Source organism: Thermobia domestica, chromosome 6, assembly GCF_964235325.1.
Source record: "Thermobia domestica chromosome 6, izTheDome1.hap1.1, whole genome shotgun sequence".
NCBI classification, from domain to species: domain Eukaryota; kingdom Metazoa; phylum Arthropoda; class Insecta; order Zygentoma; family Lepismatidae; genus Thermobia; species Thermobia domestica.
The window spans coordinates 115,355,939-115,500,117 of NC_137459.1; the positions used below are offsets into that span (position 1 = coordinate 115,355,939).

A 144,179-nucleotide genomic window follows, 5' to 3' on the forward strand; every position below is an offset into this window, starting at 1 on the left:
AATTATAAAATATTCTCTTCAAAGTTTGTTTCTGGAAATCCTGTGCTTGCTGTGACATCAAATTCCCAATGACGAATGAAAAATCATAGCTTGCAAAAACTATCAAGTAACAAGGAATTTACAACTACATAACGCGATGGCTCATGGCATATGTTCATTGTACTCAGTGGCACAACCAGGATTTAATTTCAGGAGTGGCCAAGAATATCCAATACAATAGTCCGCAAACGACGTGCTGCACCATTTGATATAGACAATATTGAAAGTTTGAATTCCCCTCATTACAAGCAATTTAGTTATCCTTATTATTAACTTGCTAAAAAAAACCTCAAAATGAAATTTCCAATTCACAAATTCCCTATTATTAACGGTTACTAGTGTTAAAATGTGCACTATAATAATTATTTTGTACATCTTTATTTTTGCATAAAATGACGCACTGTTTACTAACATTTATTACTCTGAGAAATTAATGTAGGGGTTTTCTCTGGGTATTTCTCTTTCGACAGTGCTTTGACTCAATTCAATATTCATTTATACATTGATCTATTTTGAAATTTCACCAAAATTTGTCTGCAGCGCGGCTGTATAAGATAGACAAGGTTTATTTTGGGGAGAGCATGAGCCCCGAGCTCATAGCTGGTTGCGCTACTGATTGTACGATATTTTAGAAATTGGTGTTATAGTCTGAGGGCCCTCCATGGTAACCGCGGCCTAGGCCCTAATACACCGGTCCGCCTACGACGGGAGTGCAAGCAAACTTTCATGGAGAACGACTTAAGCGAAAGCGATTGTTCAAAAACAATCAACAAGCAAACAAAACTAATATTACCATTCAAATTTCCTATTTTCTTTTTTACTAATAACCACAGATATATTTCCTTCTTTTGCACAAACACTTTAATTTACTAAGAGGACACAACCCCATTGTGCATGCATGATCTCCACTCATGCTTTGATCTCAAGCTTTTTACCCGTGAAACCGTATTTACCGGGCCCTTTTAACGCGGAAACTTTCTGATTTGTGCCGTTTTAACGCGAGACCCTTTTTTGACTCAGGCCCAGTGGCGCCTGGCCGTTTTAAACAGTGCCCTTTTGTAGCTGTGCCCCTTTTGACCAGGGTCCGTTTGACGTAGTTCTCTGTTGACTCGGGCCATTTTTCGCAGAACCTTTTTAACCCAGTCTCTTTTGACGCAGCACCCTTATGACTCGGGCCCTTTCTTCGCGGAGACCTTTTATCTGGGCCCTTTCGACATGTTGTTGTTTTGACTCGGACACTTTTTAGCGGGACCACTTTTGACGCAGAGCGTTTTTGACTCTGTCTTTGATCCTTTTGTCTTGGGACTCTTTTGACCCAGGCCCTTTGGATGAGGGCCGTTTGGATTCAGCTCTTTTTTTCTCGGGCCCTTTTGTTGTGTAGACTTTTGACCCAGGCACTTTCTACGCAAATACGTTTGACTCTTGCCCTTTTGTAGCGGGTCCCCTTTTTGACAAGGGCCTCTTTGACGCAGGGAGTTCTGACTCGGGTCCTTTTGTCGTGGGACCATTTTAACCTGACACCTTTTTACGAAGGGCGTTTTGATTCGGGCCCTTTTGACTCAGGCTCTTTTGTTGCCGAGATCTTTTCACCCGGGCACTTTTGACGCGGGGCCGTTTTGGTTTGGCCCTTTCGTAGCGGGTCCCTTTTGTCGCGGCCCGTTTTGACTCGGGCCGTTCTGTGTTTGCCGTTTTGTCTGCCCTTCTGACATGGAACCATGTATATATATAAGACAGCAGCTGAAGTATCTGGGGCCGGGGGCCTGGGCGAGTATGAGTAAATCAATTATCGATCGATCCAGGGCGCAGTAAAATTAATTAGTGATTTAGTGATTATGATGTTGCTTAGTTACTGTATTATTTTGTTCTATACACGCAATAAACACTTCTGTGTTTTATATGATAATAAGAACCTTATCTACATTTATTACGGTCCTTGCTTTACGACAGAGAAACATATTCACGTTCAGCGAAATCAGTTTCCATTCTCAAATAATTACAGTAAGGGGAATAAAATAATTCATCCACACATTTAGGACTTTGAAAAGTACCCTGCGAACATTTCGTAGTAAATTCCTGAAGAGTGAAAAACGCTAGGAGCAGTTATTAACTTAACATATAAGATAGTAAATTGAAAAACTGAGAATACGAATCTTTTCAGAGATGACAGTGCACTGATACTTCTAATCTATGCCTTTACACTCTATACCTACGTTATTTCCCTAGTCAAAATAAAAACTCTTCAAAATTATACACAATTTCTTATGCAACCATCTCTTCCTTAGAGTACTGCGCGGTCACATACCCGTCACGGCGATGTAAAGGCACTTTTGGCGACGAGGATACAATAGCCTTAGGACTTGAAGCAGTGACATAACAATAGAGTAGGTAGGGTAGGCGTTGCCTAGGGACGCAGTGCGCTTGAGAATATTACGGGTATGGGCCGTCACTATGGATTTTGCCTAGGGACGCCAAACGCCACTGTTACGTTACTGACTTGAATTTTTATCTTACGTCATATTTTAATCTTGGCTTGCTTGTCCAGGTTTAAGTTAGGCCGAACAAAAGTTATTTCGAACTAATGTGGCACGGTACCGGTAACAAGTAACTCATCATTCATGCATCTTGTGGACGCGTGGAAATTGTATATTTTTAAATAGGTCTACTTTCAAATTTGAGGATGTAGTCTATACTCTTAGTTTGTTGTCCCCATCCATTGCTAAGTCAGTCATTATTATTGGTAGTATTATCAGTATTGTTTAACCATATATATTGTTTTGCCATGTCATATATATTGTTCTTTTAATTAAAAGCATCATGCTACAACTGTCCCAAAGCTCTGTTACAATTAACCCTGGCACAGGGACGTTTGTAACAAGACAGATGCTGTCATAAAATGCTTCGTAACTTCCTATATTGTATATTGTCATGCATGAAAAAAATGGAATGGAGGAACAAGGCTTTACTTAAGATATTATATAATTTTCAGACTTATTGGAGTGTATATATATAAAGTAACTAAGGGAATGTTGCCGCTGATACGGAAAATTGTAGTTTAAGAAGTTATATTTGTTGGTTGTCTGCCGGTTTCACGTTTTCAAAAATTCTCTTTCCATCAGTTCGCCTGGAGCCTTGTGGAAGAACACACACTGTGTGCTTTGAAGCCACAAAAACATCGTGAATTAAATAAACTTTTTAGTAAGTACTCTCCTATTCTCTTTGCTTTCTAGACATAGATCTCTAATAAACGTTTCCGTCACGTAAGACTTTAGCTCATTGCAGGTGATAAAGAAAATGTATTTCCCTCCATTAGTAGAAGCTTAGTAACAAATAAACTAAAATAAGTAATGCAGACCATACCGAAATATACTCTTGTTGGCAATATTGCCAACAGACATCGCAGTCACTTGGATGCATCTGCACTTAAATTGGCTGTCAAGTTTGATATTCTGATTCTCTGTCTTCTCTCTTATTGCAGCCACGAACTGCAACCACTTGATGTGAGCTGTTTCAAATCCCTCATCATACAGGGTCAGTCCTTAAAGTAGTAGGACTGAGTCAATTAAAAATAAGATATTGACATAAATAACACGCTTAATATTCTTCGAAATATGATCCTCCTACATCCACATACCGCTGCCAGCGGGATTTCCAGTTTTTATACGCTTCCTAGAGGGCAGAAACTGGAATGCTGTTCAGCTGCCTCGTCATGGCCTGTTGTAATGCTTCCACCGAGCTTTGATGATGCAATTTCAGGGTGGTTTTGAGGCGGAGGAAGAGGAAAAAGTCTGGTGGGGCAAGGTCGGGACTGTAGGGTGGCTGAGGCAAGGTTGCAATGTTATGTTGGGCGAGATACGCCTCCACTAGGAAGGCTGCGTGGCTCGCGCATTGTCATGATGCAGTCGCCAGGAGTTGGCGATGGCTGGGCGGACGCGGACGATGCGTCTCCTCAGCCTTTCCAGGACCTGGAGATAAAAAAACTGCATTGACAGTCTGTCCGTGTGGAAAAAATTCCCTGTGGATCACTCCTTGTGAATCGAAAAAGCAAATGAGCATGCTTTTCCCTTTTGATTTCGTCATGCGCGCCTTTTTGGGGCTTGGGGAATTTCGGGTGTGCCATTCCGCGCTTTGACGTTTGGTCGCAGGGTCATACTCAAACGTCCACGTCTCGTCCCCAGTCACCACATTGTCTAAAAAGTTTGGATTTTCACTCACTTCTTCGAGAAGGTCCTGGCAGATTCGTTTGCGAACGTCCTTTTGCTCGCTTGTCAGCACTCGCGGCACCAACTTTGCACAAATTGTTCTCATTTGCAATTGTTCGTGCACAATTTCGTGAACTCGGGTTTTAGCAATGCCGAGCTCATCGGCAATCATGCGAACAGTTAATCTTCGGTCACTGTCCAGCAAATTCTTCACTCTTGTAACATTTTCCTCCGTTTTGGAGCTCGAAGGTCGTCCTGACCATGCAGCGTCTTCAACTTCTTCTCTCCCCTCCGTAAATAGCTTGTGCCACTCAAACACACTCGATCTTCCAATGGCGTTATCACCGTACGCCGTCTTGATCATTTCATGAGTCTCTTTCCCAGTTTTACCGAGCTTCACGCAAAATTTGATGGCGTAACGCTGTTCCAAAAGATTGGCCATGACGCAGCGTGACGAGAGTCACTCGCAAAGGTTACGATGACGAGCAATCTTTACCCTGCAATGGCTGGAAGCCGACTGCCGCTGCTTCCTGTCTTTCCTTAGACCAACCTCAACCAACAACAGGTGGAGTAACCGCCGTCAGTCTGTAAAAAGAAAAGAAAAAAAACAGTCCTACTACTTTAAGGACTGACCCTGTAGCATGGAATGAAGGCACAGACTCGTTTTCTGGAAAATCAGGAAGCAAACAACAGTTTCCTAGACGTTTTGCTCTAGTATGGTACAGGGCTCCAACTCCTGAAAATGCTAGTTCAGGGTTTAGGCATCAAGAATCAGTCCCTATGATCCAACCACGTTTGCAAAAACTGCCTTTGCTCCTAGCTTAATCTCCGAGAAAGATCCAATGTCCCCAAGCCTATAGCTGATGATGAACTTATTGATTCCCTTTCAGAGAAAGAGAAACTTCCAACTCTGACAGACTTCCATGGACCACTGCGAAGTCCTGAGGGTAAAATATCATGCAAAATTATCGTGGCTAAGATTTTATCAGTACCTAAAATTAAGGCTCCAAAAGTTCGCAGAAAACCAGTTAACAGGAAAGTAGTTGTTCTGGGACAAGAATTGTTGATAGAACTTGAAAGAGCTTCGGGGAAACTTGAAAGTAAATCGGGAAGATGGGATTAAATGTTATCTGGGCAATCCAGACAACTCGAAAACCATTATCATCAACCAAAGTTGTGTGTTAGCCAAAATCAGCGTGCTATAAAGAAGAACCATCAGAAAGACAATTTTTGCGGTAATTGTGGGGAGTTTTATTACCAACGAAAAGACAAAAGATCGTAGATTCAATGTATGGAATGCAAGATTTGGTTTCATGAAAACTGTGAATCAGTGAAGTCTGTGTCAGTAACTGGACTGTCAGGAGTGTCAAGACGACTGTGCACTGTTGGACGATTATTATTATTATTATTATTATTATTATTATTATTATTATTATTATTATTATTATTATTATTATTATTATTATTATTAACTTTTTTAGATTACATCTGCGTTATATGAATCCACAGAGGAAGTCTATTATTTTAATACTTACTTCTCATATTTTTAAGTTACTATTTCATTTTCATTGTGTATTATTCTTTGCTGCATACTTGTTTATTGTGTTTCTAATTATGTTCTTCTAATATTGGATTGAAAACCCCCCATTCAAATGCATTTATCTAATTTGTAAATCCTGATATTTCTAAGTGGCGATATTATGTTCAGATGCATACAATATCGCCGTTTTGCCTTTTGTAACGAGAGCATTAATAAGAGTAACAAGAGTAAGGCATTTTTTTCTACTGTGTTTGTCTGTAGCTTTAATTCATAAGTCTTTATAATTAGATGTTCAACATATTTGGAAATCACTCAGAAAACAATACCGAAGATTCTACACTTGTGTTAATTTAACACACAGGCTTTGTGTCATTTCAACTACCGGCATTTGACACTAAATGGAAAGTGAGTTGTTCTAACCACCGGTTTGTGTTATATTTTAACACAATCATGTTAACATATAGGCATGTCGTCGAAATAACACAACTATTTTTTACATTGTAGTGATGCTAATTATCAAAGCTATCTTTTCCCCTTGCTTCTTTATTCATTTCCATTTCACATTACATTTCGCATGGAAACCATACATACTAGTTTATTTGTATTTTTTTTTACAAATCAACTTTTTTTATCATTGAGTAAGAAAAATATCAACTCTGAGCGCGGACCCTCCTAAGCGCGGAGCCTAGGGTGGTTGCCCCAGTTGCCACCACCAAACTCCTCCTCTGAGTCTATGGCAGAAATATGAACAATGCACAAAAGGAAGAACGAGAATAAAAGCTTTTCGAATGTGGATGTGGAGAAGAATAGAGAAAATTAGCTGGGTAGAATCGAAAATGAATTAGAAAGGGTTTGAAATAGTAGGAAAGAAAAGAGCAATTTTAGATGTAATTAAAAAAAGCGGAACAGAAAGTTGGGACGTTCACTGGAAATAATTTGTATCATGAGGTTTATGATAAAGGGTCTTGTAGAAGAAAAGAGGTAAATGAACTACAGCTCAAATTAAAACAGAAAATTACTATGTCAAGAGGTTACCCAAAAACTGAACTTTCTCAGTTTGAGGGACAAGTGGACTGTCCGTAATGGCAAAGTGGGCGGCGGTAATTTTGTGACTGGAAATTTCGTCACGGTAATTTTGTCACCAAAATATTAGCATGTAGGTAATTTCGTCACGGAAATTTTTACACAGTAATTTCGTCAGTACAACAACATAATGTCAGCTTCAGCAAATGTTAAAAGTGCAGGCAAAATGGGACTATAACGGGTTTGTATATCATTATTTACAAATAATAAGATTTGCCAATATCAGAATTTTACGAAAATGTTCATCGTTCTTGTATTGTTCTGTGAGTCTAAGCTCTTGGACCTTCCTCCATGTTGACTACGTCAGGTGAAAAGAGGCCATTGAAAGAATATTATATTTCAACTCTGAGTAAACATTGGTAAATAGTTATTGGAAATCTGTTAAGAAAACAAATTTATGTAAAGGAAGAAAAAAGCAAATATGTCTGGAAGTTTCCTTTAAATAGCGTGGACAGGTATTCGACCAATCAGAGACAAAGATTTGTTTACGCTTCCAGTTTTAGCCAATTACACATCTTTCAGGTGTGTTTGCTCTGCTTGCTATTTAAGCACAGAAATGCTCACAGTGTAGAGTGAAGTTCTATACAGAGTGTAGTTCATTGTGATCGTTTTATTAGGTTGAAGTTATTGTGAGGCATGGAGATTATATCTACTACACGAGGAGGAGAAAAATTGTGTTTGATGGCCATATGTACATAGGTTCAAGAATTTGGACCATAGGTTCAAATGGTCATAGGTTCAAGAATGACAATAGGCTTTGATGACCATAGGTTCAAGAATTTGGACTCACAGAACGATACAAGAACGATGAAAATTTTCGTCTGTTTTGCGGAAATATGAACTTATTAGCATTTCTCCCTATAGCGGATGTGCATCGAGGAATACAAATACTAAGGGAGGAGGCTCCGGAGGAAGAGCTGGAACTTCTAGACTATTTTGATAGTACTTACGTGTCCGGCACATATCCCCGTGTTAAAACTCGATCTGGAAATATTCGTTTACGCAATGTGCCCTTCCTTATCCTCCAGACACCTGGAATGTTCACCAAGCCACCCTGAACAATAATCCTAGGACAAATAATATTTGTGAATCGTGGAACCAGAAGTTTCATCAACTGGTAGGAATATCCCACCCAACTATTTGGAGGTTTATTCATGGAATTCAACAAGATGAAGCAACAGTTTCAACTATGCTTCCTCAAAATGCTGTGGACCAACCACCAAAAAAGAAAACTAAAAGAGCGTTTCAGACTTTGCAGAAACGGCTCCAGTCTTTGTGATTAGCGTACAATGCTGGAACAAAAAGTTTGACAGATTTTTTGCTTGCTGTTTCATTTAATGTGATGCACAGTAGAAAATGAACATGTAAAACGCTTATGGTATTATAATGACTTACATTTTCTTTACTATTTTCTTTTTGGAAATTTTGATATTGGCAAAACATAAAGTTTGTAAATAGTAATATACAAACTCATTAGGGGCCCATTTTGCCTGTGCTTTTAACATTTACTGAAGCTGGCATTATGATCTTCTACTAGTGTTTGTTCTTGCGTCGAGTATCCGAAACTTCGATTTTGCAGAGTACAATACCAACTGAATTGCTTTCCAAGTTTGATTAAGATCAAGTAAGCTTTTTGGTCACTTAGTTTGTCTCTACTTAGTTCAAAAAAGATGAAAAGATAACCGTGACAAAATTTCCATGCTAATTAATATTTCTGTGATAGAATTACCGAAAATTTTGTCTCTTATCTCAGTCATAATATTTAAAATAATATGTAACTATTTATTTAATAATCTAAGCAATTTCAAAAACTTTTTCGAGCTTATTCATTGTGTCATGTTCAATAAGACACTGGTCATTTTCGGTGACAAAATTACCGGTGGCGAATTTACTACGTCAAAATTTTCGGTGATGAAATTACCTACATGCTAATATTTTGGTGACGAAAATTCCGGTGACGAAATTACCGTGACGAAAATTCCGGTGGCGAAATTTCCGGTGATGAAATTACCACCTAGGTTGGTGATGATTATTATACCAAAGTTAATCTAAAGACAAAGACATTATCACCAGAAGAGTAGTGATAGGAAATACTTTCCTCTGTAATGTGGAAAGTTAATATTTAGAAACTTAAGCACCAAACTAGTTAGCATATACAATCATGTTAATTAATTAAATGAATAAATAAGAGAATTATGGTTGTATGAACTTTATTGGTGGGATTTACTTTATCGAAATCCAATGCAAGTGAGTGTCAAATCTTATTTGGTTTTATTTATTACCGAAAAGGAAAGAAGAAATATCAATTATTTCTTGCAAAGTACTTGGTTACTTTTATACTCCATGAATACAACTTTAGAGATGATTTACTGTTTCAGCACTTGTACTGTAAATGGTAATATTAGAAGCAATTGTTGAATTTTATTGATTATTGTAGTAATAACATTAAGCCTTTATTAAAATTACAATCTCAGTACGTTGCCTAGCTTGCTATTTATTCTCAGAAAGTAAACAAACTTCCGCAAGCGTGAGTCATTTTTCGTTTTGTATTATTGCATATTCTGACGTTATGCACCTGTTTTATTTCGAACAGTTTTATTGGCTGTAAAATTGAGTGACGTTTTAGCTGCTGAAAATACGCTAGACACTTGAATATCCCTCCCGTTGTGTTGGATCACTGAGAGCAGAGGAGGCTCCACTTTGTCGCTGCAGACAGCTACGAGCGCATGATTCGTTCTCCGAACAGTCGTATCCCGCAGCTCACTGATCACTTCGATCGTCCGGTTGGTATCTTCTAGTTCGAGGTTCGCCCGCGATGAATGCTTACTCTGTCATTCAATGAAGCCAGCGTGTTAATTCACGTGTAAATATTGCTATTAGTATTCTTACTACTTATGTGCTAAACAGTTATTATTTGCAACAATGCCTATGCAGAGTCTGTATCTTCGACCACGCTCCAGGAAGCACAGTCTACCGGCACTCACGCAGAGGAATCCTAATATTTACAATGCAGGTAAACATTGAACATAACTTAGCTCTGAGTTGTTGAAAAACTTAGCAAAATAATTTTGCTTTTTCTAACTTAACAAAATAATTTTGGTTATTTTAAATTTAATGTTATGATGACGTTTCTTTTTTAGTAGAGTTGAAATTATTCAAACATGTGTTCTACGACTTCGAAATTTTCACAAACAATTTTATTTTCGTGTGTTTTATAGTTTTATTCTCTTGTTTATTTAGGTATATTAACGACTGTTCCATTAACTGACTATGTCCGTAAAATAATATTTCATACATACATTATTGTATATATGTTTGTCCCTAAATGTAACTTCTTTATTTTCGTAATAATATGAATGTATAATTTACGTATTGGAGCATTACTGAGAGTGAATAAAGTTCTGTGTTCACTTCGGTTTGAGCTCCTTAAAAATAAGAAAAATTCAAATAAGTGACGAAACTCTTGCTATTTAATCACATGATGTATTATTACTATTAGTATTTTGTATTTAGTATAATTATTAGTATTTGGTATTTTGGTGAGTGACAACAAATAATGTACACTATATTTGAAATCTTCGGAGTTGTATTTATTTATTTGTCAACAAAACTTGAAATGTAGGCGATACGCAGTCACTTAAAATATAAAGATGAACAATGAGAATTAATTTTCGGAAGGAAAGCGGCTGAAATCTGTTTAAAAAATTATTTCTAAAGTAAACAGAAAATAACTATAATAAGCATGAATGGTTGCGGGATTCAAATCTCCGATCTCTCGGTAACTAGACGAGAATATTAACGGTCCACCTGTGCCCTGTCGCTGCTTCATAAGGCAGTCGTCATTGACACAAGTCTTTCATCCATACTCTTTAACATCAATGAATACATTAGAATGAATCTATTATTACTGGATTGATCAGATAGGCTAATATTTTCAATGGTTGTAGATGTCTGGAAAATGTCACTCTACATTTATAATTATATAAATAAGCACAAAATAAGTTATCTATTATTTATCGATTTGCTTTACATATAATAATTTTGACAGTGATCCAACTAATTTTACAGCCGGGGAAAATATATGAAATATTAAAAGTCAGATCAAAACAAAAGCTCTCCTTTGCAATAATAAAGATATTAAAAAGTCGGTCAGCTAATTTTTCAAGTAACCATTCTGTTGAGTTATCAATATGATGCAGGACATATACATATTTTTTAATTTACTTTCTAACTTTGTTTTCGAGTTTAACATGTCACTATTATGCTACGGTTCTAGGGGAGACGGTAATTTCAAACTGCCCTTTAGTTAATTAATTATTACAGAAATTTCTCAAGGTATGTTGTTAATTCTCTTTAAAAAATACTGGAATCAATTTACTTAATTTGTTGTATAGTGAAACAATGGTAATTATCGTTTACCATCTTCCCACATTTATTATTATTATTATTATTATTATTATTATTATTATTATTATTATTATTATTCATTCATTCATTCGTTCATTAATCTTTCATGCAGAAACTAAAGTTCAAGATTTCATTGAAACACTTTTCTTGCTTCAACTTAATTAACGTCTTTCGGGACCTTGAAATAAAGTAAAGTAGGAGGTTTCATAACCAGTTGAAGTCTAGAAATCCACATAAATCAAATACGCAAAACAACAGGAAAAATAGAAAATTAAGATTAAAAGTTTCCTTCGTTATCTCTCAATTCTGAGATTCGAGCTTTTTATTTCAAAGACTTGTAATTCGTAATAAGAAAGCAGAGCTTTCCCGAATTTTCTCCAATTTGTGTAACTTTGGAGTTATAAGAAAGTGATTATTCTGACAGTTGTTCTGTCGTGCATCCTGGTATTCATCCTAATTATATGATTTAAACCTTTGGGCCTTTATTTAAAATTGAATTTTAAAATCGCGTTTCAGTGCTGAGACTACATGAGGCGGGATTTACTACATCGATTTATACCCGAGGCAAGTATCCCCACCAACGAACTATGTACCTACAACACCTAAGAAGAGAATGTGTGTTAGCCGCAAAGGGTCACGAGAGACTATTATAATGAAGGAACCGTTTTAATCCTGAAAAAAATCAATTCGTGTTTCCAGCTTATTTATACATTTATGACAATTACAAGTCGATGAAATATATTATTTGTGGCTGTTATTTGTGGCTTTCTGGATCAAAGTTCGATATCTCTTAGTTCAGGTAGCTTCCCAGTTGCCTCATGGTGCTGGGTCAACAGTGGAAAATTTTAGCATTCCCATCAGGAATAGAACCAGATACTACACACAGTTAAGTTGCACGAGTTATCAATGAGGGTAAGTAGAGTTATCAATGAGGGTAGAGTTATCAATGAGGGTAATTTCAGTAATATTTTTAAAAACCTAAAGAAAATAAATTTTGATGGGTATGTTAGCGAGGAATAGCTTTAAAAGATGAATATTACTGTATATAACTGATTTGTTGAAACCTTATATAGAACTAAACGTAGAGCTTCCAGTAAATAAGTAATTTAAAGATAACAGTAAAATATTTATCGCTTTGTGATAAATTATTATTTTTTTTTTAAAAAAAGTAGGAACTGGGAAACCACAAATAAAACATACTGCACGTGAGTACAATACAACTGTACTACGGGAGAAGGGGCCTGAGCGGGTCAGCTCCCTTCCCCAAAGAAATTTTGTTTCCGCCAAATCTCACCTGAGCTCAGTTACTTACAGTATGAAAATCAAAAGTTGGAATTTTCTCAAACACGGATTTAGTAATTATTTTTAACATTCAACAAGTAAATAAATTTCAACTCTAAACATGGAATTATTTGCAAGTCTCTCTCAAAAATAAATAAATAAAAATAAAAATATGCTGCTGTTGTTTACTGATGGGAATAAGGTTTGTTCGTTTATTGTAGTTCAGCGTCTCTTTTCAGCACCGAGGCTATATTACATTTAAGCTTAAAGATTACTGTGGAACCAGAACCACTATGATGTGTTCAAAACGTTTTTAAACACATTCTCAGAAGGAATCGAACCCGGGGAACCAGCGAAGAGAACTGGTGGTAAATTTAGTTGGGACGATTTTTATCAAAACTGGTTTGTGATGGTTTGATTCAAATTTGTTCGTCAATAACTTTATTTTATGACGCTACTCGTTTCTATCAAGAAAAGACAAAAATGAGTTAGGATTAATTTTGTTTGAGCGATTTTCCCTGAACAGCTACGCGATTTTGTTCATATTCCATAGGATCACTATACCATTATCAACCCTATAATATGGCATAATTTACTGTATTTCTGTCAGAAAAATCCAGGAAGATAATTAACTAATTACAGCTGAGCGAAAAAATTAATACAGAAAACTCGCATTGTTTATTCTTATTATTTTGAAGGAGGCAATTGAATTTACATTTTGCGCTGTGTGTGAATACTCTTGTGTTGTTTGATACTTGAGGAAAATTATGAAGGTTACATCAAATGTTATTTGATTTTTTTCGGGGGGGGGGGGTATGATATCTGAATACGAAGTTTAGCAGGAAACGAAATGTAAATATTGTGTTCCACGACTATGTCCCACTACTATGACGTTATGACACTTTTGCTTCTGGACTTACATAGCTTTCAAATTCCAGATTATTGTCATTTTAATACATTTTACAAATAATACATATCAGGTAGTGGGAAAAGATAAGTGTGAGAAACACATGACAAGTAAATCATTAAGCATTCTATTTTAAGACCAATACAACATTTATTGGTATATTTGATTGGAATTGGTACAATATTGCTTCAAACAAATGTTCTTTCACTTACATAATTAAAGGTACGAGTCACCACTCTAAGTTTTTCCCTTCAATTTCTTAAAGAAAATCACTTCCTGGTGCAGTTATAACTAAAACATTATTAAAATTAGAATAAAATTATAATGCGTTTTCTAAGGAACCTTCTGCCGATGAAAACTTATTCCCAAAAGTATTGTGGATATTTTCGTAACAAATAATTTACGCAAGATTATAGGTTAATTCAGCCCCACGAGTAAAGTACCACTTGTTGATTGCTTTATAAGAAATGATTTACTGTGTATTGTGATGTTATTAATGAAAGATTTATTTAAGAAATGTGAACAAAATTGACTGAAACGTTTTTGAGAAAATCTTCCGAAAAGAAAATCCCAAGAGGAGACTACTCCTTGCCGAATTTTCATGACAAATGACTTCTGCCATAGTATCAAGTTACTAATGAAATATTTATTTATGAATCATGAAGAAAATCGCTTGAGCCGTTCTGAGAAAATCACTCTAAAATAATTCACCCTTAAAAGTAAAACTACCTCGGAGCGATCTTTCCCAGAGATGTGACTTATACCAAAGTATAGGGTTGTTGATGAAATATTAACGTATGAAATTTAAACAGAATCATTAGGACCGTTTTCGAGGAAACCACACTGAGAAAAATCCGTTATCCATCAGCGGTGTATTATACAAATATACAGAATCCATATGTTTACTATGGAAATCTGTACGGAGCATACGTTATCCATATGTTACATACGTACTGCCCCTTTCCCGCTTAGATGTTATATCATGCCGCAGCAGGATGTTTGACATCTAATTTCTTCTGTATATTACGTATGTCAGCTGTAGGGCCTATGTTATATACGTTCATCTGTGTGAGATCTTAACCGCTTATATATAGTTTTTTTCTTTCATACGGGAAGTACGTATAGATGGAACATTAATACGGAAAGTATTATAAATCATGCGTTTTCAGTTATACGTTTGCTGCAGGATGTTACATTAGTCGTACGTTAAGTTCAAAAACTACAGGATTTACGTATGTAACCTACCTTTTACGTACGCCACATACGTTTTTTTCTCTGTGCACAAGTCTTAGTTTTCACTTTACTAAACTACACATAATTTTGAGGGTATTAAGGAAATTTATAAAACGCCCCCTAGGGAATCTTATAAAAACCTTAAGTGTAAAATTTGGTCTCAATCCGTTAAACGGTACTGTCTCTACCCGAGTGAAAATTTACATTGGGACGAACGAACGGACGAACAGACTGACACAACGACACCTATGTATCAGGAAATGTTGTAAGTTGAATTTTGCGATCTTGAACTCGATTTTTTTTTCCACTATCACTATACCTTCTTCTCTCCTGTCGCCCCTCGAAAGTTTTTTTTTCTTCAAAAAATAGTGTTAAAATGCTGATAATCTTGCTTAGCATTATTACAGTTCGGTGAAATTCTTATGATGATTGTAGTCAGTTCTTCATTCATTTATATTCCATGTATTGTTACAGAAAAAAAGGAAAATAATTTTAGTTCAAAATATTCGTCTATGTTTGTTGGCAAAGTACAGTAAAATAAGTAAACTGACAATATCTTTCAGCACAGAAGTTCTATACAATTTCATCGCTAGATCTCAAGTACACAATGTTTACTTTGAAGTGAGAGCCGAATAAATTTTCTACACAACCAGGAATGGGCGACCTCCTGCTGAAAATATATGAGGGGCCTTTACGTAATATCCAACCTAAACTTGGGCTCCATCCGGTTGCATTAATACGTGTAAGGTACGGTACCACAAATCCAAATAAAACTGACGCTTGAGTTAAACGGAACTCAATTGGTACACCATTAGAATTTCATTTTTTTTACATTTGATTTAAAACAGTATATATTTCTATTGTAAGTTTTTTTTCCTAAATAATTCGAACTATTCAAATCTGTCACACGACTGCATCAATCATTATGGACACCTTTCTGATTGATCAATTTGCAATTATGTTCTTTGTCACCGACGAGGCAAATATAAATTAGGATTAGGAATTTTATTTCTGGGTATTTGGCATCTATGGTCTTTTAAGTCCGTTACGTATGAGAAATGACGTGCCTTGGCGATTAAACTTCCCGGCGAAGTAAGGAAGGAAGGAAACGGACTGGGACCTTCATGTTAGATGCATCCCGGCATTTATCTGGTGTGAATGGGGAAAAGCTAGGAAAACTTCACTCGAGATGACTGGCCTATAAATACTTTTACATTTTTCAGACTGAGTGTTCCCACCAGGAATTGAACCTGGACTCGGCCACATGGGATAAAGTGAAATTTGAACTACCGTAGTGCTCTCAATGGTTTTCTACTGGGAACCAAACCCGCGACCTCGTGCACTAAAGGCACTTGCACTAGCCACTGGTCCCACTAGCAGGGCCGATAGCACACTCGAAACATATCAAACACGGAGTCAAACTAAATATTCATAAGCAAATATAGTTTCAACAAAATTCTACTCATTAAAAGATAATGAAGTTAACATGCTATTTTCACAAACGAAGAAGAGATACATGCTTTATTTAGCAAAAAATCGATGTGGACAATGAAATATTATTTTCAAAAAATCAGCACTAAGAGATATTGTTGGACAAGTACTGGTATAGTTTACTGAAAATTAAATCACAAGTATACTTGCCTTTTAAAATGAAATCTGTTAAACCATAGTGCAGGAAACGCAGGTTAAAATTATTTTATCAAAGTTACGAAAGATAATGTCCCAAATGTTCATTAAGAAAGTCACGTTTTTCAATTTTGTAGAAACTATAAACATGTCACTTGTGTATCTTAAATAATAAAGCCACTCCACAAGGATCACTGTAAACAATGCGAGGAACATATACCTTATTCCTTATTCAAATATTTTCTTCTATTATTCGAATATCCGAATATTCGTTTTCCTAATGGGAACAGTCATTGCAATAATTATTCATTACTCGTACAATTATTCAAATAATTATTCGTTATTCGAATAAGTGCTCGAAAAATAATTCGTTACCTAAATAATTATTTTTTTGAATTTTAACAGCACTACTAGAAATCTATTACTAACAGCACTACTTGCTCTACTACTTCTTTGAAGCAATTTTACTGCCACTGGACGCCTCACAATTCATGGATGGGAAAGCTATGTCACAGGGCAAAACTGACCACGCGCTGGAAGAGGTAAAATTGTATTCAAATTCAGCCACATGCAATTAAGCCAATTCAGTTATTTGAGGCATTTTATGCTAGAAGAAGTGTTACGAATGACTTACTGCATGCCATGCCATGTAAGATTGAAAATCTATGTGTCGCCAAGGATGGCTCCACCATGTACTAAATTTCAGCATTATAAATGTCTCTCCACTGATACGTAGGAATGGCCATGGGTTCATTTTTGGCGTATGTCTGGGAATGTAATTAAAATCGATGGATTTTCTAATGTTGATCGGCTAAATAATTTCACGAATCGGTGGTTGAAAATCATTGCTTTCTACTTTGAGTAAGACGGGATGTTGTGAAATTCCGCTGTAGGATCTTGAAATTCGCACAAAATGCTTATATATATATATATATATATATATATATATATATATATATATATATATATATATATATATATATATATATACTATGGGTAAGACAAAGTTTTCGGAAATTTCATTCCTATCGGTAGATAGGGAGAATATTTTTCCAAGTTAGCAACTCAACTAAATCTTACTTTTGACGAAATGCACTTAATGGTGCTTGTAGGAAAACAATGATTTTGGAGTGATGGGGATTAACAAAAGATTTGCCTAACAATACGCATGAATTAGTGTAAATTCAACGCCTTGGAATATAAGAAAACGGATTTGACTCAATCAAGAAGTTTTAAGAAATTATTTAGGAGTTATTTTGTGACGGATTACTTAACTCAAATGAAATCAAACTTGAACCAACCAATATCTTGAAGTCAGAAAAAGTTCATATATATGTATGAGTACCTCTGTTATTCTGGCACCATTAGCACCATACATGATTTACGGTGCACAATACGGATAATGTATGCTCCGTACTGATTTCTATAGTAAGCAAGAGGATACTGTATATGTGTACAATATACCGCTGTCCGGAGAACGGATTTTTCTCTGTGCATCCTGCAACGGCATGATGTAACAGCTAAGAGCAGTGCATATGCAGCATATGAATAATGTATGCACCGTACTGATATTTGTAGTAAACATAAGGATTCCGTACATTTGTACAATATACAACTGTCTGGATTACTGATTTTTCTCAGTGCACGATAAATAATACTTATTCCACTTTGACTTTGATATATTTAATTTTAAAAACGCATTTTCCCCATTTTCTGCATTTGAAAGATTTTTTTTTTCATTTTTCATCACGTATACATTCTTCTATTTGAACAAAACAAAAGAAGTAAGATTGGAACAGAAAACAGAAGACAAATTTAAAACTTTCCCTTTTTTTTGAAACCATTTTCTGACTGTATCTGAAAGAAGTCGTTCCGTATTTGCAACTTACAGAAGTTTAAGCCCAGGTAGTTTGAGTGTTTACATTTCTTTGCACTTATCCCTCCTGGATGTCAAAAAACTCGAGTCTAGTTGAATCAGTTTAAGCGCATAAGCATCGAGATTGTAAGTTAAACAGTGGAGTGAAAGCGTTGTGATGACATCTTGAAAAATGATGATGCATCAATCAACATGTAAAGTGACTTTTATGTTGCAATTTACAAGTAGTGAAATTTTTCATCCACACAAAACAGTAAAAAATCTATTCATGTACAATAGTTAGTTGCTATATGCTGAAATAACTGCTTATCAGATTTACGCATAGAAAGGATTCACCTAGAACCACTACATTTTGAACACAGAGAGAACTTCACAAAATCTAATCAAGCAGGAAGCCACTTCTTCGATTTTTCACTCGAAGGGGATTGCGGAGGACCAAAATTTGTGCAAAAGTTATATAGTGCCTGTGACGCAGGCAACCCAACCCTTTTTCATGTTGTCTAGGTTGCATATATTTCATACTTATGCATTCTTGTGAATTAACCTTATTTATTTCTTCTCGTGAGAAAAACAGGCATGTCAGCTAGCCCGAGAATGTATAGGAACAACCGCAGGTATTGCTCGTTGTAACATATTTTACGCATTTCTTTAGTTTTAAGCTTTTGCGTAAACACTACTCTTCTCGTGTGAAGAACGAGCACACTTTTGCTAGTATTTCATAATATTTTATTACGTTCTAGCTACTACGCTGTTCTTCAAATTTTAACATTGCATTTTGTGCCACATTTCTTTTTTGTTTTCTTTTTCTTTCTTCCTTTCTTAAGAAGGAGATTAAATGCAAAATAAGTACTTTAAAGCTTAAGACCAGCTTCCTGCCTTTTAGTTACTGGTGTTGTGTAGCCAAGGCGTCTAAAACATTAAGCTGACTATCATCAGGTGAATTCCATTGGAGTTTAGAGACCTTAAAGAGCATGGCGATTTTAACTGTCTTCGTTTTTTTTATGTGTGTGTGTGTTCGTATTTCTTTATTATTGTATTAAATTGATTACTGAACAGAAGACCATGGAGAGAAATGTTTCGCTTGGGATGAGTGTAAGAAAAAAGGAATAGTGTTTGGGGTTTTGATGCACGTGGTCTCGGGTTTGTTTCTACCGTAAATTTCTATTCAGCTTTAAATTACACCTCATGTACTTTGGTGTTCAAAGGAAGTGCTAAACTTTACAAAACAAGTAAATAAACAAATACAACTTAACATATTTAGTACTTACAAAATGGTATCATTCAAATACACGGTTTTTCAACCTATTAGACAGTACGGACTAAATATTTCAATTACGCTCTTGATCCATTAAACTGTTTTGCTGTACGTAGAATTGTTTTTAATAGTTTTTTCATGTTAAACACTTAGTTCGTCAAAATGGCTCTTTGGTCTAAAATAATCGTTGCCTAAGTATATCATCATAGTGCCTGTTTATTTCAAGAGTGACATAACTCAAAATTCCTAACTTTTCAGGAGAAGCCTTTGAAAGTTTCGATTTGCTTTCATTTTCTGCCCATAAATTTTTCAGTAGGTCACCAAAGCAAATAATGTCATGGTTTGCTGTTCAACATGGTTAGTTTCAGTTATTAAATAATGCAGATATTTGGAAGTTACAGTGTAAAATTTCAATATCATCTCTCTTTTGGCTTACTATATTGAAAAATCTTAAAACATCCTGGAAAATTAAGTGAACAAGTTCCGTGTGTTGACAAAATATAGCTAGGTGTATTATTTTATGCATTTCTAGTTATATTTCAGTAACTAGAAATAGGGATGCGTTCGAGTCGAGTCGAGACAGAATTTTCCTGACAAAATTCGAGTCGAGACACAGCTCTTCCAATAGAAAAATATATATTTTTCGAGTCGAGACAGTCTCAAATCTTGTCTCGTGCGCATCCCTAACTAGAAATGCATAACATATAGAGTAATTCGGGGGGAAGTGAACATACTAAGCATGAAAGTGGGAAATAATGTTACACAGAAATGGTAGCACAGCTGATTGACAATTATATATGAATAAGACAGATCTTCTGCATTCTCAAAAACAAGTATGGTTCATATCGTGTTTGAAGTAACGTGCACGGAAAGAAATGAATCATACAAGGTATATTATTTACTTCACCCCACACGTGGGGGTGAAGTGAATATACAGATGAGGTGAAGTGGTGAGAAGAAGCGTAATTCGACATAATGCAAATTACAAAATATAGACTGCTAGGTAATGAGTACACAGCTAACGAAGAACACCGACATCATGTAAAGGTACATAAACTATTATTGTAGAAATGCTTATGAAGCAAATAGACACACCAACGCGAGATCGTGTCGAAAGTACCGTTTCGGGGGCATTAAGTGTCTGACCTTACAGTAAAGAGTATAATATTTGAGTTCCCAATAGGTCTTGAACCCAAGTTTCTCCTATACGAGACTGTGGTTTGGAGCAGTGTTCAGTATGTGTTATTATTCGGAGGAGCATACATACACACAATATGAAATGATTAACATACTATTCACATCACCCCAAAATACGTTAGTCACTTCACCCCATCTCATCGTCTTTTATCAAAACATGTTTTGTGTATTTACTTTCGCAATATATGGAGACACATCTGTATACATGCGCACGTATTAATCGCCTAATGCTGCTGAGAAAGTATTGGGTACAACTAGATTACTTCAGGAAAGAACTGCTCTAGTTTCTTACTGTTCTATACTACAATAGCAACAAAAAAGGCTTCAAATCTACTCAACTTCCCTGCTGTCTGTGCTCACTGCATTCAATAGTTCGCTCCTTTCCTCTGTACACTACCTTCTTCGTCAGCCCCAGACTCAATACCGTACATATTGGGCTTTGAGAGGTCAGCACCGATCATGCTTCGTTGCCATATATCATTAACCTTAACTCTATTCACTTCGCTCCTATGGTCAATACCCCCCGAATTACTCTATAGTAATACATTTACTAATACATCTTAAATAATTTCAATGCCCTCAAATGTATTTAATCATTTTATGTCGAAGTTCCTGACTCATCCACTATGAAAATATTTTACGCTAAATCTATCAACAATGGATAGTGAAAGTAATTTTTTAAAAAACAAATCGACCTGGAGCCACATTTGATGTTCTATGCTGCATTTACCTAATAGGACTGAGAACGATTCCAGGAGAAACATCAGCTAGAATGATCGGCCGTTGGACTCCAACTTGTGTAGCGAAACTCCAGGCGGTCATTCAAAAAAATCTTACCATCTTACCATTACAGTTAAACTTCATGTTACATTAAGTATTATATAATTTACGTGATGTTAACACAATATTGATGTTCTTGCACGCATCTTACGTAATTTTATGTTAAGTCTATATCGTTTGCTTGCACAAGCAGCTGCTTAAGATCTTTCGAAGTTATTGCTTTATTGGAATCTTTGATTTTCGGGATTAGGTTATCTAAAGCAGTACTAAAAGCCATTTCGCCTGCCATAGACCTTATAGATTTTAACTACAGTGAATGTAGCTTTTTTTTCTATCTGTCATAGAAAAAGCATGTTCTGGGATAAAGCGTTCCTTTACTACAGATCTTTATGAAAATTAAAAGAATACGACGCGTTTCTTGCTATTAGTATCTTACTCTGATTTCACTTAACACAAATCTTCACAATTTATACAATCTATTTTGGGAATTTCAAATTCCTCCTAGATGATTCGAAGTCTTTCTCTGTAAACCAACTCATACTTGTATAGTCTCCTAGTCTATGAATAATTGGTGGACCATATTGCCAGATTTCTATTTATTCTCTAATATTTGTCTGACATACAACATTTGGTTGAATGTTGACCCTTTGCGCCTGTCTAGAACATGGCACTTTTCAGCTTTTTAAATTAATTTAACTCTAAATGAACTTCTCCAAAGTTAGCGCGTAGCTAGATCGCTCTTTGGCACTAGAAAACATTATATTTACCCCATTTCATAGAAAAAGGGAAAAAGAAAATCATTAGGGTGGGGAATGGCTGATTTAGAACATCATTAGATGGTTCCGAAATAAGTTGTGTATAGCCTACCTTTATATTAGTTTTCCCAAAGTCAAAACATAAAAACATCACTGTCCAGCACTTGAAAACGTTTGTTTCTCAACAATTCATGGATATCGTCAAGGATGTTTCATGAAAATCAAGTTAAAATAAATAATCAAACACGATAACTGTAGAACATACATTTATTGAAACATTCAACAAGGAATTCTTCGATTTACAGAATGGGATTTGAATGCAGAATATTTCATATAATGTGTATGTTTTATATTAGCTGATCATGTTTAGTTTTTCTGTCTCCTCCTTCCCTACTGTATATTTAGCTGCTAATCTTTGTTGCCCATTTTGTAGGGTTTCAGTTCTTGGTAGCACAAAGAATTTTCATTGTGAGGTAATTCGGCAGCTACTTGAATTTAGAGGTTAGGAAGTGTACTGTGGAAAGCCAGCAATAGGAGCGAAGGGGTCCAGTGTGTTAAACATAAGTTGCTCAACAAAAAGCTGTCTTGTCTACCATAGCTCTTCCCTCAAGGAGTTTAGTTTTGATTACTTTCTGTAATAGAAATGCCACATTCAAGAGCTTAAGGCTGTTAAGTCTGAGCGCCATCTTGGTTTCTCAGCTGACTTACGTATATGAAAAAAAATCTCTCTCTCTCTCCCCTCTCTCTCTTTTTCTCTTTTGTTTTAGTATAGAGGATTTCAATTCTTTAATATTGCAGATTTCTTGTTCAAGTCTACCTAAACATCTCCTTCTTTGCAAAATCGAATTTATATTTAATTCTTAAATTAAATTTGATTCACGAGTGTTATTAGACTTTCAAACTATGCTATGCACAAGAGTCGGAAGTCTTATAGAAGGGCTTTGTCCGTCCGTACGACCGTCTGTCGACGGGTATCACAGCAGAAATGGTAAAAGATATTGAAATGCAGTTTTTTGCGATCGATTATGAGTCCCAAAGATAAGTTCGAGCTTCTCCGTTAACTGACTATTCATATCGGAAGTGGTTTAAATTAGTCATTTCTGGTTTCAACTTTATCGCCATACAACGAAAAAGGGTAACAGATAGCGAGAAGCGATTTTTGCAACAATTCAGCGTCGCAAACAAAACTATTGTGACTATCCATAACAATCTACCAAAACCGGAGTAGTCTTAATTTTCTATAATTTTCGTTTCCAATACTGATTTCCTTAGACAATAAAGTATATCAAGAAGCGATTTTTTGCGATCGATTCAGTGTTCCAAGAACAGGTTATATCTCCTCCGTTAGCTCTCTATTCAATCGGAAGTGGTTGAAATAAACGATTTTATTTTTGTTTCAACCATTATCGCCATAGAACAAAAACAGTAAGAGATAGAGAGTAATGGCTTTTTGATTTGGGTTGTGCTCGCGCCATGTGGACTTTGTGGTGGACAAACACCGTGCTCGTGGGTTTTCTCGGGGTTCTCCCATTTCCACCCACTTTCTTCATTCCACCATTTCATTCATTTCTCATCATGATAATCCCCTTTATCCTAACTGGCATAACCGTGGGACGTAAAACTTAAAGATTTCATTTCATTTTTTGATTTGAGTTCTGGCGTTCGAGGAACAGTTTCCATCTTTGATCTTACTACTCTACTGCAACCAGTACTTATAGATGAACTACTTCAAGTTTGGGTATTGAATTAGTATAGTTTGTAAGTCTTAGTTTCACACTGCGAAACGGTACTCACTTGTTGAAATTATATATCAGTGAAATTCACTAAGAGAAATATAAATAATAGTGAAGAAAATTGGTCGGTTGGAGTTTAGCGTCGGTTCCAAGCACCGTGGCTATATGAGACGTGGACCCACAGTTTAAGATGAAGTCCAGACCGCTGTACCACCAGAAATCGAACATGTAACTCATTGCATCATCACCAAGAAGAAATGAGTAAAATCAAACATTGAAAATGCCTATTCAATTCAAAGGAAACCGAATAAAACTTTTCCATATAAATCCATGGGCTGAAAAAGCATCCGCGGCGGCTAATCTCTGGTATGTGGGGTCCTTGCTTCAATCCCACCTCCCGTCAGGTGGATTTTGTGTTGCACAAATATCGTGTGCATTGGTTTTCTCGGGGATCTCCTGTTTCCTCCTATTTTCTTCATTCCGACACTTTGTCGTCATCTTCATCACCGCCTGTCTCAGGCTCGGAGAGTAATCATGGGACATTAAGACGCTGGTTTTCAACCTTTTTTGACTAATGACACACTTTACTAATCGCCCATGACATCAAGACACATTTACTTAATTTTGTACTAATATAATAATAAAAATTACATTAGTGCAAGAGTATAAGTTTCTATTAAATGAGTCTATGCTGTGGTGCTATTCAGCCAGTTTGCATCGGTTGGCTAGAACCGGATGTTAAGATATTTCGAGTTTGCAGAACCATTTGTTATGCTCAAACATGAGAGCAAATTTTACCCAGCTATATACACTTCATTTTAGTTCGACTATCTTTACTTGCAGAAATTCTTACAGCTACACGGTTAAATATATAATCTCTGAGAACAAGGTATAAGCGTTTATTTCTTAATCACAAATGCTCAGGTATCAAGAAGAAGAACTGGGTTCACATCAGTATAATGGTGAGGGTTATTTATATTTGAAACACATACACATCAACAATTGTCGATCCATTGCTGGATTAAGATTTTTCCAATAGTTTTTGACAAACATCCATCTTAGATAATTAATTTCCAAGATATTCGCAGTAATATCTAATTTCGTCATAAACTTTTATTAAGATTCTGTGTAGATCCTTACGTGTCACTTGTATCCATTAAAAAAATTACTTTTGGCTACCTTGTACGGTTTGTTTCCTAAGAGAGTTATACCTAGCTTTCTGTCTACTATATCCTTGTATATACTACTACTACTATATATATATATATATATATATATATATATATATATATATATATATATATATATATATATATATATATATATATATATATATATATATAGAACCGGTTGTTAAAAAAGTTACAGTAACATCACTGACTTTATGTTTATTATTAGGGCCGTGGTAGCTCAGTGGTAGAGCGTTTACCTCTAGTGCATGGGATCCCTGGTTCGATCCCAGCCCTCACCGAGTGAACTTCGTGGTAGACAAACATCGGTTCGTAGGAGTCTCCCGTTTCCTCCCACTTTCTTCTTTACACCATTTCATTAATTTCTCATCACCGTCTCCTTTAGGCTACCCGGCATAACCATGGGACGTAAAACTGAAATATTTCTTTTCATTTTTTCTATGTATATTGTTGTTGCTGCTGCAGGCATTGACTAGTATAGTTTGTATCAAAATTGATTTTATCTGATTGAATCGGTCATTGATAAAAGGGAATACAGGATGGCCCAAAAGTAGGTATACACCTCTGCATTGATCAAGTATAGCATTCTAGTTTATGGGTTTATTTGCTTCGGCTCTTCCGAGCTTAAGATGCAAGTAAAAATACATCAAGAACAAATAATGAAGAAACTATGTCTACCTGATGTATAACAATAAGAAATGCTATAAAATGCAATGAGCTGATCAGTACGGTAATGCATACCTAGTTTTGGGCCACCCTGTATATTTCATTTCAAATACATCACACATATTCCCTTTTAACAGTGACCGATTCAGTTATTAAATGCTTCTGATTTTTAAATTCTAATATTTTGGAAACACCCTATAGAACTGAACGACACACTGGTTGAAAACCACTGCGTTAAGCTAAAAAAGGGGGATGATACATCAAGATGGTGGAGGTACTTTTAATGGCCTTCAATCAGAAGTAAAGTACTGTATGCTTCTCGAGCTTAGTTATAACAGTTAATTCAAATCCAATATTTGGCGATTTAGATGTCTATCTCTCCTGTGCGGGATGAGTTTATCACCTTTTCTTTCAGTTCGTGATTATTATTCAATATTTATTGTAGTTCGGAGCTTTGGCCGTGGCAAGTGCATGATTGACGTCACATGCAGTTTCTGGCGGGTGAACTTTCCATTCAGCTACTAAAAGAGGAAGCCTGTCTTCGTTGCACGTTCAGCGTATCATCTCCTGAAAGAGTTTATCGAAGACCCATTGTTTACATCGCCATCATGCATTTAGACACTAATCACATGTTCATGATACACTGATTGTTTACCTCAAGGGCGAGTGCTACGCGTGTATGAGCAAAATGATGATGGTCGATCGATGCTATTTCGTTTATTTTTATTCTACAGGTGTTCTTGAGAAGAACTGTGAACTTGAGGTTCTTTGGCCTTGATTTCATTACATTTATCTAATTGTGAACAGGGTACACACATAAAAAAAAGTCAACTATACGTACGATCATAATCATTACAATTTTAATGTAATTTGTTCAACAGGTCAAATGGTAGGAAACTAACCTTCGGCTAGTTAAGGACTTTGTTCTTACTGTTAGTAGACCCTAGCATATCTCATTTCAACCTTTGCTTCCGTTCGTTACACGGCAAGAATACGTTTATGTATTATTATTTACGAAATGAGTTAATTTTGAGTTTAACGCCCCTTTCAGCAGATATGAGACGGGACCTATTGATTAACGTGGAATCAAAACCACATGAGCCCCAGCCGGGAATCGAACCCCGGTCTCCCACGCCAAAGGCGCGTACGCCAACCGCTTAGCCACGGAGGAGCTCCTTTACGAAAATTTAAACCACTTTCCTCCTTAGAACAGGCCCGGATTGACCCAGGTGACTAGGCGTCGATCGCCGCCCAGACAGGGGCCAAATCAAAAGGGGGCAAATGAAAATGTTAATAAAGAGAGGTCAGGAAGAACAGAAAAAAGTGGAAAACATGTGTGACAATTAATATCCTCGTGAACAGTCACGGCAGCAATCTGCACACATCAAGCTTTTTGAGGTTTTCATTAAAATTTCGTTGCTACTCACGTCCCCTTAAACTAAGAATGAGCCCTGCCACCCCTTCAGAGTCATGTCGGTGCAAACAAAAACAGTAATAAAATCCAGCACACTTCTATCGCGGAACATATAAGGGAGCCGAAAGTGCAGTCGTTCTTTCAGAAAAAAATGTTCCGGGGGCACTTTTAATATTCTGGGGTGGGGGGCACTGCTGGTAATATTCTATTTACTGTATTATTATATTATAGATATTATTATATTATTTTGGTGTCCTCCGGGGGCCACTCTCAGAGCTCCAGGGGGCAGTGCCCCCCAAAAAACATGTCTGGAAGAAACACTGGTATAGTAGCCTGACAACACAATTCTTGAAATTTGGCCAAGGAAAAATAACAATTTAAAAACCAATAGAAAGAGATCTGAAACCACTTTCATAAATTATGATATCACGGCGTCGCGCCGTCGCCTGTGTAACAAGATCCGGTGGTTTTGACATTGTTGAGTCACCCAAGAGTGTTTGCTTTCATCTTTCAGCAGTTGCCAATTTTATTAGCCAACAAGTTGAGCCGCGGTCAGTTATTCAAAGTCACACTGTGAGGTAGTGTATGTCCTTATCATGTCGTTTCGAAAATTACTGCGGGAACGGCGGTTAATGTTATTGTAACGAGTAAATCTAAGCATTGATAAGTAAAAAAAATTAGTAAATTCTTTGTACGTAGGTGTTTTTAAATGAAAGTATGGCTGCTGTTCTTGAATCCGACTTTACAGTTGTCGTTGTGTAGGCCTACTCATACTACAATTGCTATTACAACAAGAAATAGATATACACATAAATTTGGAATAAAATTACGTAAATTGAAATGAGAATTAATTGTGCCATTTTTCGGTAGCAATATTAAGATTTGCTACTGATAACTTCTTTTCTAATCTTTTGTCACGTCGCAACCATACTATTACGACCATCCTGTAGACCTGTACTGTATGTGGACACGATTTGCATAAATACACACAATCTAGGTACTTGACATAGTTCGTGGACCACAAGTACTTGCATCAAGCTCTTTGAGTGTTTAATTAAAATGTCATACCCCCCGTAAAATATTTCAGGCTACGTGCAGGAGGCGCTGTCTTGCAGCTTATTGTATTCCTTGTTCACAAATACTGAAACCGCAAGTGTTGACTTTAAATTAATTTGTCCGTAGTTCTTTATCAATAAATTACAAATGTCAGCCATCCCAAGGCGAGGTGAAAAGAAATATATCCCATTGATTACTGTTTGTGTCCTCGTGAATATTGTTACATAACATAAAGCTTGAGTCTACGTATATTATTATCTTTATGGTGTAATGTACGGTGTGGCTACCAAAGAAACGTGTGCTTTATCTAACATAATAGTGTGTTTTGTTGTGGGAAAACAGTAGGCAATTGTGGTAGTGGTGGTTGAGGGGTATTGAGAATTCGGGGTCAACACAATATGTCAGCCGCCGGGGCCAACTAGTAGCCAGTCCCGCCTAGAATTGCCAGAACAGAACCGGTTTTCCAGAACAGTCCCGGTTTTCAATAAAAGAATTAACTGTCCCGAAAAAGGCTTCCGGGACGCCTGTTTGTCCTGGTTTTTGTTCTTCAGGTTGAAAATAAAACTCATATAGAGCTATATGCGTTTGTTACAATATAGGCTAGTAACAGTATTACCAGATATAGGTCTACTGTGTATATATAAAGCGAGTTCGTGAAGCAGGAAAAGTCAAAGTATTGGCCTCAGAGTGGATGATTTTAGCTACTCTGGACTGAACGTATTGTTTTAAGCTTCCATTCTGCTACATCAGACATTTCTTATAAGATGTGCTTGAAAGTTGTGCCGACTCGTGGCATTAAATTTCCACTTTTATTATTATTAATTTCAAGCAGGGCTTACAGTGACAAAAATCCATTGTTAGCTTCAGTGCTTTTGTTTCGCAAATAATATTAACTACACCTGTACCGTATATATAAAGGTAGCCAAGAAAGTTCTGTCGCTTTTTGTGGAAATCTGTGTTCAATTGACCCTAACACCGTGAGTTCAATGCGAATGGAGATAAGGCGAAAGTCAGTTGTTGGTGTGGGTATACCCAACATACTACCTGGTTGTGGCAGTTCAGTCACATCGTGAACTTGCCTAAGGACAGAGTGAACATGAGACTTCCACAGAGTGTCATAAGGGCGTGTATACTGTACAAGTTCAAACTAGGGTCAAACGCCGCTGCAGCGGGGTAGAAGATATGTCAGACCTTTGGTGAGGGTATCGTGACTACGCGGACAGTGCAGCGGTGGTTTAACAAGTTTAAGAACGGTAACGAAACACTTGAAGACGAACCACGTGCCGGAAGACCAACACATGTACAAAATTAAGATCTTCAGGTAGCAATTGAGGCAAACAGCGGCCAGACATGTGAGGAACTGGGACTACAATTTAATGTAAGTGGAAAAAACACTCGGTAGCACCTCCATCAACTTGTGAAGCACTACAAGTTACGTCGATGGGTCCCACATGATTTGACTCCGGGTCAGAAGGCAACGTGAGCAGACATCTGTGTTTCTTTCCCGTCTTGTACGAGGAAGGAGCCATTTCTGGACAGAATGTTGACATGTGATGAGAAGTGGGTCCTGTACGAAGCTCCATGGCGCCGTCATCATTGGTTAGCATTCCATGAACCTTCTCCAAAACTGCCGAAACCAGCACTGCAGCAGAAGAAGGTCCTCCAGTATGTTTGGTGGACTGCTCGCGACATTGTACATCGGGAACTGCTACCAGCTGGTCAGAGCATCAATGCAACTGTGTACTCTCAGCAGTTAAGAGTCTTCATCCCGGCGAAATTAAAATCCCGCTAATTTTACAGTAATTATGTGATATCTTCAAATAGATAAAAGATAATCGAAATGTGGAACAAGAGCGCCCTAGACAATATTATTTTACATAAGAAACCGTTATCACGACTCACTTATCTGATTTCGATTTCGAGCCATTTTGAATATCGGCATTTATTTTCGCGTTTCTAAACAGCTGAAAACGGAAAGCTACTAGGTGACTTGTGATAACGGTACCTCACGCAAAATAATATTTTCTAGGGCGCTCTTGTTCCATATTTCAATTATCTTTTATCTATTTGAAGATATCACATAATTACTATAAAATTAGCGGTATTTTAATTTTGCCGGGATGAAGACTCTTAAGCTGTATTCAAGAAAAACTCAAAACTCTGGAGCCAACACTTCTAAATCTCAAAGGAATCCTCCTGTTAGAACAACGCTAAGCCCCACGTGGCTAGGATGACCTGAGACAATATTCTACGCCTTGGATCGGAAACACTATTCCATCCGCCATACTCCCCGTACATTGCACCGTGCGATTATCACGTGTTCCATTCCTTGGATAATCACCTTAGAGGACGCTTCACGGCGCACCAAGTTTTGCCGCGATGGAATCCATGGCCTTCCAGAACGTTGGCAGAAGGTCGTCGATGCTGATGGGAACTATTTTGATCTTCTAGGTATGTCTTTGGTTATATATCGATGTTCGAAGGTGATTGGTGAAAAAGCGACAGAACTTTCTTGGTTACCTTTATACATTACGACCTAGCAGAAAAGAGAACTTTGGGAACACATTACCTTAGCAAGGGGAAGAAAATTTAGAATACCTAAATAATAAAACCATAATTTTTGTCAGCAGAAATTTACGCCAGTGGAAAAATATTGTGTAATAGTAAAACTCGCGTTCTTGCAAAGGCGCATCTAAAGCTTTTGCTCGCTATATTACTTTCTCAAATTAATCTAAGAGTCCGAAATATCTCTTACGTGTTTCTTGCATTTGATGTGAAAAGTTTATTTGATTTTTCGAACAATTCACTGCTAGTATTGTAAGAATAATATGAAATGTTACCTGAGTATCTATCGCATTTAGATCCGTAGTCTTACATCTAAGTTTCATTTTGAAATCCCACTTCAACAATTACAGAACTGAGTTGTTTTTAATATACTTTCCCATGTGTGAATAAGTATTTCTAAAGATACTGTGCATGCATACAATAATTTTGGATTTATATTATTTCCTCTATCTGATAAACTTTTCAGTAATTTTGAGGTTAAATTTCTTAACAACTTACTCTAGCAAGAAGTTGTAGTTAAACACGTAAAGGTATGTGTTTTTTTAAATGGATTTTTTGGCCAAACATTTGGAATGCCTGTGTAAATCTTTAAAGAGATTTACTTTTCATTTGTCGTTCTGAATTTATCGTAAATGTATTTTTTCTTGCTAAATGATGAATTTGTATTTCTTTAAGTTAGTGTTTCTGATTCACATGACGACGCAAAAAGGAAAAAAAAATATTCAATCATAAATAGGAGGAGGTATCATAATTAGCGCAATATTTAGGACCTGCTAAACACAACAACTTGGAATACAGAATAAGAGACGCCAGGCAGTTATGTTATCTTTATACTTTCTTTATGCATTCCTTGTGGATATGGGCACCCGAAGAAAAAAATCTAGGGGATGCTCATCTCACTCGTTGCTATATTACGTTTGGCATTTTTATTTGTATTAAGAAAATCTTAAGAAATTTAATACATTTTTGTGAGCCAAGGGGGCGGGCTTCACCCTGCCTTCCCCTTCGGGATTCTATACTTGTGGAGCTTTATTTGTGTTACCGGTGTATAGAATGAACTGAAAAACTGTGAGTAGAAACCTGGAAAAGACAGGTAATTATTTTATTCTGACCAAATGAGTAGAAACCATAACCTTATATATGGTGTCCCGGTTTTTCGTTTACAAAATCTGGCAACCCTAGTCCAGCCCTGTCTTAGAACATGTACTTCAACCCAAGTGAAATCATAAAAGCCATATCAGCTCAAGCGCTTTGTTCAAAAATGCATTTCAAATTGTTTACCCGTTTCCCCCTGATGATTAGACTGACAATTTCGAAGTCATTTTATATATTGATAAAACAAGTAGAAATTGCTCCCCTTCTTTCGTTCAAAGCGTCGCGGAATTTCTGGAAACGCGGTGGCACATTCCCACGTATTTTGAATAAGGAGTTTATGTACTAAGTTTAATATCCTTAACATATATATATAATCTTAAGGGATTTTGCGATTTGATCATCTTATTACAAAGATTGTAACCTCCGTCACTTTATCTTCCCGCCTCTTTCTTCCCTTCTAACGGAAACATTAGAAAACGCTGAAACACATCTTTAGTGACACAGCAAAAAATGAGGTGTTGAAACAATAGAAAATGACTACCACTTTAGCGTGTTACTTGTATGTCAATTCAACACGAAGGTTTTTTTTTTTTTTTTTTTTTTTTAGAGAGAGAGAGAGAGACAGGTTTGTTAGAAATCTTTATTGTCGTTCAACATGTGGGAATAAGAAGAACAGCCACTAGAGGGTTTCGCCCTCTCTCTTGGCCTGGGATGTGGGAGCATCAGTTATTTTTGATTGCATTTTGGTTGGGTAGTGAGCTGTCAAAGGAAAATTTTTATAAGTAACAATATACAAAAAGCAAAATGTTGCAAACACATATACGTACATTGAAATAATAATAATAATAAAAGCATAATGATAATAATATGACGTTATGAACAGTAATAATATCTAAACTAATACATAAATAGTATAAGAGAATAAGTGCGTAAAATAAATAAGAGGTGCAGAGAAAGCAACAAAATAAATGAATAATCAAAATATGAGTATACAAAAGTGCTAATGAATATAAGCTCATTGTAAGGGAAGATTTTTATGCTCATGATAATGAATGCAGTGCACATCACATCACAACACAATGAAATAAGTTAGTGAGACGAATGCTGGTTAGTCTTCTGTCTTGGGGCGACTCAAGACTGATGTGAAACAGGGGGAAGCCCTTATTAGTGTTGTGGGAGACAGTGCTATAATGGTAAGAGATGAGGAATGTCGTCATGAATGAGCTGTCGTCGGAAAAATCTTGCATGATGATGATCATCTCGAAGTTGTAGAGCATGATGGAAAGGAGGATGCTGAGAGGTGTATAGCAGTATCGATACTGAGAGTCTTGTTCCAAGTCTGTGAATATGGTGTCGAGAAATATATCTTTATATAAATGGAGACATTTGGCTATATATTTTTGGCGTAAGAGAGCTATGTGTTGGACAAGCGGAGGAAAATCAATCTTATTATAAAGGTCATCATTGGGGTACGGTAGTTTTATGCGAGATGCGAGTCTGATAGCATGACGTTCAAGAATTTCTAATCTATTGTAAAACTTCTGCGAGGCAGAGCACCAGGCTATATGACCAAAAGTAAGGACACTACGCATAAAGGCTTTATAGGTATTCAGTAATAATTTAGAGTTTAAACCCCAGTTTTGACCCACAAGACGACGTAGAAGCTGCAATCGGTTTTTTGCTTTCATAACAAGTTTCTGGAGTTGGGCTGTCCACCGCAATTTATCATCGAAGATAATACCTAAATATGTAACAGTTTTAGTAGGTTTTAAATTATGATCGCCAACACGTATCCGTAGCAAATTTGGATTTCGATGAACCCTGCTGCGGCGGTTGGGTGGTAAAATTACTATAGCCTGTGTTTTGTCTTCGTTAACAGTGAGCCTCCATTTATCGCACCAGTGAAGAAATGCTGTAATTGTAACTTGTAAATGGACGTTAATCTGCTGAATTGTTTTACCAAAAGTGAGAAAAGCGGTATCATCCGCATATTGGAACAAATATGTATTAGGTGCTGGAGGTGGCAAATTCGAGGCATAGAGGATGTAAAGAAGAGGTGATAAGCTTGAACCCTGTGGCACACCGGTGAATGGAAATATAGGATGCGATAACGAGCCGTTGATGTTCACATAGGCAATACGGTTGAGTATAAAGGAATATATAACTCGGAGATAAGTGAGAGGAATTCTTAGTTTCAAAAGCTTATAAAAAAAGCCGTAATGCCAAATGCGGTCAAACGCTTTCTCCAGATCCATAAATATGAGACAAGACGGTAGTGCTTTGTTATAATGATTTGTAATAATAGTGGTAAGACGAAGTAATTGGTCATTAATACTATATAGCGGCCGGAATCCTGTCTGGTGAGAAGGTAAAAAAGGTTATGCTCATTAAGATATGGATGTAGACGGTGTACTACGATTTTTTCAAATAGTTTACCTAACGTAGATGTTAATTGTATGCGTCGATACGATTTCACGGAGTGAGGTGGTTTGTTAGGTTTTAAGAGCATACAAACTTTATACATCTTCCAGTCCTGCGGATAATAGACAGTTCGTAGAATAAACGTATAGATTCTTGCTAAGAAGACAAAAAATTGTACTGAGCATTCTTTAAGAATTCTGTAAGATATAGAATCAAATCCAGGAGCAGTATTACGTTTACGTTTAAGAGCTCCACGTATTTCATCAGTAGTAATCTCCTGAGTCAAAGGGTTGGAGTTATCTAACTCATGCGATGTAGAAGGTTGGAGCAATCGGTTAAGTGCCGGCTCAGATAGTCGGCGACTTAAACGGTGTGATGATAGAGGCGGTGTAAAGACCGCTTGCAAATGAGATGCAAAAGCATCAGCCTTTGCTTGATCTGTCTGCAAAAGGTGATTGTCCTGTACCAGAGGGTAAGTAGTATCAACTTTCTGTCCAGTCAATAGATTAAATTGCTTCCAGTATTTTGTAGGGTGCGTTTCCGTGTTCAGCTTGTTGCACACTTTACTCCAACTAAGTCTTTTGTGGGCAACAATGTAGTTGTGAACTGTGCGTTGCGAACGACGCGCTTGAGCTAAATATTCAAGGTTTTGTGTCCTCTCGTATTCACGAAAATACTGCCTGGATTTTCTTACAAGTGTGAGGTACTGAGGTGGTAATATTGGTTGATACGTTTTACCATGGTATGTAGGGATATTCTTGTTAGCACTGTCAACAAGTGCAGTGGTTATGGTATGAACGGCGTTGTTGAGATCAAGTTCAGATGTTAGTGGTTCCATATGACCCAACGCGATGTTAATATCAGTTCTATATTGCTCCCAGTTAGCTTTATCGTACAAGAGAATGTTTCTTGTGAATGATGGAGACGATGGTTGGCGTTCATGATTGATCTGGACCTTTATTGGTAGGTGGTCACTACCGATGCAATCAAGAACAGTTACAGTCACTTTAGCAACTAATGAAGCTGTGCTAATAAGAACATCGGGAGTAGTTTGACTACTAGGCCTGGTGTTCAACACGAAGCACATCGCCTTCCGAGCATATCAGAAATACCTCCATACTGACTGTGAGTATTTGCATTGTTTTCTATTGTTTGGTATGAGCAAAGCTTTGCGAAATGTATTTCGCATTTATGGCAAGTAACTAATAACGTTCTACGTTTTCTGTAATCGGTCACAATAATATGGTTGTAAACCTGTGAATCATCTGACAACAGTTACACAAATAGCAGTGCTTCCATCTATTTTCTTCATCTGTTATTCTTTTGTCTTAGCACGTATGAATAGAAGATGACCGAACTGTTGCCTATGTAACTGTTGTCAGCCGATTCACAGGTTTACAACAATATTACTTTGCCATAATGATTACAGAAAACATAGAACACTATTTGTTACTTGGCATAAGTACCAAATATGGTTCGCAAAGCTTTGCTCATATTAAACGATAAATACCAATGCAAATTCTCTCTGGAAGTAATTAGTTATTTCTGATATGCTCAGGAGGTGATGTGCTTGGTGCTGAATTAACACACAAGTAACACGCTAAAGTGGTAGTCATTTTGTGTTGTTTCAACACCTCATCTTTTACAGTGCATTTTAAATGAAAAGCCTAAATACCAATTTTTATGTCTCTAACCTTACGGACTTTTAAGATATGGTCATCTTATTTTAAAATTGCAGCCGCACTCCTTTTTCTTTCCACTTTGTTTTTTTTTCTATTGTAGGGGAAATATCTGAAAACGCTTTAATTATTTTAAAGGGTTTTTAGATATACCTTAAACATATACCTTAAACCATTTTTAATTATTTAAAATAAATTTTTTTAAAACCAAATTTCATATCTCTAACCTTAAAGGATTTCGAGATATGGTCATCCGTTATAACAATTGTAACCCTACTCTTTTCTCCCCGCTGTATTTTTCTTGTGGAGGAAAATGAAAAAAAAAAAAAAAAACACGGCAACACACGTGTTCAATTATTTTAAATGGGAAGTTCATATACCGTATATCATGTTTCTACTCTTCAGAGATTCTTAAATATGGATATTTCACTATAATACTTGCCACTCCATCTTACGTTCTAAAATACCCTCCCATATAGCCACCATTAAAGTCGCCATTATCCATTAATCCGCTATCAGATTGACTCCATTGATGAACTCTATCCACATAATCATTCTATTGTCCGTTTACTGTAGCTTGGCGCTGTGTTTTGACACAAAACCTGGCTAGCGAATCTTAGCAGTCCTTCCCCTTCTTTCCCCTTATCGCAGTGGTAACAGTGGCACTAACTCATCAACTTTAGCACTAGTAGGGTTTGGTATTTGCAAGTTGCGTAAATTTCGAAACAGTTTACTTCTTCTTTAATCAGGACCCGTAACTTGTGTGGGGCAGGGGAGGGGCAATTGGCGCCAAAGAGGTTCCCCGCCGTTCGAAGGGGCCCATTTTGAGGCAAAATTTTCTTAATCCATATACGATACGAACATGAAATTATAAATGAAGCATCAAACAGTTTCACTACATTACATAAACAAAGCAGTACATAAAAAAAAAATTGAGTCGTGGGCCCACTTCAGTAAAAAACGTGTACTATTAGGGGCCTTAGAAATAACATTTATTTGTATGGTTTTCAGATTTGTCAATATTGTCCCCTGAATTAATTTGTCATGTATGGAAGGGGCCCAGGGGCCCCGCAGACCTTGCCGTGAGGAAGGGTCACAGGCTCCGGGGGGACATAAATAGTAAGAGAAAGATAGAAAGAGAAGGGCCCTAGAATGAGAAAAAACTTTTTCTAGGGGGCCCAAATACACGTATTAATGCTTGCCCCCCAGAATAAATCTACGTTACGGCGCTGTCTCTAATGTGAATTTATTGGTACAGTTCTGCTAATAGTTAACTATATCAAATTGGTCTCTTTAAACCTTGGGTCGTGGAGAAAAACAATCTTACAGGAGGATAGTATTCAAATTTTAAGAAGGTGGGGAGAAGAGAGCGAGGATGAAAAAGATGAGAAGAAAGAAATAAAGAGAATGAAAGAAACACTTCTACATTTACTACATAATGAATTTAAGCACACATAAACGAAAAAGGGATATCGGAACCCACCACCATATTTGTGGAAGTTTTAGCAACATTCTGGCTTAATATATTTCCCGCCAATTATGGGGCCTCAGTGTTTGGCCCAATTCTGGCCTTACAGCAGTGGCGGATCCAGGAAACGGTCGGGGCCCCCCGGAGAGAAAACTTTCTTATTTTATATATTTAAATAAAACCCATCCCAGAGTTTGGAGCTGTTGAAAGTAGCTCTAAGTAGCGGTACTAAAACCCACCGCTCCCCCCAGAAGTCCGTCCTGAATCCGCCCCTGCCTTACAGAAGCTATCGTCTAGGCATTCACCTCGTGGAACTGAGGAAAATCTTAATAAGGAATACCAGCCAGAACTGGGTTCATGCCCACGCTCGATCTACCTATTTTAATGCCTTTTTTTGTGTTGGACAGTGTCTTGTAAGGGCACCCAAACAGGGTAAATGCGTACTGCTTTAAAATATTTACATGTTAAAGTTCGCTTTATACTGTACTTTGAACACGTAATTCAATGTGTATTATATTATTCTTACATCAGCATGCTTTATTTCCTAATACTTTAAGTCTATGGTTGTTAGTATTTATAATTATTGCATCATACTAATCCTTCTCAAAGCTCGTTCAATTAGTATGAAATTCTAGACTTGGCAGTTTGCAACATTGCAAACCTTCACCAACAGGCAATAATGTGGCGAGAATATTTCCACCTATACTCGCATCGAAATTCCCAGCCTCTGTTTACAATCAGTACAAGATGTTTCTGTTGACTTATCATGAAAACAACGCTGTACAGCGAACCTAACGGTCTTCGCTGTCTCTGTTTATTGTTTACAATACAAAGTGCATGCTTCCAATATTGCCAGGCGTACAAGGTTTTCGCACACTTTCAAACAAGAACACTTGTACAAAATTGAGTGTGCATTATATGTAAGATTGTATTACATAATAACTAACTCGATTTGTCATAACGTTAATATCTCAGTCATCCCAAAAGCAGCAATTTATGTAGTAATAATAATTGTTCTATGACTGTGCAGAAGTAGGTACATTCGGTTCGGCGATTTATGTGCCTCGCAACCATGAATTAACCATGTAGGGGAGAGAAGCAAGGTGTTGACGCACGCACTACAATTGTTTGTAAACAATTTTCCATCCTAGAGTGAACGGACAATAACTATCTAACCTGAACAGAAACCTAATTAAAAGTCGCTTATATGTACCGGATATAGGCTATAGTAAGGGTTTTCAAACCGCGCGGTGCGCCTCCCTAGGGAGGCGAAGAAGGTTGTCAGTGAAAGCGCGAGAACTTTTAAAAAACACAAAACACCCTACAAAGGAACATATTTATAATGAAACAGGCATACTTAAGTCTGCACACCGTTCTTCTCTAGTAATACATACTGGACTAAGCCTTTGTATCACTTCTGTTCCACATACGATCAGGAATGTCTCTTTCACCTTTGGCTTAAATGTGTAGGCTATAACGCTTGTTAGATGGCCATTAGCGATCTTCTACTTTATCTCTGTAGAATAGTATGTGTTCTTAAATGCCTCTGGAATTTCTCGCGACGCCATGAGAGCTGCTTCTTTTCTTTCTTTTAATTTCATGTTATTATTTTTGGGACGATTCTTGAGTTTTAATCTTTTCTAAAGTACTACCGCCATTCATAAATACTCTTATTTATTTTATTTTCATTGGTCGAAGCCGTCTTGCGTCTTGCCATTTCAAAATATGTGCCGAGATTTAATAAATTGTGTGACTCAAAACAAGTTCATACATCCCACTGACTTTGCTCAACACTTAAATGTGCCGTGTTTTATAATTTGAATTCCCTCTCTGCTTATATTTTTCAATTTTAACATAAATATCTGACTTACCAGAATTTATAATTATTAACACCGGCTAATAACATTGAAAGGTGTAGTCAGTATGCACAACGTAGATCGCCTGTGTTAATGAGATATTTCCATTAGTCATTAATAAAAGAAACATAGTTTATCATAGTGATAGTCTTTCTTTTGTGGACATATGTATTTTTGTTGGTGGGACATTTCATTTTTGACAGGGGAGGCACGTTCAGATTTTGGTGGTTGAAGGAGATTCAAATGCAAAAACTTTGAAAACCCCTGGGCTATAGGAAGCCAGCGTTTAAGTCATCGTTATAGAAAAATCTGTTAACTGATTAACGCTGTAAACAGACTTGGCCGAGATAATAGCTCTAGTTATGAGTTACAAGAAACAAAATTAAATATTTCGTATATGTATGGAATATAGGCTTTAGATATCCACAGTTAAAGTAGGCGTTATTCATTAATACTTCAACAGACAAACATTACTAACGAACTCGGCGAGATAGCCACTCTATCTATTTGTTGTAGAAAAGAAAATTCAATAATTCTCTTACATGTATACGGTATAGGTTATAAATAGCCACCGTTAAAGTTATATTTTTCCATTAATCTAAAGGATTTGGCTCCATTAACGAACTCTGCCGAGATAATTGCTCTAGCTGTCTATGGCAAAAACAGAATTAAACATTTCGCCGCTAATCCGTTAATGGATTAACTGCATTAACAATCTGGGGCGAGATAGTTGCTCTAGCTATCTCCTACGAAAAGCAAAATTAAAAATTTACTTGCTTGTACGAGATATTGACTATAGGTAGCCAGTGTTAAAGTTGTCGTTATCCGTTAAGCACTTAACATATTGGCTCCATTAACAAACTTGGTAGACGTAATCGCTATTGACTCTCTGTTGCAGGAAACAGAGTTCAAAAATTATATAACTTGTATGGAATATGGTCTATAAGTAGTTACCATCAAAGTCGGCGTTATCCATTAACGGATAGACTACATTAACAAAGTTGGTAGAGATAATCGCTGTAGCTATCTGTTACAAAGAACGTAATTTTAAAAATCGCTTGGGCTATATTCATTAAAGTCGCTGTTGTCCGTTAATCTGTTAGCGGATTGACACCATTAGCGAATTCAGTCGAGATAATCACTCTAGCTTTCTACAAGAAACTGAAATAAAAATTTCACTTACGAATGAGATATAGGCTAAATATAACCACCATTAAAGTCTCCGTTATCCGTTATTTCGTTAACTGATTGACTCTTTTAAGAAATTGGAAATAATCTTTCTAGGTATCTATTACATAAACTGGGCTATATGCGGCTACCATTAAGTTATCCGTTAATCCTTTAATGGATTTACTCCAATAACAAATTCTTCCGAGATGGTCGTTCTTATTATCTCTTACCAGAAACATTTTTTAAAAAATCGCTTACATGTGTGAAATATGGGCTATAAACAGCCACCGTTGAAGAAGCTGTTATCCGTTAATCCGTTAGCGAATTGATTCCATTAACAAACTCGGCCGAGATAATCGTTGTCGCTATCTATTACAAAAAATAGGAGATTTAGAAATTTGCTTCCATGTGATATGGACTATATACAACCACCATTAAAGATACCGTTATCCTTTAACCCCTTCCGGATTCTATGGTACAATTTGTACCATATGCATTTTTCATGGTACATTGCGTTATTCCTCTTCTATTTGAGCTTTTTCGTCCGTTTTTTTTTTTTTTTTTTTTTTGTTTTCCAAGTCCAGAGGCCTTGTAAAAGACATTACGTATGGTTTCAGACAGTCCTGCGTCCAGACATAGGAGGTGATGACGTCATAAGTCAAAAATTTCTTTTCTCATTTTCTAAGCGTATGTTCAATATTTTTTGGCGGGATTATTTTTCCACGTAGAAGATTGAAATTTTGCAAAAACATTCAGTCTACCGAGTAGTATTTACCGAATTTTTTGTTCCGATGTCACTGCTAAAACAGGTGGGAACCAGAGGAGCAAAGGGGTGAAAAAAGTGATATTTTTACCCCCAAAATCCCGTTTTTCGAAATTTTCCCACCTCACATACATGATGGGGACACTTGGGTCATACCGTCTGAAAGGCAGTTCCATTCTGAAGAGAATGACGGTCGAATCATTGTCCTAGGGTAATTAGGGATGTATCAGGGATTTTTTGAAAAATATACTTCTATATAGGGAAAAATGGGACATGGTGGGTATATTTTTTTTGGCGGGCTTACTTTTGCACCTAGAAGATTGAAATTGTGCACAAACATTCAGCCTACCTAGCAGTATTTATCAGATTTTTTTCAGATCTCTGCATTAAAACAGAGGGGGTCCAGAGGGGGAAAAACTGAAAAAAGGGATTTTTAGACAAAAAAATCCTGTTTTTCAGGATTTTCCCGTCTCACATATATGATGGAGACACGTGAGTCATACTGTCTGAAAGGCAGTTCCATTCTGAAGAGAATGACGGTCGAATTATTATTCTAGAGTAATTAGGGACGTCTCAGTGAATTTTTTGAAAATATACTTCTGTATAGGGTAACATGGGGAAATTTCTGAATTTTTTTTTCTGCCGGGTCTATTTTTGCACATAGAAGATTGAAATTGTGCACAAACATTCAGTCCACCAAGTGGTATTTAACGGATTTTATTTAGATTTCTGCGTGTAAACAGGGAATCCAGAGGGGCTAAAAGTTGAAAAAAGGGAAATTTAGACCAAAAAATCCCTTTTCTCAGCAATTTCCCGCCTTAGATACATGATGGAGACATGTGAATGGTACCGCCTGAAAGGCAGTTCTAAGCTGAAGAGAATATGGGCGACACATGACCCTAGGGTAATTAGGGATGTCTTAGGAATTTTTTCCCTGAGATCATAGTGTTTTGTGCTAATTTGGGGCATTGTGGGAAATTTTGATAAAATTTCTCCCTCCATTACTATTCAAGATAGAAACTTGAAATTTGGCACACGTGTTCAGTATACCAAGTACTATTTCTCAGATTTTTCTTTAGATGGCAACGTTCACACAGGGGGGGTCCAGGGGGCCAAAGTTCGAGAAAAAAATTTCCCTCCGAAACTTTCACTTTGACATTTTTTCCCGCTTCTGGTATATGGTATGAGCATGCAAGTGGTACCATTTGAAAGCCAGCTCTATTCTGAAGAGAATGAGGTATGAACCATGATCCTAAGATAAATAGTGACGATACAGTAGCTGCTTGACTGAAAGTCTAAAAAATAGCCCAAAAAGCCAGGATCCGGAAAGGGTTAATCCGTTAACATATTGATTCCATTAACAAATTCGGCTGGGATAATCATTCTAGTTTTCTACTGCAAAAAAAGAAAAAAAGAAAGAAAGAAAAAGAAAAAAGAAAAAAAGAAAATCGCGTATATGTATGGTAAATCGGTTATAGACAGCTACTTTTAAAGTCGTCGTTATAGGTCAATCCATTAACGGATTGACTCCATTAACAAACTTGGACATGATAATCGATGTAACTATCTACGCAGAAAATATAACTTTAAAAAATGCATCCGTTAACGAGTTATCGTGTGGAGTAACGGACGGGCATACTAACGTACTAACAACACACACTTATAAGTCTCACTGCGTGATCCTAATAAACAGAATAAAATGAAATAATAACACTATACTACACGGAACTATTGTTGATCGGACCCCCACATTAAGCTGTAGGTCCACGTCTTATACATAGCTTCGCTGTTGAAAGGGCAGCTAAAGTCAAATCCAGTCGAAAACTATTACACGATTTTTTTTTACATGTATTATTTGACTGTATTAAAAGTACTTATTCGCAAGAGTTTCTTTTATTAGATTTCATTTTAAAAGTTTTCATCCTCAAATCTTTGTGAAACGCAATGTTGATTTCTGTAATAGTTATTAATTAATGCAAAATATTAAATGTCCTAAGTATTTATCATACATTAAAATACTCATTAGTATGTTACTTAACAGGTAATTTTAAATCGTTTTTCTTCCTCTAAAATTGAATTACCGTAAAATAAATAAATATTTTGCATAATTCACAATGAACTAGAAATTGGCGCACATTGAAATTTTATTCCGGAGTGGTTTGAGACAAAGTTATATACTATTTAGGCACTCAATGAAATGTGACTGAAGTTGTGTGCTGTTATGACTAAATTTTCAGTAGAACATAGCACATACTGTTCCTACCACATCTAAAAAAAAATGTATTGTCGTCAATGTTTAATGTGACAAAATGAAATTTATCTTATACAGATTTTCTAGTTATTTGAAATATGTTGCTGATTTTTGAAATGGAAATTTAGAAATAGTATGAAAATCGGTCTTTTATGATAGTCGTATTCTTCTGGATCAGACATGTATTATAATATTTTCCCTGTGACACTAATAAAATAAATTCTTGGTTTCTCAATATTGATTCTAGTTGTACCGATAATGCCTATGGCTTCTTGAAAATACATTTTGAACTCACTCTCTGCATTGGAATGTCACAAATTATTAACATTAAAATATCATCTACATGCTGACATGTTTCCGCAAAACACAAAATTGGATGATTTTCAACAAACTTAAAAGTTCGTTACTGAATTCACTATGTCTCTGTCTGTGTGTATATATATATATGTGTGTGTGTGTGTGTTTGTGTCTGTCTGTCTGTTATTTGCGAATTTTTCAATTTTGAGCCCTCCATTCGCATCAAAAAGCGAAAGCCCTCCATTCGTATAGAGCATCAAAAACTATATGAAAGAAGTGATGGGATTTTTCCCGTCTCTCTTATCGTTCCCCAGATATTGGCCAAAATATTTTCGACTTCGGAAGATTTAAGGAGCCATATCTCAGGAACCGTAAGTCATAGAGAAATGATATTGGTGTTGAACAATACCAATACTGATTCAATAAGAATACCAGTTATTGATTCAATAATTATTACGTCATTAGTTAATCAAATAAATTTAATATATAATTTAATATAAATTTCGAAAAAAATATTCTTTTAAAGTTCGTTCTGACAATGTTCTTGGAGCATTTTCAAGTGTTTCTTTCTAATTCTAATCATACCATGAAACATTCGTGATGTTAGTATGCTTACAACACATTAAGACAATCATACAACTTCAAAAATTCTACATAGAACGTGACTATGATTTTTTAAAATCTATCTATCTATCTATCTATCTATCTATCTATCTATCTATCTATCTATCTATCTATCTATCTATCTATCTATCTATCTATCTATCTATCTATCTATCTATCTAAGTTTGAACACATATGATACTAAGCTGTATGCATTTTTTAAAGTGAATATAAATAAATAGTACAAGTAGTATATTCATTTAAAATAGTAATGGTAGTTAATTAACTTGTCATTAACCTAAAAATAGGTTAACAATATGGTCTACTGTGCTGAATCACTCTTTTTTAAAAAAAGTTCTAAAATATTTCGGAGAGCGTTTCGACCTACAAAACACCCCCTATACCGTACCTCCGTGATAATAGGTAGCCAAGGAAAGTGCCAAGGAAATGTGAATTATGTGGAATTTCTTAATTTTCCAGAATCAAGACAAATTCAAAATTATTTTGATAGTTCCATGGACCTTCACTGTCTTCAGCAACTGTATCTCAGTTAGTTACTATTGGATTTCCATTTTTTTAAAATCCAGTAGCAATATGCACCCAATTCTAGCGGTGGGGGTGGTGGCTCAGTGGTAGGGCGTTTACCTCCGGTGCTTGGATTCCCTGGTTCGATCCCAGCTCGCGCCATGTGGACTTTGTGGTGGACAAACACTGTGCCCGTGGGTTTTCCCGGGGTTCTCCCGTTTCCTCCCACTTTCTTCATTCCACCATTCATTCATCTCTCATCATCACCGTCTCCTTTAGCCTAACCGACATAACCGTGGGACATAAAACTTAAAGATTTCATTTTATTTCTTTCCAATTCTAGTGGTCCACATATGGATCAGATGTAGACTAACGATTGCCTTCCAGATCTCTTGGTTCGAATCCTTTGACGTATCATACTAATTGAGGTTTTATAACGGAGTTATTACCTTTGAATAGGACCTCTGAATGAGTTCCTTTGTTAGGGTACGGGTTTTCGTCGAGGGAGAGGAATTCGATTCCGTCTGCGTCTCATATAGCATCGGTGCTGAACGGGACGGCAAACCTTAAACTCAAATTCATTGTTTCTTTGTTGCCTCTGATGTTACGTATGCGATGCATAAGTTTCGGTAGTCTTATAGAACCGCTGTGTACGTCAGTCCGTCTGCCTATGTATCGAAAAGTTATCAAAGCAAAAACGGCAATTGATATCAAGAAGCGTCTTTTTTACGTTTGTTTGCAATCGTCTTAGCGTCCCAAGAATAGGCATTATCTTCTCCGTTAATCCTCTATTCAAACCAGAAGTAACACAAATCAAACATTTCCGGTTTCAACGTCTATTACCATAGAACAACAAGAGAAAGAGATAAAAACTGCTTTATTTATTTATTTATTTATTTATTACCATCGATTCAACGTCTCAAGAAAACAGGGGCGGATCCAGGAGGGGCGATCGGAGCGATTGCCCCCCAGAAGAGGAACCTTTTTTATTTTATATATAAATAAAATCCATCCCATAGATTTGAGCTCTTAAAAGTAGCTCTAAGTAGCAGTATTACAACCCACCGCCCCTGCAAGAAAACATAAAATTACCACTTGTAACACTCTATCTATACCGAAAGTGGTTCAAATTTATTGGTATTTCCGGTTTTAATAGTGATTTCCATCGAGCAAAAATAGTAAAACATACAAAGAAGGGATTTTAGCAATCGATAGAGCATCCCAAGAATTAGTTTCATCTCCTATATTAACCTTATATTCAAACCGGAAGTGGTAGAAATCAACCATTTTCGGTTTCGAAGTTGATCGCCATTTTCGGTTCGGAATTTAATATTGATTTTCATAGAGAAAAATGGTAAGAGATATAGAGAAGCGGTTTGCTACAATCGCTTTAGGGCTTCGGGTATAAGTTTTGTCTCGATTTTTATATATGTGAGAAACCAGAAGTTGTAAAAAAAATCTTTATTTATCTATCAACACAACAGGCAGATGCCCATTTACAGTGTTAAAATATTAAAATATAGTAAGGTAGTGCTCTCAAACGGGTCAGGTCAGCTCGGGTTGGGTTACGGGTCGGGTCGGGTCAGTCGGGTCAGCTCGGGTCGGGTTGTCGGGTCGGGTCAATCGGGTCAGCTCGGGTCGGGTTATCGTGTCGGGTCAATCGGGTCGGGTCAGTCGGGTCAGCTCACTTTGGTCAACTGAGTTTAGGTTGAGCTTAAACTCGGCTGGAGTCGAAAGCTGCTGTTTTTCACTAGCTGCCTAATTAAAAATAGCAATTTTCAATTGATTTTATAGAAGCCATAAATCTATTTTGAACACTTGCAGCTAGTGTTTTTATGGTAAATGTTTATTTTTGTACTTGTGTGTACTTTAATTTGTAAATGTGGAAGATTGATTTTACCAATCGACTGTAATATTAATATCTACGCCAATATGGAGTCTGGATTTAGAGCAAAACTAGAAGTTGTTTAACACGTTAGCTGCCAAGGGTGAATTTTGTGAAAAATGAAATCTTTGAGTTTTACGTCCCACGGTTATGCCGGTTAGGCTAAAGGAGACGGTGATGATGAGTGATGAAGGAAATGGTGGAATGAAGAAAGTGGGAGGAAACGGGAGAACCCCGAGAAAACCCACGCACACGGTGTTTTTCCACTACAAAGTTCACTTGGCGGGGGCTGGGATCGAACCCGGGACCCCAAGCACCAGAGGTGAACGCTCTACCACTGAGCCACCGCGGCCCCAGGTGAATTTTGTTGTTCACCGGTAGAGTGCCAAGCGTACTTACATTATTCTTGTTTTGTTCATATTTTTTAAACATAATATTAATATTGAAACATAATCTAAGGCATGGTAGTGAATCCGCGTGCATAAAAGTGGGGGTCCAATCGGACCTACGTGTGTATATTTTGTTTATGGGCAAGGGGATAAATTACAGTTGAACTGGCAACTCTGTTAGAAAATTATTTGTTTATTACTACATGTGCAGAAGTGAGAAGTGTGGATATATTCATCTTGCTTTTAGTGCTAATAAGTAATATCTTTGTGCAATGAAAAACGAAGAAATATGCGCAGAACTCGATCTCATTAGTAATAGCAGTGTAGTGATCTAGACTTTTCTGAAAATTCAGCAAATGACAGGGACACTGACATCTTGTGAAAATAAATTAGAATAAATAATGAATCCATTGTTAAACTTTTTAACATGTCACTGAAAAAGCAAAACATAGGTCCGATCGGGTCTACAAAAGCAACAAATGCTTGTTACTTGGTATTTAGCGCCCCTAGCGGCGTTAATAATCAATACCAAAGACCAAAACCTACATGTGTAATAAAAACACTACAGTTCAATAACAGTAGAGACAGGATTTAACAATACAAGTACTCTAACGTCAATTCGACGAATTAGAAATTGTGGGTCCGATCGGACCTACAAGAACATTTTCTTAGATCACTCCAGTAGGTCCGATCGAACCCACATGGCAGCTAACGTGTTAAGCAAGGCTAAAAGAAAGATTGGATATGGACGACCAAGCCCAAGCAGGGCTGCGGTGGCTCAGTGGTAGAGAGTTCATCTCTGGTGCATGGTGTCCGTGGTTCGATCCCAGCTTGTGCTAAGTAGGCTTTGTGGTGGAGAAACGCAGTGTAGTGGGTTTTCTCGGGATTGTGTTTCCTCCCACTTTCTTCATTCCACCATTTCATTCATTTCTCATGGTCACCGTATCCCTTAGCCTCGGTTTAGAATCGAGGGACCTTAAACTGAATATTTCATTTTATTTCACCAAGCCCAAGGACATCGATACAAGAACAAGATAAAGATTGGACATGCAAGACGAATTGCATAGTAATCTTGCTCTTGGCCTTGTTTTGGTGATCACCAAGTAGCGATGAGCATATTCTCTTGCTTTCCGTTTAGTATGAAAGAACATAATCAAAATCACACTTGGTCTTCATTTGTACCGATGAGGCGAGCACTCTTGGCTCTTGTATAGCATCAAAGACCACCAAACTACGAAATGCAGGATCAAGACTTGACTGCAAGACAAAGAATAAGACGCAGTATTGATGACCAAGACCCAGGGAGCGAATTGTTTGAATTTCATTTGTTGGGCTGAAAGTGATGAAATAAAATTAGTACTTTATTTTTTTAATTAGTATTTTCTTACGTGCAACTATATATACTGTAAAATACGTTTTAATTACCAAGAAAGAAAAATCAAAATGGCACGGGTCCCGGAATCATAAGAACCTATTTTGGAAAGAAAGTTGAAGGCTTGGAAAAAATCACAGGTGTTCTCCTGTTTCCTCAACCCTTATCATTGTAGTTAAACGATTTCCTTTTGTCTCCGCCAAGAGACTCTTGCTATTGCCTCCCGAGAAGACTCCCTGCCGTCCAAGCAGGTGAGAACACTGACCTTGAATAAAAATTTCGTCACATAGAACTAAAGCAAGAAAAAAATAAACTTCTCCCACGTCGGACATTGGTATCAGTTATAAAAAGAAATAACCAAACCTCAAAAGTGCCAAATATTCATTAAGATGCATATACAAATCCACCGCTTGATCTAGCTAGTGGTTAACGTGTAAGACTTTGGTACACGTGGTCCGGGTTTAATTCCCAATGGGAGTGCATTTTGGCGTTCACCCAGTGTCGTGACCATAGTGCTCTCAAACGGATCGGGTTGACCCGACCCGACCTGTGACCCGACCCAACCCGACTCGCACTGTTATGTCCTAAAGGTCAAAGAAACAGATGATGAGTGAACAAAATGAATGCAAGTAACTGAGGAATGAAGTAGAAGGAAATAAAGAACTCTTAGAAACCAACGGACACGATGCTAAACAACGCAGACTTTCATGATATAGTTTAGAATCGAAGCTATGACCTTGAAACCAGAGGTGAGAACTCAGTCATTGAGCCACAATACCCCAATTATGACAGGGAAAGGCACTCCCGATTCCGACGTCATTGATTGGTTGGTAGGTTGATTTGGAGTTTAGTATTCTGTTCAGCGCCGAGACTATTTAAGACGTGGACCTACACCTTAACGTGGAAGATGAACTACATAAGCTCCCAACAGGAATCGATCCCGGGTCTCCTGTGCCGAAGATGAACACTCTAACTATTACGAGGGAATTCCCCACGGGCACAACGTAACCTTCGTGATTTTTGCTAGTGTTGTTCACGAAATGAAATTTCGGTCTTTTTGTCTCGTGAAGTATCATGAAAATGCAATTTCGTTTCATAAAAGGTTTACCTATTTCTATTGGAGTAGGACGTCTTGTCTCGTTTCGTCAGCAATTTTACTTTCTGCACACAATAGTATACACAAGGGTAAATAGCTTGTGTATGAGTTCCCAGTATTATATGACGTTACGTTTACTCGACATACTTTCAATTAAAAGATCATAGTGGTATCATCTCTACTATCGTATAGATTGTATATAGGTTACATATCCTAATCATCTATTGCGTAATTGCTGGTCGTGAAATTGCTTCAAGCGTTTAAGTTAACAAGTTTCATTATTTCTGTTTCTTGAGGGAGAACTTTGGACCTCAAATTCCTTATAGTGAGATTAGGAAGTTAAGGAAGAATCATGCTTAGTCTTGAAGGGGGTAGTAAAAAAATAGGTAACAGGAATAAGGCCCCTAGGTAACAGAATAAGAAAGATTTTGTAGTTGCATATTATGCTGCCCACACTAAACGAAAAATTTTATTTTGCAACATTTCAGGAGGACAATGTCCCAGACGTCTTCATCTTTCATTAAATAATCAAGGATCAGGTCTCATAAGCACCCCGGACAAAAAAATTACGAAGTACGTACTTTATTGGCCAATACCGTGTTACATCCCCACTGGCTCGGATAACAGCTTTGATTTTGTTTGGCATACTGTTAATGTGGGATCGGATGACATTCACATCCAGTTTGGTCCATTTCTGGAACAATTGGGAACGTAGAGCGGCCAACGTGGGGGATGTCGCTGTCTCTTCTTCACTGCCGGTTCCAACATGTCCCAAATTTTCTTGATCACGTTGAAATCAGGAAAATTTGCGGGCCAGGAAAGATGTGGGATGTCCACCTGATGCCCAGCAAACCAATCCTGCTTAATCCTGGCTCGGTGAACGGTGCAGTTGTCGTCTTGGAATTTGAGATCGAGGATGTGGCCATCTTGCAGAAACTGGACGAATGGCACCACCTCATTATCCAGAATAATCACGTACTCCGCAGCTGTCATGAGGTTGCTCACCTCTATCAAGGGGCCTACAGCAGCACTGAAAATACATTCTCAAAACATGACACTACGACCCCCCTTTTGCACATCCCGTTGCACACACTCTGCTTTGTAGGCTTCTCCGGTCTGCCGCATCACCATGGCCCGGCCGTCATTGGAATAGAGGCAGAACCGGGACTCGTCGGACCAGATGATGCGTCGCCACTGTTCAGTAGTCCAGTGGCGGTCTTGTTTCGCCCACACGAGGAGCTTTTTGTTCTGTGTGGCACTCAGCCTGGGGCGTACCCAGGCAACGCGACTGAATATGCCTACACCATGCAGTTCTCTGCGCAGCGTTTGCTCAGACACTGAACGACTAAGTCTTGCATTGTACTCCTGCAGCAGTTTCTGTTGGGTTTGAAACCGTTGAGAGGTCGCTAATCTCCCCAGACGTCGACGGTCGCCTAGGCCGTGATGGGTTTTCGACCACAGTTGCTCCGAGAGGATTGCTTACTGCCCGACGCCCTCCACTGTGCATGGACAGCACTGACCGTGTACTCGGACACGCCAACAAACTGATCCACCTCCTGCAGGGAATGTCCGCGCGCACGCCCAAACATAATGGTTCCTTTTTGCCATTCGGTCACACCTTTCCTTCGGCTCATGGTTCGCCCTGTAATGAAAGTATATCGCATCAGCATACACGTTATACCAACGTGACATTGTCAACAATAACATACAAGACAGTAATTTGCGGTATCGACAGACATATTGCTATATCAGGCCTGTCGTCTCATAGCCTAGCGAATGCTCCCACTTCGTAATCTTTGTCCGGGGTGCTTATAAAGCGCTCAACAAAACTGTTGATTGAAAGTGTCGCGAAACAAGTCGTTTCATCCACTATGTGTACGGTGAGGATACTTGGTCGAAAAGGCGTAACAGCTTTTTCAGTCTTGCCATTCTGAGTAAGGTTTTCCTCATTCATACCAGGCAAATGCCGGGATGGTGCCTAACATATAAGTTCCAGTACACTTCCTTTCTTTCGTATTCCTTTCTTCCTTCGTCACTAATTGATTCCACGCCTTGTCGAATCAATGCGGTGATAGATAATCATGGTGCATGGACACGCTACTAGGTTTAAAATTATAACGAGTTTTATGTTTATTGAAAAGTGTTTTGTTCAAGACTAATATTAGTTTGAAGAGATCAAGTGTTCACGAGCAGAAGAAAAAAAACACGATCTAGGATTTTGGAATTGCCAAGACAGACTGAAATATTTTGTTTTGTTCTTTTTGTTTAATAAATGTACTTATATTTCTCTTTCTTTTTCTATGGGAATTAACAATTCTTTTTATTCCTTTATTTTTCTGTGGGAGTTAAGAAAAACATTCTGAACAATTTTGAAACACTCAGCGCCAAGGCATAGATAAGTAGGATATTTTATGTCGTTATCTCTTTGAAATATATTTTTTTCTGTCTTTCTTCCTATATATGAGAATTAACATTTCCCTTTATTCTTCTGCAGAAATTAGAAAATTATTATTCAGAGCAGTTTGATGTTTTCAAACACGTAGTATGCTTTCACACTAGATCCTGTGTGCAGCTCGCGTGAGCTGCAGCTGCTAGCTTTACATTGTCTTAAATGTACGCCTTCACACACCCGCTTCGGTGCAATTGAGCCACGGCTCTGAGCTGCTATGAAGTAGCCGGCTCGAACGGGATGCTGGAGAGGAAGAAAATAACATGCAATCTTATGAGAACCCTTCACACGTGAGCGTGAATTCAGTTGCAATGAAGAAAAGTGTACATATAATTGATATTGAAAATTTTATCATTTTATTGTCACTCTGAAATGCACACTTTATACTATTATACAGTTCGTTAAACGAAGATACAGACATCCTGAAGTAATTGAAAAATTTTCTTTAACCTTTTCTCAGTTTAGGAAATAGACTCTTACAACGATAACAGGGTCGTGGTAGCTCAATGGTAGAGCGTTCCCCTCTCGTGCATGGGGTTCCGGCTTCAATCCCACTCCCGCCAAGTGAACTTTGTGGTGGACAAACACCGTGTGCGTGGGTTTCCTAGGAGTTCTCTCGTTTCCTCCCACTTTCTTCATTTGACTCATTGCTCATCATCACCGTCTCCTTTAGCATAGCCGGCATTAGCGTGGGACGTAAAACTCAAAAATTTCATTTTCTTACATCGATAACCTGTATTTACATGGTTCATTTCATTCAATATGTAGGGCAAAAGTGCTTTATCGTATGCACTCGCTATGCAATAGAAAAAGAAGAAGAAAATGATATAATGTCATGAATAATCTTATTTTGTAGATGTTATATTTTCAGTCGATAGGTATCAATGTTTGTTGATTCGTTGTTAAGGATAATAGTACGGTTGCTATGATATCAGTTCTCTTGCCAGACTTGTTTATCTATGCTTATTAAAAATATAATGCAAGAGGATGCCATGTTATTATGCAGAAGTGTACTGAATCGCTATGAAACAAATAACAAGTATTCTGAAATATAGTGCATTTAAATGATTGCAAATAGTGTATAATCAATGCATACTTATCGTAGTAAGTAGCAGTCATATACATTGTTCTACATCTTCTTTTCCTTTTTTCTTGCAATTTATCGGTAAGATTAAGCTGCAGCTTCTTCTGACTCTAACATGGCTGCCATTTTGGTATCACGACCGTTTGTAGCACCCTCGTGGCTATATGGTGAGCATGTGTGGAGACCTGGCTTCGATTCACAAGGAGAGTTTATATGGCTCGGATTCCACCTTAAACTATAGGTCAACGTCTCATACAGCCTCGATGCTGAATGGGACGTTAAGGTCCAAATTAACATATAAACCTATGGGAATTCCCTTGTGCCTATATAGTTAGCATACGTGCCTTCGGCACGGGAGAGTTTGTGTTTCCGATCCCACTTTAAGCTGTAGGTACTTGTCTCATATAGGCTCTGTGCTGAATGGAACACTTAACTCTAAGTCAAGCAAGCAACCAAGGAAGAGCGTACAAAACGGGTGCATTCTGTCTGTTAAGGATAGAATTAGATAGTAATACGGTATTAGCAGTAACACTTAACAGAGTAGTAAGTAATAAATGCTCCATAATGGTGATGATAACAACTAAACTTATGTCTCTAATATAATAATTAACACGTGCCTTTCACTTCAACAGAAGGTAATGTACGTAATTTACATGTAGTGATGTTTATATACTAAATCTCTGGGTAAACAGAAATAACGCATTGGAAGCTATTAACAAAATCCCACAGCTATGATAAGAAATGTACGTGTGCATATTTAAATCCCTCGGCTGACATATTAACTTCTAGAAGATCAACCGCTCGTTTCTTAAGGGAAGAAAGTAGAGGACTTCAAAGTACATGAAATTTAAATTTGGAATGTTTATTTTGTCTGTTCTAATCACAGTACCCGAAGAGAAAAGACAAATTAATGTTCCTTCTCTTTTGGCACTAGATTTTCGCTTAAGGAAATTTGTTTGTCATTGCTCACAAGTTTACTCATGTTCTCTCTCCTGCACGAGCGCCAATGCAGTTATGATACTTACTTGCAAATAATAAAGGTTAAAATGAATGTTAGAGCTTTTCAGTAAGTTCACCCACACTTTTGAGGCTCACCCACGGACAACAGAGCGCTATCTTACATGTCAAAGTAAAGCGAAAATGCTATAAATAATGGTATACCTCTAGGGCATCATTCAACCGCTTTGGAGAGTCAAAAATTTCACTACGTGGCGACGTCATAGTCAACTCGAAACAATCACTATTGCTCTACGAATGCATCAAGCAATTACATCGATCATTGCGCTAATAAGTAGTGATATTGTCAACGTATATCGACTTTAACTGTCATTTGGAAAAAATCGATGTAACTATTTGATGGATCGGTAGATTTACCCTGTGGCTCTTCATCTGCAACGTTGCTACACGATCCAATTCACGTCTACAGAGGAGGACCCGAAAGGTATACAATCATATACGTTTTTTTGCTTTACTTTGATTTGTAGAATTGTGCTTTGTAGTCCGTGGGTATCATTTTTTACAACCTCCAATATATTAAGCTCGACAACTCTCCTAACGGCATAGCGAGAATATATACAACTTAACTTTTACCATAACTATTATTAAAATATTAACTTACTTTCTTTTCTGTACACGTCAGGTTTTGTTACACAGAATTTCCTTTGGAAACAGAACATTGGAACAATATGAACATTAACAATTATTTACAACTTACGTATGTTATGAATTTTTAAGTTGAAGCTGTTGCCTGTACTCCCAGCAAAGATGTTTCCCCTCCTCACAAAAACTGTTTAGATTGTTTTATGGGCCCGAGAAAGAGGACATGTTTGGGTAAAAGTAGACGTCCGAGGTAAAGCCTAGTCAAAGGCAAAAAGGAACATTAAAAGCTTAGAAAGTTACCAGATAGTATATGAGGCGCCTAGTATCAATAGCCGCCAAAATCCATTTTTTTTTTTTACCGAAATTGGGTTATATATCGCATGTTATATGTTTAATCTAAAGGAATTCCATGGAAACAGAATTTTTGTTTAAAAGGGGCTTAATATTTTTTTACTAAAAAACTAGTTCAAATATGGGACTTTGTAGGCGTGCATATGAAGCTTCACTGCACGTTTTGCGAGATTACTCGAAACTAAGCGAAATGGGTGTGGCGGATTTTGATACTAGGCGCCTCATATGTGAAATGTTATTACATAAACTAATAATTGTTTCCAAACCTTTTGTATAGTGTTTAAATTTGGATGTGCAACAACTGACGTTATAGACCGAGCACCCGAATTTCCGGTCTATAAGAAAATATTTTGGGTGTGCAACAACTATGACGTCATAAACTGCTAATAACCTCAAGAAATATGAGAGAATCATATACTGGCTACGATTTGGTCTGATTACTTTTTTCTGTGGGAGGAAAAGGTTAAAGTCAAATCAAGTTTTAAACTAAGATGCTACTTGATGTAATTCAATATTAAGAATGTTTAATATTTTAAGAACATGCAACTAACAGCTGAACAAGGTAACCAATAACGTGTGCAGTGTGCACAATACGTAAATTGCAATTCCCTAATGTTGAGTTCACCAGAAAGATCAATCTCCGTCATTCTTCAAGGAGACGGACAGTCATTGATATCTCGGAGCACAAAAATAATTATTCATTAAAAGAAGCAATATCGCAAATAGAACTAATACGACGATATTTATGACTTTCAGTTGTGAAAGTAAAGATGTCCAGCCTTTGTTTAAACAATTCTTTCTTATCACTTAAAAAAATATCTTGCACAATCAATAAGCGGAAATAACTAACTAACTCTATGGCCTATGAAACCCACCCGGAGGTTCAATGCCGCTTTCACAAAAGCTCTCCACTGACTTCTATCCTTAGCTAACTGGATCCAGTTCCTACTTTGTATTCCTACTTCTGCGAGATCTAACTTAATATTGTCCTCCCATCTACGCCTAGGTCTTCCTAGTGGTTGTTTTTCAATTGGTCTTCCAATTAAGACTTTAAAAGTGTTCCTAATTTCTTCCACCCTGGCTATGACATTATGCCCACCTAAGCCTCCTAGACTTGATGATCCTAACAATGTTTGGTAAACCGTATAAATTCTGTAATTCCTCGTTATGAAGTTTCCGCCGTTCCCCATTCCCGTGCCTCTTGGGTCTGAATATTCGTCTCAGTATCTTGTTCTCAATTACTTTCAGTATGTTCTTCCCTTAGAGTAAGCGACCGTGTTTCCCAACTATATAGAGCAACAGGCATGATTATCGTTTTATATATTTTAAGCTTCAAATTCCTCGACAGAATTCGCGACGACAAAATATTTTCAACTGAATAATAACACGAATTCCATGCTTTTAGTTGACATTTAATTTCTTCGTGAATATAGTTTCGGTCTGTTAATATTGATTCTAGATATTTGAAAGTATCCACTTTATCAAAAATATTATTCGATATTTTAACGCATCCATAATTTGCAGTATTACAATCCCGACGAACTTCCATGTATTTAGTTTTCTTTGCGTTTACTTATAAACCCATGTCCCTGGAAGCGTTTAATAAGACCTTTGCATTTCTTTCTATTGTTCTCTTATCATCCCCTGAGTCAATCCATTCTAAGTGATCAAGCATGTGCCGCTCGACCATCTCCAAAAAATCTATTTTTTTTAATGAACGTTTATTCTATATCAGCAGGGTACTTCAAAACCACAATTAATTATTTTTTACAACATCCCACGCCAACACAGGCTGCCGCCAGTTTGCGTTTTTTCGATTTTAGGCGTTTATGTTGTTTGAAATATCTCAGCATGTATTTGTCCTACCAAACTGAAAATTGTTGAACGTCTCCAACTTGTGGAGAGCTAAAACTTTAATCTCTTAACATTCTTGCCTAAAAACACTTGAAGAGGGTGAAATCAGGGTCTACAGTAGCAACATTTTTGGACATTGTAGACATGTTTGGGAAGAGGGTCTGAATTTGCGTGTGCATGTAGTCCGGGATCATAAGTTAATACACAAAAATTTAGAGATTTATAGCTGATCCCAAAGGCCTAAACAAATCGTAAAGTTGTGGAATTATGCCAATTTAGCATGTTTCACTGTCAAATATCTCCAATGGGCCTGGATAAAAAACCTGAAATTTTGGGAATAGTTAATCCTTTAGTGTACCATTACACACAACAAAGGGCGTTTTGTGTTTTTGAGTAGAAGGGGGTCAAAGTATTAAGTAATGGCGTCGTATTCTAGGCGGTGCTTTGTTCATAAAATCTACTGGAAATTTGTTGTTGTGAAGTAAAATAAAATCGGATGAATTGTTAATCCAGTCAAGGCTCTCAAGCTCGTTTCTTTCCTCTAGTTGTAATACTGTCTTATCACACCCACAGCAGCACTGGTGAAGAATGCCGCTATCAACAGAAGGCGAGGAAAGTCAAAATGCACCCTCGGAAAAAGTCTAAGTACTCCTTGCTCTTGTTGCTTGCTATATCAATGATATTCAATCATATTTATTCTTGTTTTAGCTGCTAACTCATGCAGGAGACTGTTGTCCTTTCGTTCGATCTACATTCCGAAGTCAGTGTTTACAGCGAGTAAGTGTTCACTGACTTGAGAACGACGTCATTACTTAATACTTTGATCCACTTCTGCTCAAAAACACAAAACGCGCTTTGCTGTGTGTTATGGTATACTAAAGGACTAACAATTCCCAAAATTTCAGATTTTTTAAATCCAGGCCCATTGGAGATATTTGACAGTAAAACATGCTAAATTGGCATAATTCCACAATTTTACGATTTCTTTTTCAGGCCTTTGGGATCAGCTACAGGTCTGGAGATTTTTGTGCATTAACTTACAACCCCGGACTATAATACTTTGATCCCCTTCTGCTCAAAAACACGCAAATTCATACCTCTACATCAGTTGTTTCCTCTTCCCGAACATATTTTCAATGTCCAAAAATGTTGCCATTGTAGGCCCTGACTTCACCCCTTCATTTGTTTTTACGCAAAAATGTTAAGAGATCAAAGTTTTACGTCTGCACGAGTTGGAGACATCCAGCAAGTTCAATTTTGTAGGACAAATACATGCTGAGATATTCAAAACAACGTAAACGCCTAAAATCGAAAAAAACGCAAAATTGCGGCAGCCGCTGCGTCGCCATGGAATGTTGTAAAAAATAATTAATTGTGGTTTTGAAGTACTCTTATCTGGAATAAACATTCATGAAAGAATTAGATTTTTTGAAAAGGTAGGGTGGCAATTTTTCTTTTTTCTCGATCACTTTGCATGGATTCACTCTTTTATTAAATTTACATAATTAGTATACGCCATAACCTGATGAATACCATTGAACGCTAGGCCCTTGTTGCTATCTTTGATTTTGCTTATAGCGTATTCCAGGACAAAGTTGAATAATAATGGCGACAATGTATCTCCTTGTTTCAGTCCATTCTCGACGTGAAAGCTCGTGGACAAAACTTCTCCTACCCGGACTTTACTTTGGGACTCATTTAAACATATCTTAATTAATCTAATTAGCCTTTTCGGTATTCCAAATTATGTAAGGATGTTGTACAATGCTTCTATCCTAACCAAGTCGTAAGACTTTCTAAAATCAATATATTGTTGATGTACCGGGGTATTGTATTCCCACTTCTCTTCGAGTATTTGTAGGATGGTAAATATTTGGTCGATAGTTGATCGATTTCGTTTAAATCCACACTGATAATCTCCAATAATTTCATCTGCGTATGGGGTCAATCTTGCTAATAGAATATTTGAAAGTGATAAGTGGAAATTGATGAAACAAATGCGATTTTTTTCAGTTTACTAAGGTTAAACAACGTTCATGTTTTCTTCTGTACACTTAATCATTGATTGTCAAGATAACTAACAACCTCTATGAACCATACAGGTAATTATTTTTAGGTTACTTTATTCGTTTAGTACACAAATATATGAGGTTTCTAACTATTTATCTGGAATAACAATCTAAACCTTTTGAGCGGACAGAATTCTGCGAACTCACATGCTACGTACGCCAGTAAATTGTTAAATAACATATACTTGAATGATGATTTCATAAGATTTTATTTATTTATATTTATTTTTTGCGAGCTTTTCTTCCATACTGAGACATTATACAATCATTGAAAATGCCTACACATATCACATTCTTTCGAGTTGAAATTGTTTTCTTCTAACTTTAAAAATTTTATTTGCAAAACTTCATAGTTACGTGGTCAGTGCATATGGTTCTTCACAACATACACTACCCATGATGATTTTCTGGTTACACCACTGGCAACTGGTATGTGCTAAAACCTTATAAACTGAAAAAAATAAAAATAAATATTTTTCGTTAATAAATATCGGAATAAATATAATTCGGATTTAACGATTATGCTTTTTCCTACGTTGTGAACAGATTTAACTATAACAATGTTATAACTGAATTTCTTCCTGCAATACCTACTACAAACTACGATGAAATTATTTCAATGCTATTTGACTGAGAATATTCCTCACTTTTGATTGCCAAAGGAAAGGCGAGAAAAATAAACAGTTATGATAAAAGTTGAACAATGTTTTGTTCGGTGCCAAGTAAACAAAAACCACTTTTGCTTGCGTTAAAAATAAAATCAATATTTTCAAAGGAAAGAAAAAATACATAAATCAAAACTCACTTTGTTCTTCATGAGATGCAAGAAATGAAAAATAAAAAGTTTACTTTGATGTTGCACTTTAATATTACATAATTTTCGATAAACTTCGCCTGTGTTTTCTTAAATGTTGAATTACTTGTGAAAGTTTCAATATGAGACTGAAAAAATAGAAACGTAGAAAGTAATAAAGAAATAAAAAAAGAGTTATAGACAAATACATGGCCTTGTACACTCACAACCAAAAATTGGATATGAGTGCATAACTTCGGAACAATCTGGCCAATTTTAATTCAGTTCCCTTTTTCGTTAAGGTAACTTAATACAGTGCCGAAAACTCTACTCCAATTATTTAATTAGGCAGAACGTTATTAACAAAACAACATATAGGATATATACAATGTGGAACACGAAATAATCCGAGCTTAGTTTTGATTAAAAGAAAAGAAATTAATAATATTTTCAAAAAGCATCGAATGTCAATGCATTACATTCGAAGAATAGGAACATCCATTTCTCTTGAGCTGATGCTCAATATGTCAAACGTTTTTACTAGCAAATTTTCAAAGTGAACAGTTACGTATCCTATTACACAGTGACATATGTCCTGACTGATTTCACTGCATGTCAGAATGATTTTCGTTCTCCTTTTCATCACATTGTGCGGATGTTTGTTGAATACCTTTTCCTTAAGAAATCGCCGAAGAAAGAAGTCACAGGGAATTAAATCTAGCCTGTTTGGTGGCCACAATTGTCCACAATGGAACAGATTTGGAAATCGATAAAAAAAAAATCTCATCGATTGATAGTCAATGCACTGATCGCCTCAATATTCCAATTCCTGCAAAAAGTTTCGGGGTTGACTTCTCAGGATTCTTTGTCTCACCACACGGATATCCTGCACATTTTCTGTAGATCACACGACGGCAGGATGAAGATACTTTAATCCTACCTGTTGAAATTTTAATACAGCTTATGTATAGGGTTCCCGGATTTAAAGTCTTATAAAACAGGGCACCCTATGAAAATATACAGAATAATAATATTTATGCACTTTATTTTTGCTGAAATACAAAATGAATTAAATAGTAGATCAACACTTACCAAATGTAACTAATAAAAGAGTTTTTTTTAAAGTATTGCACTATTTTAATCTAAGGTTTTGGAGAAACTTGCAATATTTGGAGTTTTGAGCGATGTTTTGTGGGACAGACGATGTAAATCCGAGACTGCGTCAGCTAAATTTGGACGTCTGGGAGGCCTCTCTATCAGATGGAGCACATTCATTCTTGAAATGTGCATGAAATCGACTTTGCATTTGCACAACACGTTAAGTTTTTTTCTTCTTTTCCTTCTATGTAAATCACTGTTGGATAGAAAGTTCATTTCGATCCGCTATTTTTACTGTATTAACTTCACAAGCAACACTAGCCATTTTACACACACAGTAAAACTTTTACCTGTAAAACTGGAAAAGTTACTTAAGTAGCAAATTCCAGATTAGTTCGTTCACTACCCTGCAAAATTATTGTTCGTGATTATTGTACCAAGGTTATCATTTAGCCACCTTTACTTGATAAAGTCACTCTGTTTGCAGCATCAGTATGTGATTGTAATATACGCACAGCCAGACGCTTGAGAGAGCACATACTAGGGGAGAGCGGGGACAATATTGTAACAAATTTTACATTTTATTTTTTTCTCACATGTTTATGCTCCAATAAGTCTGAAATTTATACATCTTAAGTGAAGATTTGTTGTTCCATTCATTTTTTTTTCATACATGACAATTTCTAATATGGTAAGTTACGAAGCATTTTATGACAGCATCTGTCTTGTTACAAACGTCCCCGTGTCCGAGTCAATTGTAACAGAGCTTTGGGACAATTGTAACATGATGCTTTTATTGAAAAGTACAATATATGCGTCATGACAAAACAATATATATGGTTTAATAGTAGTGATACTACTACTACTAATACTGATAGGTTTAATAACAGGTGGGAACAACAAACTAAGAGTATAGACTATATCCCCAAATTTAAAAGCAGACTTATTTAAAGCAAGACCTATTTAAGACTTAAAAGCAAGACCTATTTAAAAATATACAATTTCAATGTGTCAACAAGATGCATGAATGATGAGTTACTTGTTACAGGAATACAGGTACCTTGCCACATTAGCTCGAAATAACTTTTCTTCGGCCTAACTTAAATATGGACAAGGAAGCCAAGATTAAGATATGACGCAACATAAAAATTCAAGTCAGTGACATAACAATGGCGTTTGGCGTCCCTAGGCAAAATCCGTAGTGGCGCCCCATATCCCCCCTAATATGCCCAAGCGCACTGCTTCCCTAGCCAATGTCTACCCTGCCTCCCCTATTGTTATGCTACTATTTCAAGTCCTAATGATATTGTACTAATAGACACCCACACTGCATTTGTAACCTCTATACACATCCCTCACACAACAAGGCGAACAGGGCATGCGCTACTGTGCGAGAGAGATTAAGTAAAACAAGTGAAAAGTTACATTGTTGATTACTTCTGATGAATCAGAAAGGAAGCCTTTTTGACAAATGAATCTTTAAAAATTTGTAGGCTATATAAGACATATCAAGGAAGGAACATATTGAAACATTAGCCTATTCTAATACAACATTGAAAAGCAGTGATCTGCAGCCAGCCACAAATGTTTGTGAGTTTGTATAAAGAAGTTAGAGGAGACCCCAAAATGAAATTTGGAGTGAAAGTCTTTTTCTTTCCCCTATAGTAACCTAAATGATATATTATACACTAAGGCAGCCAAAGATTTTGGGGGGTTCGGGTCCTCCCCTACGTAGTTGTGGCTTCGGAAAACCATACTTAATGCGTACATTGTTTTATTAATTACATCAATTGTAATATCTTCGGTCATATCTAGTTTATGTTCATAATGTTCGGTACAACTTTGTCTGGGACGATAGTAACGTGTTACAATCATCCCCGATCGCCAACATGGATAGTGTAAATGAAAGATGGATTGAGCATTGGATCATGTATAATCCCAGTAATAGCAGATCTGGTAATGAATGAATGGGAGAAAACAGTGATGGAAAAAGGAGGTGATAAATTACTATTGTTTTGTAGGTATGTGGATGATTGTTTTGGAGTATGGAAAGGAACTAGAAGGCAATTAGAAAAAAAATATTGGAGAATTGAATGATGAAACAAAAGGTATCATGTTAGAAGAGGAAATAGAAAAAGAAAGTGTAATACATTTCTTAGATATCAAAGTAATGAGAACAAAGGAAGGAAATTTTATAACATCGTGGTTCCAAAAAGAATGTGCAGCAGGAGTTTACTCCAATAAAAGAAGTGATGTTGATGAAGGAACAAAACTGAATTCATTAGGAATATGGAAGAGAGGACCAGAATGATAAATATGAAGGAAGATCAAAAGGAGAAAGATATAGAAAAAATATGGGAACAGCTGAAAGAGAATGGTTATAGTGAAAAGGACAAGAAAAAAGAGCAGGAAGAGAAGGAAAAAAAGTGAGAAAGAGGAAGACAAGAAGAAAAGATGGCATGGTATTGAAAGTGCAGGGGTGATATCAGAGAAGATAAGAAGAACTCTTAAGAGAGAAGGTATTAAGACGTACAGGAAAGGAGGAATGAAGATAATAGATATCATAAAGTAAAAGAAGATGATAAGGTTAGTGGAATTATGTAAAAAAAAAAGAGTGATATATGAAGTACCGTGTGGGATGTGTGATAAGGTGCATGTAGGAGGAACCAAGAAGAGAATGCAAGAACGTTTAAAACAACATAAAGATGATGTAAGATTGAAGAGAGACGATAATGCCATTTACAAGCACGTCGATGAAACAGGCCACGAAGTAAACTGGGAAGGAGCAAAGATATTGGAATATGAAGGGAGAGAGCTGGTTAGAAAGTGGAAAGAAGCGAAGAGGATAAAAGAAGTTTACGATAAAGCTATGAACTGGAATAGGGGGTTGAATATTAATGAAGAGTGGGAGGATATTTTGAAAAGAGAAGAAAGAAGAAAGGTAGAATATAAGGACAATATAGGGTTAAATTTGTTTATGTTTTTTTTTCAATATTCAGGTAGAAAATTTCAATATTTAGGTAGTTAATTAGTATTTATTTTAGTTAATATATGTTAAAATAAATATAAAGATTTGTAAACAATGTATTATGTCTGTTAAGAATTTAAAATTGTCACAACAATGGACGTATATATTGAATCTTAATGAAAAGTGATTTCTGATTAGTAGAGATAACAAATGATAAACGTTATTTATGATTTCAGTTGGAGTAGTAGTCTGAAGAAGGAACTGATATACTTCCGAAACTGTAACATTTCTAGTTATTAGTCTATCTATTAAAATGCTACAATAGCAATTAAAAGCACCTGATCTCCAACCTATAACTTTGGCTTTCAAATCTTTCATTTACGGTTATGTGTGATATCACGTTTAACAGAGACAAACATTTTGAGCATTTGTACTTTAAATAGTCTAAATTAGTTAACTATATCTTTTTCATAAAGTTTATGATATAAAATTATTGTTCAAAGTCTTTGTATTCTAATAAGCCTTCTCTAAAATCAATGCATGTGAATTGTGCTTCCATCTTCTGAATTGTTTTAAACTATGTTTAGTTGTTTGTGGTCAATCCTTTCGACAATGAGATCTCGGAAACTACAGGCTCTAGAAAGATGACGTTTTCACTGATCGATTGGAAATTTTGCGTAGATTGTCCAGTTCCAGATTGAGTATTTAAAAAAAACTTGGCAATTATTTCTTTATTACATTTTTTTAGGGTACACTGGAAGCGTTGAAATTAAAAAAAAACTAAAGCAATATACCCTATGCGTTATACATTCCAACACCACAATGTTGTATAATGGGGTTGTATGTGTCTCAGGCGTTTGTTCCATGGCCAAATAATAGTGAAAAAGGAAGGATAACCATTTCTCGAGTCTAAGATAAATCTTTATTTTTTGAGTGCTTTTTCCCAATGAACACCATATATAACTGACATTATAATTAATTGTATATGTAATGTATTTGCCTATTACATAGTGCAAGCAAGAAGAAAGAAAACACTGGTCATACAAGAATTAGAAACACCAACCGGAAGTAGGCTCAAATCTTGCAAACGATGCAAGATATTGAGAAGAAAATAATCGAAAAAATCCCCCCTTTTTGATACCCCTTGCCGTTTTTTTTTAAATCAAGACGTCTTCCACTTGTGTCTTTAAAGGGACATGTACATATGTCGTGAGGAATGTGAAGGAGATTTATGCTCATATGCGAATGATGCTCTGTGTAGAGAGCGCAGGTTCAGCTAGTTTATAATAAAGATCATAGACAGCCTTGTAAGAAAGTTGTATTTAGCCCGATCGCCATATTACATTTCTACCGTTCAAAGGTCAGTGATAAATACCATGATTTCACATAATTGCATTGAGTAAAAGCATCAAATGCAATACCCACGTTGTCAAGGAAAGAACATAGATTACACACAAACAATGTATTTGTTTACAGTAAACGCTTATCTATCAGGAGAAAATAAAAACAAGTCAGTTAAAAATTTACCTACGTCAGTCAACATCACGTTTCTCCTTGTCCAGTCTTCCAAACTTTACTAACGACGCTTTTTTTTCTTCCCACATACATCCTGCATATGTTACTCCAATGACATGTATCCTCGTCGCCAAAAGTGCCTTTACATCGCCGTGACGGGTATATGACCGCGCAATACTCCAAGGAGGGGATGGTTGCATAAGAAATTGTGATTAATTTTGAAGAGTTTTTATTTTGGCTAGGGAAATAACATAGGTATAGGGAGTAAAGGCATAGATTTGAACCATCAGGATACTGTCATCTCTGAAAAGATTCGTATTCTCAGTTATTCAATTTATTGTCTTATTTGTTAATAACTGCTAACAATTGCTACTAGTGCTTTTCACTCTTGAGGAATTTACTACGACATGTTCGCAAGACACTTTTCTAAGTCCTAAATGTGTGAGTGAATTATTTCATTCGCCTCACTGTAATTATTTGAGAATGGAAACTGATTACGCTGAACGTCAATATGTTTCCCTGTCGTAAAGGAAGGGCCGTAATAAATGTAAATAAGGTTCTTATTATTATATAAAACACAGAAGTATTTATTCCGTGTATAGAACAATATAATACAGTAACTAAGTAATATTATAATCACTAACGCCCACAGAATGTTTTCCAACGAGGGGGGGGGGAACCGATATAGAGTTTCTCGTTTTGTTGCCCTATATATGTTAAGTTAAAAGTCATATCATTTATCATTGATAGCGTATATCGTCTTTCGCCGTTGTAGCCTATTAGTCAGAACATTCATCTCCAAACATGATATCGAGAGAATAAAAAGAAAGAGATATGACCAATGGCGTAACCAATTTTATTGCGCCCCGGATCGATCGATCATCGATTTACTAATAACCGCCGCCTGCCCCAGGCATTTCAGCTGCTGCGTTATATATATATGATTCCATGTTAGAAGGGCCAGACAAAAAGGCAAAGACCGAAAAGCCTGAGTCAAAACTACCCAAGTCAAAAGGGTCCTGTGTCAAACGGGCCCGGTTGAAAGGGACCCACTACAAAAGGGCCAGAATTAAAACGGCCCACGTCAAAAGAGCCCGGGTCAAAAGGTATCCGCAAGAAAAGGGCCCAAATCAAAAGGGACAACGCTACAAAAGGGCCAGAACAAAACGTCCCCACAACAAAAGGGCTTGGGTCAAAAGGTCTCCGCAACAAATGGGCAGGAGTGAAAAGGGCACGAATCAAAACGACCCTCATCAAAATGGCCGGGACCAAAGGGTCCGATACCAAAAGTGCACAAGTAAAAAGGGGCCTGCCTCTAACGATCCCGGGTCAAAAGGGGCCCCGCGTCAAAAAAGAATGGGTCAGAAGGTCTCAGCAACAAAAGGGTCTGAGTGAAAAGGGCTTGAATCAAAAAAACCCTCATAATAAGAACCTGGGTCAAAAGGGTCCTATTACAAAAGGACCCGAGTCAAAAGGCTCTACGTCAAACGGACCCGGGTCAAAAAGGGTCTTCGCTACAAAAGGGCCTTTGTCGAACGGCCCTGCGTCAAAAGCGCCCAGTTTAAAAGGCCTCTGCAAAAAAGGGCCCGAGTCCAAACGCTTTTCATCAAAAGGACCCGGGTCAAAAGAGTCCTACGAGAAAAGGGCTCGAGTCGCAAGGGATGTGCGTCAAACGTCCAGGATCAAAAATGACACCGGCACAAAAGGGCCTGAGTCAAAGAGGCCTCACGTCAAAAGGGCACGGATCAAAAGGTCTCCGCAACAAAAGGGCAGAAGTCAAAATTGGTCCTGCTAAAAAGGACACGAGTCAAAATGGACCCGCGACAAAAGGAGTCGAGTCAAACGTCTCCGCAGCAAAAAGACAGGAGTCAAAAAGGCGCGAATCAAAGCGACCCTCATCAAAACGGCCCGGGTCAAAAGGGTCCCATGACAAAAGAGCCCGAGTCAAAAGGGACCTGCCTCAAACAAGCCCGGGTCAAAAGGTGTCCCGCTATAAAAGGACGCGAGTCAAAACAACCACGCGTAAAAAGGGCACGAATCAAAATATCTCTGCAACAAAGGGCCTGAGCAAAAGTGTCCGAATCTAGACGCCCCTCATAGAAAGGGCCCGGGTCAAAAGGATACCACGAGAAAAGAACCCGAGTCAAAAGGCCCTGCGTCAAAAGGGCCCGAATCTAAACGCCCCTGATAAAAAGGGCCCGGGTGAAAAGGGTACCACGAGAAAAGAACCCGAGTCTAAAGGCCCTGTGTCAAACGGTCCCGGGTCACAAAAAGGCCCCGCTACAAAAGAGTCCGTGTGAAACGGCCCTGCGTCAAAAAGGCCCGGGTTAAAAAGTCTCCGAAACAAAAGGCTCGAGTCGAAAGGAGGAAACACTAAACAAATAATGGCCAATAATTTTTTACTATGGAATGAACAGGACAGCTTACTGAAAATTGTAACACTAAACAACTAATACTAACTTTTGACTGTGGAATGAACACGACAGTTTTACTGAAAATGAAAAACACTACTGAACCACTAAACAACTAATAATTTTAAAAAATTAAGATTCTTTTCAGTTCAGATTATGAATTGCAGAGTTCCTGAATAACTTGGTTCACAGTCACTAAATTTAACATGCCTCTTTCCATATTCATTAGTAAAAATGTGTCCAAAATGTCTTCACACACACTAGCTCTGACTGTGAGATTTGTTTACTCTCTAATTTAACTTTGAGAAGCACCTTTCACATGTCACTTGCGTGCATGGTAGAGACAACGCATGTTTGTATACAATGTATAAATTGTTAAACCAATTGGACTGACAGAAATTGGTACAAAATTTTCCCTGCACATGACTAACATTTTTACACAAGGTTTTTGCAACATCATTATCACTCTTGCCGTGAATCCCGTATAAAGGTGTTCCATCTTCCATAGCATATTCAGATGCATAATCATCACCATCATCCTCTACGGATTCAGGGGCATCATTCTCTTCAGGATCATCAAAAACCAGAACGTTTTGTGACAGAGTATAATACACCACAGAGAACTGCTGGAGCTCTTTGTATATTTCCTCCTGTTTTATATTTAGTTTTTTTTTTGCAAGAACCCTGAAAGTTCCTCCAGATACACCATTCTTCTTGATTTCCGAAAAGTGCTTGGGATCAAGCATTTGTAGTTCTTTTTTCTGCTGAAATCTATCACTAACACATGTAACAGCTGTATTCAGAATTTTCGTTGAAGTTTTTTATTCTGAATAAATCACTTTCACTTATATTTAAGTTCTTTCCCAGCTCTTTCTCTGCCGCAAGCTCTCCTGGCATTTTCTTTAAGATTTTTCTGGGCGGAAAGTTATTTTCCATTGCTATCTCTACACCAGATTGCGCAAGCTATTGATTTTCACACAAAATATTTTTTGTATTTTCGTAAAGTATTAAACAGACATCTTTTGCCTATATTTTCTTCTGAAGCTGCTGCTGCAAGTTGTATACAAGTCTCCACGTTGTAAGATATGGACTATCTTACAACCTGGAGACTTGTAGACAACTTGTAGGAAAAACCGTGTGACAAATTCGACTTGTAGACAAAATACCGTGAGACTGCAGGTATTCTGAAACAGGTTCCGTTTAGTGCACATCATTACAGTGTTAAATTCTGTCCATTTATTCATCAAAGTTTAGCTTGAAATTTTAATTTCACATTAAGACTTCTGTCCTGTACATTATCATTAAGAAGCAATAAAAATGAAAGGAATCTTGATGATGATAGACAGTCGTCGCCGTCTTGGCTTCATGTTTCGTAGCGAAACTCGTTACTGTCGACTACCGCATTCAGTGCCCTATTTTTGCACCACCATCGTCTTGTACCAACTTCTTGAACTTTTCGTAGTCTGTAATGTCCCTCGTGGCTCGCATCAATCATTTTCTTCCAAACATCCTTTCTTTTGTAATAAACTGACAGAACACGGCACAGCTTTCAACCACACTAAATAAGTTTGCAGCTTCAGGGATCTACTCAGTCGAATTTGCCATAAAAAATTAAGAGCATGAGCCATGCATTGGGTGTAAATGATTTCAGAATTATCCTTCTCCAGTAATGCTTTAACTCCTTTATAAGATCCACTCAAGTTAGCAGCTCCATCAAAAGAGCAGCTTACAATACCGAATGTCAAGACATTGTTTTCATAAAGTACACTTTTGATTTCATTATAAGTTACTTGTCTTGTAGTGTCACAGTTTACGACAACTGCTAACAGCCGCTCGAATACTTAACCGTTTGTAACGTAGAGAATTACTATAGCCAGCTGATTAAGCACTGAAATATATTGGATAGAATCAATCATTATGCTGAAAATGCCCGTTTTCTTGGCGTCTTCCACTGTTTTCTTCTGCAATTTTGTAAACGTTTTTGATAAAAAATATTTTTTAAAAATACGTTGTTTTTCAATTTTTGAGTTATCAAATATAGACTTACAAGCTGTATTAACATCCATAAATTACCAATCAGCCTGCGGTTAAATATGGAGTCAGCCAGTCTTCAACGATGAAAGTGTCCCAACTGTCCAATATAATGAAGAAAGGTCGTAGGTCCCAACAGCTCAACATGATGAAAAAAGTGCCTAGGACCCCAACTGCTCAATGAAATGAAAGAAAGGCCCCAACTGCCCAATATAATGAATAAAGGACCCAGGGCCCCAACTGCTCAAAGTAATGACAGAAGGCCCCGACTGTCCAATATATAGAAAAAAGGGCCCAAGGCCCCAGGTACAAACTAAATAACATTTTCTGATAAGAAAAGACCCAAGTGAAAGATGGACCTAGCCACAAATCTAGTAACAAAAGGACCCTATTGAAAAACATAACTTACTGATTGATGGAAAGATGGAAGAGGAGTGTGTGTTGGTAGCATAATAACAGTGATCTACCGAATTATTTAGCTTTCTTCTGTTTTAGCTTTTCTCTCTTTCTCTTTCCTTTTTTATTGTTTCATTATTTTTTCTGAGAGGGTCTAGGTCGCGATTGCGGGCTGACGGCCCTGGCCAGTCCATCCCTGACTTCCGTCTTTCTCGTGACATAGTCCATTCAAACTTTATCTATTTTGACTTTCCCCTTACTTCTAAAATTCCATTTCTACCCCTGGATCAAAGTATAGTATGAAAAATATTCTGTGGAAAAGATTAGTTTAATTTTGCTGTGAGAAGACATATGTGGATCTGTACACAGGGTTTGCCAAGAATATTGCGACAGAACAATAATAACGACATGCGTAGACGGAGGAAAAATAAATGTTACAAATGGTATTATTGCAAAATCTGCATTGATTTGGAGTGTGGTCACCATGGAAGGCATCTTGAATTCCGCCATATTGCATATCACACAGTATTCTTTTAAATGTAAAAGGTTATGATTTTACACTTCAACTTAGGCTTGAATATTCTCACAAATGATAATGTGAACTCATTTTTGACACACCATCTGTTTGAGACAGAGTGAGCTATGTTTGACATATGTATCTAATAGAAAAAATGTATCATGATAGGGCAGTAACAAAGAGACGCATATAATGAGGTAAAGCAAATGTTACAATTTGGCATTGGTGTTTAAACTGCGTTAAATGATTTAGTGTACATCATGGTAGCCATCTTGAATTCCGCATATTGTATACCACACAATATTTTAAAATGAAAAGAGGTTGGTGTTGAGTTTTGATTTTGAGTTTAACGTCTCGTTCAGCAGCGAGGCTATATGAAAAGAGGTATATGTGTTACATAAATTGATGCTAGAATCTTCCTACAAACTACATTCATCGTTCGTTTCAAAAGCATCGAATTCTACATTATTTCTTGTTTCTGTAATTTCTCCGGGCGAAAATACGCCACTTTCATAAGAACCACGACTTGTCGCTGTGGTATTCATAGCGAAAAGCTCCACTAAAAAGAGGAAGTGAATCCTAAGCAAACTAAAAGAAGGATGTTGAAACAACCATACACACTTCCACTGGCTAATAGAAAAAGGAAAACAAAAATAGCTACATGTTTTTTGCCTTCTGAGTACTCATATTTTTTTGGGAATATGTACTTGATACAGCATGCCATTTTAATCTACGCAATACGTGACCTGTACGCATGAAGACAAAAAATATTCGTGAAAAGTAAACAGATTGGATTAGTTCTATTCTGTTCTTGTTTTCTAACAGTCAACTCTGTGTTCAACTGCCGGAACTGACCTTCATAGGTACGCCTTGACTGAACGCCTTGCAACAAGAGGGCAACTATAATTACCCATGGGTCTCTTACAACTATACAGCGAGCTGTGTGCGTTTTGTGTCACTCCCTCTCTGCACCTGGCTGTTTTTGAGAAAATATTGTTTGCCTTTCCTGCTTTGAGGTAAGGGGTAAATTACCTTTGCATACCTTGGGAGAGTGGGAGGGAGTAATATAAAATGATCGAAAGGCGACCGATGTTACTGTAGAGTTCATAGTTTCGAGCAGTGGAGTATACTGGTTTGAATGTATGGGCTACCACTGACCTTGTATATTATTATTATTATTATTATTATTATTATTATTATTATTATTATTATTAATGATAATAATAATAAAAGTAATATAATAATAATATTCAAAATATGCATAACAATGAACAAAAAGTGCTTGATGTGTTTTGTTTGAACGTTTGTTTTGAGACCATTAATGTTTTCCACCGTAAATGAAATTCCATCATACATTTGCGCAGTTAATTTCTCGTGGATTGCATTCTTAAAATGTTAATTTTTACCAATGTCACTTCCCTGAAGAGTCGCCTCTGTTACTAACGTTGGTTGTCATTCGGTACCAGTCTTCGCAAAACTTCTGAGTATAGTAACGTAACGCAAAAATGCAGTCATTATAATTGTTATGTTTATTATTGCTACCTAAATCGCAAATTCTTGCGTTCTGTTATCAAATGATTCTTCGACCTTTTTGTTGCGGAGAGGTTTGACCCGGGCCCATTTGATGAGAGGCGGTTTGACTCAGGCCCTTTTGTTGCGGAGACCTTTTGCCCCAGTCCCATTTGATGAGTGGATTTTTGACCCGGGCCGGTTTGACCCAGGGCCTTTGGACTCGTATCCTTTTGTCGTGGGACTCGTTTTACACGGGCTCTTTTAATGAGGTGCGTTTCGATTCGGCCCCTTTAGACTCGGGCCCTTTTACCCCGGGCCCTTTTGACGCAGGGCCGTTTGGCTCGGGTCCTTTTGTAGCGGGGTTCCTTTTTGACCTGGACCCGTTTGACGCAGGACCTTTTGACTCTGGTCCTTTTGTCGTAGGACCCTTTTGACCCGGGCCCTTTTTATGAGGAGCGTTTTGATTCGGGTCCTTTTGACTCGAGCTCTTTCGTCGCGGGGCCGTTTTGACTCATGCCGTTTTGTAGACGGGCACCTTTTGACAAGGTACCTTTTATGAGGGGCGTTTTTATTCGGGCCCCTTTGTTGCGGAGACCTTTTGACCCGGGCCCGTTTGACGTAGGGCTCTTCTGACTCGGGCCATTTTTGACCTGGGTCGTTTTGAGTCAGGCATTTCTGTCTTTGACCTTTTGTCTTGCCCTTCTGACATGGAACCATATATATAACGCAGTAGCTGAAATGCCTGGGGCAGAGGGACCGGGTGTATGAGTAAATCGATGATCGATCTATCCAGGGCGCAGTAAAATTAGTTACACCCCTGTTCATATATATATCTTTCTTTCTATTCTCTCGACATCATATCTGGAGATGAATGTTCTGACTAATAGGCTACAACGGCGAAAGACGATATACGCTATCAATGATAAATGTTATGGCTTTTAGCTTAACATATATAGGGCAACAAAACGAAAAACTCTATATCGGTCTTTTGCCGCCCCCTTCCCCGTTGGAAAAAACCTTGCGGGCGTTAGTGATTATGATGTTGCTTACTTACTGTATTATATTGTTCTATACACGGAATAAATACTTTTGTGTTTTACATAATAATAAGAACCTTATTTACATTTATTACGACCTTTCCTTTACGACAGCGAAATATATTGACGTTCAGAGTAATCAGTTTCCATTCTCAAATAATTACAGTGAGGCGAATGAAAGAATTCATGCACAGATTTAGGACTTAGAAAAGTGCCCTGCGAATATGTAGTAAATTCCTAAAGAGTGAAAAGCACTAGTAGCAGTAATTAACTCAGTCGGTCCCTATAGTCCCTTAGTTAATTACATAAACCTTACAGATTATGTATCTCTTTCTTTCTCTTATCTCTACATGGTGTCTAGAGATTAATGTTTGGACAAATAGGCTACAGAGGCAATTTTAAAAAGTAAGATGATCTACGCTATCAGTGACAGATTTTGTGGTGTTTAACTTAACATATAATGCAATAAATTGAAAAAGGGAGAATACGAGTCTTTTCAGAGATGACAGTGCACTGATGCTTTAAATCTGTGCCTTTATTCCCTATACCTACGTTATTTCCCTATCAAAATAAAAACTCTTCAAAATTAATCACAAATTCTTATGCAACCATCCCTTCCTTAGAGTACTGCGCGGTCACATACCTGTCACGGCGATGTAAAGGCACTTTTGGCGACGAGGATACAAATGATATTTCGAAACTGACTTCTACAAGTAATGACCAATGTTACAATTGACCCGCGTCACAATTGTCCCCGATCTCCCCTACTTACCTATCCTTGTGCATTCCTTTGCAGCTTGTGCTGAAAAAGGACTACCAAACGATAGAAGCTAAAAGTCTTGAACTGGGAGTGTGCAATATAATATTTCACGCTATTGCTAAATCTCTCATTGGCGGCAATCAAAGTTGTATCCTCTATGTTAGAATTACTAACAATTATGTCTGGTCGTTCTACATCCGTATACAAGAATAAATGTCCATAACTGTCTTCTTTTTGTTCTAATTTCTCCACATTAGTAATTAGGAAGTTATATGAGTTTATGCGTATATTGTAAATTCGCGTCTGTCTCTATCCAAAACTGAATATCAAGCCCTTGTAAAGCGTGATCTTGAGATAAATGCAATGTATTAAGGCAGATTAGTTTATGTAGCAATATTAATTCTCATATTTCTTTCCGAAATTTCCATAGGGTACACTTTCGGCTGTGAATGGCATTATTCAAGGCAATAGTATAATAACCTTATTTCTCGTAGTCCAAGAGCTATAAAAAAAGATTGTATAAGGAATGGGAGATATAAAAAAGAAAACATATATATATATATATATATATATATATATATATATATATATATATATATATATATGTGTGTGTGTGTGTGTGTGTGTGTGTGTGTGTGTGTAGAAAGCAAGCATAAACGAAAATTTGATGGGTTGAGAGATACACTCCTTTATACTGAATTCTTCTTTTCATCGAATTTTCCGAAAACACCGCAGTAACGTATAACAGCTACATTTGAATAGTGTTCAAACTGAATGTGAAATATTATGGAGTGAAGCAAAATTGGCAGAAATAATCGATGTTTGCAAATGATTATAAAAGGATTTGGTTCAAACAACTAAAACACGAAAAGAGAATGAAACAGAAACTGACAATGCAATGAAGCAGCTAATGGCTGTTCGTTGTCACCTTCGTTATCGGCTTACAAAAGCTAGTTTTGATTAAAACAGTTGCCCAGGAACTCAAAGCGAGACAACACCTCATCTATTGCTAGTAAAGCGTTATCATAATCATCTGCAAACATAGTTTGAAGCCATTTGTTGTCTTTCTGGAGAATGGTATTCTTATGTGACAATCATCGCACAAGATGAAAATGGGAAGATAGGCATCAGATCAAGTGAAAGGAACAATGAGAATCAGTAATAGACTTACCTGCGCATAAATTAATACAATAGAGAAAAAAGAATTGTCTTCGTATTTCTATAAATGCGTTGTTTGTTTATACTGGTCTTTTAGTAGATTACACACGTAAAGATTGTCGCATCTCAGTTTCTCTTGACATACTGGTTTTCATTCCAAAAGTAAATATTCCATATTTCAGGCACTGCTACTGCTGTAGGTTGCATGTTTGTACAAATACTTATTTTCTTAATATATGAATATACAATTGCAAATTCGCCTCACATCAAAATTAAAAAAAAAAAAGTTTTCAAAGTGAAAAATCACTGAAGGCCCCAAAGGTGGAGGGAAAAAGCCGTTTTTTTCGCAACTGTTGAATGTGATTTTGCTCTTGCAGAACTCTGGAGCCGCCATTGCTTTAACCTTGTATAAGATTTGAGCAAATTAGTTATCAGCACATATTGTACTATTTATCTTTTCTCCGTTAGCATATGCATCAAAATATAATAACGTGAGTTCAAGAAAGATTTTAATATTGCTGAGCTCCTGTTTAACCAAATTCTAAGAGCGGGTTACTTCTGTTTGCTTGCTCCCTTCTTGTATTCCAATAGGAGTACTGATTTTTTTCGGAGATAACCCATTGTCATGAGGAATTCGAGAACTATCTGAATTAAGAGGTATCGAATTCTTGTCCAGAAAGCCAGAAATAGAGATACCTGGAAAGCGAGGTGCTAACTACGCATAGCTACGTTGAACTTGTGCCATCTGGCCGCCTGTAGCCCTTCATAAGCTGTAGCATCAGGGAGTTCAGCACTAGAAAATTAGATAACTAGAGAAAACACAGAACCAGCCGAAGGAACAATTTTCTGCCTTTCTGTTGGTTGAAGCTCTAGTAAGAGATTCATAAGTAACAAATCTATATAATTGTTTCCTAGTGTTGGCATTAAAAACATAGTTTTGAGACGTCTTATAATTTTTCACTCAAATGGTGAAAGAATGGTGAAAGAAAAGTAATGTTTGGTTTACAACTTCTAAAAAAATAAATAAAAATAAAATTAAAAACGAACTGGATCGGGGTGGTATTTGGCTAGAATACGTGTTAGGAAGTTAGCACTTGTGTAAAAATAAGCTATATTTTTGTCATAGAAACAAAGGTTTACTACGTGAGCAGTACAATGCCAGTTTTCCGTTTTATGGCGGCATTACAGATTAAGCACTTAATAGAAAGTTCCACATGGATACATTCAGAGTCAATTACTATCGTAGGAAATCTTTAAAATGACAAAGTTAATAGTTGATACATTTCCACCATTTTCCCCTACTTTACACTATAACATATTTGTTATATACAAAAACTTCACGTAAAACAGTAAAACAAATTACATTTTTTCCATTTATATTGATACAAAAAATGCTATACAAAAATCATAGCTTGTGATGAAAATTTAAACGTGTTTCTGAAGTTGTTACGCAAACCTTAATTTAATGTATATAACCGTGTGTCTGTGTGTGTGTGTGTGTGCCTATGCTTCTACGACATAACAATTACTAGCCCCGCCATGATGTTTCTCTGGCTACAGCACTGCTTGTTCTAACAACATTTAACGATTTAATATGTATACGGTGCCACCATAACTTCAAATGCATATTAATTTGTATATATATATATTTTTTTTTTTTTTTAATAATACCTTTGAGACCGCATCCCACTAACTTATCCACAATGCAGATTCCCTCCGAAGTCCAGAAAATAAAAGAATCTGGTTTCGGAAAACACAATCTCCGGTTTCCGAATTTTCCGCATTCCTAAATACATACCTGGGGTGGGGTGAGGGAGTGTATGTGTGTCTGTGAATAATTGACATATGCTTCAATATTGTCCTGCACTGAAGAGTGCCTAGGAGCAGACATGGACTTTCACTATCACTTGCCATCCATGTGATTTCTTTCTCAGAAGTATATAAGGCACATACTGGACACATTCCCGTGTACCTGAGGGAACCTGATAGGCATATGCCTGCTATGTAATTGTGCTATTAGGGTAGTACGTCATTTTGAGCTCAAGATGTCGCGTTTTAAAACATTTCTCATCTTTTCGTCATCTGCTGATCAACATTCATGCCAAATTTGGTTTTCCTAGCTTCAGCATTTTGGTATGCCTATCCTTTCGGCATAGGTTTTAAGCGGCCATCTTGGATTCAAGGTCGTCATAGATTTTTCAATTAAGCTTTGTTTGCATATTTTGACCCGTCGCCATTTTGCACAGGGTTCTCGTAGACAGTCGAGACTTGCTCCGTCTTCTTTCATTTAACAACAGCTCTCAAACGATGTGCTACCTACCATGGGCGCCCGAAGGGGAGGGCAGGGTGGGGCCCGGGTCACCCTCTGACTTACGAAAATGTGTACGTATTATAGCAAACCATGTATATTAGATACTAGAAATACCAGACGTAATGTAGCAACAATGCAGATGGGCCCCCTATAGAAAATTTTCTTCGGGAGCCCCTGCTACGTACCTCCTTGCCGTTTGAAACTTTTTAGTTGGACCCCACCTGAGACCCTGCGGTTACTCCGGAACAAGAAGTTTTAACTTAAATTGTTGTACTTTGAAAATGATGCCACACGTCTTTTCCTGCTTTCACATTTATCTCACCGTTTCTGATTTATTGGGGTGGTCGTGGGCTTTTCAATTAAGTTTTTGTTTACATTTTGACCCGCCACCATTGTGCACAGGGTTGTCGTAGACAGTCGAGACTTACTCAATTTTCTTTCATTTTACAACAGCTTTCAAACGGTGTGCTACTTAACCTCCGTTGCCATTTGAAACTTTTGAGTTGGAGCCCGTCTGGGATCCTGCGGGGAACCCTGGGTAAACTTTTTTTTTATCGCAAAAAGTGTGTCCAATATGATGAGATACGTGTTCACTGAATTTCCCATTTACCCAACCGTTTCCGAACAAATGATTTAGTTCAAACTTTTCTACCAGGTAATTTTTTGTACCATTTACATTACAAAATATGTTGTAACTCACGATATCCCGCCCGGTGGCACGTATATCTTTGGGATTCAGATGGAAACTCAATTGTCTCGTTCGGACTTCAGAGGAGCCACTTCGTGATCCTCCCTTGTAAGTAATACGAAGTACATCGCACATAATATATAACTAGGATTCAGTTGTATTAAATTATTATTAAATACTATATATGAGTTACGGATAAGAGCGAACTCGCCGGAAAGCCTTTTTCATTATTATTATTATTATTATTATTATTATTATTATTACTATTACTATTATTATTATTATTATTATTATTATTATTATTATTATTATTATTATTATTATTATTATTATTATTATTATTATTATTATTATTATTATTATTGACTTCGTAGTAATGATAGGAGAAAGACTTGAAACTTAAGCCTTTAAAAGATTCAGGAGTAGTTAAATCTTGCGAGTGACATCTTTCTGAACTAGCTTCTCAAACGTGAATCAGTTTTATCAAAAACGACTCAGGCGATTCTGCTTATATTTCATAAATAAATATTGAAATCCAATAATGCAAGAATAACGTGCAAAACAAATTTTTATATGAAAAATATGCAGGAAAGGTAGTTTCCTCTTAGAGACGAGTTTTCTTTTTTTAATTTTCTCTAGTATGAAATGTGATTTTATTGATACTTCCTTCAATAGAACGTGCAGAAATAGCTCTGTTGTTTAGGGTTGAAATACATCAAGTTTACGTGAGGTAAAAGGGGCAAATTCTACCCCATGTTGCACGTTTGAACATTATCATGCAAAATTATTTTCCAGCGAAACCCAGCGAATTTGCCCCTTTCGCAAATTTGCGAAATTATTCGATTTATTAAAATATGTGTAAATTTATCTTCTTTATCGAATTCGAACAATCCTCATTCGTTGCGATTGAAAAGAGTATGATATGTGGGAATAAGTACCCCAGACTTTGAGATTTACATATGTTAAATAATATAATAAGAAAATTATTTTCTGTGAAGACGTTTGCCAAAATTGCTAGATTTTGACATAATAAAGTGTATAGTTTGTTTACGGCTTAACAAATATCCCAATGCATGCAGTGAAAATAGATCAAGGCCCCCTTATTCTCCCGATATTCTGAAAGTTATTTCCGCGATAACTTTCATGAAAAGTATTCGCTTTTGAACAATATAGTGTATATAGAGTATAATGCTTGCGATTTAAATCAGTGAAGAATGGGGGGGGGGTATTAATTTGTAGCAATCAGGAGTGAGTTATCCCGCTGCCACTTAAAAGTCTCTTCAACGGTAAATTTCGAAAGAAAAAAGAAAAAAGGATTTTGGTGCAATACGTGCATTGTAGTACTGTATACAATTTCTGATGTCTCAAAATTGCTACAATTCCCTTGAGTGTAAAATAATTATCAAGAATGAAGAAGTTATTTTTTTGAACATGACTGTAAAATACATTTTGTGATGATAAATTTTATTTTAAAAGAAAGTCGACATCGGAATCACAAATAAGAATACTGATTGCAATCAAAATTATATTTGATCTGGATTTAACGTTCCTTTCAGCAGCAAGGCTATATGAATCATGGACCTACAGCTTAGCATTGAATATAAACCACATGAGCTCCCACCGGGAATCGAGTTGAGTTGAATTGATTTTGAATTTAACGTTCCTTTCAGCAGCGAGGCTATATGAGACGGGACCTACTGATTAACGTGGAATCCGAACCACATGAGCTCCATTCATGAACCACGTAAATCGAATCCAGATCTCCCACGCCAAAGGCGCGTACGCTACCCACGCAGACACGAAGAAGCTCCACCGGGAATCGAACCAGCGTCTTCCCACGCTAACCATGTAGCCACCAGGGAGATCGCCAAATATGTATTTCTTTGAGAAACTGTTTTTCTACACCGTTTTTGTAATGTGGTTTTCTTAACCGACATATCTGTTTATCAATTTGAAAGTATATAGCAGGTCGAATAATTTCATTATTCTTTATTCTGCTTGTTCCTGTATTTTTAATTCAGTTATCGATATGGAAAAAACGCTAGTGGTGTACATAACAAAGTATTAGTATAGACTAAAATGTGTAAGCAAATCATTTACAAGTGAATCATTCTGGTGGCGTATGTATAGTTTACTTACACACTATCATAGAAAATAATATAACTTAAAATTAATATTATATGAATATTTATTTATATAATGATTAATCCCTCCCACATTTTTCTTTTCTTAATATTTTATGAATGATAAGACTATAGCAAATGAAGTGTCTAAGATTAGCTATATGAGATACAGTATTTCGTCAATGTGAAATCGAACAAACATAATTAGTTTCAGACATTCCATTCTATATGCCTTTCACAATCTAATCAACATTCGTTTGGTATTGCAAAAAATAATTACCAATCATCATGACTGAAACAGAACAATTGCTTTATGGCTTCTCGTAAACAGTGTTACACAGTAAAAGAGCAATTAAATTCTCATTAAAGAATGTCGTTACTTTTTTTTTCAAAGATATTATTTCTTGAACAGTATACAAGAGAATGGTAGCTAATATCAAAATTTTTCTGTCTTCTGTGCTAAACTTAAATTGCGTCATTTTTTTCAAACGTTATCATTTGTGTTGTTTATTTAGATTTATTGTTAACAGGAGCATAAATGCGCGTATGTTCCTTACCAACTTATATTAAATGTTGTCATTATTATAAAGCAAACAGTGTTTCACACTTAGACGTTAACCCTTCGCTAGCGGAATTTAATATATAATTATATCTTGTATGCTGGTGGGCAGAATTTAATACATTAAATAACAAATTATTAATTTCATCATGATTTTTAAATTCTAAAATTGCTCGATACATCCTATGGAATTGCGTGACATACAGGTTGGAAAACTCTGCATTAAAGCACCGAAACTGACCTCTGAAGCTCTCGACGAGCTTCATGAGAATAATATTAGATAGCATATGCTTCTTTCACCCAGAGTAAATGGAAGTTATATGAGTAATGGATTGAAGTCATTTTGGGGCGTCTGGGGTCGGTTTCGGACAACGTGATTGGCTAATCGTATGTTTCAGCATTCTTCATTGGCCTTTTCATTCCCGATGCAGACTGGGTGGGCATTACTCGTACAACTTCCATTTGCTCTGCTTTCAACCTTCTTCTTTCTACAGATCCCAATTGTCACATTGCTTTGGTGCGTAAAACGTCACTAGAGGTCTTATATTGTGTTGGGTTGTTTCGTGAAATACTAGTTACTTCTTATTTGTGCTTTTCATTATGATCTCGAAGCGACCTTGAATTGATAAAACCAGGGTTGTAGTGCCAAATTCATCTCTTCCGGAGCGCTTGATGAGAGATAAGAGAATTGAAACCACAATTTGAGGATAAAGACAAAACTGAAATCAAATTATGAATATTTACGAGTATTTTAACATTGTATAGTGAAACAACACATAAGAGAAACTGCCATATCATATTTTTCCTAACTTCTGTTTTACTTTTATTGTTTACCAGATACACTTTTGTTATGTGGAACTACTGAACACATCTATATTTTTGACTTACCTCTGGTGCGTGGGGTTCCTGGTTCGTTCTCGGCCAAGTAAATTTGTGGTGGATAGCATCGTGTCCGTGGGTTTTCTTGAGGTACTCCCGTTTCCTCCCACAATCTCATTCCATCAATTCTTCGATCATAATTCATTTGCCAAAATCATCCGTCTTCCTTAGCCTAACAGGATGAGTGGGAAATTAACTGCAAGATTTCATTTCATTTTCATTTTTTTGTATCAATGTTCATAAAATCCATCTATTATTTTTATTTTAAGAAAATTATGCTCAAACATTACATTTCGTTTAAAGACCTAAATTTCTAAGTTTTATCATTATAAAAATCTTATATTATGTTGCAGCCATCTGCTGTATCCTAGTTAATTAAATTTCTGTTTTTCTTTGAACAAATACTTAAGACATAACGTTCTCTGAACACTGCTGTTGTAAGTTAAATGTACATTTTCTACTTCATCTTTGCTAAAATAATACACTGATAAAAAAAATCGTAGGTGGCGTACGTAAAAGCGTAGGTTACATGTGTAAATCTTGTAGTTTTTGAACTTAACGTACAACAAAAGTATAACTGAAAACGTATATTTTATACGTACTTTCCATATAAGTATAAGCATAAGTATAAGAATAAACGTACTTTCTGTACTAACGAAAGAACTGTATGTAAGCGGTCAGAATCTCACATACAGATAGACGTATGTAACATATAATTGACGTATGTAATTTATGTATAAGTATGTAATATATGGAAGACTCTTAGATGTCAGACATCCTGCAGCGACATGGTGTAACATCTAAACTGGAAAAATGGCAGTACATGTGGAGGATATGGATAACGATGCTCCATACTGATTCCCGTAGTAAACATAAGGATATCGTACATTTGTACAATATACTTCTGTCCGGATAACGGATTTTTCTCAGTGTAATAAAAAAAAAACAAGTATTTATTCCTACCTACGACTCCACTATACCCATGGATAGAATCCTCTTCTACAGTTACATTTTCCCCCGTAACAAATTCTTACTCATATTCTGAAATTTAAGTTTGGATTACAGTAAGAGAATCTCCTCACCCCCCCGCAAAAAAGAAAAAAAAACTATGAAGAACCTAGTGGAAAACATTCGGCAAAAGTCCATGGTCTTCTACTCACTATATTCTTTAATACCCATGAATGAGAACCATTATCAACTTTAAAGGAAAGTTAGGAGTCTATAAACCTAACAAAAGAAAAAAAAGTAGAGGGCGTAATTCCTTAACGGTTTGTGTCAACGCAACGCAAAATCTGAGTTTTTCTTTACGTCAATATGTATGCCAGTTATAATTGTTTTTTTTTTGTTTGTTTGTTTTTTTTTTGCATGTTTTGCATTGCGTTACGCTGCGCAATATTTGCTAAGTCTATTACAGAATAATGTACTTGGCTTCAAAGTCGTTGTTCTTTCAGACAGTGTTAAGGAGAAATCAATATGGGTGTCTTTGCATATTAGAATTGGGGGAAAGGGACCACTAAAAAGCTAGTAGACCCCAACTAAATTTATGTCAAAATTATGAATAAATTTGATCCTACTTGAGCTAATGCAATCCTCCTTCTACTTTTAACAATACAATTCACCATAATTTTATTTCACTATTTGCCACAAATATAAGTTTACATACAATATGGTTCTTATGTGACTTCGCCTTGGCATAAGAATTATACTATAAATCTTTACACCAATTTAATCTTTCTTTACCTTCATTGTTTTCTACTTTTATCTACACATCATTCGGAATATATTTTCCTCACCAACAATGTCTTAACATCTTTTTTAATTACTTCCAACTATATTCTTTTACACCCATTATTCTCAATGTCCCTCATAAGTTCATTGTTCCCAGTTTTATGTTCATCTTAAAGTAAAAATTTCGAGAACTCGAGAATTTTGCCCTCTTATCGTAATGCTACGATTCTGCTTCGTACAATGCAATACTCTTTATCTACCTCCTCTCTGTAATCTTCATTAAGTGACTCACTTGGTGTGCTTCCCATCATAATCATCACTACCTTCTTAAAGATTTTTTTTCCATTTTCCCAATTCCTTCTGTTTAAAGTTCACATTTTATATGGTCGTTAATAATACTACCTAGGTATTGAAAAATAGGTACCTGTTCTACTGCCTTGCGCAGACATCTATCACTGCCTCAATCCTGTAGCCAAAATTGTTTTAAATCTGTTTCATATCTATTTTCATCTCATGCTATTTTCAGAGGCTTTCCTTAGGTTCTCTGGAATGATGTTATTCGTTTCCGATTCTGCAGTAACAATCATTTCATTATTAGACCTTCTACTTCCTATAATCAATATGTTTCCCAATTAAACTTTTCATTATTAATCTTCTAGATAGTACTCGGAAATGATGTTACTGCGAGGCTTTATTTTTTTCTTTTTTTCTTTCTTTCTTTCTTTTTTTTCTTTCTTTCTTTTTTTTTTTTTTTTTTTTTTTTGTCAAATACATCTCATTTCACCAACTTATATCATTTCTTGTATTCAAATTTTAAATGCTTGGATCATATGTATGTTTCTTCAGTACCATTGATCCTTTATTCAAAGCTTATTTAATATCTTCTTCCATATTACTGAGGTAAAGAAGTTAAAACCCTTCTATAAATTAAGGAACGCTACATACTCCACTTCTTTCTTACATTTGTCTAAACCGTCTTTACCTATTTTATTTTACTCACAAGTAAAGGTCCAAATGGATGTATCGAGTTGCGGGACGACACATAGTGCATCTGATAGAGAATCTGAAAATGTGTGTATGTGCAAAATTTTAGCGAATGAGCGCCACAAGAAACGGAGAGGGAGGAGGTTAAATTTGGTGGGAGAAGGGCTATACTATGTTATTGAAATAAATTAAATAAACTGCTGAATCATGAAAATAGTGAAAAATGACAATGCAAACGGTAGTAGTTTCACATATTGGCAAAAGAAGAATAGGCAGAGTAGATCACGACCTTCCACCGCCATCTTGAAATCCGCCATTTTGAAATCTGTGATTTTTTTTTTTTTTGAAATGGAAAGGTAGTCATGTGATATATCAATTAGGGCCAGCATGTTCTCAAAAAGTCAAGTATGAACTTTAGTGATTGTTATCTGCACTTATTTGGAAGATTTAGGATCATCTTTAAAGTTCTTACGAAAACCTACGAGACTGATTCTTGTATGTTGAAAGTTTGGATTATCACGAAAACGTATGTAAGTTAAACATATCTACAAGCCAAGAAAACTAACAGTGAAATTTAATGTCCATCAGTGAACTTTGATAAAAATAATGTAATAATATACAGCTTGGGTGTCAAATGTCACTGTTAATTTTCTTGGCCTGTGGACATGTTTAACTTAAATGTGTTTTTGTGATAATCCGAACGTTCAACATACGAGTATCAGTCTCCTAGATTTTCGTAAACAATTATAAAAATGATCCTAAATCTTCCAAATAAGTACAGATAACGATCACTAAAGTTCATAATTGACTTTTTGAAAGCATGCTGGCCCTAATTGATATACCACATGATTACCTTTTCATTTAAAAGATATCACAGATTTTAAATTGGCGGATTTCAAGATGGCGGCGGAGGTTCGTGACCTACTCTGCCCATTCTTCCTTTGCTAGTATGTGAAACTACCACCGTTTGCACTGTCTGTCTTTTACTATTTTCACGATTCAACAGTTTATTTAAGGTATTTCAATAACATAGCATAGCCCTTCTCCCACCAACTTTAACCCTTTCCCCCTCCGTTTCTTATAGCGCTCTGCCGCTATAACTTTGTGCATATACATATTTTCACATCCTATATCAGGCACACTTTATCTCATCGTGCAACTCGATTCATCCATTTGGATCCTTTACTTGTCAGTGAAATATAGTTGAATCTGTGTGCTATGTCTGCTTCCAAATTAAATTCTTCAACTTCCTTTTCATCGTCCACAGAATCTCTTTCATATTTGAAGATTTTTTTTTTTGCTGCATACGACGTGAAAATAAAATACTGTTTGAAAAGTTATTGAAGTAGGTGAATGCTTACATCCAAACAAAAGATTTCCTCCTTATTTATATTATGTCTACTGGTTGGCATGTTCAAATGTTGTATTGTTCTAAATAATTTCAAGAGGTGCTATTTACGGATTCGAGTTCTACCTGGAGCTGATTATTATAGCTAAATAAAACTAATTATTATAATTATAATTAGATTATCAGTGTTATCGTCTCTAGTCTATAGGACACAAAATTGTGAAGTGAAACTTAAAAAAAAAATTCCGATGACTATACATAGCTCACAGAAATGTGGTCGTCAGTTAGTGAATCTAATGTTTACTAGTGATTATGTCAATTTTTGTAAGACGAATGTTCAAATATAAATATATCATATATGATTTTATTGCAGGTGGCTACGAAGGTGCTTCTCAGGTGCGACGCAATAGTTTCACTGTGCTTTCGTCAAATACTAGTCAAGAACAGTAAGTACGAAACACGTATCTTTAAATGTATCTAATTTTGATCACAGAATTAAAATTGTTGAGTCCAGGATCTCATTAACTTTTCACTGAGGTCTTGGGTATAGGTAGTAACATACATGATTATGCATGGCTTAACTAGAGACATTCAATATAAATGTTTGTACTGGACTAATATCGTTTCTTATCCAGTTTTCTGTTACGATTGTAAACATAGATTCTGCACCGAAAGCTCATGCGTTGAAATTAATAGTTTATATATCTACAATTACGCACGTATTTCATATAAGAAGTACAGAAAAACAAGAGTACATGATGAACAAGTCTGATTTTCATCACATACCTAGCAGTAATAAAAGAGTATACATGATTGTTAAAAGACATATGTTTAACTATTGCTGCCGTGCACAATCGTCTATCAAATATTCAACCGAAAACAAAATGTACGACAACCGTACTAAATTTTTCGCTGCAATTCCTTAGATTAAATCATGTTGTCTTGCAGTTATTAATGAAACATCGTCTTGCGAAATACGAACAAAATTATCAGATGTGTTCAGAAAACTTCGCCCAAAGAAATCTCATCCCCAAAAGTCAACTACCCCTTGTAGATTTTACATGGCTATGCCATATGTTAGGTTTGTAAATAAAATATTTGTTTATAAAATAACAAAATCGCATGAGTCGTATTTTACAAAACTGTTAAAAAAGAAAAAAAGAAAGAACTCAACTCAAGAGTATACTACCACTTGTGGATAACCTCATAAAAGTGATAATAAAATACTTATTTATGAAATATGAACAAAATCGTTTGAGTCGTTTTTGAGAAATGGTCTCAAAAGAAACTTACTCCCAAAAGTAAACTACTCCTAGTATCTTTTCCTCGTAAGGAATAATTTACATTAAGTAGATGTCAGATTAAGACAATTAAATGAAAGAAAAACTAAATTTGCTAAGTTTTTCTTCAGACGTTTTAGCATCTGCCATGCGATTATGCTATGTATTATCTATGATTAATATAGAACGGGACGTACGCGAAAGGTATTGCAGTCAGCAATAACCAACTATTTCTAGAAATTTAGACATTGATACCTAATTTATATACTAATATTTGTTTATGGTGAAATAAAAGAATAGAGGTTTAATATGTGTAATTTTATGTTTATTTGTTTTCGTTGAAACTTTTTAAGTACTGACTTATGATTAACAATTGACAAATATGAAGCTAGTACATACCCTAGATTTATAGATGATGGTATAATAGAAGTTTAGTAGACGCTAAACTTTTGTGTTTTTTGTTGTCGAGTTTAGCTTTTTAAAGTGTTGATATGATGTTTTCTTTCTCTTGAGATTATCGTCGCAACTACCCCCGACTTAAGAAAGCGAAGTAGCTTTGTTTTTTGACTTGTGTTGCAGTTATGCATTTACTGTACTCATGGTGAAATAGAAAGTAAATGTACTTACAAATGTATTTTTTTTCACCATATTTGTCGATGCATGAACTTACACGATGACTTATGCAAGGTAGATGACTCCAGTATTTGGAAACAAATTTAAAGATAGAATTATATAGCAGCTTTTACAGCTAAAAATTCATTAATTAATTAAATTGAGTTCACAAGTTGTTTTTCAATGTTTTTTGTAAGCTTTTTGAAGAGTAATGAACTAAAAATACAATTACAGATAAAAGTTGAATAATTGAGTTGAACGGAATCCGTGACAGCATAGTTTCATTAATGAAATATGTATTTATGAAATATGGATAAAATCACCTGAGACGTTTTTGGAGAAATTGTCCAAAGAAAAACTCACCCTCAAGAGTAGATTATCTTTTGTAGATTTTTTCCCAGACGAATCAGTTATGCCGGATTGTTAGGTTGTTAATGAAATATTTACTTATGAAATATGAGCGAAATCTGGATCGATTTTGAAACAAAAAATATCCCAAAATAAAAATTTACTCCCAAGAATAAACTACCACTCATACATTCTTTCAGGAGAAATGAGCCATGCCATATTGTCAGGTTATTATTGAAATATTCAATTATGAAATTTGAACAAAATCACCTGAGTCGTTTCAGAGAAAGTAATCTGAAAATAAACTTACCCTAAGAATAAAGTAACTCTTGTGAATTTATTCGGAAGGAGTAATTTAAGCAACATTATAGATTACTAATGAAATATTTATTTATGAAATATGAACATAATCGTCTGAGTTGTTTCTGAGAAAATCGGCAGAAAAAACTCACTGCCAAAAATAAACTATCCTTCGTACATTTTCCACGACAAATGTGATTGCTATATTATTAGGTTATTAATTACATATTTATTTGTGAAATATGAACAGAATCACCTGACTCGTTTTCGATTTTTGATTTGATTTAAGTTTAGCGTCCCGTTCACCAGTTATACTATATGAGGCGTGAACTTACAGCTTAATATGGGATCCGAATCGCATGAGTTCTCTCCGGAAATCAGTCGTTTTTGAGAATATCGTCCGAAAAAAAATACTCACTCCAACAATAAACTTCCTCAAGTACCGTGTTATGTGACATTGTTAGGTTATTAATGACATATATATTTATGAAATATGAACAAAATCACCTGTCTTTCTTTTTTTAAGAAAATCGTCCGAAGAAATATCATCCCAAGAGTAAACTACTGCTTTTCGATTTCTCCAAGAGAAATGACTCTTTGTTATTAAATAAAAGTTTTATGAACCAAACAGAATCTTTAGAGCCGTTCTTCAGAAAATCTCGTTTTCTTATTTTTTTTTTATTTTCACCCTTTAGTAAACTACTCAGCAATAATAAGAGAATTCGAGAAAAGCACTGGAGAATCACATAAAAAAAACTTAAATTTAAGATTTAGTCTCTATACATTGAACAGCATGGCATCTAGACAAATGTAGATCCGGATGATCGGACCAACAGACGAAGACAGGTCGAAAAATCACTTTTTCGGTATCTATGTGACATGAAACGAATATACGTTGAAATCTCAAGTTTGATTTTTTTACGATTACCATACTTTATTCTCTCCTTTCGTCGCTCGAAAGTAATAAAGTACACTAATTGGAAATTATCGATCTCACAAGTAATTTCCGGACAAATTAAATTTAAATTTGCTTTCATCCATAGTTTTAGTATTAAATCTTGTAGCACTTTTAATTCTTATTGGCTTTTCAAACAATTGAGGGCCGTTCTGGCAAACTTGCTTTCTGAAGAAAGAGAAGAAAGTTTTCTAATTAATTTCTCTACATATCTACGTTGTCTACACCGTGATGTGTATATTTTTGATCAGTAGGTTAAGGATCACTCTTGCCTCGGCTTATTAATATGCTGAAATTTTGGATTTACTTTCTAATGTTCTCTTCAGAAAGAAAATTTGGTTTTGTCTTTTCTGAAAAAAAAAAAGTTTTTGTTCTTTCTTTTGAAAAGGCAAATTTTTCAAAATTGGTCCTCAATTCACTTCAGGACACTTTAGGAAAAACATAAAGGAATTATCTTCTACTCTGGGACTTGGAGCTTATAAAGGTTGCAGGTACGCTTTGTTCGTTCGGTAAGTGTTATATGTGCAATGATGATACTTGTAGGGTGAGATTTTTTTAGGGCAAGTATAGAAATGAATATAACCTGCATGTTCAGAAGGTAATTGTGAGATTTGACGTAAGTAGGTGTTGCAATGACTGGTAGGCTATCGTAAAATGCATCATTATACCCAATGTGAGATGGTAAGCCAGGAAATATTGTTTTGTACTTTTTTTAATTTCTAACACATGATACAAGTATATGCAAGGAAAGTTCTTTCGCTAGTATAGTAACTGTGTAGGATTGGCAGTTTAAAACGATTAGCTATCCTGAGAGCACGTCATTCAATAAATAAATAAATAAATAAATACCTACAGAATTCGTCAAAAATTAATATTGAGACTATATGACTATACGAAAGACTTGGAATTATGTTGCAAGCATGGAGGTCCCAAGTGGTGTCAGACTTTCAGGAAGATTTAGTGTATGTTTAACATCTAGGCTGATTGTATCAAGGTAATGTTTCCATGTCAATATATGAGGAAAGCTATACCTACATTTCCGGCATATCTGGGTATCTTCAGTATAAATATTGAGTCTAAAAATCTTGCAATGCATTTTTATTTTAAAGTCATTTTGGAAGAATGATAATTGCAAGCGTTTTCTTGGAGTTAGTGATTAGGTACTGTTGATTGCACAATCTTACAGTCGGCCAATAATGTCTTGCAATAATATATTTTATACGTTCAGTGGTTTCCTCACAATAGCAGTGACATCGGCAAAGACAAGTAGTGTATATTGTCTGGTCACTATGATATATTGGTATGTATAGCAACAGTGACAATACTGATTCTTAGAGTACACTGTATTGAAGAACAATAAGATGAACTAGTAATGTGTTTTTCGATTTCGGAAAAAAAATCGTTCTTCACTAATTAAGAAGCATACATTTATATGAAAACATATAGTGGAAGTATGCTTCCAAATTTAGAACTCATTGTTAAGCCCACAGTGAGAAATAAACTAATTTAGTCACGTTCCATTGGTTATGTTCTGTGTACCACAGAGTCAGCTTTAGCTTAAGCAAAACGTTATTCACCGACATTTATTATATGGTATGATTTCTCATCACATTTAACATTTTTTTCTTTCGAAATTTAACGTCTTATTGGAATCATACATGTTTTTCTGTGTAACGGAAGTTTGTTGCCACTCGGGTATTATCACATCAATTTACTGTGCATCAGTGCACCGCATTGGTCATACTGGTATCTGAGAGACCTACGAGGTATGAGAAACGATTGTCGTAAGGAGCAAAAATAGATTTATACATGTTCTGTGAATAACCTACAAACAAATTGACCAAACAAAAGACAGTATCGGCACTACATAGACAGTTATATCCTCTCAAAGTCAAAGGAAACTGTATTAAATTGGGTCAAATTGTTACGAAGTCATTTGTAAAAGAATATGAAGAGTGTGGTTAGTCACTTTTGCTGGTGACCATATAAAACAATGTATGCATTAAGTCTTTTTATCTCATTCTATAACTACGTATTTCGAAAGAAATTTCACTTCCTGGTATTTTAACACGTAGCATCGATAGTTATGATCCATCTCAAAACAAAACAAAACAGAAGTAGGGAATTACATGTTTGTTTTAGTACTTTTCTTTTTGTGTAAGTCTTGTCAACAATCAATGTGATTCTCTTTTATATTCTACAAAATGAACTAGCACATATTCTCGGAAATTTAGAACAGTAAAGAGAAAACAAGCGTTTGCTAAAAATGTCATTCAGAGTTCGCCTGATGTGATTGAGGCATATGGCTGACCTCAATGTTCAACTTGGCATCTTTCAAATAAGAGACCACTGGTTTACAGTCAAATTTCGTCGCTTTACAGCGATGAAGTTTTCATTCACGTAACTGAGAAACCAGCTGCAATCTGTTATGGGAATACGATAAAATCCATTATTCATCATTGTGTTTACAGAAGCTTTTAGACGATCTAAGAAAAGCCTGTATTGGCATGCTTGAAAACTCGATGATGAAACCGCAGGCGTTGGCAGATTTTACGATTCGATTTAGGAGCAAATAGAGTGAAGCGCTGTTGATACAGGTGCACGTGTTGAGCATACACAATGGCTTACAACCGTTGTGATTAGAAATAGACGCATCCATTTGGGAGCATATGTTAGTCAATATGGAAATTATTGGTTAGTGTTATTTTGTGTTTCAATGTCGCGTTTCCGATAAAGATGCAAGAGTTTTATTGCAATGTTTTCATTTCCTCTAGATGAAGATCAAGGTTTTCTTTTGATAATATTTATTAAGTATTTGTTATTACGGTAAATGGCGTACGTACTAGTTAAAATTTGAAATCGGGTATATATTCGTTGCACACAGAGAAGATCATGGCAAGAGAGAGAAATGCGTTATTAGATTACATGAAATAAGCACTTGAATGCAGAAAGCACCCGGTCACTTTCTTAATGATTAGGGGAACCAATGTTATGTCTTATGTTTCTAAAAAGTACACTTTTCATATTTCTAAATTATGTTTCTTATTCATTTTTATATGATTAATTTTAAATTGCGCATTATTTTGGTAATCTATAAAAATGGAAGCATTCACAGATCTAAACAATCACAAAGTTGTTGAGGGAAATTATCAGTACTACGGATCTGTTTGTCTGTATTAAAAATTATACAGAGTATTTTAGACAAAACTACATTTTTCGAATCCCGTATAAGTTGTATTTCACTTTACAAAATTGTGTTTTATTCATGACTAATTTTGTCATATATTAAACAGTTATTAACTACAAATACTTATTTTTCTTTTCACTGTTTTCTATTGAATCATAGTCTTCATTGTGACAGACGATATTAGGGTTGCTGCTCTCCCAGTTTCCCGATTGCAAGCGAGTCTAAAACAAGTTATAAGCCTCTTTTCTTGAAGATCTACGAGGATTTAATACTATCCACTTAATAGTGGAAAATCTTCTCTCAACTAATACTGTAAATATATATATGCATAATGCTTTTGTTGCTTGCTCAAAGTGAAATCTTATTTTCGAACGCATTACACAACATAGAAGCTATCCTGCTGTGGAGGAGCAGCACCACGAAAACCGATTGTAGTCGGAATCTATGGATTTGTCACAGTAATCAGGAGAGAGAGCCATGCTTCTGGTGTGTACAAGTGTTTGTCGTTCAAAGCATACCTAACATTAATAATAATACTAATAATAAAACATTGGAGTACCTTAAAGTAACTACTGTGAAACGAAGTAATTTAATTAGCTGTTTCTCTAAGCGCCGATAATAGTTCATGGATAGGTCGGAGTTAGACTCTTAATTTACAGTAGAGGCAAGATACTTTAATAAGATACATCTCAATTGCTTCATCTTAGCTTCGCTTATGAGCTTGACCAGATTCTCAAACTGGAAAGCCGGGATGCCGTATATCCTATGTCCAGATTCCAATTTTATGCATGTTATTTGTTATGTTCCCAAAACATAGCTATATACTTACATGTAAATATAAGAACATCTAGGAATATAGCAATCTAATTAGTGTAATATGAAATTGAATTAAAGTACGGCATTTGACACTATCTGAATTGCCAATTTAATGCAATATCAATGGCAAATGAGATGTATTAAATTTACCATACAATTCATATACGTATGTTTCTCCGAAGGATTATTTTTCTATTAGATTTCCTTCTTTTGCATGAGACAATTATAAAATTCTGAACAGGAATGACAAAATTCCTTAGTCTAAAGATATACTCCACATAAGCATTTTTCTGGGAACACATCAACTCCACCTTTTGCAGCTATTTTCGACAGTGATGTGTAGGCTCTTACATTATTGAATTCTTAGGTTGATCTGAGTTTTTATCATTACACTTTATTAGAAGGAAACAGAAAAGGGGATGCATTTTTTTTTTGTAAAAAATAACTACTGCTTCGTTTAAAACAAATTCCTGAACACAGTTAGCACTCGAGCCAAGTTGGGCTTTTGATGTTTCATATCGATTTAAATTTCAATTCTAAGGAGGAATGGGGTTCAAAGATACATTTAGAATATTTTTCCTTGAACCTAATTTTCCCCTGCGAAGAGCGGGAACTTCATCTACTTGAAAGGTAACCAAGAACGTTCTGTCACGTTTTCACCCACCACCTTCGAACATCGATATGTAACCTAAGACGTACCTGGAAGATCAAACTTAGGCCCCATCAGCTTCGATGACCATCTGCCAACGTTCTGGAAGGCCATGAATTCCATCGCGGTAGAACTTGGTGGACCGTGAAGCGAAGAAGGTATCAACTGCTTTTTGCACCAATACTAGGGATTTAAACTGGCATCCTTCCTCTAAGGTGATTGTCGAAGGAATGGAACAGGTGATCATCGGACGGTGCAATATCCGGGGAGTATGGCGGATGCAATAATTTTTCCCATCCAAAGCGTAGAATGGTGTCCCTGGTCTTCCTAGCCACGTGGAGCTTAGCATTGTCCTGTAAAAGGAGGACCCCTTTGCGATTCAGAACTGGCTCCTGGCTCCAAACTTTTGTGTTTTTTTCGAACACGCTCAACTGCTGACAGTACACAGTTGCATTGATGCTCTGACCGGCTGGTGGCAGTTCCCGATGTACGATGCCGCGAGCAGTCCACTAAACACGCAGAAAGACCTTCTTTAGGTGCAGTGCTGATTCCGGTTGTTTTGGAACCGGTTCATGGAATGCTAACCAATGATGACGGCGCCGTAAAGCTTCTACAGGACCCACTTCTCATCACATGTCCAGAAATGGCTCCTTTCTCAGACAAGACAGCAAAGAAACACATATGTCTACTCGCGTTGCCTTTTGGCCCGGAGTCAAATCATGTGAGACCCATCGACCCAACTTGTAGTGCTTCCCAAATTGATGGAGGTTCTGCTGAATGGTTTCTCCAATCACACTGTATTGTAGTCCCAGTTTCTCACATGTCTGGCCACTGTTTGCCTCAATTGCTGCCTGAAGATTTTCATTTTTACATGTGGTCTCCCGGCACGTGGTGCGTCTTCGAGTGTTTTGTCGCCGTCCTTAAACTTGTTAAACCACCGCTCCACTGTCCGCGTAGTCACGACATCCTCACCAAAGGTCTGGCATATCTTCCGCCCCGCTGCAGCGGCGTTTAACCCCAGTTTGAACTCGTACAACATACATGCTTTTACGACACTCTGTGGAGGTCCCATGCTCACTCTGTTCTTACGCAAAATTACGGTGTAACTGAACTGCCACAACCAGATAGTATGCTGGACATAACCACACCAACAACTGACCTTCGCCTTATCTCCATTTGCATTCAATTCACGGTCTGAGGGCTCATTGAACACAGAGCTCCACAAAAAGCGACAGAACTTTCTTGTTTACCTTTATATCAGATGCACTGATCAGACACAACATTACGACCAGCTGTTATTTATTGAACGAAGTCGTTGGGCTGACGTAATAGGCACGGGACACAGTAGAACTGTTCGCCAGACGGTGACTAAAATCGTATTCGATTAGTCAATGTGATACTTGCGTGTAGAATGGAGGAAAGTTGACGATATATCAGAATTTGATAGGAGCCAGATTATGATGGCCAGACGGCTTGAAAAGAGCGTCTCGTAAACAGTGCGAATAAGATTTGGGACTCCGCAGCAAACGTCCCAAAGGTGTACCAACGTTAATCGCATGATATCATTGCTAACTCCGGGAATAGGCCTCTACTCATTGTCATTGGACTGCAGAGGAATGGCATAACGTTGAATCACAATGCGGCCTACCTCACATTGATGGCTGTCCAGAATTCATCGTCTTTCAGGGAAACAACTGTCCGAGACGTAGACAGTAGTACAACAACAAGCCAACGGTGGTTTCATTATGAATTATAAACCTTCACATAGTCATCCGTGAACCAGATAGTGCGTACAGAGAGCACTATGATGGCTCCTAGCTATCAGGAACTCATTGCTCAAGACGTACGCCTATTCACGTCGACTATAATTCCAGCTGAGAATGCATCTTTCAGCAGGATAACACCTTATCGTGAGGTTAGTGTTGTGCTATAGTAGTTCAAGTAGCACGGTGGTGAATTTCGATTGCTGCAATGTTCTAACTCACTCGATTTTACCCGATTGAACAGTTTTTTGGGATGTCATTGAAGGTCATATCCGAGATGATCGAATACCTCCGCGTAATTTACAGGAATTAAGTAACTCGTGTGTGCGCCATGCTTCTAATCACCTACCAAGGTCTTATTTCTTTCATGTCAAACCACATTTCTGCTGTCCTACGAATCGAAGGCGTACATAACAGGTATTAGTGGTCATAATGTTCTGGCTGGGCAGTGTAAATCAGGACATGAAAACTAAAAACCAGGTCGCTTATATAAATTATTAGCATTTCCTGCGCAATTTGCGAGATCGTGGTTTCAAATTCCACCGCCAGCCAGTCATACTAACAGATGTGTTTTCGTCTTTTTTTCTCAATTATCCCAGGCAATTGCTGGGATAGAACCTTAAATAGTCCTAATTTCTTTTCAATTATTACTTTTATCCCGCGTTGTTAACAATTCTAGTGTTCCTTTCAATGATATTGTGTCTGGAACTTGTTTTTTTTTTTTAGAATAGACAAATAAGTAAGAAATTATCTAATATTGTGAACGTGTATTGTCTCTTGAAATGTTTAAGTTTTTATTATATGACATTTAACGATTTCAAAAGAAACTTGAGCATTATTTGAAATGACTGATACTCAAATGTTACTTCACTTATATTTGCAGATCCAAGTCCAGGAGGCAAAGTGTTCAACAAATACCAACTTGCAGATGGTTCATGGAACCTGCTGATGAACCTAACCAAAGAGCTTCAAATGGTGAGCTTTCCTCACGAGGAGCAAAGACACCTACAGAATCTAAAAATAAGCAACCTCCACCACCTGACTTTCTCATCTTTATTAGGGTAGTTCTTGGCATATTGTTACTTGGAATGTCGACATTCGTATTGTGGAGGACTTACTCAACTTAATACTAGCAGAGAATCATCTGCGAAGGTAGAGTGGAAGTTCTTCGAAATACAAAAGTTGTTATTGAATAGCTTCTCTCAAAAGAGAGAAACACATTTGAACGTCTCTATAATGTTTAAAACACAGAACATGTGACAATAATATGTACCTTTATTTCACACCAATAGCAATAGATGGTGCCTTTTGACATTATAAATCTTACTCTCCATAATTTACTCAGTACAATACTAGTATTGAGTGGCTATGTTGTATATCGTAGAATGAGTCTATTTTGGGTATTTCGTCCGCATTTTAATTTTCGATGCTAACGTTTCCGAAACTCTGGTTCCATTCTCAAAGCTAACACGGAACCGTGATTAGTCGTGAAAAAAAAAACTGAGAAACAATTGACTAAAGAAATGTTGAGTGGAGTTTGTGAATGCTACAATTATGGGATTGGTACTGGGAACACGATCCAAGCAAGTTAACATGTTCCATATTGACCTAACTGATTTTTGGACCCTCCTCCCTACTTAGAAGGGATATAATTTTATTTCTGTAGCTTGCTTATGCATTCTCCGACCTATGTACTAATCTTTCTATTTTTCAGAAACAAGACGATAATTGCTTTCTAGTACATGTTAGGCCAGCCATGGCTTTTCTGGTCCGGTGAAGCTATGGTACCGACAGGTTTTTCAGATCTTGGCCATATTGTGCTACCTATCAGTTCAAAGTAGTTTAACCTTAAACTACTGGTATGTCGGAAAACGAACGCGGACGAAGAACCAGGAACAGACACATCATTGTTATCTTCGCGTAAACTTTGTACATTAAATATAGTCATGTAGTAGGTCTAAAATGTATTGTTTGTTTATCACTACTTAAAAATTATGATTTTATTTAATGCTTTGGACTCGTTAATTTTTGTTTTCTTCTCTTTACTGTAAATTCTAAACGTTTACTTTAAATGTTTTCGCTGTGAATTTGTGATAAGAATGATAAAAGCTAAGAATTACAGTAAATAGTTGCAGCTAATACAGTAAATAGGGATATACTTACGCTAAAATACATAGTATTTTTGAATTAAATTAACAGTTTTGATTCAGCGTATGTTTTGAGAACTTTATTATGTCCAAACATGGCAAGTGTGAAAATGAATTAATTAATGATTAATGTATAACTGTGATATTTATCATACCTTTTCACCTGATGATATACAAAAATATGTATGTATATGTGAGGGAGCATTTGTATAATAAGCGTATTATGCACCTGTATATGAAATGTTCATAATTGAAGTTAAGTTTATAGTTAATTCGTTAAGAAAATAATATTGTTAATACGGAGAATAACAGTTTGTAGATCTATATAGTAAAAATGCATATATGTAAGTGATATAGCCAATTACGTGCCATATAAGATGGTATATCACCAACAACTCACTTATAAAAGTAACAGTACATTTAAGGGCAATATTTAGTAAGTTTTGAACCCTATTTATGGTTTTAATTTAAACTTTCACTAGGAACGTTAGAAATTTAGATAACTAATTAAAATATATTTGTTTCTTGAACTTTTATTTCGATAATTTTCTCCATAAACTCCACCGAGTTGTAAATATAGAATTTGGGTGATCATGAAAGTGCCAGACTTTCCTCATGGTTTAATAATTAGGTGCAGAAGACCCATGTTCTAGAAAGTCATGGAGATTGGGTCTCAATTTAATCTATATCTACATTTCATTTAGCGTTGGTGCTGAAGAAATATACGTGGTATGTAACTTCAAATAAGCTGGTAAACATATGAAAATATCGTTAAGTTTTGCTTATACTGTCTTTATAGCATTAGTATTCCTTAAGAGTCTTCATCCCGGCGAAATTAAAATACCGCTAATTTTACAGTAATTATGTGATATCTTCAAATAGATAAAAGATAATTGAAATATGGAACAAGAGAGCCCTAGACAATATTATTTTGCGTGAGGTACCGTTATCACAAGTCACCTAGTGGCTTTCCGTTTGCAGCTGTTTAGAAACGCGAAAATAAATGCCGATTTTCAAAATGGCTCGAAATCGAAAGCAGATAAGTGAGTTGTGATAACGGTTTCTCATGTAAAATAATATTGTCTAGGGCGCTCTTGTTCCACATTTCGATTATCTTTTATCTATTTGAAGATATCACATAATTACTGTAAAATTAGCGGTATTTTAATTTCGCCGGGATGAAGACTCTTAACTGTGAGTAAGTACTAGAATTTGATCAGAGCACTATACATACTAGTAATAAATGTATTACAATTTCTGCAATTTGTCATTGCTGTTATCTCAACAAATATCATCTCATTCTTCCATGCAATTATTCGTGCATTGCTTAATGCCTTATTTGACCTTAATCGCAAACAAGGACAAACCAAAGTTAGTCGCTTCTCGGACATTTAATAACAACATTATTGGACTCTTTCGCCAACCTTTTGAAATCAATGCTGCAATACATTTTTAACAGCTTGATTTTGATACATTTTAATATGTAATATTACAACAATATGTAAATCATAACAACCATTCAACAATATTGTAGCACAATACAGTGGCGTCATTTCAGGATTTGTTTGGCGGTCAAAACTCTCCTATATAAGTAGAGTTTATCATTTTTATTAGTATATTAAAGTATAACGAAGAATTCGCATTTTGAACATGTATGAGTACTTAAAAAACATAATTTTTTTTCAAATTGAGGGCCTGAATTGAAAAACATATCAAGTCCACAAACATAAATACATATTTTTCACGTTGTTATATATGCTTCCGCAGTTGGAACTTCTAGGACGGACAGCAAGGAACATTATTAATAAGATAAACCACAGAGAAAAAGAACTCCCAAACAAATACATTCAATACTATAATGTTGTTTTGTGCCCGGTGGACTTGGGGCATTTTAAAATTCATGTCTTGAATTTAATTAATTGTTGGGAACTAAATTGTGCCATCACCACCTTTATAAACATGAAAAAATGGAAACTTAGCATTCACTGGGAAGAACATATGGAGTAGAATATATTGTACTGTAATGCAACTCCAAGTTGAATCTCTAAAATTATGACGTTTTTATATGTAATAGGCATGTAAAGTCACATCAGAAAGACAGCTTTATCTCAAGTTTGGCGAGGGTGGTGATGGCCCACTTAATTCTTCAAATATTTGAGTCCCATGTGCTTGGTGCAGTGTTGTGAATTTAAAATGCAAAGGTATTTCCTACTCTATTTTTCCTTAATCATTATAGATTCACGTATGATGTATCGTTTCCTTGTTTGCGTATGCGGATTTTAAAATAGGCCTATAACTATGCCATGCAAGAGACGAATTGAAGACTTTGGGGCAAAAACCCGTCAAGTCCAAAAAATGAAAATGTAAAAAAGGTAGCTTCACAACGGTTTCCACTCATCTGATTTTCTTCAAACTTGGCAAATATATAGTAAACCGACAATAAATCGACACGTATTTTTTTGTTTCTTTCGAAAAAGAGGTTAAGGGGGCAAAAGCCACCTTTCCAAAAATGGACCCTCTTGATTAAATTGGCCACATTAAAGAAACGAAACTGCCGATGCAAAGATGACTTCAAACTAGGAAATACGGGTTTTGTCGTTTTTGCGAGAAAAGTTTCAGGGGGCAATGGCTCCCTTCGAAATGACAAAGGACCCCGCACAATTATTACGGAAATTAGATTTCGGTGAGATTGCTTGAAATCGTGATATATATGTTGTAGATATTGTGTGCCTGAGAAAAAGTTTCAATGGGCACAACCAAAAATCACTGACCGTTTGGCCACTACATGACCACTGTTTTGAAAGCAGCCGAAGATAGTGATATTCTGGATTTTTATGAAAATGGCTGAAACTGTGATATGTCGTAGATATTGTGATCCTAAGAAAAAGTCTCAATTTGTACAACCATGCATCACTGGCCGTTTGGCCACTACAGGCCACTACAAGGCATTTTTTTTTTTTTACTTGACGGATAGTGATTTCAAGAAAATCGTAGACCTTTATGTTGGCGGAACTAGTACCCGTTCTAATTGTCACAGGGAAATGAATTATACCTCATTGTAAAGGGTATGGAATGCAGATTCCAGCGAGCTAACTTTTATGCCCCTCGTGCTAAACTAGTAGAAGAAGAGGAAGAAGAAGACAAAAACTCTGAAGAAAATGAGATTTTTTGTTTTTGGTAATTTGTCAAAGCTGGCAACACTGTTACTTGTCGTACGCAGGAAAAAATATTTTTCCGTGTACGCCAGATATTGGGTACAATCATGTAAAAAAGTGAAGGGCGAAAGTTCAATACCAAGTGAGAAAAAATTCCGAATGTGTTTCCTACTAGAATCACCCTGCACACATTTTTCGAAATATTTTGGTCTACACTGACGTCCCTAATTAGCACAGAGATATAAGCGATACCTCATTTGAAAGCTTATGAGACAGGTTTTAACGAGGTAACTTTTGCGCCCCTTGTACCCAACCTGTAAAAGAAGAAGAAGAAGAAATTTAAAAATGAAAAAAATACATTTTCTCGAAATTGGCAACACTGTTATTTGTCGTGTGCAAGAATGGCCATACACAGGGTATCATTAGTTAGGATGTTTATTTATCTTCATTGATACCACTTTTTATGCTTGTAGCGCCTTTGGAGGAAGAGTCTCCCTCCCCTCAGCATTTCGGGGAGGAGACACTAGTACATCTAACTTCCCCCTACCCTTCTGCTACTGGACTCCCCATGTAAACGAAATGCACACCGTTGGAAAGTTCGATCCTTCTTAAAGAGACAGATACCTAAATCATCTCTTTAGCTCAGCGTTTCCCAACCTTTTTCAACTTGCGGCACACTATGGGTGTAACTTGAATTCTCGCGGCACACTCATAGATTTTATTATATTTAAATATAAAATACAATGGTATCTTTTTCTGTGATTACTGATCTCACAGAGAAGAAATCTAGATCACTGCTTTTCCTCCATGGTAAATCATTATGCTTATTTTTCATTCTAATTTTAAAATAGAAAACAATTGCAATGAAATATTGGACTTAGCTTTTTAAAAATACACTTTCTTTTTTGAAAACTGCATCCAAACTTTCACTAACAAGGAAGATCACTAAATAACAAACGAACAAACAAATCTTTTTTACTTTTAAAACACAAATGTAGGTAATTCGTATGCATGTTTGTTTTGTCTAAAGGATTGAATATTTTAAAATTTGAAGTTACGAAATAGTCTGCAAAAATAAAGAAGCAATAATGGTCATAACGTCATAACAATGATAACAAATAATCTTTTTCAATATTAAAAATGTACAGAAAAGTAACGCGGAATGAAACTTAAAATTGTAGATTCATATTAGAGGTTCATAGTAATGTGAAATACAAATATACATTTTCCCATATGTCCTGCAATTTAATTGCTATAAAATTAATAATTGTGTATAGATTTACTCGCGGCACACCAGCGGCCCATTCACGGCACACCAGTGTGCCGCGGCACACCGGTTGGGAAACGCTGCTTTAGCTTAATTAGGAGCGAAGTGATGGAGGTTTAAACTGCTGGCTCAACTCTTGAGCCGTTCGTCCTGTAAAGGTTAAATGAGCAGAAGGTAACTGTATTCTGAATTTCGGTGGACTTGCTTGAAGCCATAATATGTTGTTAATATTGGATCCTGAGAAAAAGTTTCAATGGGCACAACCACTCATCACTGACCGTTTGACCACGTAAGGACCACTTTTTTGACAACAGCGAAAGGTAGGTCTGGATTTCGGTGGAACTGGTTGAAACCGTGATTTATATATTGTAGATATTGTGATCCTGAGAAAACGTCTCAATGGACACAATCACCAATTACTGACCATTTGGCAACTACGGGACCACATTTCTTAAAACATCAGAAAATAAGGATAGTCTGAAATTTTACTGGAGTTGTATGAAGCCAACAACCAACAACCAGGAAAAGGGATGGGGAGAGTAGCGTCTAACATAATTTAAGCATAGACAACATTCCGATGTTCATCTTGAGGGACAAAGTAAATCCTTGGAAAGCACTAGACAATTTTCCTCAGGATCATAACATCTACAACGCATCACAGTTTCATTCATTTACACCGGAATCAAAAATATCGTTATGCACGGCTGTTTTCAGAAATTTGGACCTCTAGTGGCCATAAGGTCAACACTTGATGGTTGTGTCCATTAAGACTTTTTCTCACGATGGGAAGATCTACAACATATCACAAATTTACTCATTCTTACAGAAATCCAGAACATCGTTACGCATGGCTGTTTTTAAGAAAGTAACCCTGTTGCGACCAAATGATTAGTGACTTGTGGTTTTGCCTATTAAGACTTTTTCTCAGGATCACAATATCTACAACATATCAGGTTTCAGCCATTTTCATCGAAACCCAGAATATCACTATCTTCGTCTGCTTTCAAAAAAGTGACCCTGTAGTGGCCAAACGGTCAGTGATTGGTGGTTATGTCCGTTAATACTTTTTCTCAGGATCAAAATATCTACAACATATCACGGTTTCAGTCATTTTAACTGAAATCCAGAATATCGTTATCTTCGGCTGTTTTTAGAAATGTGGCCCTGTAGTGGCCAAACGGTCAGTGACTTTTAGTTATGCCCATTGAGACTTTTTCTCAGGTACACAATATCTACAACATATCACGATTTTAAGGAATTCCACCGAAATCTAATTTCCGTAATAATTGTGCGGGGTCCTTTCTCATTTCGAATGGGGCCATTGCCCCCTGAAACTCTTTTCTCGCAAAAACGACAAAACCCGTATTTCCTGCTTTGAAGTCATCTTTGCATCGACAGAGTTTCGTTTCTTTAATGTGGCCCTTTTAATCAAGAGGCCCATTTTTGAAAAGGGGGCCTTTGCCTCCCTTAACCTCTTTTCCAAAAAAAAAAAAACAAAAAATACGTGTCGATTTATTTTCGGTTTACTATATATGTGCCAAGTTTGAAGAAAATCGGATGAGCGGAAACCATTGTGAAGCTACCTCCTTTACATTTTCACTTTTTGGACTTAACCTGTTTTTGCCCCAAACTCTTCAATTGTATTTAGAAAAACAAAGCAAGCGCAATCAGAGACTAATGCTTTCTGTTACAAGTTTGTTTACGTTGGGTTACAAGCAACAAGGAATGTCTGCTTGCAAATATAATGGATAAGTTAAGAGTTTGCAAACAAAATAAATAGATAGTGCGAAAATATCAAGGCTACCAAACGTAATAAAATTAACACAATTACTGACTCGTAAAAATATTGTAATTTCTTTGGACTTCATCATATCATACGTACCGAGACAACGATATATCGATGGTGTTATTCTGAGGGAAGGCGTCCTCGAAATGATCAATCTTGATGTAATACTAAAATGATTATTTTTGTGTGTAAGAAAATTTAACAAGAGAACAGTGCAGATGTGACAATCTAATAGTTGACTCGGACAGAAACCAGACGATAAAACAAAGCAGGAAATATCCATTTCCGAGATAGTCCCAGAGAGTTTCGAAGACATAGGAAAAAAGTAAAGGAACATTTTTTTTAAGTTCCAACGGAGATCCACAGGATAGCGCAATTGTAACTAACCAATCGTTGATCTACGACTGAGCACATATGTATGCGTGATTATGTTCTCACATATAAACTACGAGGGGCCACGGTGGCTCAGTGGCAATAAAGTCTGGTTTAAAAATGGTGTAATGATAATCTTTTGTGCGAGGGGTCCCTGCTTCGATTCTCGGCCAAGTAAGTTTGTGGTGGACAACATCGTGTTTCTCGGGGTACTTCCGTTTCCTCCCACTTTATCATTCCACCAATTCCTCCATCATCATTCACTTGCTTTAATTATCGTCTCCCTTAGCGTATTTGTGGGCATAATCGTGGGACGTTAAACTGAAAGTTTTCATTTCATTTCCGTATTATTGTTTATTATGTTAAGAATATAGAAATCTACTGATTAATGTGAGGTCTAAATTAATGCAGATATAATACTCTTATGTATTTCCATCTTCATTTAACACAGAATTACAAGTACGTAACAACAAAAGCACGCGCACGAAGCTCTCGTCCTAAAGGAGCTTAGTAATATGTGGTCGATTCTTAATAAGCAATACAATAGGTATAATGGATTTAAATTTGCTTAAATAAAACGAACTTTTGAAAAATAATCTATCAATATTCAAGCCAAAGAATTAACAGTTCGTATATGCAGTTAAGAGAACATAACCTTGTAATGAGAAATGAGTGAACAGTTACTTTTTAAAATAATACAACACATTGTGTGCCCTCCAAGAGACATTCAAAGTACGTCAACTATCAAATTAAAAGCGCTGTTGCACTAAGTATTTTACTTTTACATATCGTGAACAGAAAATGAATTGCGTTAAATCAAGGTAGCATGCTTAGCAAGATTTGGTGGTACATGAAAGCATACACAAAGAAAGCGAAACAAGATATTGAGAAAGTGTGTTTACCGGATCTCATATTGTTAGACTTACAAACAATACAAGAAAATGTGTATATTAGAAGGTGTAATATCTGCTCCATTTTACACTAATTCCTGCACATCTCTGTTATAATTTCATTCATTACAGAGAGAGATTTTGTATATTCAAAGGGATTCTTTTTATTCTTATTCTTCCGAGTAGTTTGCACAGCAATTATCAGAATAATTTTGACAAAGATTGACATGATGTAGCTAATCTGCTTTATTATAAATAAGTGATACTACCAGAACACTGTATTTTCAACTGCCTGAGCTGCCTTTTGTTTATATGGTCGTAGAGTTTACTGCTCTCTACAAGAAAACTAACTTGCTGTCAGTATCAACTGTATAACATGATTAACAGTCGCTCCTTTAGAATATAAACTGCAAGATGAAATTATAATTCATCCCCTTTACATTCAAATGGAGCAGAACATTAGTATGGTTCATACTTCTGAATAAAATGCAAATATGATGTAATATATATGTATGAATCGCTATGTAAATCAAGTACCTAACTACTTAGGACTAACGGGATAATTACATTTTGTTTAATAACGGAAATGTATTATAAATTGTTTCATTTATTAATTTCAATACGGCAAATGTAAAGCAGAATGCTATTTGACCTTCACTTAATTTATGTAAAGTTTATATTTAATTTTCTATTTTGATGTTCCATATTTTTATTATATACATCTTTAATAATATTTTAAAGTGTTAATTGTATGTTAATTTTAATTACAGAAGTTGTGTTACTGTATATGTTAAAGTGTAAACGTGCAATAGTTAACAAATAAATATTTTCCTGTAAGATCAAACCCAAATAAACCAGCCAATACAAATTATGGATGGATTGTGTTATATCGAGCCTATTTTCAAAGTGTAATTACTCAACGAAACCCATATAATCATCACCAGTCTTCTGCCGGACCACCAGTATTATGGACTATCACCTGATATCGCAACTTCTACTGCAATAAATTACGTTCTGTACAAGCATAAGAATTTAATCTAATTCCTCCTTGCGGGTGTGTTGTACTCATAGATGTCATATTAACAGTCCAAATGCTCAGAAATCCATTGGCCTTCTTATGGAAACGTCACGGAAGGAAATAATGCAAACTCATATTTCTTCTTCATGTCATGGTAAAATCGGACGGGTGATCTGGCGGAATGGCTTTAGGCTTTGTCCATGTGAATCCACATCTGGTTCCGCACAAACGAGGGATAGATTTAGGTTTTATGATTTCCTGTAGGGATGCACGCGAGACGAGACGAAACGAGAAATGAAAAAGTCTCGTCTCGTCTCGCAGCCTCAAATGTTGGTCTCGTCTCGCAAATGTGAAGTCTCGTCTCGCAGCCTCAAATGTTGGCCTCGTCTCGCAAATGTGAAGTCTCGTCTCGCGTCTCGCATAAAATTTTGAGTCTCATCTCGCGTCTCACGCGAGACTTTCTCGCACGGTCTCGCAGTCTCGCATATATATTTTGGGTCATAATTTTGCAATGCGTTATTCTATGGCTGTTAATGAATGATGATGTGATATTCTGTCCGACGGCAGGTAATTGACTTAAAAGTCCCTTGGCAAGGTGAATCCATGGTGGTTTGCCATTGCTTTCCATGGAATGAATGTTCATAACATCCTAAGGAGACGGAACCTAGAGTTCAACATGGTATCCGAACTTGTGTCCCCTCCGCTCCAAATTAAAAGAAAACTGTGCTGGAATTTGATTGCTGGACCATTAATTTTCGTCAAATTAATAGCATAATTTATAAGAAAACCAGCATAAATAGTTGCTGTATCCAACATTGTTTACCAGCTTAGAGGTCTCCAGCAATATGTGGCTCTTCTAAAATATCGTCGCCACTATCAACATTTACACGTTTTGGTCGTTTCCTTGAAGGGTGATTTTCCGTTGTAAAGATGTTTTTATACCACCAAAAGCACTTGTAGACAACAAAATAACTCCTCACAACACAATACGATCCAATTCTTTAGGTTCATTCGCGCTTGTAGCAATGTTGCATTATCGCATTTTATCAACTTTCGCTTTCAACTTATATAGTGTTGCCAGATCTAGAAAATAAAATTACTGACAGATATAGGGCCATTCCTACCATCTCCGACCAAACCTATAGGACCATCCTACCAAACCAGTGTTTGAATTAATCTTCGGAACTAGGGGGGAATGTTTTTGATAAATATATAGAAAGAAAATACTTATTCCATGTAAAAATATCATGTTATTTCTGCGAGCCGGGCCGGGGATAAACTTTGACAAGAGGGGATTTCCCCGCCATCCCCCAACATTAATCGCTAGTAGTAATGTGAAAAAGACAGAAACAACAGAAATATCACATTTCGCAGCAATAGTGAGTCTTGTTCGCTTTTCAGACCAAAAACAGAAGTTTATGTATTCGTGCGCGCCCGCGTGTATGTGTTTGTGTCGAAAAATAAAGTCCTAAATCGATGCTGTAATAAATTTCCAATTTACAAAGTTTTTCTTTTTTAATGATGTTTAGAAACTAGAGAAGGCTTTAATTCTGAAAATCAACCTTGAATAATAATAAATCTCATAAAATGTCTATTGCCCCAATCACTTTTTGTTCCTGGAGCCATTAACGCTCAACTTAGAAAACTCAATAAATGTAAAATCACTAAATATACAATTAAATGTAATTCATAAATGTTGCGAGACTGTGAGAAGTCTCGCGAGACTTCTCGCGCGAGACGTAACAGAGTCTCGTCTAGCGTTTCGTCTCACATGGTTTAGTCTCGTCTGGAGTCTCGCATAAAATTTTCAGTCTTGTATCGTGTCTCGTCTCGCAGATGCGAGATGAGACGCGAGACGAGACGATACTTCTCGCATCTCGCGTGCATCCCTAATTTCCTGGAAGTAGGCAGCTTTCATCTTCATATGTTTGACATCCTTACGTATCTCCAAGTTCCCCTCGTAACTGTAATCGGAGATAATCATGATTCCCAGAGGAAAACTTCCTCAGCATTGGCTGTATAATTCGATACGCCCCTTGCAAGAGGTGTCTAGTCAGGTAATAGCCCTAATGTGAGTATTACATGTGAGACAAATGAGATCGTCACCCAGCTTAGATATTGACACTTCTAATTGTCTCTCGAAGAGTTTGTCAAGAGTTCCTTCGTGGCTAAGCGGTTAGCGTACCCGCCTTTGGCGCGGGAGACCCGGGTTTAATTCCCAGCGCTATTTCTTGTGGTTCGGATTCCACGTTAATCAGTAGGCCCACGTCTCATATGGCCTCGCTGCTGAACGGGACGCTAAACTCAAAATCAACATCAACATCGTAGAGTTTGTCTTACGTCTATCAATCCAGCGCAAGAGGAGATTCTGAAATTAGCCCTTACGTACGCATGACAGGGCAAGACGGTAATGAATGACGTGACACATGGCTGACAATGGACTGCGCTAGATTTAATCTCTGGTCCATGTCATGTTTAGGCGGTAAATTCTTCTGGGTTGTCAGACGACGAATACAATGAATCGTCTCAGACGACGCTTTCACTGGTAATATTGAATGGTCTCCATTTGTTGGCGACTGTTTCTACATAGGTCCCATTTGTGTTGGCCTGCTCACAATAAAAATGAAATGAAATTTTTGAGTTTTACGTCCCACGGTTATACCGGTTAGGCTAAAGGAGACGGTGATGATGAGTAATGAATGAAATGGTGGAATGAAGAAAGTGGGAGGAAACGGGAGAACCCCGAGAAAACCCACGCACACGGTGTTTGTCCACAACAAAGTTCACTTGGCGAGGGCTGAGATCGAACCTGGGAACCCAAGTACCAGAGGTGAACGTTTTACCACTGAGCCACCGCGGCCCCTCCTGCTCACAATATCTTTAACGGTAGTTTCACTGATGATTAAACCATTTTCGTGACACTATTCAATATTCGGTTATACGAAAAATGTGCTTGGAAATGAGCCATAATATACTCACCCTGCACATACAACCAGAGCTTCTTCCAGACTTTTATGGGGGGCACTCCTCACCCCACCCCCCACTTCGAACTCTGAGAGTGTCCTCCAAGAGAAGATCAAAATAATACGTCTATAATATAATAATAAATAGAATAGTACCGTGTGAAAATAATATGTACCCCTCCGAATACTAAGCGTGCCCCCCGGAACATTTTTTTCTAAAAGAAACATTGCCTACAACCTGAAACATCACATTGTTAATAACACCAGTTTCTTGGTACTAGCTCAACTACAAAAATGACAGTAGCGTTGCCAAATAGTTGGACGTAAGCCGATCAACCTTCTGTATAATGTTTTGAATTGCAACAACAAAAAGCATCAAGTTCTATTTGTAACTTTTAAACAAGATATTCTAACTCAACCATTCACAATTTGTACTCCATTCAGGGGTGTAGCCAGCAGGTTTTTGTAGGGGGGGCATCGTTTTTGAGGGGGGGGCCAGCTACAATGTACAAAGCCAAAAAATGTGTTGCTGCTAGTGTTCTTGAGGCCTGAAAGAAAGGAAAATTTTGGTTTCCTTCTGGAAGACTAAAAACACTACTTTAGCTTATTATTAACGTCCGTGAACTTGGCCCCCCCACTTTGAGCACTAACGATAAAATTAGTGTCAATCGTTAGTGCATCGTTAGTGCTTCTTAGTGCACAACCCCTAACGTTAGTGCTTAATTAGTGTAGGAGCTACAAGCAAAAAACCTTGGAAGGGCCAAGTTCACGCTGCCCCCCCACTTAAAGCACTAACGAAATAACTAGTGCCATTCGTTAGTGCATCGTTAGTGCTTCCTAGTGCACTAACCCGTGACGTTAGTACTTCATTAGTGTAGGCTCTAGAGCCAAAACAATGGTACACGCTGCCCCCCCCACTTCAAGCAATAAGGAAAGGAATAGTGCCGTTCGTTAGTGCATCGTTAGTGCTTCAAGAAAATACTAAAGGTTTCGTTAGTGCTTCACTATTACTGTAGATATAGCCAATTATAAGTCACGAAACTCCCATAAGAAATGCATGGGGAATTTTTCATTGCGTCAAATTACCGCCAAATTCCAAAGCACTATTGACCTCTTCTAGTGCAATCGTTAGTGCACCGTTAGCGCTTCTTACTGCAAAACCGCTAACGTTAGTGCTTCATTAGTGTAGGAGTTATAAAGAAAAAACATTTGGGGGGCCAAGTTCACGCTGCCCCCCCACTTCAAGCATTAACGATAAAATTAGTACCATTCGTTAGTGCATCGTTAGTGCTTCTAGGAAACACTTATAGTTTCGTTAGTGCTTAAATATTAGTGTGGTTATGACTTATTACATGTCACGAAACTCCCATAAGAAATGCATGGGGAATTTTTCATTGCGTCGAATTACCGCCGAATACAAAAGCACTAATGAATTCTTGTAGTGCAATCCTTAGTCCATCGTTAATGCTTCTTAGTGCACTAACCCTAACATTAGTGCTTCATTAGTACAGGAACTACAAGTGAAAAACCCTTTGGGCCTAGCGTGAACTTGGTCCCCCACTTTGAGCACTAACGAAAAGATTAGTGCCATTCGTTAGTATATCGTTAGTGCTTCCAGAAAATACTAATAGTTTTGTTAGTGCTTCACTATTAGTGTAGATATAGCCAATTGGAAGTCACGAAACTCCCAGAGGAAATGCATGGGGAATTTTTCATTGCGTTAAATTACCGCCAAATTCGAAAGCACTAATGACTTTTTGTAGTGCAATTGTTAGTGCTTATTAGTGCACCAACAATAACATTAGTGCTTCATTAGTGTAGGAACTTCAAGTAAAAACCCTGTGAGCCTAGCGTGAACTTGGCCCCCAGCTTGAGCACTAACGAAAATATTAGTGCTATTCGTTATTACATTATTAATGCTTATGGAAAATACTAATAGTTTCGTTAGTGCTTCACTATTAGTGTAGATATAGGCAATTATAAGTCACGAAACTCATAAGAAGAACATGGGGATTTTTTCATTAGGTCAAATTGTCACGAAATTCAAATGCAGTAGTTGTCTCTTCTAGTGGCATCGTTAGTGTTTCGTTATTGCTTGCTATTGATCTCTGTGTACCATTAGTCAGTGTAACATTAGTGCACCAAGATCGAACATTAATGCTTCTCATCGTGAATGCTTTTATTGGCTAGCGTATAGTTAGCTCCCCTGAAGTTTTATTTTCTACCGTCCATACTGTTGATCCACTAATGTTTGGAGTTCTGCAATAAGAGGTACTAACACTACACTATACTGTAACCATTACACTATATGTGGTTATTAGTGCTTTTAAATATGTGGGAAATTTACAAAATGAAAAATGCTGTGTCTAAATTTAGCCCCGCACGATTCTCAAGTGCTAGTAAAACTATTTACATGGTTAGTGCTAAGTAATTTCACATTAGTGCACTAAACAGTAACGATAGCACTATCATACTTTAGTAGTTATTAATGAATAACTCGTTCGGGGCTAACTTTAGATTGTTCAACTTTTACAATTTTTTTTAGTAATTGTGCCACAAAAGTGGGACTAACACCAGTGGGTAGTGCATTAATAGAGCCCTATTAAACACTGATTGCTGTCATAGTTTAGGAGTTATAAGTGAATAACACATTCCGGGCTAAATTTAAATTTATCGAAGTTTACAATAATTGTCTCACAAAGGTGGAATAATCGTCAAAGGTTAGTACAGCGTTAATGCTCCAAAAATCTCTAACGTTAGTGAAATTGTAGTTTGGGAATTATTAATGAATAACTCGGACGAGACTGAGTTTAAAGGTATCGAAAAACACTAATTTTCTCACAAAGGTAGGACAAACTTTAAAGGATAGCATCCTTAACGCTTCAAAAAATAATAAGTACTAACGTTAGTGCTATCATATTTTTGGACTTATTAATGAAAACTCAACCCGGTCTAACTTTAGGTTTTTCAACTTAAACAGTTTTACACTAATTGTAACAAAAAAGTAGGACAAACACAAGCGCTTACTGCATTGCTAGAGCTATAAAACATTAAGAATTCTCGTTAGTGCTTTCATGAATAGTCCGGATAGGATTGAATTTAAATTTTCGAATTTCACACTAATTGTCCCACAAAGGTAAGATAACCGCCGAAGGTTAGTGACTGTTAGTGCTTCATGAAACACTAATCACTTAACGGCAGTGCCGTCACAGTTTAGGAGTTTTACCAAATAACTCGAGCGGGGCTAACTTCAGGTTTTTCAATTTTTACACAATTATTGTAAAATTCGACAAATTTTAATTGAGTTCCGTCCGAGTGATTCACTGATAACTCCTAAACTGTGATAGCACTATAGTCAATGCTTAGTATTTTTGAAGCACTAAAAAAGCACGATCCTTTAGCGATTATCCTACCTTTGGATTGACAATTATTGTAAAATTCCACAAATTTGAATTTAGGCTCGTGCGTGTTATTCGTTAATAACACTTAAATTATGATAACACTAGCATTAGTGCTTATTCAGCGGAGGACTAAACGCTGGTTTGGTCCATTTTTGTCAGACAATTAGCGTAAAATTGTACAAAATTTAAAGATCTAAAGTAGCCCTCCACCCCCCGAGTTATTCATTTTTAACCCCTAAACTAAGATAGCAGTAACATTAATGCTTAGTGTCTTTCGGAGCAATAACGATGTACTCATCTTTGACGTTTATTCAACCTTTGTGAGGCAATTATTGTAAAATTTGCTAAAATTAAATTTAGCACAGTGTGAGTTATTCACTCATAACTCTTAAACTATAATCGCGCTAACACTAATGCTTCGTGTTTCGAGAAGCAATAAGGATGCACTAACTTTTGACGTCTATCTCACCTTTGTAGGACAATAATTGTAGAATTAGAAAAATTTCAATTTAGTCTTGCAAATAATGTTCACTAATATAGAGTTGAATCAAAGCACTAACGTTAGAATTTAGTGTACTAATGGGTACTAACGATGCACTAAACATGTCAAACATTTCTTTAGTATTTGAGATGCGTGCGGGGCTAAATTTAGACACGTAGCATTTTCCACTATCTAAAATTCTTCCACCAAATTTAAAAGCACTAATAACAATATATTAGTGTAATGATTACTATTACGTTCGGGAATTTAACACAATGAAAAATACCCCATGTATTTCTTATGGGAGCTTCGTGACTTATAATTGGCTATATCTACATTAATAGTGAAGCACTAACGAAACTATTAGTATTTTCTACAAGCACTAACGATGCACTATCGAATGGTAATAACCTTTTCGTTAGTGCTCAAACTGGGGGCCAAGTTCATGTTAGGCTCAAAGGTTTTTTTACTTGTAGTTCCTACACTAATGAAGCACTAACGTTAGGATTGGTGGACTAAAAAGCACTAACGATGCACTAAGGATTGCACAAAAACAGATCATTAGTACTTTTGAATTTAGCAGTAATTTAACGCAATGAAAAATTCCCCATGCATTTCTTCTGGGAGTTTCGTGACTTACAATTGGCTATATCTATACTAATAATGAAGCACTAACAAAACTATTAGTATTTTCTGGAAGCACTAACGATATGCTAACGAATGGCACTAATCTTTTCGTTAGTGCTCAAAGTGGGAGGTTAAGTTCACGCTAGGCTCAAAGGGTGGTTATTTGTAGTTCCTACACTAATGAAGCACTAATGTTATTGTTGGTGCACTAATAAGCACTAACAATTGCACTACAAGAAGTCATTAGTGCTTTCGAATTTGGCGGTAATTTAACGCAATGAAAAATTCCCCCATGCATTTCCTCTGGGAGTTTCGTGACTTCCAATTGGCTATATCTACACTAATAGTGAAGCACTAACAAAACTACAGTGAAACCTGTCTTTAGCGGAATCGACCGGGACTTGCAAAAATTTCCGTTAAAGTCAGGTTTCCGCTTAGTGGAGGTAGACCTTTCCTTTAAAAAAATACATGCTTATAAAGGGGTATACTGAGAAAATATATTGTACGTACATAGTTCGATTGCAGTACTTCTTTCTTCTACGAATAAATACACAAAAAATTAAAATGAATACAAAATATACTATGCACACGTTTTCTTTACTTTTCTAATAGCCAAGCAAGGTTTTCTGTGTACATTGCTGCTTGGATGCTTGACTTTCCGCATACACTTTAACCTGAGACATTATACTAAGTGAATCAGAATCATTTTTCCGTAAGGTAAATTTTTGCAGTTCCTTTAAACTTCTGAGAGCATCTTGATATGTATTTATTCTACACTCTTCTTCGAACTCGGTATCGTATTCCTCTTCTTTTTCTATCTCGTTTTCTTTTTTTCCGACATTCTGTATGATTCTTGATTAAGTTGTGGGGATTAAGGACAGTTTGTGGAGGTGAATATGAGTAGTGGTTGGGGAAGGTAAACACTGTCCAGAAATATTTGACAAAAGAACTAACATTTTATCGCAGACAGTGTAATGTATATGTCTCACAAAATGTCTAAACGCTGTAGTCCGGAACTCAGAATTTTCCGTTAAATGTTTATTTTTTTTCCGTTGTCCGCGTAACACAGTTTCCGCTTAATGAAGGGACTTTTTACACGTTTTGTTCTCCAAAATTCATGGGACCGTGAAATATTTCCGTTTAAGACAGTTTTCCGTTTAATAAAGGGTCCGTTGAAGACAGGTTTTACTGTATTAGTATTTTATGGAAGCACTAACGATATACTAACGAATGGCACTAATCTTTTCGTTAGTGCTCAAAGTGGGGGGCCAAGTTCACGCTAGGCCCAAAGGGTTTTTCACTTGTAGTTCCTACACTAATGAAGCACTAACGTTAGGGTTGGTGCACTAAGAAGTACTAACGATGCACTAACGATTGCACTAAAAGAGATCATTAGTGCTTTTGAATTTGGCGATAATTTAACGCAATGAAAAATTCCCCATGCATTTCTTATGGGAGTTTCGAGACTTACAATTGGCTATATCTACACTAATAATAAAGCACTAACGAAACTATTAGTATTTTCTGGAAGCACTAACGATATACTAACGAATGGCACTAATCTTTTTGTTAGTTCTCAAAGTGGGGGGCCAAGTTCACGCTAGGCCCAAAGGGTTTTTCACTTGTAGTTCCTACACTAATGAAGCACTAACGTTAGGGTTGGTGCACTAAGAAGTACTAACGATGCACTAACGATTGCACTACAAGAATTCATTAGTGCTTTTGAATTTGGCGGTAATTTAACGCAATGAAAAATTCCCCATGCATTTCTTATGGGAGTTTCGTGACTTACAATTGGCTATATCTACACTAATAATGAAGCACTAACGAAACTATTAGTATTTTCTGGAAGCACTAACGATATACTAACGAATGGCACTAATCTTTTCGTTAGTGCTCAAAGTGGGGGGGCCAAGTTCACGCTAGGCCAAAAGGGTTTTTTACTTGTAGTTCCTGTACTAATGAAGCACTAATGTTAGGGTTGGTGCACTAAGAAGTACTAACGATGCACTAACGATTGCACTACAAGAATTCATTAGTGCTTTTGTATTCGGCGGTAATTCGACGCAATGAAAAATTCCCCATGCATTTCTTATGGGAGTTTCGTGACATGTAATAAGTCATAACTACACTAATATTTAAGCACTAACGAAACTATAAGTGTTTTCTAGAAGCACTAACGATGCACTAACGAATGGTACTAATTTTATCGTTAATGCTTGAAGTGGGGGGGCAGCGTGAACTTGGCCCCCCAAATGTTTTTTCTTTATAACTCCTACACTAATGAAGCACTAACGTTAGCGGGTTTTGCAGTAAGAAGCGCTAACCGTGCACTAACGATTGCACTAGAAGAGGTCAATAGTGCTTTGGAATTTGGCGGTAATTTGACGCAATGAAAAATTCCCCATGCATTTCTTATGGGAGTTTCGTGACTTATAATTGGCTATATCTACAGTAATAGTGAAGCACTAACGAAACTTTTAGTATTTTCTTGAAGCACTAACGATGCACTAACGAACGGCACTACTCCTTTCCTTATTGCTTGAAGTGGGGGGGCCAGCGTGTACCATTGTTTTGGCTCTAGAGCCTACACTAATGAAGCACTAACGTCACGGGTTGGTGCACTAGGAAGCACTAACGATGCACTAACGAATGGCACTAGTTATTTCGTTAGCGCTTGAAGTGGGGGGCAGCGTAAACTTGGCCCCCCCCCAAAGTTTTTTTGCTTGTAGCTCCTACACTAATTAAGCACTAACGTTAGGGGTTGGTGCACTAACAAGGAAGGGTCACGCAGTGGCTCCGCTGAGATCCGAACGAGACAATTGTGTTTGCATTTGAAATGCTATAACTAGATGAATCCCAAAGTTATACGTGCCACCGGGAGGAATATCGTGAACTACAACATATTTTGTAATGTAAGAACTACAAAAAAATTACATGGCAGAATAGTTTGAACCGAGTCATTTGTTCGGAAACGGTTGGGTAAGTGGAAAACTCGGCCAACACGTATCCCATCATTTTCAACGACAACCTTTTTGGGGTAAAAAAAAAACTTTGTCCCAGGGTCCCCCGCAGGGTCCCAGACGGGGTCCAACTCAAAATTTTCAAATGGCAAGGGGGGCTAAGTGGCACATCATTTGAAAGCTGTTGTAAAATGAAAGAAAATGCAGCAGATCTCGACTCTCTACAACAACCCTGTGCAAAATGGCGACGGGTCAAAGTGTAAACAAAAACTTAATTGAAAAGTCCATGGTCACCCCTATAAATCGGAAATGGTGAGACAAATGTGAAAACAGAAAAGGATGTGTGGTATTGTTTTCAAAGTATAATGATTTAAGTGAAAACGTCTTGTCCCAGGGTTCCCACATGGTCCCAGGTGGGGTCCAACTAAAAAATTTCAAATGGCAAGAGAGGTAGGACATCGTTTGAAAGCTCTTGTTAAGTGAAAGAAGATGGAGCACGTCTCGACTTTCTACGACAACCCTGTCCAAAATTGCGGTGGGTCAAAATGTAAACAAATTGGAAAACAATCCAAGATGGCCGCTTAAAACCTATATCGAAAAGATAAGCGTACCAAACTGCTGAAGCTAGGAAAACAAATTTGGCATTAATTTTGATTAGTAAGTGACTAAAATATGCAAAATGTTCAAAAACGCGACATCTTGAGTTCAAAATGCCGCACTATGTATCGAACGCATATCCAGCTCACACCACTGGTGTTGGAGAAGTGAACGTTTATGGTTAATAGTCCACAAAATATCAAAGAGTATAATCTGTAATCCAATATGGCTGCCAGCGTGAAAAATGAGTTTGTATATAAACATGTTATTTCTTGGAATACTGTGACCGAGCCAACAAAGTTTGACGCAGTAAGATGTACTGAAATGACTTACATATGTTTGGTACTAACGCCAATCTAGCAAATGATTTTTTTTATTTGGTATTGTTTGAAGTATTGAGATCAAACCAACATATGACATACAAATGTAACCATCACGAATACGTTACAATAGAGCCCCGAACTTACTGGTGCAGCAAGTTCTTTCTGTATGAACTACGTATGACAAAATTAGAAAAATACCCGAAGGTATTCAACTTTTTTTTTTTTTTTTTTTTAACTATGAGTAGGAAGTCATAGTTGTGAGTTCAACGCATATTCGTTATATTCAAGTAAATAATGCCGAGAGAACCGTGACGAACGTGCATTAAGAAGAAACCATATATGTGTTGTTACCGAATGAAATAATAGTTGAAGTGAATCGAAATTCAATTGTTCTTTAGTCTTCCTAGTATTTCTAAATACATAATAGAGAAAAATAGTGATTTAGATTTGTACTGTTATGAATGGCATAGGTTTTAAGCGGCCATCTTGGATTCAAAGTGGCTATAGTTTTTCAATTAAGCTTTTATTTACATTTTGACCCGCCACAATTTTGGACAGGGTTGTCGTAGAAAGTCAAGACTTGCTGCATCTACTTTCATTTTACAACAGCTTTCAAATGATGTGCCACTTAACCCCCCTTGCTATTTGAAAATTTTGAGTTGGACCCCGTCTGGGACCCTGCGGGGGACTCTGGGACAAAGTTTTTTTTTTTTTTTTACCCCAAAAAGGTTGTCGTTGAAAATGATGGGATACGTGTTGGTCGAGTTTTCCACTTACCCAACCGTTTCCGAACAAATGACTCGGTTCAAACTATTCTGCCATGTAATTTTTTTGAGTTCTTACATTACAAAATATGTTGTAACTCACGATATTCCTCCCGGTGGCACGTATAACTTTGGGATTCATCTAGTTATAACATTTCAAATGCAAACACAATTGTCTCGTTCGGATCTCAGCGGAGCCACTGCGTGACCCTTCCTTGTAAGAAGCACTAACGATGCACTAACGATTGACACTAATTTTATCGTTAGTGCTCAAAGTGGGGGGGCCAAGTTCACGGACCTTTATTATTATTATTATTATTATTATTATTATTATTATTATTATTATTATTATTATTATTATTATTATTATTATTATTATTATTATTATTACCCATAAATTATATTCAAGATAGTTTTTATTATGCTTAATCAAGAACTACTGTCCGGGACCAAACGCTATACTTTCGTGCATTACTATAAAGGTAACCAAGAAAGTTCTGTCCCTTTTCGTGGAGGTCTGTGTTCAATTGGACCTCACACTGTGAATTGAATGCGAGTGAAGATAAGGCGAACGTCAGTTGTTGGTGTGGGTATATCCAACATACTACCTGATTGTGGCAATTCATACACACCGTGAACTTGCGTAAAGACAGAGAGAACATGGGACATCCACAGAGCGTCATAAGAGCATGTATGCTGAACGAGTTCAAATGGAGGTCAAACGCTGTAGATATGCCAGGCTTTGGTGAGGGTGTCGTGACGACGCGGACATTGCAGCGATGGTTTAACAAGTTTAAGAACGATGACAAAACACCCGAAAACACCACGTGCCAGAAGACCAACACATGTACAAAGAGGAATTGGGACTACAATTCAGTATGTGGTGAAACCATTCGGCAGCACATTCATCAACTTGTGAAGCACTACAAGTTGGGTCGATGGGTCTCATATTTTGACTCCGGGCTAGAAGGCAACGCGGCAGTCGCCTGTGTTTATTTACTGTTTCGGAGCCATTTCTGGACAGGGCGTTGACATGTGATAAAAAGTGTGTCCTATACGAAGCTCCACGGCGCCGTCATCATTGGTTAGCATCTCATGAACCGATTTCAAAACAGCAGAAACCAGCACTGTACCAGAAGATGGTCCTTCTGTGTGTTTGGTGCATCGTGCATCGGGAACTGCTGCCAGCTGGTCAGAGTATCAATGCAACTGTGTAATGTAAGCAGTTGAGCTGTGTTCAACAAAAACTCAAAACTCTGGAGCCATCACTTCTGAATTAAAAATGGGTCCTCGTTTACGGGACAACGCTAAGTTCCACGTGGCTAGGATGACTCAGGACACCATTTTCCGCCTTGGATGGGAAACAATATTGCAAGCACTATATGCCCCGGGTATTGCACCGTCCGATTAACACCTGTTCCATTCTTTGGACAATCACCTGAGAGGACGCCAGTTCAAATCCCTAGTAAAAGTCCAAAATGCACCTGAAACTCTCTTCGTTTCACGGCCCACCAAGTTCTACCACGATGGATTGCATGGCCTTCCAGAACGTTTTCACAAGATCGTCGATGCTGATGGGGACTATTTTTGATCTTCCAGGTTAGGTGACATATCGATGTTCGAAGGTGGTGGGCGAAAAAGCAACAAAACTTTTCTTGGTTACCTTTATGTTTAAATTTAAAACCTTGTATACAGAACGTATCTACACAAGATTGATTTTCTTTTAAATTTCACTTAATTTGTTTATGGTTTCCTGACAAAATATTTATTTATTATTCGTGACTAAAAAAAAAATATTTATTTTATTACACTGAGTAGAAATAAAAGAGAGCGAATGAAATTCAAATTGAATAAAAACATTGTTTCTCACCAAATTTTCGATCCTCTATGTCTTTTAAAACACTTGTTAAAGCATATAAAATATACTGTACTTACAACTCAGTTTAGTACCTTTGTTTTATGACTGTATTTGTAGTACCTTGTTAAAACGTTTGTCTTCAAACTGTTAAATATAAATCGCAGTAAATTGTGTAATCTGCTGTCACAAAAAGTATACTATTTTTCGATCGGTATAAGGAAGAGATACTATACTATTTTTCGATCGGTATGGAAAAATATTATTTCTCCATACTATTTTACCATAAATTATCAATTGTCAATAAACTTTGTTACTTTTAAATGAATGAAGCGAGATAATTTTACTATGATGTTTTAAAAGCTGGCCATTTGGGGGGGCCAGGAAACCATTTGGGGGGGCCGGGCCCCGATGGGCCCCCCCTTGGCTACACCCCTGACTCCATTGCTACAACAGTTCTCATTGCTGCCAACTCCTCTCGTTGAATTCCACACCGTATCTCAATTGATCCGTTTTCTCTTGTCCAAAATATCGACCCTAGATTAATCAAGAAATCATTGAGATGCAGCGTGGAATTTAACTGCAGCATTCGGCAGCAGTGCAATCTCGTACTAGTAGAACCTGCTATATCAGTCAGCGGTAGCGTTAAATAAGAGTTAAATTTATTAAATAATACTTCATTAACAATTTTCCTTGCTCCCCGTAGGCTTTCCAAGCTACAGTGAAACCTGTCTATTTTGGCCACCATCGGCTCCATTGAAAAGTGGCCTACTTAGACAGGTGGTCAACTTACAGAAAATAAGATTGATTGGTGTATTTTTAGAATAGGATTACTTGATTGTAAAATTTTAATAAGCAATGGCACGACAACTACTTTTAAAGAATGTATATAGAATAACCATAAAAATATACAGTAATAAAAAAAAATACATATTTTATGGTGGTTCATTCTAGACGTATTTCTGTTATTCGTTTTGGTACATATGCACAATCTAATTTTGTAGTCCTTGTATAGTATCGTCTATCTCTTGTTAATGAGCTACAAGTGTTTCCCTCGAAGTAAAAGATGTTTTGAGAAAATCTTGAAGTAATTCATACCTCAAAAACTCCGCTACCTTTTGAGAAGCCGTCAGGTGCCAATAGTCAACAATTAAGATGGTTAGCTTTAACCTTGAAGCTCCCCACTGATGTAAGGAGCCGATATAGCTAATGGTCTTACCAAAACAGACAGGGAAAAACCATTTCCTGAATTCCTGTAGGTGCTTTTTCTTATTCACATCTCCCTTTATCACCTTTTTATCAGGGTAATTCTCTGACCATTAACTTTCAAAAACAAATCGCGGGAATCCATGCTTCTTTGTCTGCAGTCACAAATACACAGAATCTGTCTCTCATATGGGAATACTAAAGAGTTAAGAAAAATAAAAATACGGTATTTTTCGTGGCCAAGATACGCAGGTAAATTTATCATTATCATCATAGGGTAAACATTGCTTCAATGTGGCCAACTTCCAAGATAGACAGGCGGCCGACTTACAGAGTAGTAAGTAACGAATGTGTTATGCGAAAATGCAAGTTAAAGACGAACCAGGCCAAGATGAGCAGATGGCCAACCTAGAGAGGTGGCCAAGTTGACAGGTTTTACTGTACTTTGGTACCATTAATATTACAATTATAGGCCTATATGCCTTCATTCATGACCTGGCCTTATTTCATAAATCTTAATATGTTCTTTCCCCAAAATAGTCCAAGTTAACTCTCATCTCCGCATTGACCGTACGAAGAGTGGTGCAGTAACTTGACAATTCAGTCTGCAGTCCACTTACAAGGGACGTATGAGAACCGTTACAGCTCGATATTTATGAAAATTGGTATCCTGACTAATTATGGATCGTTAATCTTCGTGGCGATAGTCACTGAGTGCGGAAATGCCTTGTTTACTCGCTACTCGTAATACATATACCAACAGTGACAGGAAAAGGCTGTGCCGAGTTATACCCCAAAAAACTCCGAGAAAAGACAGAAAACGAAAAATGTATACAGGTAACCTGATACCTACAGAAGAGGAACACATGACCAAGAACACGGCACTATGCCACACAATGTTGCCCTCCCAACACAAAGTTATAGCTTTTCAAATAGAACGTATATCATTTCATGGCATTAAAATAATTGGCATAAAACGTGACAGAAAATGAGCAAAATTTTGGATATCAGTCTTGCCAAATAAGGGAGATACGAGGCTCTAAAATTTAGAAATCATTGGGTCGTTACAGAGAAACGAACAAATGTACTACAACAAAAAGACCACAGAAGGAATAAATGTACCGCAGGGAGTAAACTACAGCATGCACAACATCCAGTGACTAACGGGTTTGATACAGTATTCATCCAAAAAAAGAACGCATGTTAAACTAGCTGTAGAGAAAAAGAAGAAATCTCAGACAACATAAAGCGGAAGTGCAAACAGCAAGTCTTCTTGTAGCTCAGCAATTCCAATGACTTTTGTGTGGAATCGATATCTCGAACCGTCCCCGAGAGCTAAAAACGAACTGTATTGGGATTGCAACACTGCATAAAATCCTGCATGCCTTTCAAACCTCAGAAGCGACGTAATAGCGCCTGAAAAGGGTGCAGGAAAGCTGTAACACGAAAGGTAACACATCTGTAACATGAAAGTAAGTGAGAATCGATTCGCATATATGAATGACCTGTGATAGGTGTCAGTCGAGAGTTTAGGAAAAGTTAGCATATGAGACAACGATAAAGGCAAAACATACTGCATTCAGGTTACCAGTAATATACAGGTGCAAAATATATTAACATAATACACCAATACATACAACAGAAAAGCCATATATAGTATGGCAAAATACGTACGCGTCTTGCCCTAGCCGCACACTCGATATGAAATATCAAGCCCGTTAGTCACTGACATATCAAGCCCTGGATGCTGTGGTTTGCTCCCTTTTTGTACATTTTTTCTTTCTGCAGTCTTCTTGTTGTGCATTTCTTCATTTCATTATACGGACCCCATAATTTTTCAACTTTCAAGCCTAATATTTTCCTTATTTGGCAATACTGGTAACCCGCCTTTTGTTTATTTTCTTTCACGTTTTATGCCAATTGCTTTAATGCCATAAAATGATATACGTTCTGTTTGAAAACTATAATTTTGTGTTGGGATTGCAACACTGCTTGTGTGACACTACTTCCGTGTTCTTGGACACGTGTACCCCTCCCGTAGGTATTAAGTTACCTGCATACCTTTTTTTTCATTTTCTGACTTTTTCCAGCGTTTTTGGGGTATTACTAGGTACAGTCTCACCCGGTGACGGCTTGTTATATGTATTACACGTAGCGGGTAAACAAGGCATTTCCGTGCACGATAATTAGTGAAAAAAAAATGAAATGAAATCTTAAGTTTTACGTCCCACGTTTATGCTAAAGGAGACGGTGATGATGAGAGATGAGTGAAATGGTGGAATGAAGAAAGTGGGAGGAAACGGGAAAACCCCGAGAAAACCCACGAGCACGGTGTTTGTCCACCACAAAGTTGACTTGGCGGAGGCTTGGATCGAACCCGGGACCCCAAGCACCAGAGGTGAAAGCTCTACCACATGATTGAAAAAATGAAATGAAATCTTTAAGTTTAACGTCCCACGGTTATGCCGGTTGGGCTAAAGGAGACGGTGATAGTGAGAAATGAGTGAAATGAAGAAAATGGGAGGAAACGGGAGAACCCCGAGAAAACCCACGAGCACGGTGTTTGTCCACCACAAAGTCCACACGGCGCGAGCTGGGAATGAACCAGGGATCCCAAGCACCGGAGGTGAACGCTCTACCACTGAGCCACCGCGCCCCCAAAATACATGATTGAATGATATATAATTGAATTACTATTCGTTCATACAATTATACATTATTCTCCATTACGTCGTTGAATTATCTACTATTCGGTCATCTAATCACTCTTCATCCATTCATTCATTTATCATTCAAACATCTAACATTCGATCAATAAAACATCCACCTTCTGACCATCCAACCACTCATCATTTATACATTTAGCATCTAATTATCCGTCATGCATTCGTTTATCAGCCAATCTCGCAATTCATCAACTGAAATTCAATCATGCAGCATCCGATCATCCACCATCTACTATCCATACATTTTTCATGCAATGGTCCACCATCTAGTCATCTCTATCCATCATCCGATTATCTCATTATCCACTCATCCCATTATCCATTATCCGATCTTTCAATCATCCAATTCCCTTTCATCCAATTATATACAATTGTAATGTTTCTTTTTCAAAGAAATACACATTTTTCTCTTTTCTGAAAAGGATACGAGAAGACAAAAATATTCCATTCTGTAACATTATTTGAAAACCGCAAAGACAAGCTTATATATTATATTCCTATAACCTCTTTTCCTTCATTGGCAAAAAAGTAGCAAAAACAAAACAAAACAGAAAGCTGAACTCTGGAAAGACAGTAAGAAGAATCATACAAAGCATAAATAAGTGGCCCCATGTTCTTAATCTGCATGGACTTGACTCCATTAACAAACACGATGTAGGTAATTGCTCTATTGCAAAAATTCGATTTCGTTCAAGAGTTTTGAATGTGCTCCAACGTGCCCGAATGTGTCTGTTAATTTCTTCTTTAATGTTACCCCACATGAACATCTTTTGTCCCAGATAGATTCAGGTATGAGTTCTAATTCAGCATTTTCTACTTCAATACTCAATTTTCTTGCAAAGTTGTTTTGTTCAACACCACTTTCGCCTTATCCATTTTCAACACGATGTCCTTGCTCTTCAAACTATAATGTCTTGGGGATCTCTGTTGTTTGTAAAGGGAACGATGTCATCAGCGAAACTAAGATATCAGATTTTTTTCTTTATATTTATCCCCTCTCCCCTTCTACAGTTTGTTTGTGGAAAAACCTGGGAGACATAGTACCGCCCTAACGTATCTCCCTTTCCATCGATACAGTTTTTCTACAGCTAATCAGTTGTATATTTGCAGTATCTTCTTTATAGACATTATTTTTTACTATTATATAAGCTTCCTGACATCACTTGTCTTAGCAGTGTACTGTATTGTTTGTGGTTTGTTCACGTATACTTTGTCCTATATATAGACCCAAAGAAAATAATCAAACGGAGTGAAGTCAGACGAACGGGGAAGGGGGGGACTTATGTCAGTGTTTCTTGAGATGATGCGGTGGCCAAAAAATGGAGCTCGGAAGCCCATTTGCAGCTCAAGGACAATATGTTGTGCAGAAATACGCGCACTCGGACCAGAAGTGTTGACCTCTATCATGAATCATGTACTACACAGGGCCCGTATCTGTGAGGCCCATAATGGAGAACAGCTAACTGAGATTACATTCCACAAATAAGTGTAAACAATCTCCCATCTTTGGTCTTTAAGTCTGTGAAATATAAATGGAATCTAATGGTAAATAAAAAAAAGTATTCACATTCTAACCTCTCCGTGACTTTTGGCCCAGCCTGTATTTAGGTAATTATGTTTTTTTCTGTTTTAAACTCCCTAATTTCTTACTACTAACACTTCCCAAGTGTAACACACCGATTTTGATAAAATTTGGCAGGTAGATAGTACACATGAAATAAACGAATACGTGTTTTCTTTATTTTCTACGGGAAATCGGTTTAGGAGGCAAAATCCCCACCCAAAATTTTGAAAATTGACAATTGACGCCCTAAAGGCAAGAAGAAGTGGACCGAAGTGAACGAAATTGTGCACAACTATTGTAGACACAAAGTGAGGGAATCAGGATTTCGTATTTTCCTTAAAAAAAAAAAAAAAAAAAAAAAACTTTGCGTGGGGCACAGACCCTTCCAAAACTTGATAATGAAATATCATAAGCGCTAATAACAGTACGTCAGAAGTGCTTAAAGGACATGAATTGGAAAGAAACTTTGTGTAGGGATAATAGGCAAAAAATAAACGAATACGGTCTTTTCATTTTCTGTGGAAAAACGATTTCAGGGGGCAAAAGCCCCTATTCAAAATTTTGGAATTTGACGCCCGAAAGACAAGAAGAAGTGGATCCAAGTGAACGAAATTGTGCACAGATATTGTAGACATAAAATGAGGTATTGCGGGTTTCGTATTTTCCTGGAAAAAGCGGCTGGGTGGGGCACGGACCTTCTAAACCGCTGATTATGAAATATCAAAAGTGCAAATAAGTATACGTGAGAAGTTCCTAAAGAATATGGAGAATTGCAACGAAACGTCGTATAGGGACAATTTGCAAAACAATAAACGAAACATGTTTTAATTTGTGCGGAAAAACTGTGTTGGGTCCTAGGCCCGCTCCGAAAATAGTAAATAATACCGTAATAGCGCAGGAAGGAGTGGACCGAAGCAAATGAAAGTAAGTGTAGATAATGTACATCTAAAACAAGGCCTTTCGTGTTTCTCAAGTATCCGTATCCGATTTGCTTCAAATTTGGCACATCAACAGTAAACAGGAAATAACTCTTTTTTTTTATGCGGAAGAACACTAAGGGTTAAAGGCACCTCCTGAAATAGTATAAAATACGCTATACTGTTTGTGCTGTTGATCTGCCAAATTTGAAGAAATCGGATGGAGACAGTTGTGAAACACAAAAGGTCTTATTTTACATATCCAATATCTACACACAATTTCATTCGCTACGGTCCACTCCGTCCGCCATCCAACGCTTCGGTCCACCCAACATTTTTTTCCCAGGAAAATACGAAACACGTATTCCCTCATCTTACCTCTACAATATTTGTGCACAATTTCGTTCACTTTGGTTCACTTCTTCTTGCCTTTCTGGCGTCAAATTTCAAAATTTTGGGTGGGGAATTTTGCCCCATAAATCCGGTTTTCCACTGAAAATAAAAAAAAGCGTATTCGTTTATTTTTTTGCCTATTGTCACTACCCAAAGTTTCGTTCCAATTCTTCATGTCTTTTAAGCACTTCTGACATACTGTTGACGTTTCGTGATCAAAGGTTTGGAGGGGACCGTACCCCACCCAACCGTTTTTTTTTTAAATTTTTTTAAGGAAATTCCGAAACCCGTATTCTCTCATTTTATGTCTACAATATCTATGCACAATTTCATTCACTTCAGTCCACTTCTTGACTTTCGGGCGTCAAATTTCAAAATTTTTCGGTGGGTGCTTTTCCTCCTAAAATCGGTTTTCCACAGAAAAAAAAACGTATTAGTTTATTTTTTGCCTATTGTCACTCTCCGAAGTTTCGTTCCAATTCTTCATATCGTTTAAGCACTTCTAACATACTGTTATTAGCATTTTTGATTTTTCATTATCAACGTTTTGGAGGGGTCTGTGCCCCACGCAAATTTTTTCCAGGAAAATACGAAACCCGTATACCCTCATTTTGTGTCTATAATATCTGTGCACAATTTGGTTCACTTCTGTTCAATTTTTCTTTCCTTTCAGGCGTCAAATTCCAAAATTTGGATGGGAGCTTTTGCCCCTGAAACCGTTTTTCCATAGAAAATAAAAAACCCGTATTCGTTTATTTTTTTTGCGTATTGTCCCTACACAAAGTTTCGTTCCAATTCTTCATGTCTTTTAAGCACTTCTGACATACTGTTATTAGCACTTTTGATATTTCGTGATCAAAGTTTTGGAGGGGTCCGTGCCCCACCTAACCGTTTTTTTTTTTTTTTAGAAAAATACGAAACACGTATTTCCTCATTTTACGTCTAGAATATCTGTGCACAATTTCGTTCACTTTGGCCCACTTGTTTTTGCCTTTCGGGCGTCATTTTTCAAAATTTTTGGGTGGGGGCTTTTGCCCCCTAAAACCGTTTTTCCGCAGAAAATATAAAAAAAAAACACGTATTCGTTTATTTTATGTGTAGTATCTACCTGCCAAATTTTATCAAAATCGGAGTGTTACACTTGGGAAATATTACTTGTTAGTCTTTATTTTCTTGCATTCCCCCTAACAGTACGTGGCATGCTGTGAGAGCCTGCGAAGGGTGTCTGATATCTGACAGGAAAGAGACGCTAAAAATCAGCTGAAAATGTGTGGAACCGGCCGCATCTATCACCAAATTTCGTACCCGACCTCCCAGATGTGGAGACTGGAGTTCTCCATTATACGGTAAAACTTAAAGGTTTAACTATCGATAGGAGGGCAGACAGGGAGCGCCACTAACAACTAACTTGGCGAGCACGGTGATTTCTTTTTCAATAACTAGAAGCTTTTTTCTTTTACCAATCATGACAGATAACCCAAGGTTCTCATTCTCCGGAAATCGAAATGTGACTGGGCACAGGAACGTTCAGAACGACATGCAGGAAAAAAGTTCTAAGAATACTTAGAGTTACAGATTATGTTGCTATTTAAAACTGACCATTGTTACATGCGAAATTTCTATCATCAGAAGCAAGAGAGCTATGGAAAATTAACTAAGGTATTATCGGATTAAACGAAGAAAAAGAAAAGGAGATGAACTAATCGAGATGAAGTACGTTTACCTTTTCTAATACAGAGAATTATTTTTTTTTAATCAGAAAATAAAACTGAAAAGCAATGTCTTGAAGATAGATAGTATACCTAATCGAAGAGCATGGTTTGTCATCAAACTCTCCTGTATATATCGAAGGTGCTCTAAAAAGTTTATTCTTAGTTGCCAGTTCCGGAAACCAGCCATACAAGAATACAAATCCAATTTGATACATAATATTATAGATTTTGGCTTAAAGTAACTAGGTGCTAGACTCGTATTTTCAGTCGCATGGCGAACTGTCGTCCAGAAAGTTTCGAATCCTCTGTATGAGAATAGTAATTTATGAATCGCATAATCAACTGAGCTTAGAGTATCATTTGGGTACTCACCGTCCCCTCCCAGTAGAACCACAACTGTGATACATCGTGCATGAGTAATCATCTATCGTTTTTTGTTGGTTGCGTCCCTTTTCAGCAGGGATGCTTTATGAGTCTTAGAACTACAGTTTAAGGTGGTTAGTGCTATGAATGCTCACCCACTAGGAATGAAACCAGGCTCATAACCAAAACACTAAAACAGGGGTGATAGATAACTTTTGGGAGATAACTTGACTTCACCTTGCATTCCTATGTATATGATTTACGCACCAGCGAACAGCTGAAAATTTCAGGGGGACTGGAAGCAGTCGCAAGAGCGATTCAGCCGCCTGGCCACACCTAGCTACAGTCTCAATAAAACCCGGGACCCCGTGCAGAAGAGGTGCGTGATAGTCACTAGACCAGTGGAGAGGCCATTATCTACCGTTTTGTAACTTGTGGCATTTGCTTTGGTTTCTTTCAACTTTTTTGGCTGTAAATCAAGCTTTTTTAACTTAAACACTACACAGGAAGACGAATGTGTTTCTAGTACTGTACGTACAATGAGCTGCTTAAAATTATGTAACTGCAAGAACTTGTAACTAACAGTACCAAAACCTATTTCTACATGTTATAGAAGCAAAGAAAAAGAGACGATCACTTTTAAAATTTCCTATAAATACGTCATGTGAAACAATATAGCAACCTATACCCATTTTTTTTATTTTTTGGAAAGGTTCAAGACATCAAATTGCTGTAAACGGCATTATGATCTTTATGCTTATTGAAAACCATTTAAATGATTATATTATAGGTCATATAAAAAGTCTCCGCGGTGTTTTGGTACATTTTTGGACAAAAAAAGTCTTTATTGAAAATCAATTTTAATCAAATACACATTGACAATTATTATCTATAACATTTTGCCATTTTTTTGGGGGGGGGGTAGCTTCATAATGCCATCGCTATAGAACTTCTGTGCTCGAAAAACTTGGCCAAGTGATTTTTAGCTTCGCTTCGGTCGGCCAATTTTTTTACCATCAAGAGAGTTTTGCAGAGACAGAAACAAATGGTAGTCAGATGGTGCATTTTTTATTCTATTTGAAGCGACTCATTACAGGCGATCTAAAATGGGTGAAATACGAGAATATCATACGCAAGTGATCATGGTCAAAGGCTGGTGACCCTCCACAAACGACTTAAGCCTGGACTGTCGGCAAACAAGGTTGAGTTTTTAGTGGGATTGGAAGGAAATTGTCCAATATGAGCCGCTGCAACTTGACGAAATTATTAATTCGGTCCTGTACTGTGCACAACTCGACTATTTGAACGAAGTAACCCCCCAAGAAAAGCAACCAGACTTGGCCAACAAGAAGGGAGTTGTATGCCATCATGACAATGAGCGGCCACACACATCTTTGATGACTCGGAACAAATTGACGGAACTTGGTTGAGAAGTTTGATGCATCCACTGTACATCGAGGACCTTGCACCGTCTGAATATCATTTGTTTCGGTCTCTGCAAAGCTATCTTGATGGTAAAAAAAAACATTGGCCTATCGAAGCACCGCTGAAAATCACTTCACCAAGTTTTTCGACAGAGTTTCTACAGTGATGGAATTATGAAGCGACCTGAAAAATGGCAAAAGGTCACAGATAATGATGGTCAATATGTACTTGATTAAAATTGATTCTCAATAAAGAATTTTTTGTTCAAACATGTACCTAAACACCGCGGAGACTTCTTATATGACCTTTTTATATTATCTAAGCAGTTTTTCGAAATAAATCCTTTTTTAAAAAAAGTCAAATGTTCAATCCCTTGTAACTTTTTTTTAATTTATTCGAAGTACATTATATCATAAACATCAAAATTTCGGAGACCCCTCTAACAGTAATACTTCAACTGATACGGGCAAGGTAATGCACACCCAATGTATATTACCTTGTCCGTATCAGTTGTAATATTACTGTTAGAAAGGTCTCCAAAAATTTTGATGTTTGCGATACCGTAATGTACTTTGTCTGTAACGCTGAATATTAAATGTTGATCGGATGATGTAAATTCACATACTGTATTTCCACTTCTACTTTCCTTTCATGAATTGGATCAAAATCACTAGAAAACAGTCTCATGCGTTTTATTTATATTTTGTATATTTGGGTGGAATTGTGATTTTAAAAAAATGAGACAACAATATTAGTGCTGATATCTAACCTACTAAATAGTAAAATAAGTAAAGATTTAATCAATAGATCACATTCGGTAAAATATATAAATCCAAAATTAGGAAACAAATTCAAACTCGAATGCAAGTTGATGTGAACAAAATAAGATCCTATTTGCCAAGTAGGTATGGAGAAAAAGGTAAAGAAAGAAGGACAATGTAACATGCGAAGACGCGTGTAAAAAAATGTCAGTTTTGCGTGTCACGACTATGTTCGGGAAGCTCAAAGAGACGGATGATTAATTAAAGTAAAAGATTATGAAATAACATGTGGAATGAGAATGGCAGAATCAGAAGAGACCACACGAACACTATGTTGTTTACCACAAACTTACATTGCCTGGAATAGAACTAAGAACCAGTCGCACTAGAGGTGTGTACTCTATGATTGAACCACCGTGTTTCTTAATTATGTGCACGCTTGTATACACAACTCCAAAAGTGCATTACCACTTGCTGTTCTCCTTTTCCTGCAATAGCAGGCAACCCAGAAAGCTCGGCGGTCAGGTTGGTTGCGAATTCGAAAGGCGTTGGAGCAAACCTGAATTTTGTAACAAATATATTAGTGTGACAAACTCCAAATAAGAGAATAAAACAAATTGTTAAGAATGACAATTTTTTTTTATCGTGACGGAGTTGGATGACATCAAAAGTTACAAAATGATCTTACATAAGCAGTTCAAACAAAATGAATGACAACAAACAGATACCAGAGGAAGGCATTCCTCTTTCCCCCAAAAAATAATCTCATAAAATCGAAAAAGTTACATAATGTAAATTTTTAATATAAAACCCACAAAAAATTTAAAAAGTTGACACCCGAAGTCAAGAACAACTGAACCGCAGTGAATGAAATTGTGCACAGATATTTGAAACATAAAATGAGGGACACGGGTTTCGTATTTTCTTAAAAAAACGGTTGGAGGGGCACGGACCCCTCCAAACACTTGATCACGAAATATCAATAGCGCTAGTAACAGTACGTCAGATGTGTGTAAAGGACAGGAAGAATTGCAACGAAGCTTTACGTGTGGGCAACACGCAAAAAATAAACCAATACGGGCATTTTCATTTTCCAAGAGAAAACGGTTTTACGGGGCAAAAGCCCCACCTAAAGTTTTAAAGTTGAAGCCCGATAGGCAAAAAGAAGTGAACCGAAGTGAATGAAATTTTTCACAGATATTGCAGACGCAAAGTAAGGATACTGGTTCCGTATTTTCCTGGATAAAACGGTTGGGTGGGGCACCGACCCCTCCAAACCTTTGATCACGAAATATCAAAAGTGCTAGTAACACTATGTCAGATGTGTGTAAAGGACATGAAGGATTGCAAGGAAACTTTGTGTATGGATAACAGCGCAGAAAAAAGGAATACGGTTTGTTTTCTATTCTGCGGAAAATGGGTTTCAGGGGCAAAAGACCGCGTTCCAAAATTTCAAAATTTGACGCCCGAAAAGTAAGAAGAAGTGAACCAAGGTGAATGAAATTTTGTACAGGTATTGTAGTCACAAAACGAGGGACTACGGGTTTCGTATTTTCCTGGAAAAGACGGTTAGGTCGGGCACGGACCCCTCCAAACCTTAGATCACGAAATATCAAAAGTGCTAGTAACAGTATGTCAGATGTGTGTAAAGGACATGACGAATTGCAATGAAACTATGCGCATGGACAATGTGCAAAAAATGAAGGTATCCTTTTTATTTATTTTCTGCGTAAAAACGGTTTAAGGGGGCAAAAGCCCCACCTAAAGATTTGAAATTTGAGGCCCGAAAGGGAAAAAGAAGTGAGCCGAAGTGAATGAAATTGTACACAGATATTGTAGACATAAAATTATGGAATACAGGTTTCATATTTTCCTTTAAATGGGGTTGGGTGGGGCAGGGTACCCACCAAACATTTGATCACGAAATATCAAAAGTGCTAGTAAGAGTATGTCAGATGTGTGTAAAGGACATGACGAATTGCTACGAAGCTATGCGCATGGACGATTTGCAAAAAAGGAAGGTATACGTTTTATTTATTTTCTGCGGAAAAACAGTTTAAGGGGGCAAAAGCCTCCACCGAAAGTTTTGAAATTTGAGGCCCGAAAGGCAAAAAGAAGTGAGCCGAAGTGAATGAAATTGTACACAGATATTGTATATATAAAATTAGGGAATACGGGTTTCGTATTTTCCTTGAAAAAAAGGGTTAGGTGGGGCAGGTACCCTCCGAACACTTGATCACGAAATATCAATAGTGCTAGTAACAGTACGTCAGATGTGTGTAAAGGACAGGAAGAATTGCAACGAAACTTTACGTGTGGGCAACACGTAAAAAGTAAACCAACACGGTCATTTTTAATTTCTAGGAGAAAACGGTTTTACGGGGCAATAGCCCCCACCAAAAGTTTTGAAATTTATGGCTCGAAAGGCAGAAATAAGTTAGCCAAAGTGAATGAAATTGTACACAGATATTGTATATATAAAATTAGGGAATACGGGTCTCGTATTTTCCTTGAAAAGGGGGTTTGGTGGGCAGGGTACCCACCAAACATTTGATCACGAAATATCAAAAGTGCTAGTAACAGTATGTCAGATGTGTGTTAAGGACATGACGAACTGCAACGAAACTATGTGCATGGACGATGTGCAAAAAAAAAGGAAGGTATACGTTTTATTTATTTTCTTCGAAAAAACGGTTTAAGGGGGCATAAGAACCCACCCGAAAATTTTGAAAGCTGACGCTCGAATCGTAAGAAGAAGTGAACCGAAATGAATAAAATTTGGCACAGATATTGAAAACATAATATGAGGGTATACGGGTATCGTATTGTCTGGAAAAGACGGTTAGGTGGAGCACGGACCTTTCCAAACCTTTGAACACGGAATATCAAAAGTGCCAGTGACAGTATGTCAGATGTGCTTAAAGGACAGGAAGAATTGGAACGAAACTTTGTGCATGGACAATACGCAAAAAATAAACAAATACAGTTTTTTATTTTCTGCGGAAAAACGGTTTTCGGGGGCAAAAGCCCCCATCCAAAATTTCTGATATTGACGCACGAAAATCAAAATAGGTGTACCGAAGTGAATGAAATTGTGCACAGATATTGTACACATGAAATAAGGGAATACGGGTATCATATTTTCATGGAAAAAATGGTTGAATGGGGAACGGACACCTACAAATCTTTGATCACGGAATATCAAAAGAGATAGTAACAGTATGTCAGTTGTGTATAAAGGATATAAAGAACTGAAACTAAGCCTTGTGTATGGACAATACACAAAAAATAAACGAATAATGTTTTCATTTTCTGCGAAGAAACGGTTTTAGGGGGCAAAAGCCCCCACCTAAATTTTGAAAGTTGACGATCGAAAGGCATAAGGAAGTGAGCCGAAGTGAATGAAATTGTAGGCAGACATTGTAGACATAAAATGAGGGAATACGGGTTTCGTATTTTCCTTGCGAAAAGGGTTAGGTGGGGCACCGACCCCTCTGAACATTTGATCACGAAATATGAAAAGTGGTAATAACAGTATTTCAGAAGTGTGTAAGACATGAAGAATTGCAAAGAAACTTTGTGTATGGACAATACGAAAAAATAAAGGTTTAAGGTTTGTTTTATTTTCTGCGGAAAATGGATTTCAGAGGCAAAAAATAGACCCCAAAATTTTGAAAGTTGACGCCCGAAAGGTAAGAAGTGAACCAAAATGAATGAAATTTTGTGCAGACATTGTAGACACAAAATGAGGGAATACGGGTTTCATATTTGCTTGGAAGAGACGGTTAGATGGGGCACGCACCCCTCCAAACCTTTGATCACGAAATATCAAAAGTGCCAGTAACAGTATCTCAGATGTGTGTAAAAGAGATGAAGAATTGCAATGCAACTTTGTGTATGAACAATAGGCAAAAAAAGAATACGTTTTTTATATTCGAGGGGAAAACGGGTTTTGGGGGGCAAGAGCCCCCGTCAAACTTTTTGGAATTTGACCCAAAAAGGCAAGAAGAAGTAAACCGAAGTGAATGAAATTTGCACAAATATTGTAGAAGTAAGATGAGGGAATACGTGTTTCGTATTTTCCTGAAAAAAAAAAACTGTTGAGTGAAATGATTTGTTGAGTTTCGGGAGGAGTGAACCGAAGAGAATCAAATTGTATATAGATGTTGGGTATGTAAAATAAGGCCTTTCGTGTTTTACAAGTGTCGTGTATTCATCCGATTTTTCAAATTTGGCATATCAACTACAAGCACAAACAGTATAACGTATTTTATAGTATTTCAGGAGGAATGTTTAACCCTTACAATGTTTTTGCGCATAAAAAATCGTGTCAATTTATTTCCAGTTAGCTGTTGATCTGCCAAATTTGAAGCAAAACGAATTGGGACACTTGAGAAAGACGAAAGGCCTTATTTTACATTGGGTCTATATAATATCTACACACAATTTCATTTGCTTCAGTCCACTCCTTCCTGTGCTATTACGGTAATATTTACTATTTGTCGGAGGGGCCTAGGCCAAAGCACTGTTTTTCCTCAAATATTAAAACACATTTCATTTATTGTTTTGCAAATTGTCCCTATAGGAAGTTTCGTTGCAATTTTCCAGTCTTTACGAGGTTCTGATGTATCCCCATCAGGATGCCGCGGTCGGCAAGAGGGATTGCCGCCGTCGACGGTGGCAGGCCGCCGGTAGGCAGCCGGCACCCGTCCGCGGCGGCACGACGATCTACTTGTTCAAAATTGCCGACCTTTTGCCGAGGCGGCAAGCGGTCGAAAATCGTAAAAAATAATGCCCTTTGCCGACTGTTGCCGACCGCCAGAGTCGGCAAAACAGTCGGAAAGACCTCTTTCCGACCCTCTGCCGACTCCTTATGCCGGCCTCTTTTCGACGGCGGCGCCGCGCATTTAATGCTCATTTCCGGCTGTTTGCCGACTGCTCGGCAAGTCAACTTCTCGACGTCGGCGCCGGCGCATTTAATGCTAATTACCGGCTGTTTGCCGACTGCTCGGCAAGGCAACTTTCCGACGGCGGCGCCGGCGCATTTAATGCTCATTTCCGGCTGTTTGCCGACTGCTCGGCAAGTCAACTGTTCGACGGCGGCGCCGGCGCATTTTATGCGCCTTTCCGGCTGTTTGCCGACTGCTCGAAAGGACCTCTTTTCGATGTCGGCTTCCCGATTCTCCCACTGGCGGCATCCGACTTCTTGCCGCCGTCGAAAAGTGGCCCTTTGCCGACTGGAAATCAACGCTTCAGGAAGGCAAAATTTTCATCAGCTTTTACATTAGTCTTGCCTAAGTCTTCCTCCATGCTATGATTTCTCGACAAGGAGCACCCTTGGAAGTTCTTGAAGTATAATACTTGCATTTTTTTGTGTGTCCCAGTACAAAATTTGTTCTTTTTTCTTTTTTGCAGCACTTTCAGCCAAAAAACAAGAAATTGAATGGGACATGGAAGTATTATATACTTTCAGAACTAGCAATTGTGCCCTTCATGAGAAATCATAGCACGGAGGCAAACTTAGGCAAAGCTACTCTAAAAAGTGGTGAAAATTTTGCCTTCCTGAAGGGTTGATATCCAGTCGGCAAAGGGCTACTTTTCGATTGCGGCAAGAGGTCGAATGCCGCCTGTGGGAGAATTGAGAAGCTGACATCGAAAAGAGGTCCTTTCGAGCAGTCGGCAAACAACCGGAAAGGCGCATAAAATGCGCCAGCGCCGCCGGTGGAAAGTTGCCTTTCCGACCAGTCGACAGACAGCAGAAAAGATGCGTAGCACTGCAATGAAAATCATGGCGGATTCCCACCAGTAATAAAAATGAAATGAAATCTTTAATTTTACGTCCCACGGTTATGCCGGTTAGGCTAAAGGAGACGGTGATGATGAATAATGAATGAAATGGTGGAATGAAGAAAGTGGGAGGAAACGGGAGAACCCCGAGAAAACCCACGCATACGGTGTTTGTCCACCACAAGGTTCACTTGGCGGGAGTAGGGTTTGAACCCGAGACCCCTAACACCAGAGGTGAACGCTCTACCACTGAGCCACCGCGCCCCCCCCCCACACCAGTAATATTGCACTCGGTACATACGCAGTACATTTCTACAATTCTCAGTACGATTTAAGTGCTATATAGAGGAAAAGTATCTGGGAATGACTTACAAATGCTTAAAAGCGAACTAAAAATAACAACTGAGCAGCTAATAATGAACGTTAAGAATAATTCAATTAACATGTCTGTGCGCCTAATGTGAAAAACTTATAACAGTCAGTACATTTTCCCCCTGAAGGCACATCTTTCACTATCACGACCACTAGGAACAACACTGTTCTATGCAATCAAAATTTGCTAGTTGCAAACGCTTTCTTCGAAAAAAAAAAAAAAAAGCCGCAGCAATCCGTCGGAAATACGGTCTTTTTAGGTTGTCGTTTTCCCATCAACTATTGGAAAAGGATTTTAAACGTCAATGATTTTCTAAATTTTTTTAAAGTACAGGGGTCACACTCCCAATGGAAAATGAGATTTAAATAAAAATTAATGAAGTAAAAATTATAAATAAAAATACTGTAATAAAAGGTATGTGGTGGCGGAGAGATTCAAACCGAGCCTCCACGCAAAAAAAAAAAAAAAGGTTAAAGTAAACAAGAAAAAGGTGGACAGTAACCATGTTAGTTTGTCAATATATGGAAAACAGAGACGTGTATCCAAGCAGCCAAGCCAAAATGTCTCTGCATTTGTTGTAACTTTGGTATTAAAAAAAAAAAAAAAATGGCCGGAGCGATCACTTGTCTGCTTACACCCATGACTATATTCGTAGAAACCAAACACTGAAATGCACTAAACACAAGTTCTAACGACTAAGCTGTCAGTTCTAACTCTATGCCTTAAATATTTATTTAAATACACTTTAAAAGTGGAAATCATATTAAGATAAAATAACAATTAAGTAGGTAACTAATTGTTCATTTAATGCGTTCCTATATGATTTATACATTAATTGTATACAATGAAACAGAAAAATGTGAGAAAATAATTTATATCGTAAATGAAACAGCCACATGTACAGTATACTCATAGTGCATACCCATTATATAGAGAAAAAAGGTTAATGAAGTCATTTACATAAAAAATGAAGTGTTTTAACATAATACTTTGCAAAGATCCTTTGTTTTAAAGGAATTCTTTAAGAGAATAAATGAAGGGAAGATCACAATTTTTTCTGGTCTATATTAGCACTAAAAACACACCAAATTGTATTAACAAAATACAATGCACATCGTATTAACTTATATACATTAGCCTATGTAATGAACCTTATCATCATTTAGAAGTTATATGTAATATACCTTCGGATGTACTACTACTTTTTTTTTTTTTAAACAGAAATTTGTAGCATTCCATAACATTGAGTTTTAACACAGATAGCCTTCATACAGTATGTAAAATCAGAAAAGCAAATATATATGAAGTGATTACAATGTTCAAAAAAGCACTATATTATTCTAAAGAATTCCTGCTATCCATATTTTGTCTTGAATAACTCAGCCATTTTTCTTTTTTAGCCCATTGATATATACGAGGAAATCTTCCTCTGTTTCTTTGAGATTTTAAGGGTTTTACTTTTTATTATTTTTCTTCAGGTCTATTTAAATGTCTCTTACTTTGTGGAAATAAAATTCTGTGTTGTATGTTTTTAATATTCATAAATGACATCTAATTTAAATAATAATATACTTATATATACTAAAAGATCATTTTGACAAAGCAAGGGACATTTAAATAGATATTCAGAAGAAATCAGTAAAATCAGAACATCAAAAATTGTATTCATTTCAAAGAAAAGGAAGAATACTTCCCCTACAAATCAATGGGATAGAAAAGAAAGGAGGCGATGGTACTGAACCTCACCGTTAAGGAGCTTGTACTCTGAGAAATATAATTACACTTTCTCTCTTAACTGATTCCACGCGCAAAAAAAAAAAAAAAAAAAAAGTGAAGAACAATATCAAACAACAGTTGTCTTTATAATTGAAGAAAACTTCAAACCTATGAAATAGTAATGTAGAATTTAAATAGCTCAGAATCAGGATTGTGAGAATATAGAGAAATACAGAAAATTTTACAACACTGCATAGAAAAGATGAAGTAATAATAAAAAAAGAATTTAACGACAAAAACTGGGATAGGGAGTCTAAGGTAATATTGGCAAAACAAAAATCAATTTCAAAGCCGTAATTCTCAATATTCGCTTCAAAGGTAAGTGATGACCATAATTCCCGTGTGATTTGAAATAAACCGCATTAAAATGGGAAATGTTTTACAAATGTTATGATTGAATGAAATTCACCCGTTCTAAAAGGAAAAAAAAAAACTGTAGTCCCACATATATCCTACCACTCTTCACAAATATCTTTAAGGATGTTAGTACATATGATTTTTGTCAATACTCTCCGTTAGTGGCGTAGGGAAGGGGGGCCCAGAGAGGCCGGGCCCCCAAAGAGGTCCGACAATGTAGTTTGATGTTTGTAATTTTTTATATATTTTTATGTTTATATATTTTTTGTTTGGAATTGTTCCATATGTACCTATAACAGCACTTGCCCCACCAAACACACATCCTGGCTACGCTACTGCTCTCTGTGGGTCTTCTTCCATTGCAACACTTCTGTATTTCTTGAGCAACATTTCCCCTTGCTTCCAGAAATAAATGAACTATCTAAAATAGAACAAATACAATGCTTTGTAAAATATACTCTTCAATGTGTACGGCGTTGGCACATCACGTATATTTATTACAATAGAAAATATACTTCATCACACCAAAACCAAACCAAACTACACAGTGTAATAGACCTTGTTGCAATGAACCGGCTTCAACGCTATATGTTAGACGCTATATGTTACAAGAAAACCTGTAAGAGTAATGAAAACTATAGTCACTGATGAAGAATTCAATTACGTCGAAACAGTTAACTTTTACTTAACCTTTTGTCACTCGCGCTGTTGGAAAAAAGCAAACAGGTGAGTAAAAACTAATGATTTTTACGAATGGGGTCGCATTAGCGGAGTCGCCCTCACTGCTATTCCTCAAGTGGCTCCTTCCCCTCTTTCACCCTAAAGCTCGCTGACGTGCTGCAATTGTAGTAGCTTCCAGTACAGGTTGAGGAAATAGTTTCGTCTGCGTTTGCTTTTTTCAAACGCGCGAGTAGTTCCGTGATAACACTAGCAAACACATATTTTTATGGAGTTTGAAATTTTCCAACGCGCGATCGTTAATGTGATAATTATTGTTTATGAGTGAAGTTTTGTTTTTCTAAGCAACGTCTCGCTTCTTGAATAGAAGTGAGATAGAGAAGTGGCTTGACAATATTAATGATGAGTCTGATGTTAACTATCGAAAATTAGTGGCTGCTGAAAGTGATGCGAATTGAAGTAATGAAAAAGTGAATGAAGATGATATTGATCATGATAGTGAAGCAGATAAGAACAGTGTAGATGCAGATTCAGATGCAAACGATATGGATGTGAATTACAGTTACAGTGAAAATATTGTTTCATTGGGAAAGACAGGAAAACAAAATGTAAATAGTAACTGGCAGCATCAGCAAAGACAAAGTGTAAAAACATTGTGAAAAAGATGCTAGAACCGAAGTTTACTGCTAAGGGTATCACTGAGTAAACAGTTTTTTTTTTTTCGAAATTTATCGATATAGCCGTGATTGATGAAATTGTAAAATGTACTAACAATTATTTGGATAAATTACGAACAAGTTTCGGCGAAGAACGCACTGCAACTGTACAGCAACTTCAAGAGCAAAATTAATGACTTTATTTCGACGTCTTTATTTGATTGCCAAAAGAAAGGAGCACGTGATGATGTACGATCACTGTGGACATGTGACGGAACAGGAATTCTAATCGTAAGAGCAGCAATGAGTTACACGAGCTTTTTACTGCTACTCAGGGCATTAGATTCGATGATTTCGAAAGCCGATCTCAGAGAAGAGATATTGACAAGCTATAGATATACCACATTGACTTGACACCTAGTTTTCTGTTCCAAGCGTTGCTATCGGCTGAAGGAATTCACTCCCTTTCGCCAAGGCTCTCTCGTTTAGCAACAGCTGAACCCTTATTGGCTCAACGCGTGGATGTGTCGATGGTTTGAACTTTAGTTCGCATTTTTGCCACGGATCAAGACATTTTGACAGCACTATAGCAACAATTCCAAATATCCTAAGTATTTACTCAACAATTGCATGCATTACTTCAAATAAGTTTACTAAATATATTGTTTGTATCTCAAAATGTCAATGTTGGAAAAAAGCAAACGCGCGAGTAGTTATGTTACTAAATTTGGCGCGAGTGACAAAAGGTTAATCTTTATTACAACAGTACGGTCGTCACCCCAAACGAGAATCAGAAAAGAAAAGAAATCCTGCCGTATATCCAATGGTAGGAATTTGAGTTTCTTGAGAAATCTTTGAAACATTACCTTGAAGCTGCAAGTTAAACAATAAATCCCTAAGTCCCTCACCAGACAAAAAGATGTATTAAAATAGAATATTTTATTTAGTGAAGATAGCATTATATTACTTTGAAATAGAACTTCGATACGCGTCAGGGTTTTGCGACACTATTGTATTGGCAATTGAGAATTTTGTATTCGGCTGAATACAAAATATTACATCTTAAAATAAAACCTTGTTAGTGGAACAAATAAAATGCACATATACTTAAATAAACTACAGGTAAAATCGATCAGGTGGGCAAAAATGATAAAAGTTTCAAAACAAATACATTTTATGTTCTCCTAGGAGTCAATTTGAGTAACATATCTAAAACACAAACCATCTATAATAAGAATTCAATCGAATGAACATAACTTTGAGAAACGCTATAAAAAAAAAATCACAAAACTATAACTTTACATTTGTTCGTTTGTCTGCCGAGCTCCTTTATGGCTGAGCGGTTAGTGTACGCGTCTTAGGCGTGGGTGACCCGGGTTTGCTTCCCGGAGAGAGCTCACGTGGTTCGGATTCCACCTTAATCAGTAGGTCCCGTCTTATATAGCCTCGCTGGTGAAAGGGACGTTAAACACAAAATCAACTCAACTTTCGGCCTTTTAAGTTAAAATTTTCAGAGTACAAGCACAAGACACTCTAAATTCCCTGTTTAGATTTGGCGGCATACCAACGTAATATATCAAAATGGCGGCCATTTTGTCAAATGAACGAGTATCTACGCTACGAAGCGCAATTTTCAGTCTTTTAAGTCGAAATTTTGACGGTAGAAGCACAAGATATGCTAAATTTGCTGTGTAGATTTTCTCGGCGGTCCAATGTAAAAAAAAAAATCAAAATGGCGGCCATTTTTTCAAAACGGCAGTGAGTAGAAAATTGTTGCAAGTTGTGACAATGACAATATTGAAATATAAATCACATTTTAACACTTTTACCCCAAAGACATTGAAATGTTTCGAAAAAAAACGATTAAACCCGAAAAAACCCAATTAAACTCGAAAAACACCCGAAAAAATGGGCCCAGGTGGGTTTGGCTTTTTCAAAAAAGCCCTGGTTTTTTCAAACCCTCGTTCATGATGAGCTTTTCCCCTCAAAAAAGTTTTAATAGTAGTCGCTAATGGTTTTCTACAGATGTTAATGTTAAATTGTTAAATTTTTTCAAACTTCCGATGTCCAAGTTTTTGTACCTACACATCGTGAAACAGTGTCAGGAGAAAGGGTTAACACTCGGAAAATGAAAATGAAATATTTGAGTTTTACGTCCCACGGTTATGCCGGTTAGGCTAAAGGAGACGGTGATGATGAGAGATGAATGAAAATGGTGGAATGAAGAAAGTGGGAGGAAACGGGAGAATCCCGAGAAAACCCACGCACACGGTGTTTGTCCACCACAAAGTTCACTTGACAGGAGCAGGGTTTGAACCAGGAATCCCATGCACCAGAGATGAACGCTCTACCACTGAGCCACCGCGGCCAGCAAAAAATCAAAATAAGACAGTCTGGTGCAGGTGTAGTTTTGGTGCACTACATTTTGGAAGATTTACAGGTAAAATTCAATACTTTCCATGAAAAGACATGTTTATAAGGAACGAATTTCTAAAGGTAACTTAATTACATACAATGTAATACAACTGTATCTTACGTTTACTAATGTTAAACCATTACAAGTGCTTTACGACGAATAAAACAAATGAGTGCATATGAAAAATGGCTCTATTAGATGTTATTTTCCACGGGCGGCTTATTTCTGCACCGTGTACACCGGCATCATATTTCTGCACAGCGTGCAGAACCTGTATTTTGTTTACAAGTGGAGAGTTACTAGTATGAAACAACAACAAGTGTTGTTGAAACTTGTATTATTCTCAAAACGCACTTCCTTCCATTACCCTCATTTCTCCGCATACACGCTATCGCAGACGTGCCTGCTCCCTTCGGACGTATTCCAGCGCGGGCCCACCAGCTTCGCCCTATCTGACTCGGTTCGATAGCATTCGTGCTATTTAGTGGCCACCCAGCACAGATTGTTTTGTGCTTTTTTGCGCTGTTTTTATGCTAGACATCTGGAAGCCTTATTTATACGCAAATCGTAAAAGAATTATATTTTTTCAACAATTACTTCTAGAGGTCCCCTTGAATTTTATTTATGCCAAGTAAAATATATTCCGCCCATTTGAA

The 144,179-nt window shown here is 36.8% G+C and overlaps 1 protein-coding gene across 1 annotated transcript; it reads left to right on the plus strand.

Moving 5' to 3' along the window:
- The first annotated feature begins 9,591 nt into the window (after nucleotides 1–9,591).
- On the plus strand, nucleotides 9,592–98,808 carry LOC145688157 (uncharacterized). Its single transcript, XM_081761980.1, has 3 exons — nucleotides 9,592–9,874; nucleotides 86,268–86,340; nucleotides 96,688–98,808. The coding sequence occupies exons 1-3, from the start codon at nucleotides 9,784–9,786 to the stop codon at nucleotides 96,929–96,931; spliced, it is 408 nt and encodes a 135-aa protein (XP_081618106.1). The 5' UTR covers nucleotides 9,592–9,783; the 3' UTR covers nucleotides 96,932–98,808.
- The last annotated feature ends 45,371 nt before the right edge of the window (nucleotides 98,809–144,179 follow it).

Bases quoted from the DNA above. Each gene is read 5' to 3' on its own strand.
- LOC145688157 (XM_081761980.1), top strand. From the start codon at position 9,784: ATGCCTATGCAGAGTCTGTATCTTCGACCACGCTCCAGGAAGCACAGT. The intron at 9,875-86,267 runs GTAAACATTGAA...ATTTTATTGCAG, and splicing joins TCCTAATATTTACAATGCAG to GTGGCTACGAAGGTGCTTCT. The intron at 86,341-96,687 runs GTAAGTACGAAA...TTATATTTGCAG, and splicing joins TCAAATACTAGTCAAGAACA to ATCCAAGTCCAGGAGGCAAA.